Here is a 144,179-nt window from a genome sequence, read left to right as displayed (position 1 = left end):
TTTGACTTAGGGCAGAGAAAAAGGGCACTATCATTTCAGCTTAGTAACTTTTTCCCTGTGACAAGTTTGTGAGATTGATAGTAAATATGACCAGTGAACAATAATCTTATGTATTAGGTGTATATATATATATATATATATATACAGTGCGTCCCAAAAAGAACTATACACTTTTTAAATAGCTACCAAATAGGAATATATATGATTATTGGGGAAAAAATTTATAAATATATAAAGCTCATATCCTCAACTATCAATATGATACAAAAAATTCCAAAAATAACGCATGCTTCAGTGAGTAATGCCCACTTTTGTATAGGACACAAAAATTACCCTGCGCAGGAATTCACTATTCATTTTGCACCTGGTTATGGAACGCCATGATAAGTCAAAATTAATGATGGAATCAATCGGCCAACAAAGACAAAAATAAATTGAAGTACAGGCAAAAATCAATGATATGAAAACAAAACAGTAAAATATTACATTTTTGCATAATATTGATTGTTTTTTTAACTCTTGGTTTATTTTTGACTCTGTTTGCTGATTTATTCCATCATTAATTTTGACTCCTTCATGGCGTTTCATAACCACGTGCAAAATGAATAGTGAATTCCTGCGCAGGGTAATTTTTGTGTCCTTTACAAAAGTGGGCATTACTCACTGAAGCATGCGTTTTTTTCAGAATTTTTGGTGTCATAATGATAGTTAAGGATATGAGCTTTATATAAATGTAAACATTTTACCCAAGAATCTTATTACCTTTATTTGGTAGCCATTTCAAGTGTATAGTTCTTTTTGGGATGCACTGTATATATATATATATATAATAAAAAGTTATGTCCAAAAGCACCTAAAAGTGGCATTTGTACTCTACATATGAATCAATATTCGACCTTTGGGGTCATTCACAACTAGTTCAATGCCAGTTTTGAATTCTGTGGGACATACAAGCTTTGGAATGTTTTTTTGTTTGTTTTGTTTTGTTTTCCCTACCCTGAAGTACATGAGTGGGGATTTAATGATCTAAACTAGATTTTGTGCGTTAATCCCTACTGGAAAATTTAGGATATAATGCAAAAGTGTTTCAATATTTGTCACATGCCTGTACCTGTTTACAGTAATAACTCATTTGTACTATTTATTTAGGTTATAAAGGCATTAATAGGTGATGTGATCAAATGAATTCAGTAATTTGTCAGATGTGTTGATTTTGAGATATAGCCAGTTACAGTGTTCAAATCCCTTTGTATTTTGTTATTTTCAGCTGCACTAAATTGGCCATACCATTACAACAGTAACTCAAATAATTTTAGTTGGGTTTACAGCAAAATCCAGCTCTAAATATGCTTATTATAACTTAAGACAATGGAAAAAAATTAAATTTGAGGTAAACTTAAGGCTACAGGACCTTTTGACATAGGAGATTTGGTCGTTCGTCGTAACTTGCGAGTCCTAATCGGCTATAGTGAAATTTGTAAAGATTTTAAATCAGGTGTGATGCTGAATCCAAATATCCAGTTACAATTTTGTGGGTCTTGTGGTTCTTCAATTATGATGTAAAAAGAGTTGAAATGGACCATCTTCATAAAATGACACATAACTGAAAAACCACAATACATTAAGAAATTATTTAAAGTGTACAAAATGTACGACTTGTATTCCATGACCAAGAAAAGCATTCAGGGTTTATTTGTCATTAATCTCCTATTCTAAACCATGAAAATTATCTTTTTGTAGCTGCGCTAAAAAGAAAGCATCCTGTACCCTTAAGGGAATCTCTTAACCATGATTAAGTTAAAGGAAGCACATAGTTTAAGGGACTCATGGCGAGTGTTTTATTACACAAGTGTTAATGGTGAAAATGGCCACAGGACAAAAGTTCCTTCTAAGTCAGCAATATTTAATTCTCCATTTTCAGTGCCACAAAAATCTTCTTAATGTGTGTAATTATGGAAGTTATATCTCACTATGATAAATGCTTTTTCCTGACCCCCCCCCCCCCCCACTATACTTCATGATCAATTTTGCCAAAACTGGTTTATGTCATTAAGAGACAATGCCGACGAACTGTTCAATACAGTTAGAGGAAGGGTAGTAAACAAAATCCAGCAGTCATATCACATGTATTACATTTTTAAGTATAATAAATTGTTTCTTCCATTACAAAATATTTTTGCAAGCAGGTCTTTTTATTTTGTTCACTAGTACCACATAAAATACTCCTGGCATTGCATGTCATCGTTAGATTTGCGATAGTATATTTAATTAGTTACTTAATGCTAGAGTTCCATGTAATTATCTCCCAAAGAATTTAAAAGGTGGGTGATCCGTTCCACAGCATCATCCCCCACTTTACCGTATTGCATATATGGAGATTTTGGAACCACATGAATGTTAATATTTTCTCCATGATCCCTTTAGATATGAACAAAATATTATAGAGGGCTAGAGGATTAAAAAATTAATAAAAAAAATTTAAAGAAATCTTTTATATACATGCACATCTGACATTGCACCATTCTTGGTGTCCTCATACTCTGTGACTGAAGTACATGTATGAATACAGAGTTTCAAAGATGATGTTCAACTATGTGATTGTTTGGCAGAAGTGCATGACCACAGGAAAGATGCAATAGTATTATTATAAAGTCCTGATATTTGAAATCATATGCCAAGATAAGATTTTGAGACGAATGAAAGAGAGCAGGCACCAAAAGTCAATATATATATTTTGAAAACCTGCTCAAAGTGGCATTGTATTGTGTGCAGGTGCTAAAAATTGCTAAAAAATGTTTGATATTGCACAGAGTTTCAAAAACTTTCTCATAGATGCACCAAGTTTCTCTAAATTACATTAAGTTGTGCAAAGTTCCCTTAAGTTGTGCAAACTTTTCCAAAGTTTCCTGAAAATGTGCTAAGTTGCACAAAATTGCTGGAAATGGCGCAAAGTTGTACAAAATTGCCTGAAATGGTGCAAAGTTGCGCAAAATTGCCAGAAATGGCGCAAAATTGCACAAAAATGCCGGAAAATGGCGCGAAGTTGCGTAAAATTGCTGGACATGGCGCAAAGTTGCGCAAAATTGCCGGAAGTTGCGGAAAATTGTCAGAAATGGGCACAAAATTGCCGGAAGTTGCGGAAAATTGCCAGAAATGGGCGCAAAATTGCCGGAAATGGCGCAAGGTTGCGCAAAATTGCCGGAAGTTGCGGAAAATTGCCAGAAATGGGCGCAAAATTGCCGGAAATGGCGCAAAGTTGCCCAAGCAAATGCAAAGTTGCCTAAACTTGCATGTCAACTTTGCATAATGTTGCGCAATCTTTGTCAATTTTGTCAATTTAACGCAACTTCTGTCAATTTCCATTGTGACATGGGGCCTGAGAGAGCGTGTATGTGAAGCGATCTGATTCATAAGACGCTGGTCCTGCGCTGGTGTGACTTTTTGTTTCCGGTAATTAGGCAAAAATCGTCAGCAAATGGGGCGGTGATGAAACTTTCATCGTTCAATTTGTAGCCGAAACTTTTGTTATCATTTAGAAACTCAATCATCGGGTTAAAACATAGAAGGAACATAATGGGAGATAGAGGGTCTCCCTGAAATATTCCTTTGTTAAATTTGAAGGGTTGTGAGGTCCATTCATCTGTTGATACACATCCAGTTAGTGAAGAGTACAAGTTTAGAATGTAATTGCATACAGTTGTTGGAATTTTATTACGTAACAATGTAAACATAATCAGATCATGGGAGACTAAACCAAACGCGTCTTCCATATCAAACCAAGTAATGTGAACAGTCCTCCGTGTGTGTTTGGCATGTTTCATTATTTCATGCACAACAGTATTGTGATCTAAACAACCTGATATACCATGTAAAAATCCCTTTTGTGTGGTTGAATCAATTAGATTGTTCTCAGTTACATAATCTTCTATTCTTTGGGCTAAGATTTGGTGATAGATCTTCCCAATAATGCTAGATAGGGCAATCATACGGAAATTACCCGGTTCTGAGGTATCCCCCTTCTTATGAATGAGAACGACTCTACTATGGGACCAATGAGAGGGTGGGACAGGGTGTTTCAAAAGCTTACTGTACAGGGTAGCCAAAAAATGATGTGTACAAGGAAGATTCTTCAACATGCCATAATATAAACTATCCGGACCTGGGGTTGATTTCGAACTTTTTTTGTTAAGAATACTCTTAACATCCTTTGGTTTAATTGAGTTCATGTTAAAGTCCGATGTTGGTGTATTAAGTTGTCGTATCCAAGCTGCATCTTGAGCATCAAATGGTGCAGTGGCTTCGTATCTGTCCTTGTAGAATGCATCGGCGGCGTCACAGTCGAAGGTTGGAGAGATACGCGGTGAGTATATAGAACGAACCACTTACAATCTTGCAGAATTCCCAAAAGTTGGATCTAGAACAGCGTTCCTCATAACGGGCATTCCTCTGATGTGTTTGATCATCTTTCTGCTTCTTCAGGTGAGTATAAGTGTTGAGAGCATCGTAGAAGAGATCTTTATCATCTTTGGAACTTGATCGACGAAATGCTCTTCGACGAAGACGGTTTTTAAGCTTCCTCGCCTTATCCATCGACTTCAGGCCACGGCGGGTAAATTGTTTACAACAAACTCACTGAAAAGCGGTCGCCTGCTTCGGCGGGTGTTAGGATATCCGTTGCTAGGTCGTGGTGTAACAGGCGGATTCTTTCGGCCAGATTGGAATCCAATGATTTCCATTCAGTAGCAGGTAGCTGAGGAAGTGTAAACCTTAGGACTGTTGCTATCAGGCAAGCTGAAGCAAGTACAGGTACCATCATGAAAGTAGTAATATGGGACTAAAGTTGAAATCAGTAAAGTGTATACCAGTTTTGCAAAGCAAATTACTTCATTTTAGCAGCTAAAATCAATCGTTTCTAAAACTTGTTAAAACTCACCATGAAATGTTAATCCAATTTACTTACTAGCTAAGTCCAAAATCACCGAACATTAGATGAAAAAGGTGGTAGATTAATGCAAATTTGCAGAGGCTGATAAGCCATATCATACCACACTTAAGATATTCCTTCCCCGCAGAGGGTGAAAAAATCTGTCCGGAATTACCATGCTGAGTAAAGCTAACTTCATGACCGTACAAAGAAATTGTTTTCACAAAGGCTATAATGCATGAATGCTAAATGTTCAAGAATTTTGATTATGAAGAGGAATCTTATTTGTATATTTAGACTGATATTTAAGGATCTAGAACGCAGAATTTCTTGAAAAATTTGCAAAAGATAGTATAGTTAAAATCAGCTCCACTAAGAGTATTATTATATTTTAATACATGATGAAAGTAGTTGATTGTGTCTTAGATTTGACGTTACATGGCGTAGAAAGCAAAATACATGTACCAGAATAAGAAGAATCACAAATAACTTATAACAAAAAACTGTTTGATTGCTACTTGTTTTCTTTAAAAAAAATACATAATATGCCAATTCCTTCCAATAATATTCCCTCGCTTTATCTTCCTGAATCTCCGTCCTCCCCTCAACATGTTCATTGTGAACTTATGGGAGTTCACCCTATAGGCCTGTGTCTCACCGCTGAAACCAATTCCAATCGATCTAAGCGATTACATTATTTCGATTGACATTACCATCGGTCGGTTAAGAGTCTGTGTATTTGGTGTGACTGCGATGTCTGTATATTGCCATACACACATTGTCGAGTCCAATTAACATTTCCAGAAGGCACAAACTTGACCTTCACTACATACAGCACAGATGGGACTCTATTGCATAGATTCACTGATGCATTGTATTGTATTTTTTTTTTATTTCAATGTAATTTCAATTGTATGTTTTCAATAATGATATTGAGGTGTACACCATGTATTCATTTTCCTGTTATATCATGCATATTGTGGAAATAAATGAAATTAAATGCGAATGAAAATGGACGTCATGCTAAATCATTGAAGATGTGTTCATACACTGTCAGAAAATTTATCCTTAAAATAAAAGAAGTTCCTGCAGCAGAGTCTCGAGAACACTTGTAATCTTACCAGATTGCATAATCTTACATTTTATCATGTAAAATTACAGGAAATCGGTATTTGGTGTATGGAACCTTACAAATTTCCTTTAACAAAACACCCTTTCCCCTTTTTAAACAGACCTGTTCTGTTAAATTGCAGAAAAGTTTCCCTTTTATATATTAATTTACAGAATGATTCTGTTATTTTCTTTCTGCAAAATCTTCTTTTTTCTGTAAAATCCGGTTTTTTTTTAACAGTGTACTTAGATTATTAGCCGATTTGTTACAAGAGGGGTACACAATTTCAAACCAAATTTACATAATATCACTAAAATGCGAGACCAGAATTAACATGTATAATTTATTAAGATATCAATGTTTTCAATTACAATACATTTCTTTTTATTAAGCGAGTTCAGAGGGAGTGAATACAATTTGCTAGAATAAGAGAAGATGTATAGAGGTTAAAAATGTTTTGAATTGCAAAAAGTGATCAAATCCTTTGCAGATTAACATAAACAATATATAGTCCCATTATTAGGTATTCTATAAATTAAAAAAAGGCAAATATTGACCAGTACCAGTAAAACAAGCATAATCTCTACAACTGTATGCCAAACTTGTTTAATCCTCATTTTGAAAATATACCGGTAGGCTCACAGATTAATCTAAACATAAATCTTTATATTATTTGGAGTTAGAGTCATTACAATTGGTCAAATATCGACTTGACCAACCTTCCATATTGAGTTATTTCATCAGAATTATGAAAATCGTCGACTCATTCTGACTGGAAGATAGACTATGATATCGGTTTGGCAAATTCCTTGATATCGAGATTTCAAGAACGTGATATATCAGTATTCGTTCTCTCTTCAAGTGTAACAATATCAAATACCAGGTATCATGTTCGCTCTTGAACAACTTGTTGACTGGTATATAAGAATGTAGATATCCATGCAAGATGGCAACGAGAAAATGAAAGCGGAAAAGGGCGGGATAAATTTAAAGGGGAAGTTCACCCTGAAGAAAACTTTGTTGTAAAAATAGCAGAAAAATAATAAAAAATATTGGTGAAGGTTTGAGGAAAATCCGTCAAAGAGTAAGAAAGTTATTAGAGTTCAAAATATTGGATTTGTGACGTCATAAACGAGCAGCTGCCCCATGTGTTATGTAATATAAAATGTATGAATTTCAAATTTTGTATGGTTCCTGATGACTTAATTTTGTTTTCTTTTCATGATCGGGTGTGAAATGATTTGTCTATTGATATACAAAAGTTACAGAGAAAACCATTTTCAATTTTCTGAGAAAATGACATTTCATTGATTTTTTTACCATTCGCTATGTAGGAATGCTGCTCGCATATGACGTCACAAATCCAATAATTGAAATTCTAATAACTTTTTAATTATTTGATGAATTTTTCTCAAACCTTCGGCAATATTTTTTATTATTTTTTCTGCTATTTTTACAATAAACTTTTTGTCAGGGTGAACTTCCCCTGGGAAATTTTCTAGCAAGATATCGACTTGGAAACTGAAAGGAATAAAATGTTGAGCAAGGCCCATTTTCTGTAATATGGTAATGCTGTAAGAAGGTTGTAAGTAGGTTATTGTATGTCGAGGTTTGCAAACTTTCCGTTAACACAAGTATTTCATAACATGAAATGAATGAAATATCATAATTCTAAGCAATTCCATCAAATCATAGTTATTCATAAAACCTGTAACAAGAGGGTCTTTGGTGTATTTTTCTTGGGAGTTATCTTTGCTAAAATCATGGGATTGGTTTTAACTTTTACATTATAGATGAGTGTAACGACGTGATTACGTAAACATGTCTTTTACACTTATATTTTATACTTAACTGGTTAAACATTCTTACTAGATAAAAATGTTTTAAAATTATGGAAAGCCAAAATATTAGAAATTTTGTTCATATCATATTTCTTATGCTTACTATTTACCCTTGCTTTCGTGATAAAGACAATGCCTCCCTTATCATTCTCGGACAGTTATGAATGATTTGAGTAACAATGATTTAAAAAAAATAGATATCTATCAAATTTTGCTTGAGCTACGATCGGTTATCCATAGTTGATCACCAACCCTAAACCAGAGTTTAAATTAAACCCAAGTTTAGAATATACTGACTTGTTATGATGACCAAAGTTATATGTGCGTGTCAACACGGTATTAATGCATGCGTCAAACAATTCAGAAATATTATGTTGATGAACATTGTCTGACGTCACGGCATGCTTATCACACGTAGTTAAAATACCGCGGATTATAAGAAGAATCAACATTTGGAGAAGGTATTTGCGAGTCATTTCGTATGTGGGTGCGAGTGTGGGAGCGACATCACTTTCAAAAGGGGGGGGGCACACTTTTGTTTTAATGGCATTTTTACATTACAAATTTAATTTTGTTTTTTTTTTCGCAAAGGGGGTGGGGGTCACGGGCCGGCTGTGCCCCCCCAAAAAAAAAAAAAAATCTGGATCCGCCATTAATGATTATGACAGAAATCAATATTCGAAATAAGACATTTTTGGGAGAGGATGAACCCCAATACTTGCAATACATCCTTTTTAAAAATCTATCAAAAATTTGGATCTAAATTCTGCCCGTCTTTGACGTTTTAAGGGAGATGTTAGGGGTGTCCCCATAATTTTGTTTCCGATAGCATTATTATCTACAAAATGTTTATTTTACATTTCTCGGTCATTGTGACAAAGAATAATCGGTCACCATTGTCATTCTACAGGGGAAGTTCACCCTGAGGAAAAGTTTGTTGTAAAATAGCAAAAAAATAAAAAGTATTGGTCAAGCTTTGAGAAAAATCCAAGAAAGTTATTAGGATTTTAGTGAATTTATGACATCATAAACGAGCAGCTGCCCTATATGTTATGTAATATTTAATGCATAAATTTCAATTTTTTAATGGTTGGTGATGACTTGGTGTTTTTTTTTTCATTTTTAGGAACGGATGTGAAATTATTTTTCTAATATCGATATACTGAATGTGCAATAAAAAACATTCTCAATTTTCTTCATTTTTTTTTATTTAGGCCTATATAAAAGAACACTAGTACGGGCCTAACTACCGAATTACCTCCTCTTCGGTTCATACAAATGTTTTTGCAACAATAAAAAATTACATTGTCGATATCAGATCATTCTCGTTCATTAGTAAGTTGCGATAAGAAATATTTTAACAATAGCCAATCCAGATGCAGTCCAGTAGACCATGAGTAGACGGATAGCCTGGGACTTGGCAATTGTCCGATGAAAAAGACACAATTAATCAACCATTTCTTAAACATTTTTTTAAAGTTAAATAGCAGTCATGGAATCAATGTGCGAATTGGATGTAATGAATATTATTATTGAAACAAAGCGTGTATGTAATTGATTACGTGTCAAATCGCAGTATATAAAAAAATCGAGAGATACGTATATATCTGGGGCCCGTCTTACAAAGGGTTACGATTGATCCAATCAATCGTAACTCTTTGGAAATCCATCAGTGTCATATTTTTTCTACAGGAAATCTGAACAATGTCATTTATAAACAAAAAGAGGCACAGTGAATTTTCAAGAAAACAATGAATGCATGAATATACATCATAGTTCAAAAATATTTTTTAACAAAGATGCATTATACATGTTGACGTTGCTGGCCGTCCATAGTTGTGATTGATCGGATCAATCGCTACTCTTTGTAAGACGGGCCTCTGCCATTAATGATAATTATGATTATCAATCCAATTGCCCATCCCCAGAAAATGATTTATTGCACATTATGATATTTCACATGAGCTTAGAATTTGTATAATCAATCATATTCGACGGAAGTATGATTAGTTTCACGTCACAGGTGAATAGAATATAATTGTGTCCAAGTATTTTGACAAATAAGTACGGAAATAATAATGACGGAAACTGCCCCTCGAAGGAATCTTTTTTCACTTCCTTATGATCATGATGATCAGTTGAGAACTGAAGTGATGCTTAATGAGCAGAAGATCATGTCTGTTTTTCGTTTTATGGTGCAAAATAAACATCATGAAAGTTGTTAGAACCCATTAATCAAAAAAAACATTATATCGTGTGTTTTATCGTGACTATAGATAAGTCAGATTTAAGTTTAGTTTTAGCTTGAATTTATAAATACGTTTGAATCTGGTATGAAATTGGGGGGGGGGGAATGTGTACAAACATGATGATAATTAAATTCTTCTAACGCCCGAGTATGGTTCTATGCGATATAGCTGCTTTTTCGATGAATGCTGATCATGCCACCAATCAAAGTTGAGACAGCTGGAAAGGTTTGCTTTCAGTGGATAGACCATGCATGCGCATATTTATGATTTAAGAAAACCCCAACATGATAGTTCTGATAAAAAATGATATAACACTCATCGCAGCACTAGCGTACCTACGGGGGGGGCAGACTGCCGCCTCTGCCCCCCCCCCCGACGAGTCACAACCCATGAAAATGACATATCCATGCTCCCCCCCACACCTGACGAGCTTGAAAACCTATTTTGCCCCCCCCCCCCTGACGAACTTGAAGACCTTTTTTTTGCTTGTCCAAGTTTTTTCTGGTACGATTGAAGACCTTTTTGATAGAAGACTTGTTTTTTTTTTGCTTGTCAAATTTTTCGACCGGTTTTGCCGCCCCCTGTGGAAAATCCTAGGTACGCCACTGCATCGCAGTGCTTGGTACATTAAGTTTTGAAATCTGGCTCACAAAGAAACACAATCATCCAAGACGAAAGAAAATTGCAGGACAACCTCACCCATAACTAACGCGCATAATCGGATCCATTAAATCTGGAATAGTTGAATTGTACTATATTACATTTGGATTTTTTTAGAAAGTGAATGGCCCTTTGAAATGTCCATTGTCTAGTAAATTATCATACCTGTATGTTTGGGTTATCACGTGTGCTTTTTTTTATTACTACCAGCAGTAATAATCCAACAGTAACATAATTGTTTGCTATAATCACAAACTGACGTCACCGACCAATCATTGTCACACATGCGCATGTATCGGCTACCCATTATAAATTTTTATTTGGAAGTCGTAACTGAGCTGATTGAAATTTTGTGTGTATCAGGGGCCCGTTGCAGAAAGAGTTGCGTTTAAACGCAAGCCAAAAAATCAATCGCAAGTCCCAAATGCGCGCTGTTGATTGGTTGAAAATCAAGTTGCGTATGATTTTTAGAGTTGCGATTGATTACAACTCTTTCTGCAACGGGCCCCAGGGCCCTTAAAGAGTTGCAAGCAAACACTCTAAAATATTTACCAAATCTTGGGTAAAAAGGGGAACATACATGTATATAAATAAAAATTATACCAAATATTGCGTACATTATAATGTTGAGGTGAGTTTTACCCATAGGAACTTGTGTTTTGCCAAATAACAAATATGCGTGTTCTTTTTTTAAACCGAATGTTAAGTAAATTTTTATTCCTTTTTAAGAGTGAATGCAACTGGAAATATCAAACGCACGGACTTGCAGATAATCGTACGCAAACTATTTAAAGGTGACCTGAGGTAACATCTTTCATGAATCAGAATGACCCTTTGACGGAGACCGTCATGAAGAAGCAAATAATAATAATTTAATTAAAAAAAAATGATCCATAATGATACTGGTAGATGATAGATATTTTTATAATATGATAAACGCTTTAATAATATGTTGTGATATGAAATGCATAACATTCACCTTATGGCACAAGGCTAGTTGCATCCGTCTACCAATCCTGTGTTCATATAGCTGGTACAATTTAGGGTATTGTGTACGTGTGTTATGCATGTTGTATAAAAATAAACGGTATAGAACGCGAATCTATTTCACTTTTTTCAGGAAACAAATTCTTACTGTTATTTACCTCAGGGTGAAATTGTGCAATATGCCCAAAATTATACTGAATAACTGACGTGAGTTTTTTTTTCTTACCAACCTATCTACTTCTCTCCCTCCTTCTCTTTCCCACTATTATCATCCTCTCATCTTCTCTCTACTCCTCCTTTTTCTGTCTCTATCTCTCTCTACTTTTCCATCCTCGTTTATCTCTCTTCCACTCTCCCTCCCCTTGCTCTGTTAATGTTATAGCACGGAGGAAGAGAAATTTGCTATATATTACCCGTAATTTGACTTAATGAAAACACTTTCTAACGCCATTTACACACGGCAAGAACAAACAATATTGCGCTGTCGAACAACAACAAATCTACAAAAATAATTAACCGGCTCTGGTATATGGCTGCGGTAGCGACAGCACCAACGTCTTAATCTGTATCAAATAAACGAGAGTGTGTTTATATCTATGCATGGCATGAGTCACAAAGCCGAATGAAGAGAGGCCCACTCCCTGAACGAGATGTAAATTGACCGTCGAACATTACCAGAGAAACCTGGATGACACAGAGATAAGATGGATGAGAGAATAGATGAGTTCGGTTATCAATGAAGCGGGCAAGGGGGACAGAAAAGGGGATGCCTCTCTGTGACGTCATCAATTTGGAGACAAAGGTTGGAAAGGCTGACAGTATAGCGAGAAAGGTTACCAGATGTTTGTTTACTTGAATATATTTGATTTTGTTTGAAGTTTGCATGAATGCAAGACGCCTATCAGGTGGTCAAACGAGAATGTCAATTTTCGATTTTTTTTTTCATAATGTTTTTTTTTTCGTCTTTGAACGTGTGAAAATCGTAAATTGTAAACAACTTGTAAATTTATTAGACTGTGTGGGCGTTGGCTTTCTTCAATATGGTGTATTCCAGAAGGTTACATTGACGAATCTCAAAACCATTAGAGATAGATGATGAGTAGTGGAGGGAGGAGAGGGGGGGAAGGTGACGTGGCGATACAATTATTAATCACAACGCTGAACTGATAATGTACATCAGTTCCTATTCTGCGTGGTTATAATCGTAAACCGTAATGAAGTGGAGATGATGAATGAATAATCATGGTAAATCAGTCTGCTTAATGACTTCATCTCTTCATTGTACCTTGAAGAAACATACGGTATATTACCATGCATTTGATGGCTTCAAATTCGCCATATACATTAGCAATATTTCTAAAAATAAAATTGTGAGAGACACATGCAGTCGCGTGGATGGGGCTAAGTAGGGGCGGTGCCCATGAAAAAATAATTCCACGACCAAGAAAATAACTGGATGAAATACGGTATTTTTCTTTTAAAAATATTTGATATATATATATATACACACACACAGTTACTGAAAAGTGCTCAACTACATGTACATTTAGGAGCTTCACGTAGGATAGTGATAGGGTGGAGCGAGTTGCTTAGATTTTAGTTGTACAGACTGTTTCCCCCTGAGGTTGCTGATGAACCTTCAGGGGAAACAGTCTGTACAACTAAAATCTAAGCAATCTGCAGTTTTGTATACTTCCTTTTGCTGCATACTCCCCACGGGGGGGGGGGCACTTACATTGATGAGTGGATATCATGCAAGACCAAAAAGACACGTAAAATGGATGTCTTTTTAAAGATAGGGCACGCTACGAATACGTAACGTAATAAGGGTGTCAAAACACTAAAATAATGAAAAAAGGGTATTTACTTTCGCTAAGAAAGCTACGTGTTTAGGGTCAAATTTTCGAGGGTATAAAAAATTAAGATTTAAATGTTTTATAGTGGATGTACTTTTTGCCCCAAGAGTCAACACTACGTGTTTAGAGTACGATTTGCGCGAATGATGTATAGGTAAAGGTAAAACCGACGACCGATCGACGAACAATTAAAATATCGCTGTACTCTTTTAGGGGTTCAATTAAAGGAATACTTGCCAAGGGTATCGTTTTGTTTCCAATACTTATCAAGGGGGTGCATTTTAAGTATATGGAAAATACGTGTTTAGGGTGCTTTTCGAGACCCCATGGTCACGCATGGTATCCACTCGTCAATGGAAGTGGCCCCCACCCCGGGATAAGCCCGCTCGATTTTCTAAGAACATGGGTTCAATTCGTTATTGATTATAGAATAGATATACATGTAGCTCTTCATGAAGTTCGAGGAAAAGAGAGAGAACCAATGAAAAGCACAAGATGCAGCCTCCAAAAATGATGCTAAAATACTCGACAGAATTACGAAGGAGTAAGGACTGAGGCTGCAGCAACCAAAGCACATTCCCAATAATGGACAAGCATGGGAAAAGTCTTATTTCTGATGAAGAACAAAATGGCAGATAGATTGAACATTTTGTACAGATCCTCAATCAACCTGACCCTCCAACATGGTCTATAGTGCAAAATAGATCCTCTAGACGTGGACGACAGTCAGATCATGGACCTATCACATGGTCAGATTAAGGAAGCGGACGTCTATTAAAGTATTAAAATATGGAAATCCCCTGGTGGAATAGACTCCTGAAATTTCTCCTGAAATACTTGACATGTTGATAAATCGCGAGAGAAGCTTCCTGAAGAACAGGCAGGATTACGCAGTGGAAGATCATTTTATTGTAGTGAATAGATACTTACATCAAGAAATAGAACAGAGTATTCAATAAACTTCATGAACGCATTTGACAGTATACATTATAGAATATTTGTGGGCAATAGCACACGTATGTTCCCCTAAAGTTTAATAACATTTTTAAAAGCTTGTATAGAAACTGCATCAAAACTAACACTGGCCATACGGACTACTTCAGAATCTTGTCAAGCATGTCAGGAGTACGCCAAGGATGCATGCTGTCTCCCTTGACGTCTGTTCCATTACCTCTCGTGTTCATTATTGTAACATATTAAGGAGCCCTTAAATTATCAAAATTGGGTCGCAATTTAATTACATGTGTTATAAATTATGTAGCATGTTTTCTCATTAGGAATTCGAAGAATGCAAAAGTTGCTTGTTATAAGAGATACATTTTCATCTCCTCATTCATGCGTATGTTAAGCATACAGTGAACATGGTGAAGATTGCTGAAATTATCATCCGTTTGAATTTGACATCTTTTGCATGTATCCTTTGAATCAGTCACGATGATTAGGCATCATTAAACTCATTTCGAGACAAAGCCAGCATGACCAAGATCATTTTCACGAGTAACCCTGATCAGAGGGAGAGAGTCATGCGGAGAAATTGAGAAAAAATAAGGAATTGAAATAGATTGATAATCCATTTCAATTTGCTGTATATATCGCACTGAAACTTGGTTAGATGCATGATGGAAAGTTCACTTAACAATATATATTTTTTGCCAGTCAGACCAAACCGTATCCTGTTGAGGAAGATTTTTCAATCTTTACAAGGTTTTGTTTTATCATAGACTGATTATATTGCCGTGATAATGTCTTTTTTTTTTGTTCATGTTTACGTCAATCTCTAATAGCATATTGGAATCAATAAAGTTTTGCTATTTGAATCATTACCGTCATCGAAGTCACTACCACCGCCGTCATAATCATCGTATAAATAAATCATAACATCACCATAATCATCAACACCATTATCATCTCCTTCCTTTCTTCATCTCATTCTTCTCTTCTTCTTCTTCTACTTCTTCGTCTGCTTTTCCTTCTTCTTCTTCTTCTTCTTCTTCTCCTTCTTCTTCTTCTTCTTCTCCTTCTTCTTCTTCTTCTTTTCTTACTTCTTCTTTTCTTCTTCTTAAACTTCTTCTTATTCTTCCCCTTCTCCTTATTCTTCCCCTTCTCCTTATAATCATGATAATAACATTACTGTCAAATCTGCACTGGGGTAATTAATACTTGAAATTTACTAATTCAAGAAGAAAAAATCATAATAATTCCAGTAAAGTAGAGAAAAATGAAGTGATGAGGGTTGATGAATGATTTAAAAGATTATTTCACTCTTGAATTACGAGCTATTATCTAAGAACTATGTATAATTACTTCATAATTTTCTCTGATTGGCATGTTTGAGCAAGAACATGTCAATTTTCATTGCTCTTGAAACAAACTAATGAAGGCAATTATGTGAATGGACACCATCCATGCATACATGTTTAATTTAATCGTTAATTACCCCTTTGTCATGTTTGCGATTACCATAAATCATAAGCTTCATTGCCTGCAGTCATTTATAATGAATGTAAAGAAGTAATGGCCTCGAGAATCTACTCGGCAAAATGAAGTTACATGTATATCTTGATCTCGTATCAAAACACAATTCTAATCCAAAATATTAATTTTTTTGTCATGTGATACTTCATCATCATGATGATCATGATTTTAATAATTTTATGTAAATTTCCGTTTTAAATTGAACACTCTGTTTATAAAAGACTTGACTATCTCGCGTTTCAACATATTGAAGAATCGAATGTTGATCCACCTCACTCCAGAAACGATTTTTATAGAAAAGACAAAAAACACTCAAATTTAATGAGTTTCCTGTGTAGAGACATGATTAAACATCGGCAGTACCTCAAGAGTTTCATTGATGACACTAATAAACTAGTTTAATCCGGATAAACAGAGATTCTCTACAAAAATATTTATAATTACTTTCAGTTTTGCTTTATCATTATTTTTTTCGATTGTTTATGTCTTCACGGTCTGAATAAGACCCCTTCCCTATTCCGTATCAGGTTTGTTGCTGTATTAAACAAGTTGATTTGTACATATTTGTATTTACATTCGACTTTAATGAAAAGAACCATATTTTCAATACATGGCCATACACAGTGGGACATTTGCACCCCCCCCCCCCCCTCTCCATAATATATAAAAAATGACATTTGTTTTACTGAATAGTTTAGAAAACTCCGCCATAAGCGTGCTTCGCTTGAATCCCTCACTTTTCAGTTTCGTCGCCAAATACCCCCCCCCCCCCGAAAAGATTTCTGCGTACAGCCATGATAATAATATGAAAATATCTTTAGAGTCATATTGTAACATTTTAGTAGTAGAATTATTGTCCAATTTCAGACATCCAGGCTCCGCCGACGTCTTTTGTAAAACATGTAAAAGGTGTGCCTTTACAGCAGTATAGACCACGGACAATCGGTATTTTTGGTTCACCGTCTCCATCTTCGTGATCTTATTGATACAAAGAGTGATAAAGAAAACAAATGCAGGTTTCCACTGTGCATCGGGAATAACCAGCAGAACTGTGACGTCTAAAACCGCAGAATTATGTTACAGATAGCAAGTATATGGGATGTATTGCCAATTATGTATATATTATTTTGTGATTGTGAAATGCATTGGCGTATTATGATAATATACCGGCCAGAAAATTGAAGGCGAGGTACAATTTCTAAAATGTCGATAGCGAGCGAAAATGTTAACCTTTTTCCAAATTTTGACTTGATATTCAAACATTATAGTAATGATAATAATGAATTCCTCTTTCCCTTTCGTTTCCCTTTCCCCTTGTTCGTGCAGTCTGTATTTGGATATGGAAGGAGTGAAATGCGAGTGAAATGGAAACTAAATCGTATCAAATCAAACGGCAAAATGAATAAAATGAATAAAGCGAACTGTGCACTCATTTTGTTTGCAATGCAACGTACAAACGAAAGAGAACTTGTTTTCTTTGCATTGAAATAAAAAGTAATAGCATGAATTTGGAGGTCAGGTCCAATGAGCAAATAAAGTAAAAATTTGCCAAGCAAATAACCTTAATATCATTGGAATTGCTTTCGAGTGTATACTATCAATCCTTCTCAGGGGCGGTACTATACAGGGGACGGGGGTTACCTCCCCCGAAGATATTTCTTCTCAAATAATGATATTTTCTCTATTTTCAACTTAAAGATGCAATGAAAAGAAGAAAAAAAAGGGAAGATGAAATGGAAGAAGTGAATAAAAAGAGAGGACTGGGCCGTTTAACTCAATATTACCCCTGTAATCATTTTTTTTTAAATAGATATTTGATTGTCAATTGTTTCTTCTAAACCAGCAACCCCTATTAAAAATTGTACCCAGGGCCCTGGAATCTGGTCGTCTTTCACTTTTGTTGGCATTCGAACGGTCCTTCATGCAGGTGTATCCTGAATTTAAAATAATATTGTGTTTGCTGAGGAAAGATCCCATCAGAATGGGTAACCATACCGCCCAAAATAAGTTTTCAACTCATTTAAGTTTTTCATGATTATCATAATTTGATGGTGTCGACTACCCCGACCACCTCCGCCCCCCCCCCCCTTTCATTCAGACATTATCACAGCTCATGGACGATTTTGATGTTACGTGCTATTTAGCAGAGAAATCGCTGCACATGCCTTAGATTATGAGTATATCACTTAGAAACAACATTATTAAAATTGATCAATATGTCCATGATGAGGTTGATTTCTACTGCGAAGATGAAACACTCTCTTATTCTTAAAGCGCTATTTTTTGTCTTTAAGTATCCTCTGCACAATATTTTGATCTGATCCTCACTATATAGTAGTATTTGTGCTGGAGTACTACTACTACTACATCCTACTATTTCGTAGTATTATACAGCTTTACGATACTAAACTATGGAATAAAGGCCTATAATTTTATTGCCCCAATTAATTCACTATATCATAAATATTGTGGACTGATTCGATGGGCCAGAAAGATAGAAATCGTCAGTTTGTTGCAAGTAGTCCTAGCACGTTTCACATGGAAAAGTTATTGAATATATAGCAACTGAAAAGAACTTGTAAATTCACATCCAATATCAAAATACTTTTCACCATAATATATCATAGTTTCTGCTAAGGCTGAAAAGACTAAATTACTTTCCTACCAGCAAAGTCTCAGTAACCCTTAGTGGCAGAAAAACAAAACCACGTACTATTTCAAATTTGTAGATATTGTTACAGTAAACCCGTAAATACGTTTAACTCCTACCACATTTATGTTTCTGTATAAACCACAAGTGTTTTTTTTTAATCTTGTCTATGTCAGATATTTATTCCGCACTATAAACATGCATGGTAAGTGAGTTGTACTCTCATATACTGAAGTGGAGTTAATAAAATCTACATCTAAAATTTAAATCTAAAATCGAACGGTTTGGACCATGCCATCTTGGTTCTACGATAATGATATCATTCTTATTGATATCAGATATGATACAAAAGCAAAGGGAAATATAGATTTTAATACAAACAGCGAGTCTGGGTTGCATTGTATAGATTTGAATAGTTCCATGGTCACAGCCAAAGTAGCAGCTAGGCTACCACGCTGTGTGTCGATGGAATTTGCCTCTTGTTGCCTGGTTTCATATTTTTCTATTCACATTTTGATCCAGAAATGTCAACATGGTCGACTGAAATTGTAAGTGAAAAGAAAAAGGCGGTTTGTTTATTCAAGACTCTGTTGGCTACGTCTGGGTTCCATGTTGTCAGAGTCAATACCAAGGCTGTGATCTTCGAACTGTGACCCTGTACCTCCCACAAATCACGTTTTAAAAATCGTTTTCTAATCCGTAAACTTCCCGCTCCCTGACCTGCCCCCCCCCCCCTCTCTTCCACCAGTAACATCAGTCAATATCCGAGAAGATTCCAATTAATAAATTGCTTGATTTTTTTAACAACCATTTTCATCGGCCAGACAGCCTCTTTCCCCTCTCTTTCTCCCTCTCTCACACCTTTTCTCCCCTTATTCGCCTTCACACCCCCCCTTCCTCGTTCTCTTGTGATTAACCGGTTTGAACACTGACATTTCCGACATTTCCTAACGGGTAAGAGGGTTTTATACCGAAGCCTCCGGTAACCTGAAACTTGGATACATGGGCGTGGTTACCATGGACCTTAACCCTCGTTTGGCGACCTTTCACGACCGAACTTTGCTTTCTTTTCTCCTCGAATATCTACAACAGCCAAGTTATCTGCAATGTCGTGTTATCTGTTGAATGATGTACCCAGCCCCCACAATTTATCCTAAGACATACTGGGCACCCGACAAGGCAAGTTGAGTTGAAGACTAGAATCAATTGAAATAAATATGCAACTATTTTTAAATATTTGATATTCAAATTAAGTTTGGAATCATTCCCTCTTTCTGTTAAAGATGTGCCGGGTATACCGCCCGCCCCCTCCCCCCCCCCTCAGTCTGCAGGCACATGCCATGATTGAAGCTTTGATCTAGTGGGTCTCAATTGCCTTCAGTACACAAAAAAATGAAGAATAAAAATGAAATGAAAATCCATATTTCATTGTTCGAAATAGACACCAGCAATGAAAATAAAACACCAGAAATAAAACAAGGCATTATAGATTATAGGTTGCACATTCAGAGCCTTAACTCGAGTGAAGGGTTTGGTTTGCCCACTACCACCCCCCCCCCCCTAAAAAAAGAGAACAAAAGCAAGAAATGTTTATGTTCATACATGTAATCGAATGAAGATGAAGGCGCTAAAAGAAAGACAAGTGGCGCCAAACTGCTTCTCTGGCCTATAGACATGGTCTATATACAAGACGTGCCTGATGTTTTCATGATAATGGGGGGGGGGTGCAACTACAGCTCCACGAACTTATGGGATGAATAGATATTGACACATCAGTGTTAGCTATATGTATTCATGTTCATATTTGATAAGGAATCCACGAAAGAGATCCACAAAAGACCTTCGTTCGTTTGTTGCGTGAAAGTTGAATGCATTATTCGTATTTGGTGTAATGGCAAAACCTTTGTGGTTGGCCATTTGGGCCCAAATTGGGGAAATAATAAACAAAAAAAAGCATTCAACATCATTAGATCAACATTTCTCAAGGTTTGATTCAAATTTTTGAGGAAGTTGATGATTTTTTGTTTGGGTTATTCAAATTTAATCAATTTTGGCACAATATTGTCCGCCCTTTTCTATCAACTTCGAGTTTCATTCTTGAATTCTCAGTCATTGGGAGAGGCTATACATTCCTGTAGAAAAATATTAATGTTTGCATAATCATCATGCTCAAACTCTTAAGAATCCCGTCGATAAGGATAACATTTAAAAGCTTGGCTTAAATCAAGCTTGATTTTGCTATTTTTATTTTAGTGCCCCCCCAAAAAATTCGTGAGATTGGAAGTCTAATAATCTTTCTTTTTTTTTGTAATTCATATTTTATTGATCCTTTTCATCAAAATATACATTCATGGTATAATGGTATAACAAAACATTCATGGTATAATGGATCACATATTAAAGTTTAGATGACGTTGACATATAAAATAACATGCCTAACATACAAAATAGTATAAAATAGTATAATTGTATCTAATAATCTTATACCAGTATAGATTATGGTCAGGGACCGATCCAAATTTGGATAGAACGTTCCAATCGAATAAGATTGAATGCTATGTCTATTAGATTGAAAATTTCAATCCAACTTTGGATTGGTCCCTGATCGCAATCTATTTCAATCTAAGGGATGGGATTTAGAGAGTGATATTCAGATAAGACAACCATGGAATACATGATACGATTTTTAAATTATGAGCAAATTTTGTCAGTCAAAAGCAACGAGGTTTCACTTTATAAAGTGATACCTCCATGTTGAAGCCTCGACAATGGAATTATTTATAATCATAATACTCGCTTTATAGTCAAAGACAAAGTCAAGGCACACCCCTCTTTGCACGTGCCTATTGCCTACACCCCCCCCCCCCCCCCCATCTCACGACTCTCTAGTCGGGCACATGGACCTACCAGTAACGTATTGGGTGGCCAATGGATGTGCGAATTGCATTTAACATGTTTAAAGGATGGGCGAGAATTGTAGTTATCCAGTGATTGTGCATGTGTAATGGCTAGTCCCTATTGAGATAACCATTACATAGGATGAATTATATATAGCCTATTTTTATTTCCATTCAGAAACTATAATGTTTTGAGAGGAAAGGCACGTATGCTTTGCTGTTTCTTGATTGCATAACTATTGTGACATGAACGTATTGAGCATTGAATTAATGTGTTGCCATTTAAGTAGGCCTATGCTCAGAATGGTTGCATTATGGGTAATAAATATGGCCAGATATGAGTAGTTGAGGACTTGAGGTGGGTCTAGTAAAACTGCTGATGGCTTTTGCCCTTAAAGTACAATTACTGCAATACATATAATCATTATGTAGTTTCGCCCAGCTGAGCTTGAAACGGTATATCCAATCGAGAGAACGATGGCACCATTGTTACGTAATACGGTAAAATAGTAGATCATATTGTATTCTCCATACGAAGATCGACATGATCGATGTAGAGAACTAGCTATGGTCACGATATACCAGCATTATTCAGCTATAGTGAAATAGTATATGACATGGAACATACCGACATTATTATTGCTAACTTCTAAAATATTCATATTATATAGTTCCATGTCATTGTCTACCCCGTGCGCTGACTTTTTTTCAAAGAAACTTAGATGATCGCAGTGGCATGATTACAGGCAGGTGCCCATTCTCCCAACATGTCTTGAATAAAGGAACAATTTCAATCAAGAGGATGGGGATGTAATCGCAAACATTAGGGGTCGGGGCGAGGGCCGACCCCACATTTTTTACACCCCACTCACATAAAACAAATAGGGCATATAAATAGGGCCTCTATATAAAAGGCTTAAAATTGAAAGTTGGGATCCCTTTGCATTACTACTCTCGGAAAATACGTCCTACATTAACAAGTATAAGATACGAGAATTTTATCACATATTTTTATCTGAACCGTAACGTGATTTTAGAAATGGAAAGTAATTTCATAATTTAGAAATGGAAAGAATTTTTTTATTTTGTTCAATTTAAAACATTCTATTATTTGGGCTTGGGTCTTCAAGAAGATGGACCATGCCACACCATTATGTACTTAAGTAAACGTGAAAAACTTGTATAGAGAATGACCGCGCAAATATAGGGGCTGTGGATTGGAATTTTGAGCTCATTATCCAAACGGAACATTTAGTTTAGAAAATAAAGGATGGTGGTGTCAAAAGAAATGAGGGTTTAAACTTAACGTCATTCACTTATGTGCTTTTCAATCAAGCCGTCTCGTTCTCCGGGTAAAGGGTTCCCGTTTAAGCTGAGATTAAAAGCACGTTAAACAAACTCTTTATTCGTGCACGTTAATCTATGTACATTGTTTTCGATGCGATTGTTCCTAGTGTACTTGTACAGAACTTTCAAATTAAACATAGACAATGTGCCAGCAAAAAGTTCATCGACCAATATTTACAGATTAATATGTTTGTTCCAATCCTGATCTAACTTAAAACCGGAAAGTGTCAATCATTCTTGACATACTTAAAAGATGTTTAGGTAGGTATTTTCTACCCTCATTTTTCCCCATGTATTTTCTGACACATGTAGACGAAACTCTTGCAATCATGTAATATAGTACACGTCTCTTTTTTGTAGGGGGGGGGTTACCGCGAAACTGTATAACACTTGCCAAAGCCTATAGCCTTGATAGCCTTGATAATCCCGCATTTTAATTACAACAAATTGACAAGTGAATCGATCTTGATTTGAAATCCAATGTAGCCTTTTTTCATGCTTCGTTGTTTTTGTTTTATTGTTATTTAGACAGATCACTTGATATAACCACATTCTGTAACACTGTTTCGCTAATTTTTTTTTACACTTGTGTATTCCATCAGAGGCGTCGATCCTGGGGGGGGCAGGGGGGCGATCGCCCCACCAATGAAAATATTGGGGGGGGCAAACATATCATTTTGCCCCCCCCCCAATAATTACGGATAAGGCAAAAAAAAAAAAGATTGTAATGTTCAGCAAGAGAGAATGAGATACACAACTCGTTCTTTATTTAAAATCGTGCTCAAAATGCCTGCTTTTCTGATTGGAATATAAACATTTTCAGCTCGCGCTTCGCGCTCGCATCATTTCTGTAGCAAAAACCCATACTTCTCATGATTAAATAGGTGAATGTAAATGTCCCGTTTTCACTTTAAAGAGTCAAAAGAACTCCTGCTTCGATTTGCATTCATCTTTTCTTGGATATATATCTTGTTCTTTATCGAAAACGTCCAATAAACTGTCAAAATCAAATCAAAATTTTCAGCTCGCGCTTCGCGCTATTTTTTTTTTTTTTTTAGATACCAATCTTAATCATTGGTACCAAAAATGCTTAGAATATCAGGCTTTCAGGTTAGAATATAAAGAAATTTTAGGTCACTCTCAGCACTCGTACTATCTGTGTAATGAGATATGTATCCTCCTCATGAGCTACTACAAACAGTTCTAAACAGGCACGCCTTTCCTGCCAGTATACTAAAAAAAAATCAGCTCGCGCTTCGCGCTCGCATTAATTTGTTGGTGAGATACGTGTCTGTGTCTCATGAGTCATATATATATATATATATATATATATATATAAACATGTGTGTGTGTGTGAGCGTGTGTATATGTGGGTGTCTTGTACGATCCAGCGCCTTTGGAACGTTAATGATTTTGGCCCCCCAATCTGAAAAATGGATCGACGCCCCTGTATTCCATACATGCATGAGCACCATAAGAAGCTCTCATTTTGCAAATTGAAGGGCGTCTATTTTGTGTCGTCTAAGAGAGAGCTCAAATATCCCTCTTTATTCATGTTCCCTGAAAGGTTAAGTTGCTCGTTTTAGGGTGCATTTTTTGCACTTTTTTCAGTTAGCATGCTCAGTTGTATAGGATTCGGAATATTGCAAAGATGCACGAAGGTGTTGCAATCGTTGAATTTGGTGGAAACTTGATAAACAAAAAAGAAAGACATGGTGTAGGCCTATGGGACGAAAGTTCTATTAAAAAAATAATAAATAAATAAATGAAAACATAAATAAATTCATTAATTTATTGATACATGAATGAGTACTTAAATAAATAAATGAATGAATAAATAAATAAATAAGCAAATAGATAAATAAATAAACAATTAAATAAATTGGCCAGCCGGCCCAAAAAAATTGACCTTTGTAATACAAAAATCTATTTTTCATGATAGATTTTTATGTAATAATCAGATGATACTTTTCACTGTCCCCTACCTTTTCTTTGTCATATTTTGTTTCTTGGTTGCATGTGAAACTAATTTTGGGGACCATTGGCCCCCAAGCCATCTATCCGTGCGTCAGTGAAATGGAAGTGAGCACATTCTTTCCAGCATCAGTGTAGCAAATTTCAAAAATCAAGAATGATAGAGATATATTTCAATTATTCAGAATTTTGAATTCATGCCTTCTAAACATTGTTGCAGCAATACCTTCAGAAAAACAATGGAAAGGAAATAACACGGAAGCAGACAGGGTCAGCTAACACCGGAAGGAAACGAAGTCAAGCCCACATCATTGCCACATTTGCAGGGGCGACGCCAAAGGGAGTGGGGCCAGGGCCGGGCGACCTTCCCCTATGATTTTTCTTTAATAGTGTAAAACGTTGGGAAAATTTATAAAGGGCGAGGGGGTGGTAAGAAATAAGGAATAATAGTATACAGGGGAGAGGTTTTACTGTTTAGCTCTAAAATATTCTATACTTAGATTGAGTAAAAAAAAAAGATGACATCACCTGTAGAGAGTCTTTCCCCACCCCTCCTTTTCTTGTTTCTGTTTATGTTAACTCCCGTATAGGGACTCGACAGGACAGCTCTTTGCTGGTAAACGCCAAGCTGGTATATACTAATTACCTAGCAAGCATTGGCTGACCTTATAGACGGTAGATATTACTCTCGGGCCTTTTTATCAAAGTGCATGGAGACAATGACAGAGTGGGGATTCGAACTCACAACCTTGCAATTTTGAGTCCAATGTTCTAACCACTAGACCGCACGACCCTATAGTACTAGACCATGACACGACCTTCCAGCCTTTCAAATATTGCTGGTGTCGCCCCTTCTCGTTGATAGCGTCGTTTAAAGAAAGAGGGGGTTTTCAATTTACTTTGCTTGTGTGTGATAATAAATAAATATCAAGTTTCAATTGCAAGTGTATATCTAATGTAAAGATCAAACAACCACTTTATCAATAATTTCACAAGAATAGTGACATGTGTGGCCAATGATAACTTAAAGAAGCAAGCTTACCAATGTTACCCTGAGTCAGCTAGGCAATATCCGGGGGAAGGGGGCGGAGTCAAATGTTTTCTTGAAAATTTGTGTAAAACTCCCCTTTAAACGCATTTTTTAAGAACCGCTCTGATTGGTCCCTGCGCGTGTAACATTGATGTTGATTGGTCAGTTCATTTAGCGATTGATCGCTAGTCTTTGTGTTACGGAGCCCAGATGGGTAAACAGGGTGGCACATCATGCAATCATTCCCTCACAGTGCCCCCCCCCCCGACCACCCGACCACACACACCCTCTCTTACCCCCATTCGCCTCCATCCAGTTGGATTGATTTGCCGAAATAGTTGGTTTCCAGTATCCCCATATAACATGATTAATGCCGGTTTTATGACCATATGGTAAAGACAATATCACATTAAAGTGCAGTTTGACATTACTATGCATTACGTTAAAAGGTAACGAGGTCATAATCGCAACAACAAGTGTTTTCCTCACCTATTTGTTCTTGCTTTTGGAAATTTATGGGCCCAATCAACCCACCCCCCCCCCTACTCGGTAACAATACTAATAAAACTCAATCAAGCATAATTAAATCTAATATATACCAGCAGAATGTGAATATATTATGTAATTTAGATTGACAACCGATGTGACCTCTCATTGCACTCAAAATAGTGAGTGAAATTTCATGAACCCCCTGTTTGAACCCTTGCTATGTCGTAATTTTAAGTCAGCAAGAAATTCGTCATTCTGTTTGACCCAACAGAGGTTCGGCCATAGGTGTCACGCACATAAAACATTCCCCATAGACTTGTTTTAAAATGGCACTTTTGAAAAATTCACTTAAAAAATGTTTATTACATATCTGACATTCCATACCTGACCAGGAAAGGGTATTGTAGTCAGCTCATTTTTTTTTAAATCGCCATTTATGAAGATAACTATGATGGGATCTAATATCAACTGAAACAGTATTTGGGCAAACGAGGTTCAGTAGTTATCATTCTAGAATCAGTGTTAGATTTCAATAATATTAATGCACTTTTTTCAATCAGCAATATCAAATTGAAAAAATTGAATGAGTTGGGTCGAATGAATTTATTTAGCCTTCCTGTTGTCATTAGGCTCATGGAACCTATATACAGCCATTATAAGGTCTGGGTACGGCTAGAGTACCTAGGTACGGCTACGGTACTACCCTCTCGCATTGAATACACAAGTACTGACGGAAAAACTCGCTAGAATGCACCAGGGTAATTCTCAAAAAAATGATACAATTCACAAAAAACGTGTCTCGACTATCTTATGGCCGCTAGCTTCACAACACTGAACATTTTCTACAAATTTTTTATCAAGAAAATGACAATAATAGACTAGCTTCACAAAGCAAATGCGACCAGTGATTTGTAAAGCTCTAATTTTATTACAAAAGCCTTTTATTTTTGCTTTTTGTTAGAATAGACACTGTCACGAGTCAGTTTTAGATTTTACTATCATTCTCTTTTATAAGTACTCTGTATTTCTTACCTACATTAATGTCTGGTGAGGGCAGCATGGTGTAAACGTCTGACATACTGCGCTTATCCTTGTATTTGATGATCACTTTGTGATTAATTTTTAACTTTGTCCCAAATTTATTTTAACCTCCGTAACGAATACTGCCACAAGTTTTTTCTCCCTTTCAAACTGAATTATATTATATGACAATGTGTCTGCAAGTAGAGTGATAATCATTAATAAATAATTGATAGGGAATTATCATATGTGTTTCCTGTTTTACACGAAAATAAAGGACTTTTCTTAAAAAATGAAATGTATGACTAAACAGCTTTAACATCCGTAACGCACCCTAAGAAAATATGCACTTTGGCAGTTCTGTTGAGAATTCAGTATTATATAGAATAAGAGACACCTTTCATAATAAATACACTATACAGTTTTCAAAGGTAGGGCTGCTAAATAAGGACCACGTTGGACCTTAAAGCATAAAGACATTAATTTCCGTAACGCATTAACTTCCGTAACATTTTTTTCTTGAATATGCTACAAATTTATGCTATATTGAATCACTCCGGATCATACAGATATAAATCATATAAGGTACCCTCTACCTACTTTCCCATAAAAATGATAGCTATTCATCCTTGTAAAATTATTATTACACACCTTATTTTCAACATCACTTTGTAAAGAGGGAAAATTGCCAGCGAAAACAATTTCCCGAGAATTATATACGATATTTAATGCTTTTGGGATTTCAAATAATTCATACTACAAAATGTTGGCATCTTCTTTAGAACTTAACATTTCTAACTTCCTTTGCTATATAAAGTGCATTAACTTCCGTAACAATTACTGTAACGGAAGTTAATATACATCTTTGCTGTACTTTGCTGAGATTGATAGTACGATTCTAGTTTCAGAACAGGTGACATGGCTTTGTCTAATGCTGAAGTCGGCAGAAACGGTGGAAAGAAAGGGAAGAAGGAGAAACAATTAAGCTTTCATGGACAAGGAAAGAGAAAGGAAAACTATTTGCAATGACTCATGAGGAGGGTTATTTCACCGATCAAAAATGTGAGCGCAAAGCGCGAGCTATAAACTTGTGTATAGCCTAACCTGAAAACTTGAGATTCTGAGCATTTTTTTTTTTTTAAAAATGATCAGGACGATATCTGAATAAACTATTAATGCGAGTACAAAGTGCTAGCTGTTTTTTTTTTTTTTAGTATTCTGAATGAAACCTTGACATTTTAAACAGTGTTTGTACCAATTACAAAGATCGGTATCTTAATTGATACTGTAAATTTGTTATGTTTTGATCTGAAAACAATCATTTTTGGACGTTTTAATATGAGAACAAGATATATATCCAATAAACAATTTTGAGGTTTAGAACCCAAAACGGGACATTCTATTAACTTTTGTAATCATAAAAAGGATGGGTGTCTTGCTAAGGAACTGATGCGCAACGAGTGCAAAGCGCGAGCTTAAAATATGTGTCATTCCAATATAAAAACCAGACATTTTAAGCACGCTTTCAAATAAAGAGGATATAAATTGAATAAAAAATAATTTCATGCAATAGAATACAAAAGAACAAGTGGGGGTTACATGTAAGTACACCATCAATCAACTCTTTTAATATTCATGAAGATATGCATAGACCAAACTGTTTCACTAAAATCTTTAAAATGGAAATGCAAATCATTAAAATGACATAACTTCATTATTCCTTGTTCGATTTTGATCATATATGCAGTATTTTGTTTGTCAGATTATTATCTGTTTAGAACATAGTTTTTCAGCCTGAATGACCCCTTTGATGCGCATGAAAAGCGCTGAAAGATTTGATATAGGTCTACTGACATGAAAACGTAGAAAGGGGTATTCAAACACTCAAGGTTTGTTTGAATTTATTAATGAAATACGTATTTCGATAATCAAACATTTTGGCTATTCATCAGTTTTGTAAATCAAGAACAAGATGCGTAATTGTGTATCTCGATGAAACAAAATAATGAAACAAAAATTGCGATTAGATCATATAGATTCTATTAATAATTTATGTATTTGTGATTTTTTAGCCTCTTGTTTCATTCACCTCACTTTATTATTATTCGTTTCCCCATGTCCTTGTTAGATTTTTTTCTCTATATATTTTTTGGCTATTGGCAAGCGGCGGGATTCCTCGTAACCCAGAGAACTTATCCTGGTTACGGGACTACCGTCCTGGTTACGGGACTACGATTGTTATATTTTGTTTATTGCCAGAAACTTTTTAAGATGAACTGCAATTCTGTGGCCCTGTTATTCGGTTTTCTCATTCCAACTTTGAACAAGAACGACAATAAAATTACAGTTTCCGTTTCCTGTTATGTTTTCACATTTTTAGGGGGTGGCAATTTTGCGCTCCACATTTATCTTTATTTATTAAAAAAGGTAATACGAATACCTAAATATGGATTTTCCTAAGCTAACAAATAAGTATTGCAATTTATATAACTTGATTTAACTTCCGTAACGAAGATTGACAAGGGTTTACTAAAGGCCACTCGAGGATTTGATGGTAAAGTATCTTGGGATTCCCAGAATTGGTCATGCATTGCTTAGGATCTTGCGTAGGATTACTTGAGGCCAGAAACTTCTAAGATGAACTACAATTCTGTGGCCCGGTTATTCGGTTTTCTCATTCCAACTGTGAACAAGAACGACAACAAAAATGACAGCTGTCCGTTTCCTGTTCTGTTTTTAACATTTTTTATTTGGGGTGGGGGGTGGGAAAATTAAGAAATGCGTTCCACATTATCTTCAAAAAAATGTTATACGAATACCTTGATATGGATGTTCCTAAGCTAACAAAATACGAATTGCAACTTGTAACTTAATTTTAACTTCCGTAACGAAGATTGACAAAGTCAGTTAAATGCCATCGAGAGGATTTAATGGTAGACTATCTTTGGATTCCCAACATTGGTCATGCATTGCTTAGGATCTCAGGTTATGGATGAAAATTATTTTAAGGTTGCCTCATTCAAATTATGAACATTATACTGAACGAAATATGTGCAATGATTTTTATGGTACTTTTTGTTATATGTTATTTGGTAAAATCCTGCTTCTGAAAAACAATATTGAATATTTTTCCATCTTGCAAACATTTTGGCTTCAGAAATACAATTGTTGATACCACTAAATTGTGTGCATTTCAATTCCAATCATTTAAAAAATGATTTAATTGAGTAACATATGTGGGCAATGCTAACGATTAACCCGCTCCGTTACATTGATATGCAGTGCTTGAGTTAATCCGGTCAGTACTTCAAATTGACGCAACAGCGACTTGCCCCTTTTCTGTTGCCACTTTCTCATACATGGTCCTTTCACAATATGCATCTTTCAGCCCATTCTGTAGACTTCATTTTTCCGATTTTTTTCTCCATCAATTGGTGCATTTTTCTGAGAATGACCCACCATTTGTCACAAACAGCAGTTAGGATTACAGTGGGTTAAAGGAGTACTCCAGGCTGAAAATAATTTATCTAAAATACAGAGAGTAAAATTTACAGAGCAAGACATTAAAAAAATAATAACCAAAATCTACAATAACGAGCAATCATTTTACTTGCAGTTTATCAACATTTTTGTGAAAAAAGTTAGGGCCTATTTGCACCCCATCATTATTAGGCTGATGATAATCATCTTGTCTTTGAATGCCCACACTGAATCAAACTGGTGATTATTATGTCCCCACTTTTCCTTTTTTATGTTATTACATGAAATCAAATCATGTAATTGTGATTATGATATATCTCCCTTGTTACAAATTAAGTTAAAGCAATATGATGCACATTAAATTAGAAGTCAATCCACTTTTTTCAATTTAGGAGGACAAAGTTTGGATAATACAGGCATATGTGATTTTTATTATGAAATCCATCAGCTTGCTCAATTCATTTCATGCCCGGGGGGGCCACTTACATTGACGAGTGGATACCATGCGCGACCAAAAAAACACGTAAAAAGGATGTCTTTTTCACGATAGGGCACGTTACGTACGTAACGTGATAAGGGTGTCAAAAACACAAAAAAAATGAAAAAAGGGTATATATTTCGCTAGGAAAATTACGTGTTTAGGGTCGAATTTAAGGGGATGATAAAACAAAATTAAAATGTTTTATAAAGGATGTCCTTTTTGCCCCAACACTTCGTGTTTAGAGTCCGATTTTCGCGAGGTGTAGAAGCTGGGGTCGTACTAAACCGAATAAGGTAAAGCCGACAACCGAAGGACCCATAACAATAAAACATTCCTGTACTTGTTTAGGGGTTCATTTCAGGGAATATTTGCCAAGAGTATCGTTTTGTTTCCAATACTTGTTAAGGGTAGGGTTTCACACGCCAATACTTGTTAAGGGGTGCATTTTCAGAATATGGAATTACGTGTTTAGGGTGCTTTTCGAGACCCCATGGTCGCGCATGGTATCCACTCGTGAATGGAAGTGGCCCCCCCGGGATTTCATGAAGACATGGTTTCACCAAAAATTATGATATGTCATATAGCATTGTTATTCGCTTCTCTTCTCTTTTCTTATCTTATCTTCTCTTCTCCTCTCCTCTCGATCCTCTCCTTTTTCCTCTCCTCTCCTCTCTTTTCAGTCTCCGCTCGGCCTCCCTCTTTTCTTCTATTCTCTTCTTTTGTTCTTTTCCTCTGTTTCTTTTTATTTCATTTTTTATAAATTTCTATTCTATTTATTTTTATTCATTTATTTATAGTTGTTTATTTACCTATCTATTTATTTATCTCTTTTTTTGGGGGGGGGTCTTCCTTAAAAAAAACAAGTTCTAGTCTCCTTTCACCACGAAGTGCACAATGGCATTAATTTAGACAAAAGCCTGTAAAAAGACTATGCGGATCAGTGCATGTGTTTCGGGCTGTACGTTTGATAAGATATCACACTATTTTATCCCCAAATTAAGACATTTCAGCTCATCCCATTTCAGCAAATTGTCATCTGACACCAAACTTACAATGGGACGGAAAAGGAGACGCAACAGAATGCAGAATAACAAAGAGGTAATATTATATATTCGATTTTTTATTTGCATGACTGCTGCTCAGATAAATGTAGTCCCAGATATTGAAATTCATGTTGGACAGTTGCTAATGAAAAATTGCCGGTTGAAAATTGCAACTTTAATAGCCCTATAAATTTCCTGTGCATCTATATAACCCTTAATCCTATTGCATATGTTTGTTTTTATTATGTTTTTTTATTGATATTATGCTCAGTAAGAATGACAATGTCATAAATGTGTGATAATTTAATAATTTGTAAGCCTGAGTCTGAGACTGTGAGACTGAGGCTGAGTCGAATTGATTTTAAAATCGGTGTTCGATCTAATCTTGACTTTTGGGACTCCATGATGATTTTTAAAAAAATATTTTGACATATACTTCTTCATCATGGAGTCTTGAACCACCGGTCATATATATAAGTGACACATGTCCACAAAGATGGATTTCCCTAGGAAATTCATAGTGAAATCGGTTTGTAGGGATGAATTTATTTATCTATGAACCTTCATTCGCCTAATGTGTATAAAGGATGAAGATTATTTCACTAAAAATTGTAAAATAGAAACGTTTCTTACCGATCTCCTGTAAATCCCTCGATCCGTTTATCAAAAATGCAAAGACAATAGAATAGGCCTTACCCTAGACAGCTGGCAGCCGTCTGTTTCGAGGAGTTTTTGAACATTTTTTTTTTATTTCTCCTCGTACACAGACGGCTCGCTATCGTGCAGCCACCATTAGGGGACTTGCAATGCAAAATCCCCCCGTCTGGGCTTTTCAATTTTTGTCTTTAATGAATAAAAATTTCGAAAATTATAGTGACCAGAGTGCAAATTTATATTCCCTCTTGGCATTAATTGACAAAAAACAGAGAAAAATCAAGTTAAAAGGAACAAAAACAGTGTCTTACCTCGGCTGTCGCTCAAATTCACTTCCCCGTTTTATCCGATCTTAAGTACATAATTGAGTCCCCTGTACAGATCGTACTAGAACTTCGGTCTCTGTATTTGGTGAATGAAGCCAACGAAGTTCAGCTAAACAACCAACAAAACAGAGACCGAAGCTTTTGGTCTAGCCTTACCCTTGAACCGCTTTGTTATGATGTACATCAGCGATGCCGTTTTTGAAGAACAATTTATAGATAAAAATTTTTATTTCACAAATACTAAAATTTAAAATGTGATTATAAGTCAATGCGTGCGAGAGCCACTGAATTGCGCCGCACCTCATGCGATGTGCAACCGGGAAGTTGCAGCAGTCAATCGCTCCTGCATTGCGATCAGGGCCCCTGTCGAATGAAGGCTACCTGCATGCTAGACCAAAAGCTTCAGTCTCTGTATTTTGGTTGTTCCGCTGAACTGCGTTGGCTCACTCACCAATACATAGACTGAAGAGCTTGGAGGCCCGTACGTACAGACAATGTATTTTAGCAATAACGTTAGATCTAACAGCGGAAACCCGATTTTCCGATCGTTTTTTTGTCTCACCTGCGTAACAGAGTAAGACTATAGGCACCGCTTTTCCGACGGCGGCGGTGGCGTCAACATCAAATCTTAACCTGAGGTTAAGTTTTTGAAATGACATCATAACTTAGAAAGTATATGGACCTAGTTCATGAAACTTGGCCATAAGGTTAATCAAGTATTACTGAACATCCTATAGACCAAGGTCAAAGGTCATTTAGGGTCAATGAACTTAGACCATGTTGGAGGAATCAACATCGAAATCTTAACCTGAGGTTAAGTTTTGGAAATGTCATCATAACTTAGAAAATATATGGACCTAGTTCATGAAACTTGGACATAAGGTTAATCAATTATCACTGAACATCCTGCATGAGTTTTATGTCACATGACCAAGGTCAAAGGTCATTTAGGGTCAATGAACTTTGGCCGAATTGGGGGTATCTGTTGAATTCCCATCATAACTTTGAAGTTTATGGATCTGATTCATGAAACATGGACATAAGAGTAATCAAGTATCACTGAACATCCTGTGCGAGTTTCAAGTCACATGATCAAGGTCAAAGGTCATGTAAGGCCAATGAACTTTGACCATGTTGGGTTTTTTTGTTGAATAACCATCATATCTCTGTAAGTTTATTGGTCTAGTTCATAAAAAAGTGGACATAAGAGTAACCATGTATCACTGAACATCTTGTGCGAGTTAGAGTAGTTTTCAAAGTCAGCACTGCTGCTATATTGAACCGCGTGATGCAGGTGAGACGGCCAGAGGCATTCCACTTGTTTGTACATAAAATGTCACATGAAAAAGAAATCACATCCATATTTTAGAAAAAATGTTTAAAATTCAGAAATATTGTACCTTACTTACCGCTAATTTCTTTCAAATGATGATCAAAACATCGTCATCTTCGATCCTTTCATTGGTTAACGTAAGTTGCCATCTTGGATGACGTCATCATCCTTACAGACGTATTTACCAGTCGCTATATATCGCAATTTGTGCCGCTGCTTTGCGCTTGTACATGTAGGTGCGTGCGTTCGGAACTTGTCGCTCGCCAAGATATCGAAAATTTAATCGGAAAGCCTTGATAAAAGCACAACTCGTTGATGGCTGCCATATTTTCCTCTCCGGCAGAAAATTTGAAAAATAAAGAATAACCCGGGGAATAACTCATTGGTTAATATATTTTCGATATTTTATAGATTTTACATAGTATCAATAGAAAGATCAGAGTCTAACGAAAATGGGCCTTCGTTCAAGATCATATAATGTCATTTAGAATCTAAAAGAAATTAAAATCTGGACAAAACCTGCCTTCTGAATTGTCGACCCAGATTACACATGCAGGCTGGCACTAACACACTACCGTCGGTGAATGGGGATTATAGTAAAATGTCAGAAATTGTTGAATAAATCCCCAGAAACGATGGTTATTCCTGTCTACCTGCAAGCATGCCTCATGTTGACTTGATTTCTGTGCATATTCAATGCTGTTGAATTATTCTTGTTTTTTTTTTATTGGAAATCCTAAGATACAATCCTAAATTTGCGAGAAAGTTATTGTACTCAGAACAGAACCAAGGATTTCTTCATTTTTGGTGCATTTTTCGGCAACCCCGCTTCTTAATTCTAAGCTAAGCCGCCCAGCCATTCTATTGTGACTCACGTGACATTCACACAAAATTTCAACTTCTTAAGATTAATTACTTGAAATTGTATATTGCAGACTTGTTTTTCCTATTTATTTCAATCAAAGTGTTGATAATACACAATGTCCAAATGTTTTTTTTTTATTTACAGTTGTATTTGTTGGAGATATTTCAATTTGTTTGTTGTGACTCGCGTGACACGACACTATTGAAGATTCCTGACCTTCTTGTATATGTCTGTAATTTCCTAAGAAGGTACTCACCAGATTTTGATAAAATTTTCTGGAGAGAATTTTGAAACATTTGACAAGATTATTAAATAAGTACCATGGTAAATAAGTTTGCAATTTGTGTAATGAATGTGCAAGATTGTTGTATCTATATTTTATCCAATTAAATCCATTTTAACTGCACATATGTAATATAAAAATGTGTTTGGTGTGTGTTGTGGTGTTTGACTGTGCTGGCTTGTGAAATAGGTTTGCCATGTCGAATCTCGGCACATGTCCAGTTTAGGGCGCGTGTTACTCTAGGTCCAGAATCTATATACATGGACATGGTCAAACCTTTTATATTTTATTTTTTATCTAGGCTAGGACTAGGAATGAGCTTAATAAATCTATCTAATTGTATAAGAACAAATAATTAGACCTAGATCTAACTTCTAAGACTAAATAACATCAATATCATGAAGAAGTTCATCCTTAAAATACTTAATTGTAAAAAAAAGAAAAAAATACTGCAAAACATTGGTTCAGATTTGAGGAAAATCCAACAAAGATTTGTTTTAATTGACATCATGCAACCACCTATATTCCCCATTGTTTTATCTATGATGAGATAGCAGGATAATAAGCAGCTCAAATCAATGAAAAAATGTCATTTTCTAAAGAAAAATAGAAAATGGAGTTTTATTGTACCTATCATCAGACCTATTATTTTACATCCTCTCCTGAAAGAAGATAATTTTTTATTCATCATGACCAGTGTTCTATCTAAATACAGACCCATTTTCGTGGTGGTCACTATTTCACAGCATTACAAAGTTTTTTTCAGGCTGAGTTAGTGGACCTAAACTAAAGCCAAAAGTGAAAGAAACACCAATGAAATAAAAATCTGACATAAGTAAAGTTTGAAAACAAACCAATATTTATAAAAAAATAGATGTGTGATTAATGTAAATTATGCAAATAAAACAAGAGATAAATTAATGCAATTTAAATTTATGTTTGCCAGGAGTTAGTTTTAAGCACTTTTTATTTTTGTCAGGGTGAACTTCCCCTTTAAAAATTGTAAAGACTGCCTAATATTGCTTTTTATGTGATAACTGAATGTGGAAAACATGTTTAAAAAAGAGGGCAAAATTTCAATGCCCCATAGTCAGCAGATGAGGTAATTTGCAGCTAATAACTTCTAGATTGCATGAGTAATCCACAGAATGGGGACCATTGAAAGACTTAAAATGGGTGAGGTCTTACAGCGGTCTTCAAGATCACTGAAATTTGTCAAATTGTCATCTCTGTGGAATGGCTCAGAAAGACTCCTCAAAGAACTCTGAAAGACTGATGGATATTTCTTGTCTTACTGGTCTTAGACTAGTCCTATAGAGATCTTTCAACGGTCTTTCAGAGATCTTTTATGCAACAAGCAATCTTTCACAATTCTTTCCATTGTCTTTGCCTGGTCTTCAATGATCTTTCAATGATCTATCATGAGTCTTACAGTGATCTCCGCAAAAATCTTGAGAGACTGCCGAAAGATAATTGAAAGACTATGAAGACCTTTGAAAGTTCATCAAAAGACCACTGAAAGACTGCCGAAAGACCACTGGAAGACCATTTTCCTGTAAGACTGCTGTAAGACTGTTTTGAACCGTTTCAAAATGTTTTGGAGCCCATGAAGACCACAAAGACCACTGAAAGATTGGTCAGGACTCGTGTAAGACCTCAAAGACCTTTCTGGGTTCATTGAGAGACCTCTGAAAGATCAACCAGAATTCATGGTCTTTCAATGGTCTTTCAGCGGTCTTGTTCTCCGTGGAATGGGGGTTTAAGTAGTTAAGGATAGGATAACAATTTGACTGCAGTTCATCATTCATGACCAATTTCTATTAAAAGAAAAATGACATCTATATCAATCCACCCCTGTTAAACAATCATTTACAATTAGCTCACGGCACAACTGATGTCCCCCAAAATATACATGTGTGAGACTGTGCCCAAGACAGATGCTAATGAAGCAATGTCGAAACAAAATAATCATAGCTTCATCACTTTAGATGTAAGCTCTATAAAAGCGAAATACTGTGATTATTTTTAAAATTTTTGTCATTATCTAGGGAGGCGATGGAGGAGGCAGTGGTGGAAAATGGCGTGGTCCTAACAGTGGAAAGGCTGGACTTGGATATTCAAATGTTGTCATGGATAACCCTGCCTTTGAGAATTATTATAAGGTAATGATATCTCTGAAAAACTGAGGAATCCATCTTTCATCATACATCATTTGTCTTCTTTATAAAATGTACAAGTTGAATGAAGTGAAAAATTTGATTTATTCATACTCTAAAGTTTTCCCAATATGGGATTAATGAAGAGTTTTACCCCGATTGAGCAAAAGAAAATGTCATCTTTTCATTGACTAACATTCCTTAATTTGTGGTATGGATTTATTTTTCGTATTGATATGAATTTCATAAATGGTGTATAATAATGGCTTGCTTACCAATTTCCTCTGCCTTGCCCTCTCTCAGTCATCAGTAGTTTGTTACCAGAGAGAATTCTCTTAGAAGTGATTCAACATCTTTCTAAGTAATTTGTTTCTTGGAAGAATTCATCACTTTCATTTGTATCATTATGAATGTAGCCTGTGTATTAAAAGCCTTGGGTCGTTTGCAAGTTCTAACCCCATACAGTAACTTGAACATTGATGGTAACTTTCATGACCTTTGATTGGTTGTTGAGCGTTGTTACCATGGAAATTGTCATCAATAGCAAAGTTACCATAATTTACATTATTGAAAGTATTAAGCAACGTAACTGGTAATGACCTCATCAACCCAACCATCCTTTCACATTGTTTTCTCACAGGAGCAGAATCTTGTCCCTGAGGGAGAGTGGGATCAGTTCATGGCTTCCCTCAAGATACATCTCCCTGCAACGTTCAGGATCACAGGATTCAGAGGGTAAGGGTGTTGCCCCATCTTTGACCTTTCATGTGACATGTGAAACCCCTGTATTATTGCAGTCATCTAATGTAACTATGTATATATATATCTACATCTGTGTTTAAGGCGAATTTTTTTGTCTTCCTTCGTTGTTTGTAATGCGCCTTAACGCCCTCTACGTCTTTATGTCTATATCTGTATTATGATGGAATAAGCATTCATTGACTTCGCCCTTTCGTAGTCGTAGGATGTAGGCATATATGTATATATATATATATATATATATACATGTAATACTCTCATCCCCCCCCTCTAAAGCCCCACCCTGCTTGAAATCCACCTTTCCAAAAAGTTTGTGGTCATTGTCTCACCTGCATAGCAGAGTGAGACTATAGACGCCCCTTTTTCGAAGGCGGCGGCATCAACATCAAATCTTAACCGAAGGTTAGGTTTTTGAAATGACATCATATCTTAGAAAGTGTATGAACCTAGTTCATGAAAATTGGCCATAAGGTTAATCAAGTAATACTGAATATCCTGCCTGAGTTTCAAGTAACATGACCAAGGTCATTTAGGGTCAATGAACTTTGGCCAAATTGAGGGTATCTGTTGAATTGCCATCATAACTTTAAAAGTTTATGGATCTGATTCATGAAATGTGGACATAATAGTAATCAAGTATCACTGAACATCCTGTGCAAGTTTCAGGTCACATGATCAAGGTCAAATATCATTTAGGGTCAATGAACATAGTATTGTATCATATGAATGGTATTTTTTGTGAATAATTATTTTATAATAATAATTTTCAAAGTCAGCACTGCTGCTATATTGAATCGCGTAAAGCAGGTGAGACTGCCAGAGGTGCTCCACTTGTTAAAAAAATCCAATGTTTTCCAGATTTCATTTGGGTTTTTATCAAGTTTCTAAGTGATAAAGTTTACTATAGCCTTCTTCTCGTAGTCCAAATAATATTGAGACTAATTCATATGCTCTGATTAGAAGGGGCCATTCTGGATTTTTTCTAATGAATGCATTTCTTTTTTACTCTTGTAGTCAAGCCAACCAAGTATTGAGATACCTGAAGGGAGAGTGCTTTAATGAACTGCTCAAGTCTAATGCAGAAGAGGCTATTGAAACCAAACCAACAGCGATACCATGGTAGGTATACCATCAAAGTCAAATTGCAGAGAAATGTTCTGCCTTTTCCCCCAATCGTTTGTCTTATAAAAACATTAAAAACCACTGTCATTGTTTCCTGGGATAAAAGGTTCCTGTGCAGGGTTGTTGTGCCCATTTAAATATACATTTGCAATGAACTCCACCTCACTTTAAGGGAGCTCTCTGACAATTTTCAAGGACCATTTATTTACATTTTACCAGCAAATTGCCCTCACTCGTCCCATGTTCTCTTCCCATATAATATAATCTTATAATAAATACGGAACTGTGGGGTAGTCAAATATGTAATCACTTAATCTATAGATATTCAGATATTCAGATATTCAAAATTTATTGTCATGCTCAAAATAAAAATTACATTGGCACAAAAATCATATTCCGGCTGTTGGTATTCAAAGAAAAATATATAACATATAATAAATAATTACTAATGGCATTAAATAATATACACAAAGACCTAATACTGACCCAGAACAAAATGATACGCTGCAAGGGCAGCTGCACTGAAAAACTTTACCTGGTGCCGAGGGGGGAAAACGTCTCAAGCACGGTGCCAGTCCAACACATCCATGGGCCCCGGTTCGACATTAAAATAATCACAACACATCACACTACAAAAACACAAATAACCCATCCACACCACACCAATACCCCTAAAACTCCACACCAAAAACACACCACACACCTCACACCACAACACACCATACCAACCCACACTATACACCACTACAAGTCATCGATAACATGTTCTGTTCATCGATATGTTCTGTATGTTAACCGGATTCCTGGTTAAGAAGTATATTGTACATCATTCTGCATGTGTTTGATCATTTGAGTTCCAGTAATCCAATAAAAAAACATCTATCATGTCAATATATTTCTGCTCATTTTCCTGATTTAAGAGGTTAATCATCCACACAAAGATTTCTCTTTTATGTTGAGAGAGACTTTTATTTGAAAAACAAAACCCGGTCTAGCCTTTAGTAAGTCCCATGACATTGGAACCAAAATAAAGTAATCTGGCACTAGAATTATAGTTCATGTCAGGGGCGGATCCAGCTTTCGCCAATAGGGGGGACCGAAAAATATTTTCATCAACATTTTACTCGATTGGCCGCTGTAATCTGATTTTTTTTTTTTTTTCAGGGGGTAGTCCTAACTAAAGACTGAAGTTTTAAGTATATGTTAGTTTTCATTGTTATAAACAAGATAAGGTATCTCATGTGGTCTTAATATATAATGCGAGCGCGAAGCGCGAGCTCAAATTCTTTGATATTTTATGTCCTTAGACCTGAAGATTCTGAGGAGATTTTATAATCATGAAAAACCAATAAGTATCCAACTAAACAATGCGAGCGCAAGCGCGAGCCGAAATTCTATTATAGTAAGGGACTCAATAAGGACGGTTTTTAGTGATTAATGAAGAGGATACAAAATTTGTATATAAAGTCTATTTTCCAATTCTTCCCTCACCTTATTTTGGGTTTCCTTTCGGGTTTCTATCAAGTTAAAGAGTACACTTTTTTCTGCAGGTTGTCAAAAAATAGGGGGGGGGGCCGGCTCGGCTCCCTCCTGGAGCTGCGCCTGCATGTAATTTGCAATCATGTTTCCTGATGTGTGCAACTTGATTTGTAAACAGTTAGTTACGTTAACCAACATCTGCAACATCTTTAGTAGGAAATCCACTCAGTATGTTTATAGCATCTTTCCTATATTCCCCATCGTTTTATCAATGATGAGATAGTTGGATAAGCAAGGAACCTATACAAGATTTATGTTGTGTAAATGTTGTACTGAATCATTACTTGCTTTTGTGTGTACCTCAAGAGTACATGTCAGTTTTACAGTCTATTTGTAAAATATTGTACATGTATTTGAGCTCATTTTAAAAAGTGTTTCTTTCCCTGTCCAAAAAGTGAGCACAACACTCAGATATTTGATTGATGTGCACAATTGAACAAGGAGGAAAGGAACATGACAAAGTGATGGAGAAGGGGAGAATAATTTGGGGAAAGAGAAAGAAAAAGAGTGGTGTTGAGAAAGAGTTTGAGTTAGTTAGAAGAAAATAATACACCACTTAAAAAATAAAAGTAAAAAAAAAACATTTTAAAAAATTGCGGTGTTTTAAAACACAGTTTTTGGTAAAAAAAAAACAGGTGTTTTAAAACGCTTTTTAAAACATGTTTTAAAACACACCGTCTAAACATGCCAACCCTGATTATTTCGCTATCATTTAACAGTAATGTTTCTTTTTCTATTTGTCTATGGGTAGGTATCCTGATGAACTGGCTTGGCAGCTCAATCTCAGCAGGAAAAACATCAGAAAAATGCCAACACTGGAAAAACTTCATCTCTTTCTCATCTCAGAAACTGAGAGTGTGAGTATTGTAGTTGAATGATTTTTCAGACCAGGGGGGTGTTTCACAAAGATTTGAATATGATTTAGAATTGCACTTAGATTCCCAAGACTATGTAAATTTCTTATTCGCGAATGGATATAAAGTAAACAATGACATGTGACAGGGACAACTATCCCATTGGCCATTGTTACGATACTGCAACAAATAACAATCAAGAAATTGATGCATAAAGTTTAATTTCCTTTTTTTTATTACAGGAAATAATTATACATAAATAAAACAAATAATGATCTTACATAAATCTCTTGAAGTGTCCGATGTACAATCCAGGGTTATAGTTCACTGTTATAGTCCAATATATATATTCCAGGTAGGCTGGGAAGATTCCTTATTGATGATGGCGATGATGAAACTGATGTTGAAGTCCGATGAATAATAAAAGTCACTGTAACGAGTTGAAATGTCCGTGAAGACGATGTTGATGATGATTAACAGTTAATTTCAGCAATCCATGGGTTGAAACGTGTTCATTGAACAGGTTGATGTTGTTGATGAGAACTGATAATTTCTCTCTCAAAATAACTGCAAACAGTTCATTGATGGTGGGCATAAACTGCTCTGATCTGATCTGGTGAAGTGATCTCATATGATGTGATGTGATCTCCTGCTCTCATATGATGTGATGATCATCTTGAAAAATCTGCAGCTTTTATACTAATTACAAGTGTTCTAGATCATTCTCAAATTTCGACTAATCTACAAGCTTCTAGAATTGTCTTCCAAAAGAACTTTCTCCTTTCAGGAGCAGTCAAAATCCAGAACACTCTTGAATGACCTCATTGAAATCAACAGTGTAAACAAAATACCTAAGCCTATTCATTTCCACTACCAATACAATTCTATTGTTTGGCTTTTCCTTATTCAACAATAAAACTCCTTGGCCTTTAAATAGGCAAGGCCTGCATAATAAAAAGACATCCTGGAATGTTCTTTACAATTCTTGGCTATCCTTAAAGGGAAATAACTAATAGATTAATGTAACTGCTTTCACAATTCTTCTTATATATAACACCTCCCCCACCGGGGAAAAGAAAGCTTTACCGTAGTAAAGGTTTCTTTAAGATTACTTTTTTTTCTTTTAACTGCTCAAAGTCATCTTGATAAATCATTTACAGTTATCGTGTACAAAGATATAGTACTTAACGAACATGTTAAAATAAATGAACATCAAAGATGTTTTCTTCAAATGACACACTTGGTCAAAATCATGAATAATTTCACTTTTTATACTCTTGATAGAGCATCAGCAATTACATTATTCTTTCCCTTTATGTGTACAATTTTCAAAGGGAATGGTTGGAGCATTAGGCTCCATCTATACAGTCTTTGATTCTTTGTTTTAAATTTCTCCAAAAACACAAGAGGATTGTGATCTGTATAGACTGTAATCTCTCCATTGGTTAGATACACCTCAAACTGCTGAAGGGCTAGTACGAGACTCAGGGCCTCTTTTTCAATAGTTGAGTATTTCTTTTGAAACCGATTGAGTTTCTTAGAGAAGTAGCACACTGGTTTTTCGATGCCTTCTTCAGCTTCTTGGAGCAATACTGCTCCTACTCCAACATCACATGCATCAATAGCTACTTTGAATGGCTTTGTGAAGTTTGGAGCTGCCAAAACAGGCTCATTCACCAAAATGGCCTTTAATTTCTCAAATGATCTTTGACATTCGTCAGACCAAACATACTTCACTTTTGCCTTCAGCAGGTTTGTCAGAGGACTAACCACAGTACTGAAATTTTGAACAAATTTCCTGTAGAAGCCACTCATACCTAAGAATCTGAGCAATTCTTTCTTAGTTGTGGGAATTGGGAAGTCTAAGATAGCTTGTATCTTGGCTTCTCTTGGTAGCACTTGCCCCTGACCAACCACATGACCAAGATATGTGACTTTTGCCTTGGCAAATTCACTCTTCATCAGATTCACTACTAGATTGGCTTTGTCCAGCCTGTCAAACAGTGCTCGCAAATGATTCAGATGATCATTCCAAGTATCACTGTATACTAGGATGTCGTCTATGTATACGACACAATTGTCAAGTCCGGCAATCACTTGATTTGTCAACCTTTGGAAGGTTGCTGGTGCATTTTTCATTCCAAAAGGCATGACTTTGCATTGAAATAAGCCTTCGGGTGTGACAAAGGCTGATATCTCTTTGGCTCGGTCAGTCAGTGGCACTTGCCAATATCCTTTAAGCAAGTCTATCTTTGTGATATAGGCAGAATTTCCAACCCTATCAATACAATCTTCTAACCTAGGAATTGGATACGAGTCAGTCTTAGTTACTGCATTTACCTTCCGGTAATCAATGCAAAATCTCTGAGAGCCGTCTGGCTTTGGAACCATTACAATGGGAGAACTCCAACTACTCTGACTCGGTTCGATTATGTCATTATCTAACATAAACTGTATTTCCTTATTCACCATTTCCAACTTGCTTGGATTGAGCCTATAAGGATTCTGTTTGATAGGTCTTACATCACCTACGTCTACATCATGTACAGTTAAAGGTGTACGACCTGGTTTGTCTTTACATACATTCTCATATTCTCTTAACAGGCCAGATATATCATTTCTTTGATCTTCAGGCAGGTGTTTTAATGCCTCATCCATGTTTCCTAACATCTCTGAGTTAGATAACTTTATACCACATGGTTCGTTCTTGGATACATCTGTATAAGACAATTCATTATCTGTCTTTCCATAACATTCTTCTTCATGTACATTTACATGTTTTTCTTCTTCTTTGACCTGTGTTGTACCTATTGGCTGACTAGCCTCTCGCTCAAAGTATTCTTTCAACATGTTTACATGACAAACTCTTTGAGACTTTCTTCGATCAGGGGTACTGATCACATAGTTGACATCATTCAATTTCTTTTTGACTATGTAGGGACCACTAAACCTAGCTTTCAAGGGCTCACCTTGCAAAGGCAACAACACTAACACTTTGTCTCCAGGCTTGAAACTTCGCTCTTTTGCATTTTTGTCAGCTTGAGCTTTCATTTTTCCCTGCGACTCTTTCAAGTGTTCCTTAGCCACATCACAAGCTTTTGAGAGCCTTTCTCTAAACTTTGACACATAGTCTAGAAGGTTTACATCATCATTCTGAACCATAAACCTCTCTTTGATAAGCTTTAGGGGACCCCTAACCTCATGACCATAGACCAATTCAAATGGACTGAAACCTGTGGACTCATTCGGGGAATCCCTAGTTGCAAACAGTAGGAATGAGATCCCTTTGTCCCAGTCATCGGGATAGTCTTCACAATAAGCCCTAATCATGGTCTTCAAAGTCTGATGATAGCGTTCTAACGCTCCTTGGGACTGTGGGTGATAAGCAGAGGACTTAATCTGCTTTATTCCCAACTCCTTCATAACTTGCTGAAATATTCCTGACATGAAATTTGACCCTTGATCAGATTGAATTTCCTTCGGCAGACCGTACCTAGTGAAAAACTGCACTAACGCCTGCACCACTGTCTTCGCAGTGATACTCCTCAAAGGTATCGCCTCTGGAAACCGTGTAGACAAGTCCATAATCGTCAGGAGAAATCTGTGACCCGACCTCGTTCTGGGTAAGGGTCCGACACAATCAACAAGAACCCTAGTAAAAGGTTCATCAAATGCAGGAATGGGTATCAATGGAGCAGGCTTGATAGAAGGCTGTGCCTTACCAATAATCTGACATGTGTGACATGTCTTACAGAAATGCACAACATCTTTGTGCATCTTAGGCCAATAGAAATGCCTCATAATTCTATCTTCTGTCTTCCGAATACCGACATGACCTGCCATAGGTAACTCATGAGCCATTTTCAGAATATCTGTGCGGTAACAAGGAGGAACTACAACCTGGTGAATTATACACCAATCTTCATCAGCTGGTCTCCGGGGAGGTCTCCATTTCCTCATCAAAATGTCATCTTTGACATAAAAGCACTCAGGAACCTTATCAGCCTCAGTCTCAGAACATGCTTTCTGTGACAAGCTTTTTAATTCTGGGTCTGCCTGTTGTGCCTGTACAAGGGAGGATTTACTAAACAAACTATCATTGTTAGCAACAGAGCCTTCAACACTATCCCCATTCAAATCCTTGAAAAAGGTTTCAGCTAACCAGACATCAGTACTCTCCTCTACATCAGCAGATTCCGCATCATCCTTTTCAGCTCTACGAGTCTGAGACCTAGTAACAACACAATCCGGGAAAATCCCTGGAAAATCTTCCTGCAACAATTCAGTTTCAGCTACCTCAACGGGCTTTTCCGAAACCACTGGAGATGCAACAACTTTATCTCCAGCCAAGTCGTTACCTAACAAGAAATCAACACCTTTCATGGGTAATTCTGGAACGACACCAATAATCACAGGACCACTAACTAGGTCACACTTTAAGTCGACCTTATGCAAAGGAACCGACATGAAATTTGGGCCAATACCTTGAACTAAGACGTTGGCATTCTCTGAACTCTCCGGAGGAAGAGCCGAATCACCTGGCACCATCAGGGACTGTGCAGCCCCTGTATCCCTAAGGATCACCACTGACCTACCAGCAGCACCAGTCGAACAAGGGGATACTTCACCATCATGCAAAAAACTTCTAAAAGTTTCATCAACCTGCTTGACTTTATCAGCAAATACCAGAGAAACACTCTCAACATCTTGATTGGGCTCTGATGGAACAAACTCCATCGAGGGAACACTTGTTTGCTTGACAAAACCCATGTCTTTCTTAGTTTTGGTTGGCATTCCAACCAATTTCCAACATGATTCTTTCAAATGTCCCGATTTATGACAATGAGTACAAATTTTGGAACTACGACTCTCAGACCTTTTGGTTGATTCTGTGCCCGCACTAGCCTGATTCTTGTTAGTGTCTTTATCCTTGCTTGCATATTTTCCCTCACTAGGTTTATTGTGGGATTCAAATGACCCTTTACCTTTCTTTTTCCAATAATTCTTGAAAGGAGGCCTATCTCCACTACCTTTATGTGTGACCTCAAATTCATCAGCTACTATGGCTGCTTTACTGACTTCAGTAACTCTATGGTCATCTAAGTGAGATTTAATGCCAAAAGGAAGACTCTTTTTGAATTCTTCTAGGAGGACAACTTCCCTAAGGTGAACAAAATCTTTGTCAACTTTCAGTGATCTGTACCACTTATCGAACATCATTTCTTGTTCCCTAGCAAATTCAACATACGTCTGGCCTGATTGTCTTTGCATGTTCCTAAATTTATGTCTGTACGCTTCTGGTACCAACTCATATGCATTGAGAATTGTTTCTTTTACTGTAGCATAGTCACATGATTGCGTTTCAGAGAGTGAAGAATAGACTTTTGCAGCCTTTCCAACGAAAACACTTTGGAGGAGAAGAGTCCAGTATTCCTCGGGCCAATTCAGTCTCTTGGCCACTTTTTCAAATGACACAAAATATGTATCAACTCCCTCTTCATCAAATTTTGGCACAAGGCGAATGTTTTTCGCCACATCAAAGCCTTGGGGAGATTTATCTTTAACAGAGTTAGTATTAGTATTTGCATGAGTTAACTCCATTTCTTTCAACTTTAACTGGTACTCCAATCTCATTTTCTCCATTTCAATGTTTTCTCTGATTCTTTCCTTCTCAAGGTTTTCTTTGATTCTTTCCTTCTCAAGGTTTTCTTTGATTTTCTCTTTCTCGACATTCTCTTTCATTTTCATTTCCATTTCAAACTTTGCAAGTTGAATCTGAGCATCATCTGAAACAGTAACAGAAATTTCAGACTCCTCTGTAAGCTTCATGTGACTAGCTAACAAGTCAATTATCTCTGCCTTCTTTAAACCTGGGGCTAGAGATACACCCAAATGATCACAAACTGTTATCAAATCATCTTTCTTCAGTGACTTCAAATGATCATATGACAATTCTGTCATTGCAAGAAATTCTTCAACATCAAATGTAGCCATAGTGAATATACACAAATACAAGCAAGTAATAACACAGTACAGTATATTCTAGAACTTTCCAAAAATTTCCGAAATGTTTCCAATTCAAATTGAGATTTGTTTCAAATTGACTTTCGTCTCAAATTGGTTTTCGTTTCCAGAAAAAACTGTTTTTAATTTCAAATTGGCTTATACAAATTTGGTTTCCGTTTCCCGGACAAGCCCCCAAAATTATTTGTTACGATACTGCAACAAATAACAATCAAGAAATTGATGCATAAAGTTTAATTTCCTTTTTTTTATTACAGGAAATAATTATACATAAATAAAACAAATAATGATCTTACATAAATCTCTTGAAGTGTCCGATGTACAATCCAGGGTTATAGTTCACTGTTATAGTCCAATATATATATTCCAGGTAGGCTGGGAAGATTCCTTATTGATGATGGCGATGATGAAACTGATGTTGAAGTCCGATGAATAATAAAAGTCACTGTAACGAGTTGAAATGTCCGTGAAGACGATGTTGATGATGATTAACAGTTAATTTCAGCAATCCATGGGTTGAAACGTGTTCATTGAACAGGTTGATGTTGTTGATGAGAACTGATAATTTCTCTCTCAAAATAACTGCAAACAGTTCATTGATGGTGGGCATAAACTGCTCTGATCTGATCTGGTGAAGTGATCTCATATGATGTGATGTGATCTCCTGCTCTCATATGATGTGATGATCATCTTGAAAAATCTGCAGCTTTTATACTAATTACAAGTGTTCTAGATCATTCTCAAATTTCGACTAATCTACAAGCTTCTAGAATTGTCTTCCAAAAGAACTTTCTCCTTTCAGGAGCAGTCAAAATCCAGAACACTCTTGAATGACCTCATTGAAATCAACAGTGTAAACAAAATACCTAAGCCTATTCATTTCCACTACCAATACAATTCTATTGTTTGGCTTTTCCTTATTCAACAATAAAACTCCTTGGCCTTTAAATAGGCAAGGCCTGCATAATAAAAAGACATCCTGGAATGTTCTTTACAATTCTTGGCTATCCTTAAAGGGAAATAACTAATAGATTAATGTAACTGCTTTCACAATTCTTCTTATATATAACACCATGTACTTCATTATCAAGGACTTGTAGTTTTCTCCAGATAACTTCTCCCCTTGGGTAGTTGTAAAAAAAAAACAAAGGTAGCATACTGTTTTATGTCCTCATAAGAAAAATATATTTTGGCAGAAAAACATAATTAAGAAGGATATGATTTGAAGTAAAATATTGAATGTTAGCCGTTTAATGAATTGGAGTGAATGGAAGAGTAGTCCTTGCCTCATACCACTATGTCATCACAAATGCGGCCAACTTGAAGTCTCCATAGGACCATAGGTATAGTGATTACCAAACTTTCTTATTATTAAAAGAGAACAGTGTCTGATATTGTTCAAACTTTCACCTATTTTGTCTGATTTTTCTTTTTCCTCTGAAAACTACTTTTTAATTTGAGATGGATACCCCTCTAAAATAATTCTGCCCCTTATCAATTTCCATTCCAATATTTTTTGCTTTCTGGGAATATCTGTCGCCAATCTGCAGGGTAACATCAGTCGTCAAGAGATCGTGAGCATGATCCCTCCTCTCTTACTCCAAGTCAAACCCCATCACAAAGTCCTAGACATGTGCGCTGCTCCCGGGTCTAAGACGGCTCAGCTCATTGAAATGCTTCACGCTGAAGAGACTATGGGTTGGCCAGGTAATTAATAATAAAGGCAAATCATCAAGTGAGGTTAAAGTTTATAGCTGGTAATGATGTTTAAGAGTAAATGAAGAAGCTGCCTCAAAATGATGATGAAGGTTTGTTTATAAAGCACTTTTGGGTCACTGATAATAAATTGATCGAACTCTGTTGAGAGTAACATGCTCAGAAAATCATGTGTGATTGCTTTGACTTATTTAGTTGTAGAGAAAGCTTTTGAAGAGCAACCGTTTGCAGTGAAACCGTATTGCTATTCTTTCTGAGAATTTGATAACTCACGATATATATTTTTGACATTCCTGCAAATTCTTTAAAGTGATAAAGCATGGTCGCCAAAAGAAGTTTTAAAAATAAAATGAAAAAGGGATGAGTTTTATTGATTCAGACCTTACAATGTTGACTGTTCAATGATCTGAGCAATACTGAGTATAAGACCAATTGTTCAGTCTTTTTATACAATCTGGGAAAGATCACACTTGTATTTAAGTAAGTGGCTATCATTGAGTTGATTTTATCATCATTTATCTTCAGAGGGTTTTGTGATCGGCAATGACAGTGACAACAAGCGTTGTTATATCATGGTTCACCAAGCTAAGAGACTCAACAGCCCATGCTGCATGGTCGTTAACCATGATGCATCAGTGTTTCCACGGTTACAGGTTCCAGGACCAAATGGAGGCATGACCAACGTCGAGTATGATAGGATACTCTGTGATGTTCCATGTGGGTGAGTGTTTTTAGAGCATAAGAATTATTACATGTTCAGTTCCATTGGGATTAGTGAGTTCTCATTCATTCATTTCATTGTAAATGGGATGAAAAATACTACATACTTGTAGAAAGACAGAAAGGAATTGACTGACAATGACTAAAGAAAACCTTTTGTTTGAAGCCTAATTCCACTTTTGGTGGGACATGAGAGAAGTTTTGTCACATATTTCTTGTTTATAACCAGTAAGTAGCAAGGAATATAGATACTGTGAAAACTTTGCTTGTGTGTATGGATAACAAAAAACAAGTGAAATAATAGTCAATGACGAGCTTGTACTTGGCCATAAAGTGTCCAGGGCCCCGTAAAATAAAGCTTTGTAATTGGTCGTAAAACTGATTGGTAATGATATATAACATGTATGAGGTGCAGATTTATCTAGTTTCCTATTCAAAGGTGCAATGTATATTACCCCGGCTGTAGCTCCAGCTGCTAAAGGTGCTTGGTGCATTCAAGGAATTAATCCTGCCGGGTACCCATTCTCCTCACCTGGGTTGAGTGCAGCACAATGCGGGCAAATTTCTTGCTGAAGGAAAACATGCCATAGCTAGGAATCGAATCCATGTTTCTCTCATTGAAAGACGAGATTCATTACCAGTAGACCATGACGCCCCATCCCTGCTATGGATTGCATTAATTATTGTGTGTGATCAATTGTAAAAATAAGCTCCATGATTAATTACTAGGCATTATGTTATGGGGCTATGGTCATTCACAAATATAGGTAAAGTCTGAGTTTCCTTTTCCTGGTAATATTCTTGAAGTGCAGAAGTATAGAAGCTTGACTGGTGTAGAGAAGCCCTATTAACATGTTAAGAAGTTGATTCTATAATTCCCTAAGACTTTTCACAGGGACCACTCAGTTCCAGTAGGCATTGGGTTATTATGGCAACCCCGGTATGAAGAAATTTCTTGAATGCCATAGCCGGGTAATAATAATAATATTATTTTTGTATTGCGCAGTTGATCATACATGTACATTAAGAATAATTCTTTTTTTGCAGGGGAGATGGTACAATGAGGAAGAACTATGCCATTTGGAAGAGATGGACGCCTCTGAGTGGATTCAACCTTCATCCGTAAGTTGGCTGTTTTCACTCAAACTCGATGGGGATGCAAAATCTGCATTTTGTGTGCAAAATAGGGGGAAACTACCATGTAGAAGCAGGAGGCTTGCTGATTAAAACATTAAATCTGCGATGGTTACTGGGTAGAGTCACATCCTTGATGATCTGGAATGTGGTCCAGGGGCCTGTTTCATGAATGGTAACTACCATGGTAACAGGGCACAGCAGCCAATCACAATCAAGGTTTTCATGGTATTTATTATAGTTGAGTCTTTATGAAACAGGCCCGTGTACCGTGCAAACAGCAACCAATCTGTGTTCTGAATCGGCCTGTTTACTTCGGTATTTAAATTCATGGATGTTTCATTCCTGGAATCCTAGTGACAGACTTTTATTTCACTTGCCATCAATGAATAGACTACAACAGGCCCACTTGGAATTCAGTTTGCCTACATCACTTGTTGCTATGTCTAGCAAATCTCTTGCAAGCTTTTAGGTTGTCATGAACAACCTTTTTAAGAATAAAATTGTGATTAATAGGGCTTTGTACGATGCCGCAAATGCAACTGCATTGAAGTTGCAAAGCATTCCATTGGACAGATTGTCAAAGCATGGCGGACATAGGCCCTTGTCACCTTTCAAAGATGTTTAGTAGGAAAGTACACGATGGGTATGAATATGATTTTTTGTCTAAAAATGTGATTTTTTGGTGAAATAATATGATTTTTGGTCAAGTGTGGTTGGTAGCTCTGCCTTTGCGACGTCTGATGTCCCATGTTGCTTAGCAAAAACATGCCCATAACACATCTGCAGCAGAAATTTAAAAAAAATGGGGGAACAATAGCATTGGAAATTCATGAATAATAAATTGTAGTCTTCTCCTCGTTACTCTTCAATTATGAATAGTTGAAATATTTTTCATTAGGTTTATATTCATTCGCTAAATGCTTAATTTTTTTCTTGAAGGCTCCAGCGAAGGATACTTCTTCGAGGGATAGAGCTTCTAGCAGTTGGTGGACGATTGGTTTACTCAACCTGCTCCTTTAATCCCGTCGAGAATGAAGCCGTTATTGCTGGTGTCTTGAAGCAATGTGAAGGTAAATACAACCAACCCTCCCTTTTTTCACTCTTATTCAATCTTCTTCCTTCGTGGAGTTTTACCTCTTCGCAATTTTTCAAACCCTACTTAATTTATCCTCAGAAAGTGACTCTCAAGTGAATTTGTTCCCCTTCTCTTTTTTGTGTGCACACGCAGGAGCTGTGGAGTTAGTTGATGTATCTGATGAACTGCCTGGATTGAAACGTATCCCAGGAAAAACAACTTGGAAGGTAATCAGATTCTTCTGAACTAATTTTGTGGACTTTTGATGATTACCATTTGAAGCATTTGGGTTTTTTAATTGAACATTGTTCAAGGTTTTCCTGTTGATCTTTGAGATTAAGGATGAGCTTTCTATTTCTTCACTTCTTTTGTAGATGGCCCTGTAATATAAAGCATAGCAATTCATCATGTAGCTGATATCTACGATTGATCATATGCAATATTCAACGCAATCACACATAATCGATCGCAAAGCTTTATGTCACAGGGTCCTAGTAAGAAGAAACCAGATATTCATTTCATTATTCATGGGTCAGGCTGTCTGTTCTGAACCTCATGAATTTATGGAATTGTAATTCATTTTTTAAATTTTGTTTATATTTGTAAAGGTCTTAAATGGTCATTATATCCCTAATAATTGATTGTTCTGGGCTCGGTAACACAAAGACTAGCGATCAATTGCTAAATAAACTGACCAATCAGTTACAGTGTTAACACGCTCATTTGGTTTGAAATACTGACCAGGAACCAATCAGTGTGGTTCTTTCATATTTGCAATCATCGCAAACCTTTGTTACAGAGCCCTGGTGTTGATCAAATCACCATTTGAGGTATCATATTCTAACTTGGCTTCTGAGAATGATGATCAGGGCCCTGTCTTACAAAGAGTTACGATTGATCCAATCAATCTCAACTCTATGGAAATACATCTCCATACCATATTTCTTTCTACAGGACATTTGCACAATCTCCTTAGTGAACAAAGAGAATCACACTGAATCTTCAAGAGAATGATGAATGTAGGAATATACATCATGTCTAGAAAATATTTTGAACAAACATACATGTTAGTTTTGATCAATCGCAACTCTTCAATAAGACAGGTCCCTGATTAGATGGGGGGTCATACAGGCAAAGGTCAAAATGATTGGAAACTGTAGATGTATGATATATTATTTTTGTGGTCAAGAAAGAGGTGGGGATTTTAGTTTGTGCCATTGAGATTTCATCTAGCCTTCCTTTGTTTTGTTTTTATTTAAATCTAGGTGATAGATGACAAGGGTCAGATCTTCACATCATTAGAGGAGGTCCAAGAGAGAGAAGATCGGGAGAAAAGAAGAAGATACAAACCTTCGTTCTTTCCTCCATCTGAAGAGGAAGCAAAGGATATGAATTTAACCAGATGGTGAGTTCATTTTACTTTCAAGGGTTGATGACTACTATTGATGAAAGCAAACATTAAATTCATATTGTGTTAGTTATTTGTTTATTTTCTCATTGTTTCCCAACACAGCAGCGTAATATACGCAAAAACCAAGAAAGGCCAGGGTCTAACTCGATGAAAGATCCAGCACCAAATAAAATAGCATGATAGTGGTAGCAGTCAAACTTGCTTCAGCAAACACCTGTTTAAAAAGACTACACATCATTTTACCTCCATTCTGATTCCTTCCCTAAGACCTCACAACCTCATCCATGTATAAAATCATGTGCAGCAGATTTTTGTAGGAAAGAATTAATTGCTGGGAAATTTAGCAGAAAAGGCATGACATTCAGATAGACATGTCTTTTCTCAAACTTCCAAGTTTAATTATTACCCTTTCCCACTTGTGTATATATATGTGTTGTTGATATTCAGTATACTCTATTTTCAGTTAGTTATTTCACAACATTTGTTGTACTTGTCCTATGTCCTACTCGATCAAGATCTATGATGATTCTTCTTTACCTTAAGTGTCTTTCGTTCACAGTGTTCGGTCACTTTGACTGCTTGAATATCCTTGGACACAGTTATCAAAAAATATTAACATACAGTGCATCCCAGATAAAAAGGAAACCAGGATTCCCATGTTTTTCTTCAAAGGATAATTAATTAATTTATACAAATTACATCATTTAAATTCATGTAATATGAGACAAACACTTCACGCATTAATGAGCAAGACGAGTTTGAAATTTCAATGTCAAATTCAGGTTGCGCAGAAAAGTTGAACAAGATTAGTTCATGATACGATGATTCTGCACATTCAACAATTTGCTCATTAACATTTCTTTTGTATTCTTTGTTAAGTTTCTCTCACTGATCTCTTAAATTAGAGTGGATTCAGATTCACATGAGTTTCTGCGAAAATCATTTCTGATATTTCTCAATATTTATAGTTTGTAATATGCCATGCATGCACGATTTGCTACTCTTTTGGTCTCAAATTAAAGAAGATTTTACACTTATTTTACTTTATTGTAAAAAAACATGTTTGATAATTGTGAAATCTATCTCTAAAAATGGGTATCCTATTTTGTGGGACGCACTGTATTAATTATGTACTTTTAAGTATTTCATTTTGCGTTTTTCTTCAGTGTTCGCATCCTACCCCATCATCAAGACACAGGAGGCTTTTTTGTTGCTGTTCTTCAGAAGACACGACCACTACCTTGGATGAAACAAGACAAAACCAATGACAAAGAAACCTCACAAGGTACGTAATCAACAGTTGGTTCAGAAGCCCCATTAATTGCTTCGGAATAATGAGACCAAGTCCTCATTTTGTAACCAGCGCTCGTGAAATTTGCCACAAACATTGGTCTTGGAGTAAAGACAAGACCAAATTTTTCAAATATGTTGGAAACTGTATCAATATGGTCACAGCATATGGCAGAGTTGATTCAGTGATTTTTTAGTTAGGTTGTAGAGGTGTCGTGGCTCAGTGGATAAGTCTTCGGACTTGGAACCACAAGGTCCAGGGTTCAAATCCCACCGCAGCACTAATGTCCTTTGGCAAGTCGTTTATCTACATTTGCCACTCTCAACCCAGGTGTAGTAAATGGGTACCCGGTAGGAAGGAATCCTTGAATGCTCATTGCGCCCGATCAGGGTAGCCGTGCTAAAGCCGGGGTAATAGTATGCAGCGCTTAAAAACATTTGTATTAAGCGCTATATAAATGTTGCATATTATTATTATTTTAATGTGACTCAATGCCCTTCTGTGGTAATGATTATGAAATTTTATTTCAACAGAATCCAACAAAATTACATGTACCATCAAAGTACCCTTACTTTTAAAGAAATAAATGTGTCAAATAGAAAGTGAGGAATTGCAGAGTAAAGCCAACCACTCCTGTTCAACAAGGGAAAAAAGACTTTATACTTAGGAATTATGACTGACGTGGATATAGTGATATTAAATTTATTAGCAATTCACCAAAATAGTGGTTTATTGCAGATGTTGTAGCCGAAATTGCACTGTAGCCATAGCCATCTTATATGATATCTCCCCTATTCTCCTTAGATGATATCTCTTTAGAACAATCTTCTGAAGCATTGGATACCAGTGAGGATATGTCGTCTGCCGCAGGGGAGACAAATGAATCGGATGTGTCGTCTGCTGCAGGGGAGACAAATGAATCGGATGTGTCGTCTGCTGTTACAGATGAACCAACAGTGTCCTCAACTAACGACACAAGCCAGGAGAGTACAGAAACTGACAAATCTGAGAAACCAAAGGAAGCCAGTGGTTCTCAAATGGGGTTGGTCTGCTCTTTTCTTCATAGTTGAAAGTTGATATTCAAGGTTACTGTACATGGTGTTTCTAAAAAAAAGGTAACCAAAGTTCAAAGGCCAGCAATATGAAGATTACATGTTTTATTGTTGTAATATCATAGTACAATAGAACAACTCATCAGTTTTAATTTACAAACCAAAACATGGAAAAAGTAGTATTTTCGTACCCTTCATGATCAAAAGACCATAAATCTGTGACCCCTTACAAAGTTAACATTGAAGTAAGGTTTAAAATTGTTCCCATCTAGGCAATATTTTGCCGCACAAAATTTTTTTGACTGCGCCGCTCTCTGACGTTTTATTTTTTAGTCTTGCGCATCCTTTGAGACTGACTTTGCGAGACCCGAGTATGCGGTTCCAAAATTACGCAACATTTTGTAAGTGCATGTAAGACCGAAAAATTTCTCAAATACGTGATTTCATGTACAAAATCAATGCAAATTGTATTTTCAACCAGAAATCATAAATGTATGATTATTTTTAGTTTTGCTAGTCTAAATGAATTTATTTTATGCTGTTTATGATCTTAAGAGCCCCTGACAAAGTTCATCGAAAAGCAATAGAAAATAAAAGGTCCAAAAACAAAGAAATTGCAAAAATAATGTAATACATAAGAAATTGATTTGATATTGCAAATTTTTTTCATTTACATTTGCTAGGAATACCACAAAGAGTTTGTACACCAAAAATTAGAACATTTGGAGATTCATTTAGGGAACTTAAAAAAAAGTATGATTATACATAATAATTTCGTATAAATTAGCATAATCAATTAATAGCAATTCGCATGAAATAAATTGATATAGAATTTTGCAGATTATATCCCAGACAACCTGCTGCCAGTTTTTTGGCGTGGTTGACAGCCAAGATCTCAAGGGGGGCCGGGACCCCCCCTGCCATATGATCTCCGAAAATACCCCGGCCTAGATAGGGTTAAAGGCCATGAACTACATAGTATTATGGTATAAAAATCACAAAATCATAAAAATACAATTTACTCTTTGAATTGGGTTACCTTTTTTTAAAGAAACATCCTGTATGAAATTGTCGATATAATGGTTAGTGATAAATATGATGTAAATAATTGACTGATTGGTCCATTGATTTGTATTCGTGAGTTGGTTGGTATGTTGATTGAGTGGAATATATCTTAAATATCTTATATCTTATATCTTGAATTATATAGTTTCTCACTACCGTACCTTTTTCTGCACTACTTTTTTTATTGTATGAATAATTGATTTCACTTTACATTTTTAAAGTCATCCTTTCCAACGTTACTCACTTTGACTGCTAGAATGGCCATAATATAATTTTTGACAGGCTGGTTTGGACTACCTTTTACCTGACTTCTAATTTAGATCAACAAAGATTGCTTCTTAGTGAAAAAAAATCAATGAACATCTTATTGAATGACTATGATGATTTTCTACATTTTGTTTAGTTTGTTATGAATATAACAATAATTTATTATCATATACCTTTTGTTTCTTCAAATTGGCAACACAGACCTCCATCCAAGAGGGCAAGGTTTACAATCTTCAGGGAAGATCCTTTTGTCTTCTTCAAGGAGGGAGAAGATGTCTGGCCACCCATCAAGTAAGCTGATCCCTTTCATACTAGGATTACTTAATCTGCATAGGGATTAACTAATCAATATCATTCTATGGATATCTTACATAAAATATGTTAAAAAGCCACATTGGCATGTCTAAGGTATAGCTCAAATTCAAAGTTTAATGACATTGGGGATGATAGCTAAGATGGATTAAGTTAGATTAGAAGGGAAATAATGATCCTCATTAAAATGACATTGTTGTAATTTCTTAGTTAGAATTTCTCTGCCCACGAAATTGGTATTCATCAGCATTATTCACCCTCTATAACAAGATTCATGTAGATAGTATACCTTTTTGTTGTATGCATGGAAGGTTTGTTTGTCTGGACAAGACAGCAAGTCCAGGAAATTTGCAATCAATATAATCATGAATGGTTTGAAAGTAATAGGAGACAATATTACATTGCATAAACTCTGTAAATTTTTTCTGCTATTTGATGCACGTATGTTGAGAAAACCCAGATCAAATGTTCATGTTTTTTATCTTATTAATTGTCCAGAAAATGGGACTCCAATCCTGTAAGGGCCTTTGTGTATCAAATGATTAATGTTTACTGATTCTAATTATGGCACAGTACATATTTCTGATCCTTTGTTCCTTCAATGTTCCACCACCTGGTAATGCCATGCTGAAGTACATGCACAATATACTTGGGCTTATTGTGTGTTCCTTTGTGACAAGATTAAGAAGACATTATTGATTTTTGTAAGACCTTGGGGGAATCCTGAATGAGATCAGATGAAAGGAAGTCCTTGACAAAAGGACATGATCATTAAAAGAAAGAAGGACTTATCATTGTTGCAAAGCATGCATGGCATCTTTACTTCTGAAGTTTTTTTTTTTGGGGGGGGGGGCTCTCCTGCCTAGGAAAGTGAAAACTTCTATCTTTCCTTCATTACATGTTTTCTTCTGCTTCACATTGAAGGTGTTCTAAATTGAACATATCTGATATCTGAGTTGATTTTGATAAGGGTCATAAGGGGAAATGCTGCATACATCTATGTCCATGTGAAAATATAGCTCACTGATCTGAAGCATCATTGACAATTACAAAATTGCATGTATGTTTACAACAAAGATAATATGAAATGATTGTGTTGATATATATTGCAAATGAAAAACAGGATACTTGCCAGTCACAACCTTCCTTTCTTATTGAGTTTCAATCTATAGGATTCAAGATTGTGTAAGATTTATAAGATTTAAAAGATGAATTAGATATTTCAAATTTATATAATATTGTCACAGTTAAATCAATATCGAAATTTGTAGCTGGTATGATAACATGGGCAGCCAAACTTAAGAAAATAAGTTTTTATGAGTTAAGAAAAAAATACTCAAGATTTTATCAAGATTGTGTGATATAATTGAATAGATATGATATGAGTGCTTTTAAATGGAATACAAATGAGTCTGTGTAAGTCATATATCTTTGGACCAGACTTCGATGAGATAGGGGTAATTTGACTTTCAAGAAGTATAAAACACATTCTATCTGGTCTTAAAAATTGCTTTGAATTTGGCGTTTTCTCAATGTGGAAAAAGGTTGACTCTAGCAGACTTAATTGTGTAATGAAAACTGTTGATATGGTTTGTTATCCCTTTTCTTTCTTCAAATATAAAGCGACTATGAAAAGAAAACTCATAACGTTTTTTGTTATCTATTCTGTCGACAGACATTTCTATGATATGGAAGACTCATTCCCCATCACTCAGCTCCTGACCCGGTGTTATGTGGGCAAGAAACGTAACATCTACCTCACCAACAAGCTCATCAAAGGCATCTTAGAACATAATGACAAAAGGCTCAAGGTATGATGACCGAAGAACTTTGGAGTGTTACACTTAGATTTCACCCTTACATCATCCCCCCCTCAGAGATGCCAAGTTCAAAGACCAGGGCCCGTCTTACAAAGAGTTACGATTGATCCGATCTATCGTAACTCTATGGAAATCCATCAGTGTCATAATTTTTTCTACGAAAAATTTGCACTATGTCCAAGAGAAGTGCAGTGAAGTACAAACTTTTTTAAGAAATCAATGAATGCATGAATACACATCAAAGCTAGAAAATATTTTGAACAAACGTGCATAAGAGATGTTGACATCGCTGGCCATCCATAGCTGCGATTGATCGGATCAATCGTAAATATTTGTAAAATGGGGCCCTGCTGTGTGTGAGATTTCTGTGACTCCGCATGAGATCACAGGCATTATGTATAATGTAAAGTAGATCAGGGCCCTGTTGTAAAAAGAGTTACGATTGATCCGATCAATCGTCACTCTATGGAAATCCATTAGCGTCATAATTTTTTCTGCAAAAAATTTGCACAATGTCCTTCTTATGCAAAGAGAAGCGCAGTGAATTTTCAAGAAAACAATGATTGCATGAACACACATCACAGCTGGAAAAGATTTTGAACAAAAATGCATAATAGATGTTGATGTTGCTGGCCGTCCATAGTTGCGATTGATCGGATCAATCTTAACTCTTTGTACAACAGGGCCCAGGATAGGCTATAATACAGGCGTGAGAAAGAGATTTAGGGGGATGACCAAGAGTCCTGAGGGTGGGAGTCTCATGCTTGAAGCGTGTGAATTGGTATGTCTGCTTCCTTCCTCCATGTAATATGTGATAGCCATAGTAGTAGTAGTAGTCCCAGTGATTTTCAATTCTTTTTTAAAAAACTAGGCTACAAACTTCACCTTTACATTATATAATTACAATTTATTGCAGGAAAAATTGGGAAAGTACTGCATCAGTGGCTTTTGTGCATTTTGAACTGTGGATGTCTCTTCTTCTACATGTGTCTATGGCATGTAAACTTGTATGCATATCACTCTGCACTGCTTTTGCATGCATAAAAGAAATATCACATGCAACTTCAGAGCGCGTATTTGTCTTCATGCTATGCACTTTTCCGATGACTCAAAAAAAAAAGAATGCATCCTAGATTCATATTAGTGCGTGTATTTTGTTTCACCCCTTTCATAACTCATCATTACATGCAAATGTAGCCTAATAAAAGTATTATGCGTGTGGGTTAGGAGTGTATAACATGTAGCTATAGTGGTTTTCATGTACCTGTTCAAGGCAAAACCACATTGTTGACTTGATTTGGCACAGTGACATCATATCCTATAACAGTACAGTTGATTGATTGAATGCTCTGTACCACTATGGGTTATATAGGATTAGGTCATCCAGGGGACATTCTTAATTTGATTCCTATGATGAAATCATTATCATGGCTGTGTGTTATTTCAGTGTCTTCGAGCCCATTTAGTTGTCTAACGCCTCACTGGGACTGATGAGAATGGTAGTATTATTTCTCTGTCAGACAAATATCTCTGTAGTACTGAAAGGGGAATGAAACATTTGGAATAGGTAGGCTTGTGTCGAAACTTTAAAATCAAAGAAACAGATCAACAAAAGTTTGAGAAAAATTGGACAAACAATGAGAAAATTATGAGCATTTGAATATTGCAATCACTAATGCTATGGAGATCCTCCCATTGGCAATGCGACAAGGATTTGTGATGTCACATGTATTCTTCAAAAATCGGTATTACATGCCCTCCTATACAGAAAGAATACATGTATCTACTGATAGATACTCCCCAGGGAGTGGAGGATGTGCACACATTGTGTGCGGGAATGACTGATTGAATCCGATGACCGGGGTAATAATACATGTATATCTGTAAAGCGCTTAGAAACGTCGTTCTGATGGATTAAGCTGTATATAAAAGCGGATTATTATTATTATTATTATAGATGTGATAAAAGAGGCAATTTAAGTGAAATATGTACTAATGTATTGGGGAGAGTTGTTCACAAGAAACATTACACATCTTTGTCGCATTGCCAATGTGAGGATCTCCATAGCATTAGTGATTGCAATATTCAAATGCTCATAACCTCATTTGCCTGATTTATCTCAAACCTTCGTTGATCTGTTTCTTTGATTTTTCTGTTTTCACACAAGCTATATGGTTCTAAATGTTTCATTCTCCTTTAAGCCTAAATTCTCATTTCACACACCAATATAAGCCAGTGGTCCTTGTTCAGTCAGATTTGACTGTGCTTGAGCCAATAGAGTTCAAATGGAATAATGTTTAATTATATAGTATTTACAATTGTATGAGTTGATATTCTAATTCTTGAATAATCACCCAAATCAAAGCTATTTTTCAAGACCAGAATCCTGTTTCAATAAAGACTTGTTATGATATAAATCCTCAACTTCTATAGCAAGTTTACTATCAGCCAATCAAATTGATTGATTTCAGTAGCTACAGTCTGTTACTGCAAATTTGTTATTATAACAAGTTTTATGAAACCCGCCTCTTGCCCCTGTAACTTAATGTTTAGTTACTGAGCCGATTTCTATGTAGATAATAATTGATTGCATTTATTATTGTGTATAATCAATCACTATGCTTTATCTTAAGGGCCCAAATTATGCGATATATGTGCTACATGTATTTACCAAATTACCCTCCCCCCCCAAAAAAAAAAAATAATAAATAATAATAAAATAAATGAAAGATATTTAATAGACTTAGGCCAAGGTATTTTTTTAACTTTCATCATATATAAGATGTCTTTTGATTTTGTTTTGTCAGGTGATCAATTCTGGAGTGCGTGTGTTGGCTAGGAGTGATGCTCATGATGTAGCATGTGATTTCAGGTTATCACAAGAGGTACGTCAAAAATCATGAAAGGCTTCTTTTGTCCAAAGACAGGGATTATAGTTCCAGTTTTTGTTTTCTTCCACAATTTTCTGAATGATAGAAAAGTGTTGTCAAATTTTCTGTTTTGTTGTTATTGTCAGTTCTGGAATGTTTGCAGAAGCAGACAAAGCAAATTATGAATCAACCGAGTAGTTATATTTGCACCAAAATCAATCACATTGATTGACGATACTGACACAAGAAATCTTTTTTTACTATCACACTTTGGACATATTATATGCTGGTAGATCAGCAACCTACATCATCATCATTTACATTTGATTATCCTCCTCATGATCATCATATTTATTATATCATAATCATCACCACCACTACCATAACCATTTTCACCATCATCTACATCATAATCACTATTACCATTCTGGCCTGGCTATCTGATTGCTACCTTTCTTTGATAATTCTGCTGTTGGCAATTACTTATAATAGGCTGAAAATTAAGATTATCATTTCTTCCACCCCACCAGGGCATCAACGTGATATATCCTTACATTAGAGATAGGAAGGTAACCATTACAAGGGAAGATGTGATCACACTCTTTTCAGAGGAAGCACCCTTCACCAAGAACTTTTCAGAAGGCATAAGGGATACGCTGGAAAACACACGTAAGTTTTCAAATCAGTATCCCTCGCATTATGGCGCTGTTTGATATCAATCTTTTGGTCAGGTTTATATGGGAGAGGGTATCCTTCCGAAGTCAGGAAATTTTTCATTACAAAAAAATAATTTCACGAAATGTCTATTGGTACCAAAATCATCAGTTGCCGGTTTGTCGCAGTTTGAGCAAAAATTACAGCCTGTCATAGATATTATGACAGGTAATAAAGAATTCAACGATGGTTGTTGATAAAGAACTTCATACTTGTTTCATACCACCATCCCAATGAACTAATTTAGCCATATTAGTCACCTATAACTTTAAAGGATTGCAGGATATGCTATTGTAAACTTTCCAGGATATTGACTATAATTTATGCAGCATCTCTTTTTATTATACAAATGAGTTAAATCTCATTGATTTACTATACACTTTTCATTTGTCAGTTAAGGAGTAGATCATTGATTTTTATTTGGCATTTTTTTTATGTTTTGTTTTTATATCAGCTATGGGAGCAATGATTCTAACCTACTATCCTAAGACAAAGAGGTAAGTAATCTTTGTAAGTGATGGTGATGGGGTAAATGATGAGGATGATAATGGTGTTGATGATGACAGTGGGATGATGATGATTATGATGATAACGAGGAGGAGGAGGATAATTTTGATGATATTAGCAAGGATTTCAACAATGTGAAGAATTTACATGTACTATATAGTATTATGTAGTCACTTTGTGATTTCATTTATTTTAAGGAGGAATTTCATTTCTTTATACCTTTATAACAAATTCATTTCCTCTTACAATATGTTATTTCCAAACATACATTTTCATATACAGTGGCTACTCTAGTCAATGCAATAATGCTTTATGTTTACAACTTTTAAAAACTACATCCCCAAAGATGGGCTTGACGCCTCCATTCTAGTCTGTGTTTATCTGTTACAGTCCGACCTCTCTTATCCGGATCTCTCTATTATCCGGACGCACACTTGCCAATATTTCTTCTTTTTTTTCATTCAATCTAGTACCATCACGTGAGGATATGAGATTTCAATCTAAACTCAATCCTATACGTAAACTCACTTTCATTACATATATTTCCCAACATAGTCACCCTACACCAAACATATTTTTCATGAAAATATCTCACCCAAATCACCAAAAGAACTTTAGAAATGATAATTTCCAGTAAATCAGGGTGCAGCGCAAACATTTCATCACGTTTCTCTTTTTGCTTCGCGGGGAAAAACAACACGTCTTGCTAGCTAACTTTAGGCCTCAATACGGACAGCGCCATCTATCATGTTTGAGCCTACAGTCAGTGTAACAATGGCTGACATTGCGAAGCTGCGATACCCACCGCGATGATCTAATTTTAAAACTTGGTTTCATCGAGTCATTCTCTTTCTTTCGAGGTATGCTCGATGTATACCTCAGTCATTTTAGCAGGTAAATTATCCAAGAGTTTTGGCCATCGATCGATTTCATTTCCATGAAAACACTGCCTATAATTTGCACTGACTCTGCAGTGAATATTGTCTGTACCATACGCCCACTACAATAGTGTAGCTACTGCCGGTGGCCTGGGGAGGCCGCAGCCGGCAGTGCAGCTGCGTGTATTTAATATTGGGTCTCCCAGATCTGGATAAATCCCTTATCCGGATTGCTGCTGGTCCCAACGTGTCCGGATAAGAGAGGTCGGACTGTAATTCCTTCCCTGGCATACACCATCTGATAACACTCTAATTTTACCACCATATTTCTAAACGCAATTTGAGTGTTAGATTTGTTTGTATTTGTTACCACCTATTCATGAGATGTGTGTTATGTAGACAACCATCTTGTTCTCACTCATGTTTGAGAAGATAACCCTTCTTTCTCTTCTATAGTGGAGAGGAGCCGGACTCGCCAATCATCCTCGTAGCCTGGAGGGGGAAGACGTCCCTGCGCTCCTACGTTGCCAAGAACGACCGGCAGCACATCCTACGGATGGTGGGAGGACCGGTTGAGGCTTACAAGAAACCATCCCCACCAGTCAGGACTAACGCAGAAGCAGACACCTCCAATGCCTCTGAAAGGACTGAAGGAATACCAGAGGACGGAGGTGGGGATGGTGGTGATGCGGTCATGGAGGACGATGGAGGGAATGAGGAACAGGGTGAAGATGCTACGATGGAAGATGATGATGATAAGAAGAAAGAGGAAGAGGAGAAGATTGGAACAGAGTGATGGAATATGATGTCAGAGGACACAGGTTGTATAGCTGGATGATGGAAGGAATGAAGAACAAGATGAAGATGCTACAATAGGTTTGGATGTGGATGAAAACTAAAAGGAAGAGAAGGAAATGGAAATGAGTAGGGGAGTACCAAATCCAACAGGGCTGCAAGATAATTAAGACAAACAGTGAAGATGACAAGATGGACATTTACGTGAATGGATATTGGGAAATACATAAATATGAGTTGGTGGATGGAAGCGAGTTTCAAAAAACGATCAAGACATTTGAGAGAGCAATTTAGAAAGGAACAGATCATATAAGAACATTTTAGATGAGATATAATTTGGAGACTGGGATGGATCATGGAAGAATGAATAGAGAAAAATGTGGGTCATGGTCTCATCGAAAATATTAAATGCTAGATTTCTGTTTTATCAGCCAATCAAATTCCTTGTTTTTAGTTGCTTTTACATTATACATAATTTGTAATAAATCACATTTTAGAGCCTCGTTCCGATTTGGTAAGACAAAACTCAGCAATATTTGTTTTAGCGTATATTGAAAGACACATCGCCTTATGCTCATCAGCGCGCTCACTGCACACTTCAAGACCCAAAATTTTATGAAGTTGCATGGACAAACTTGTGACATCACAATGATTTCATTATGATGGCATGAGACATATTGACATCAAAAGAAATTTATTGTGTTGACATGAGATATGTTGACATTGTAAAAAAAATTATTATAATGTCACTAGTTTGTTCACAAAACCTGCGCAACTTTTGAGGAATCTGATTGGACAACAGCTTTTTGTTACCCTTTTGCAAAAATAAATGTTCTAAAGGCAGATTTTTTATTTTTAGTTTTTGTTTATGTATTTATTCATTATTTTTGGGGGGAAGGGACTGGTCAGTCAATGAGGTGAGTGCACAGAATGTTTTGCTGAACTTTCTCACACAGTTTAAATCAGGCTCAATCAAACAGGTCCATGTGATGAAATCTGAATCCCTAAGAAATTGAATCATCAAGAGTTTAAGGTTCAAAGACTGGTACAATGAGGAATTCCAATGCATACCAAAGTAAACAATCTCAGTATGGTCAGGGGCCTTGTTTCATTTCACTTGTTATGAATACTTGACATCTGTGGGAAATCTGATATTTTGTGCATTTGTTCATCTTTCGTACCAATAAAGCAATTACAATTCTTTTACTTGGTTTGTAATTACTTTGTGATTTTGTTTTGGTTCCAATGTGATTGCTGAATTATGACATGTTTGTGTTGATCAGTTATGTTCAGTATGATATCTAAACAACCTGAATTATGAATGTTAATATGTGATCCATTTTTCAGATTCTTTCTCCCTACACAATGTGGATTGGGTTCATGAATGTAACCAATAGCAAATGCCTACATGATATAGTGGTTCTGGTTCTTGTCTTTCAAACAGAGAGTTGTGTGTTCAAATCCCAGTCAAGATCAAAGTTGATCTACACTGTGCTTGCACTAAACCCAGGCAAGGTGATACCCGATTGATTTCTTAAATGCACTGGGCGCTGCTGATAAAGTGGTCGCTCAAGTTTAAGCCATGGTAATAATAAATCACATATCCTCTGACAAAAAGTGAGCATCCAACAATTCATTATTATTTGTTAAAGAGGAAATTCATCCTGATGTCAGGTAGATTGGGATTTAAATAATTGTAAGGAAGCATTTCATGAAAGGACTTGATCCGACAAATCCTGTTTTATCTGACAGCACCATAGTAGCAGTGCTTCTAAGCCAATCAGAATCAAGGAAAGTTTTCAGATCTGACAACAATGTTGATGAAACACTCTCCAGATTTAAAAAAAAGATAATCAGACGAACAGAACAAAACAGGTTTGACGAAAAATCTGTCAAAGAGTAACAGATCTTTACCATGGTTTTCTATGGGTAACATGCAAGCAGATCCCCCATAGGTCTCATAATTCCATAGAATTCAATCTTGCCAGGAAAATGGACAGATTTACATGTACATTCATTGTGTCATCATGGAATTATTATTACGTGACTTGTACTTTCAGCTGAGTAGATTGGAAGCAGTACTGTGCATTAACTAATGTAAAGCACTGCCTAAAGGATGCATCTCAGGCATACTGAGATGGAATGAAATGGCCATGGAAAGAACACTTGTGCATTCCTTGCCCTTATGCTGACATATTTTAGAATTGTTTCATTTATGATGTCATAAAAACATGTAGTTTGTTTTTTTAAACTGGCACTAAACTTAGTTATCCCCAGACAGCCAATCAGATTTTACCTTTTTCATGTCAATCGATTCATTCAGCTTCTTTCTGTTTTATATTTTCACTCTGTTCATGTCTGTATTTGCCATTGATTAGTGCAAGTTGAAAACAAACATTGAGGGTGTCTGTACCCCAACTCCATTTCTAGATGTTTATGAAAACAGTTTATTTTCAATGCCCCTTTTATTCATATCCTGATTTATCTCCATTGGTTTGTGCGTCATTCAGAGAGATCTGACCTATCACTGACATAATTTTTTCTTTCACTTCTTTTTAGATTCACCGTTTCACATACCATTGTATTTTGTACCTACATTCTTGTAATTACCTCGATATCCCAAATGTATGAATCATGACTACTGTAACAGAGCTGCCAAGTAGTACTGATTTTCCTTATTTAGTACTGAAAATAGAGAAGAATATTGATGGTTTCATGCAAAATACTGATTTCTAAAGTTTCAGTTTATGTGTTGTCCTATTATATATGGTATTCCTGTGAAAATACTTATTTCCTCACCAAAATACTGATTTTCAGCCTTGAAATACTGAAATGTTCTTGTTCAGGTTGGCAGCTCTGACCAGATGAGTCTGAAAGTTCTTCAATGAAAGGTGAATATGTTATTCCACATGGGTAAAGAATAATAAGGAACGGGTCTTGTGATCCTATAAATAAAGTCATCCACCGGTGTACTGGTAATGATGGGTGGGACTGTTCCAGGAGACCCAAAATTTGTCACAGAAATTGTAGTTTTCATAATTCATTGTATTGCATTTCTCTACTCAAAATTTTGTTCATAGCCAATTGTTTGTCCTATTAACATTCCAAATCTCTTAAATTGTAAAATACTTATTGCTTGCTTGTTTTCTTCCCTTCAGATTTTTGTTTATAATTTCCTAATAAACCCTATAAATTTTAATTCATGTAATGTACAACTGGAAATGAATTGCAGCTTTATTTTCAGCCAATAAGAAGCTCAGGCTTGATCTTTGACGACCCACGCCTTTACACACCTGTGCTGACGAATTTTATAATAAAATAGACAGACTTATTACACTTGTCAAATGTTAAAACTTCTTTTATCAGTAACAATCGCCCTACCTGAATTAAAAAAAAGACCAAGGCCCCGACCTACAAAGAGTTGCGATTTATCCAATCAAACACAGCTATGGAAAGCCAGCAATGTCATCATCTAAAAAGCATGTGTGTTTAGAATATTTTCTAGATATGATGTACATTCATACATGTATATTCATCATTTCTTTGAGAATTCAGTGTACTCCTTTGTTTATAAAGGACATTGTGCAAATTTCCTGTGGAAAAAAAATGCCATTGATGGATTTCCATGTAGTAGATGTTGATGGGATCAATCGTAACTCTTTGTAAGATGGGGCTCAAGTGTACCCCAAGAATAATTTGTTTTTAATAAATAGAGACAAATCCTACAGGCATAACACTGAAAATTTTATGAAAATCGGGTACGAGTATACTAAGTTATATCTTAATGTTTGCTTAATTTGCAAGTTATACATGTATGCACACCCAGACAGTATGCAAAGGAGGAACCCCCAGGGGGGGGGGCCACTTCCATTCACGAGTGGATACCTACGCGACCATGAGGTCTCGAAAAGCACCCTAAACACATAATTTCCATATTCTGAAAATGCACCCCTGAACAAGTATTGGCATGTGAAACCCTACCCTTAAAGATGAATTCCAGACCTCAAAATGACTCTTTACAGAATCTAATATAATGACCACCCAAGTGTCTGTATGAATGAAAAATATTGCCAAAGGATTCTGGAAGAAATTGTGTAATTGCTGAGAAAGAAGCAAAATAAGCGCGGATTTGGTCACTTCCGTCTGGTCTTTATTCCAGCAATAATAATACACTGTCCCACGTGTGCCTATCTGTGTTGGTGATCTTCAATGTGAACATTTTTCAGCGTAGATTTCAAGATTTCACAAAGTTCATTTTATGTAACTTTACCAGATCTAGATCCTCGATGATATACTGACAATTAAGCCTGCTTTTACATACTTTCTCATGAAATCGGTGTTTACTGCAACTACTGGCATTTATCTTTAACAAGTATTGGAAACAAAACGATACTCTTGGCAAATATTCCCTGAAATAAACTCCTAATAAAGTACAGGAATGTTTTATTGTTACGGGTCCTTTGGTCGTCGGCTTTACCTTATTTGGTTTAGTACGACCCCACCTTCTACATTGTACACCTCGCGCAAATCGGACTCTAAACACAGTGTTGGGGCAAAAAGGACATCCTTTATTAAACATTGTAATTTTGTTTTATCATCCCCGCAAACTTGACCCTAAACGTGTAATTTTCCTAGCGAAATAGATATCCTTTTTTCATTATTTTTGTGTTTTTGACACCCTTATCACATTATGTACGTAACGTGCCCTATCGTAAAAAAGACATCCTTTTTACGTGTTTTTTTCATCGTGCATGGTATCCACTCGTCAATGTAAGTCCCCCCCCCCCCCCCCCCCGAGGAACCCAATAACCTCACCCACTCGCTCTTTATTTTATGAAAAAAAACTTTAAAATGTCATAACTTTTTTATTTTACATCCGATTTTGATGAAATTTTCAGCATTTATGCTTGTTTGATTTTTCTCCATTTATTCAAATCAACATTTTTTTGGGTGGGCAAGTCTAGTCAAACAAAGCCTTGATATGAATATTACAAAAAAAAATGTTCTGAAATTTTAACTTTTTCACATCTGATTTCAAAGAAATTATTCATGAAGATATCAATTGCACATCATGATCGATCAATGCAATTCCTAGGCTTTGTTTGAAGACCCTACATTTGGCAGGTTGGATGTCATTCTCAATTAGATACTTTGCTTTCCAGTTGTAACCGACTGAATCCCAATATTTTTTTAAGATTTGAAGTCCAAGAAAAAAGAAAGCAATATCTTGGGCCCATGAAACAAAGCTTAGCAACCATCCAAGAACTTTTTTATTGCATTGATTACAATGTAAAATTGATTGTGAAAATCAAGCGTACAATTGGTAACCTGTTACGGGACTGTGGGGAGCATTTCATGAAAAAGGTGATTTCCACTTTTCACCAACAATTATTTTTAAGCTCGTTAACAGTTATCCTTGCGCGCCTGGGGAGTGTCGCATGAAAGGACATGTTTTATCTCAATTTATCAGTTGCCGTAGACAACAGCACCTCTCAATATAGAAAGATGTCAGATCAGACTTGTTGGACAAAAATGTTGATGAAACACTTGCGGTTGATTAAGAACTTATTGAAAATCATTTTAAAATGCTGAAATTCACGAAAACTTAGCTCCAAAGAGAGATGGGAAAAGATAAGAGGTAAAGAGAGAAGACTGAGCAGGGAAGATAAAAACTTACAAAGGGAAAAGAGGTAGAAAATTATTACATATATGTAAACCAGAGAACTCCTTTTTATTCCATAACACATAAATTAAAATTCTTTAAGGCAAAGTTCACCCCGACGATCAGTGAGATTTTAATAAAAGCACAAAAATTCCAGAAAAATATTGAAAATCCAAAGAAGAAAAGTTAAATTGAAAGTTTTCTGACATACACATATGTGAGCAGTTCCCCTTCATATAATGAAACATGAAATTCTGTAAATTACTTGCTTTTAGCATTCATGAATCAAAATACATATTTCATGAGGTGTGAAATACAATCCCTTTCAATTTTGGGGGGGAATATTACACTTTTAATATTACATGTACATATATGATCATATCACACAACAATAGACAAAGCGGCTGCCGCTTATCAATACTCGATCTGCTCCAATTAAAATGGTCCGGGTGAACTTTCCATTTAAACCTACTAGAATGCAAAATAAATGACAGCAAAATACCAAGGGTAAATTTTATAGCTTTTTATTTAGACTTTCCTTTTCCACACATAAATCCAAGTCCATAATATTCACAACACATTGTGCATATTCATCATTATATGACACACACAAATGAAAAGCACTCAGCATTTCAAATTGTGCAAACTTGCTTTGCCATGATATTATCAGTTCGTGATGCCTCAAAATGGTGATATTTTTGGCCAGCCATTCAAGGTGTGGTAATAGGTTAAGAATCTGATACAGTTTTAAAAATCTGATGTCAATAAGGGATACACATTCATTTCACAAACAAAAAATTAAATACAAACTTCAAATCATAATGTAATGGACCTATTACCACGATTTGGATATCATGAGGTTTTTTAAATTGTGCTTTCACCTTGAAACAGGGTAGCAATATACTGTAAAAGCCAAAACACAACCCGACATAATAATCATTTCTCATTATTCTAATATGAATACTTCATATAAATAGCTTTCAATAGATTTGCATAAATGCATTATGTGCCTAATGATTGCAATTTGGTCTAACACCCAGGAACTGATATAAAACCCATTCATTTTAGTGGAACATACTACCCCCAAGAGGTATGACTGTTGAATAACAGCTTTTACAAGTATTTTTTTAAATATCATGCTATGATATTGTCTTGTCTCAGAAATGTCTTGTAATAAGACATTTCTCAAACAAGAAGGGCAAATAGGAAAATCTTTTTCATCCTCACCCTCTTTAGAGCAGAATTACCCAAAACATCGAATTTGAAGAACAGCGATATGAAACATGATTTTTTTTAGCCGATTTTGATTGGAGGATGAAAATTTCTTTTTATAAAGGTAATCATATTACCTGTAATACAAACAGAATGTTGCAATAATTTGTAATGATTTGGGCAGTTCTGCTCACATGATGTTAACTACACCAGACTAGAACATTTCTTTTTAAAGTGATGACACTATACAAGGAACTTTTTGAGTTCATCGTACAGTACTAGAACAAGGGCGCCACCAGTACCACGCAAGACATTGGAGAAAGCTCCCTTGAAGAAGGCTCCTCCACCTTCCTGTGCAGCGATTTTCCTCCAGCAGTCAATGGTGCTCTTGTACATGACCTCACCTCCCTTACGGCCAGACTGCATCATCATACGTCGACGGACAGTGTCAAAGGGATAGGAGATGATTCCTGAGCAAGTAGTGACGGTCTGGGCTACCATCCAAGAGATCAAGATATTCCTGCTGAGGTTGTCAGGCAACATGCCCTTGGCCGTGTCGTAGAAGCCAAAGTAGGCTGCACGGTAAATGATGATTCCCTGGACAGACACACCAAATCCACGGTAAAGTCCAAGCATGCCATCAGACTTGAAGATCTTGGTCAAGCAGTCGCCAAGACCCTGGAATTCTCTCTCAGCAGCGCCCTTGCCGATATCTGCAGCCAGACGTGTACGGGCAAAATCGAGAGGATACACAAAGCACAGTGACGTAGCTCCTGCAGCACCTCCGGAGGCCAAGTTACCAGCAAAGTAACGCCAGAACTGCTTTCTTTTGTCGACTCCATCCAAAAACAACCTCTTGTATTTGTCTTTGAAGGCAAAGTTCAGGGCCTGAAAGCACACACAGGACAAAAATATGTAATTCAAAATATTAAAACACATAAAAGAACACATAAAAAACACATTTGCAACAGAGAAGCTGGAAAGAAAATGGAGATACCATTCAAATATAATTGGGGATATTTCACAGCAGTAAAATTGTCTAATCAAAATGATGATCCCAATCCACTGACAGTGCATTTACAGTCACATATCTGCAAGTAATTATATTATCAGAATAGTAAATTTTGACAATTACTATGTACACGTATGAACATCAAATCCATCGCAATGAGAGCATGTACATGTATTATTTAGGTACTTTTGATTCTGTAATTGATTTAAGGTCGAGTCCATCTCAGAAAAATGTTGTTTTGAATCAATGGAGAAAAATCAGACAAGCACAATGCTGAAAATTTCATCAAAATCAGATGTAAAATACGAAAATTATGACATTTCAAAGTTTCACTTATTTTTAACATAACAATTATATGAACGAGCCAGTTACATCCAAATGAGAGAGTCAATGATGTCACCCACTTACTATTTCTTTTGTTTTTTGTCGTTTGAATTATACAATATTTAATTTTTCACAAATTTGACGATTAGGACCTCCTTTCCTGAAGCACAGAATGTTAAAATGGGATTCCACATCTTCAGGGAGGAATGAAACTTCATTTCACATGACAATGACGAGAAAATAAAAAAAATTATATTTCATATAATAAAATACAAAAGAAATAGTGAGTGATGTCATCAGTTCCTCATTTGCATACCTACCAAGATGTGCTTATTATTATGAGAAATGAAGCGAAACTTTAAAATGCCATAACTTTCTTATATTACATCCGATTTTGATGAAATTTTCAGTGTTTATGCTTGTTGAATTTTCTCTTTATATTCAAATCAAGTTTTTGTTGGGGTGGATTTGTCCTTTAAATAACCACAATATACAAATTACAAATGTCACTTTCAGCATAATGAAAATTGCATTTTAAGTAACAAAACTTGTTCAGATTTATAGATTTATTGGTGTAATGAAACTGTTGTTGTACAGCTCCCACAACAATGCACACCTATATGTGCATGAACATGTCAGTCTCAACTCAATGACAAGATTTGTTTTTAATTACTCGAAACAAAGCTAACTTCTTTAATTTTTTTATGGGGGCTTAAAGATAAATACCAGTTGTAGCCATCTCAAAATGAGTAAGAACACAATCCAATGTAATTACCACCAAAGTGTTATGTATAAATAAAAAAATATGTGCCAAATAGTCTGGAAGAAAATGCGTAATTGCTGATAAATAAGCACAGAATTCCAGCAATATTAATACACTGACCCAAATATGCTTTTCTGTGTTAGTGATCATCAGAATATCACTTTTGGACAGAGATTTTATGATTTTACAAAGACAAGTTTACATGTACATAAATGTACCAGATGTTGATGTATGATGATATCTTGACAATTAACCTTGATTTTAAAGACTTCTCATGAGAAAATTATTCTCTGAAACTACTGTCTTTTTACCTATAACTGGGCTATATCTTTTATAGCCTTATGTACCCCATAAAATGCCAAGCTTAGATGCATCAGTTTGTCACATACAAACCTCAAAACAGTGCACTCACCTGTGTTGGGAAGTATCTGATGACATTGGCCAAGTTACCACGCCATAGTGAGAAGAAACCCTGCTCTTTCGTTACACGGGAAAAACAGTCGACGATTCCTTTGTACTGCTGATCTTTTGTGATTTGTTTGGATGCATGTTGTACCTGTAGACAAAAGAGGAAGTGGAAAAACAGTGCTTATTACATTAAGAAAATGAGTCTATTTTTAGTAAAAAAGACAGTTGAAATCAAAGATGTGGCAACTTTGACATTTACCAGACTAATTGACTCAACTTTTGCAGTGATACCTGCCCATCTCCGAACAGCAAAGGAACTGAAACGAGAGAGAGAGATATCATTGCTTTGATTCCAACTTTAAGTTCTAACATTTTACTAAAATTTGTGTTTACTAAATTACCCCCCCCCAAAAAAAAAAAAAAAAACATGCAACAATGTGCAAAATTGTTGTGAATCCCATCATTCACAAAATAAGAGCTGCTGCAGCATGTTTTCTTCAAATGAAATTAATCTAAGCTCCATAAACAAAACATTGGCATTTTCAAAGTGTTAGAAATTAAAGAAAGCTTTTCATTTTAAACTATGTAATGAATTTAATGATGGACACAGCAAAAAAAAATGGACTGCATGTAAAATATTGTATGACTTATCACCTTTGATACGAGTCATTTGGTTTCTATATGACTTAACAGTTGCAATATGAATGAAGCCTATCAGAGATTCAGAGTCACATGATAAAAGATTACTTCAGTTCCTTCCATTTTTAAGAGCTCTTGCAATAAAATAAAATATCCCAAAGCAAAAGGTCTTCCAAAAGGTTAAGAGTGATGATTAATAAAAGCAAATTGCCTTCAAGGGAATGTCTCCAAAAACACCATATACATGTACATTTTCACTCAACACACTATGTCAACTACATGTACATGTAGCTCAAGCCTCAACTGAACCACTCGTTCACTGAAACCACCCTGCCTATTGTGAATCTACATATATGTAGATCTATTTGGTATACAACACGCTGAAAAAAATTGTTTCAACCATGTAACAAAAATGTGATACAGTTGTGAATCATTCTTTATTAGTAACTCGGGAATAACTTTTTTTATTCACCAGAGCATTAAAAAACTATCACTAGAGCATATATTATGTACATGTATAGGCCCTCTATTGGAGGAAAGTATACGGCAATCTCAATTTTCAATTTAGAAAACAATTATGCCTGTAATTTGATTTACTGAAGAGCCAAGTTATGTAATGGAAACTGACAGTGTCATAAAATCAAGCATTTGTCCCCAAGAACGAGAGAAAATAAGCCAGACATTGCCAACCATATTTCCCACATACATGTAGGGGGTCGTTAAAGAAAACAAGGTTACATAACCTTGTCCATTGAATAAGTAAACTGATCATATTTTGCCACCATTGCTTCTCACTCAAGATTCAGCACATACATGTAATTGCATAACACTCCAGTCTTATCCAGAAACAAAACTGCAATAAATATCAATAATTAAATTTGTTCCATTTTCCAATTCTGATTCATTCCATATGAACTCATAATTGTAATGCGAGTATAGAAAATATTTACAACCAATTTCTAGAATGCTTTTTCTAATGATGCCAGTATAAAAACTACATGTAATTCCTAAAAAGATTTTTTTTTCATGGCAGTCTAGAAAAAATATGCAACTAATTTCTGACATGATTTTTTTAAAGATTGGGCTTCATGGTTAAAAGAAATAAAAATAGGAAAGAACTCTCATTGACGAAAATGCAATTGGGTCTAATGCAAAAAAGGAGAATGATTTAAAATGAAGACCGTTTTTCAACATATCATCATGCCACAGGCACAGCACCATAGCATTTTCAAACAAATTTGAAAATCTGAGAGCTGTCACATATAGTCATAAACTTGTCCATTTTATAAATACTCATAGACTATAGGAAATTTTAGAATGTTTTCAGAGTTTGATATAACGTGTAAAAAAGTGATAAAAAAGTCTTTAAGTCTTTTTGAAATATGCTCATGTGAAATTTCATTTCCCCATTGATTTTTTTTCACTGTATACATGTAAGGTGAGATTTAGGCAATCACTAGTTTTCAACACACACATTTGGTTGTTTGATCTTTTCTAGAGAGGGCAGCTAAAAAAAGAAAAAAAAAAGACATCCCCAATTAGTATTAACCCTTCCCCGATCCCCTAAACTAAGTAAAAAAAATTGAAAATCTCGATCTCGAAAACATTTTTATCTGAACATTTCAGATTTCGATGTGACATGACAGCACTGTTTTAGAAATTGGCTGTTTATAGTGTAAAGCCAAAAAAATCAATATAGACGCCTTACATTCAAGACAAAATGCAGTCAGTCACTCAGCTCACGGCGGCTGAGCATGTGAAGCCACCCACACCACAGACAGGAACAGCACAGCCACAGGTCATCACTAGCAGCAGAACAGAAACAGATGCTTCTCACTATTTATAATCTAAGATATTTCCCTCTTCGGATTTCAACATTGAAAACTGTTCACATATTTAATCAATGGCAAAACTGTCAGTGAAAAGGAGGCGAGGCGTCCAATTATGTAACTGATTTTTTCATGCCGGCAATTTCAGGAAGTGCAAATATCCACGTGAACATGCACAGCTCTATGGCCGTCACGTACTCGCACACACATGCATGATATCCTACGAGACTCACACACGCACACAAAGCAATTAGATCCACTAATTGTAAAGTTAAATTTTCACTTCTATAGCACTACAAATCAAAAAATCTTACTTGTAACAGAAGCTTGACTCTTTCGATAGGGGCTACGGCTGTTTTAGAAATTGCAGCGGCAATGCCACCGGCTGCAAGATCTTTGGCAAAAGATGTGACGATTTCTTTATTGATGGCCATGGTTCTTGCTGGTGCGAGAGAGGATGGGAGGAAAATGCCGGTAATTTACGTCACTAGTTCACCACCTGATTGTATGCATACCTCCGCAATTCATTAAAATAGTGCAAGGATTCATCCAGGTATCTTGAGGTTGTAGTACTTAAATAGTACGATTTGTAGGAAATTTATCCGGAGAGATATTTAATATAACATGATCTCAGCTCAAGGAATCTCATGAATCTTTTCTTGCACAGTATTATACTAAGAGTTCAAATATACATCCGCTGGTTGTTCGTCGTGTCAAAGGTGATTCCCCGATTCCGTTCACGATCCGGCTGTCAAGAGAGCGCGTGCGTAAACCCGTGACCGAAGAAGAGGTGACGTGAATCGTGAATCACTGCTGCACTTGTCGAGACTGGGTACTTCTTGACTTTTTGATAATTTGGCGCAAATGTCTGTCAATATGGGGAATGAAATTTAGAAGCGATGAGAGGAGGAAAGAGAATAAAAGAGAGATACAGATAAAAACAAAGTAGAGGAGAGATAGGAGAAAATAACAGGATTGCTAAAAGACAGATAAATAAGTGCACATGAATTCTTTTTTTTTATAAAATCTCTATTAAAGAAAGTCGAACAATCCGTTCTTGTGATTGGTCAAAAGTGGGGTCATGTATCTAACCATACCTACAAAACGACAAACTAAGGTGGTTACCAAGGGCAGCAGGCAATATTTTTGCCCATTGCCCCTATAGTATCCGACCCAATTTGGCCGGAGTTTAAATTTGATTGCATGCAAATTTGCTTTCGGTAATTGCGAATATACCATAAAATATCAGCGCGATTTAATCGAAATTCATAATCAAATAAAAATATCAGATATTACTTGACTTATTTCAAAAAGTTGTATTATAGTTCGTCAAGAAAAATGGAATAGAACAAACTCATCAACACCCACAGAACTATACTAGCTAGCATCGACATAAATGCGATCTGAGGACGGCGAGAATGACAAGATACGTCATCCTCCTTGCAGAATTGAATGAATCACATGCAGCCAGGACAATAATAGTTGAGTATTTAAAGAAAGATGACCCAGGAAAACAAAAATATTCCTATAAACGTTTCAGTAAGGAGTAGATATTGGTGTCGGCTAGCATTACATTGTTTATACTATGTAAAATATTTGTAAATATATGCTTAGGTATAAAAAAATACGTATGTTCTGCAAATGTAACCTCAAGCCCACAATTTTTTTCGCCTTGTTGATATTTAAAAGGACAACAACAAAAAAATTAACCCATCTGTAAGCACAGGTACTCTAGCGCCCCCTCGTCCATGCAGAAATCCGAAAAATCGGCACAATGTACCATGCTGGCTGGTTAGACTGAATCTTGAAAGGGCTCATGGCAAGCGCAACTAGTTGGAACTGGGCTGAACACATCTTTGTGTAATTATAATCCTTTTCATATGGAAAGGATGCACAAGATAAAAATATTTCATATACATGTATATTGGTAGTAATATTATTACCTGAGAAGTGAGATTTTTTTTTAAGATAAAGTCAAATTAATGGAGACAATGACTTATTGCCATTCAAACCATTATAAGAAGAAGAAGATTTTGTCAGACCACTTGCAAAGGGGCAGGCATAAAATCTGTGCCGTGCTAACAAAAGTTGGCGATGATATTCCTGCACATCCATTTCTTATCTTGTTTTTGCGTCCTTAATTTGACATTACATCACTCAAGTTTCTTGATCATACAAAAAGGAAGCAGTAAATATGAACGAAATTACATACCGGCCCATTCTTTAAAAAAAATCACGGAGGTTTCCGTTTTTGCTTGAGAGAATCTTTCCTTGCCTCATCCCTTTCCTACTTTGTGCTTTTTTTTTCTTTGTAATCAAGTTTTATAACTTTAGAAAAATCAACTGAATCAAATCAGGTGAAATTTAAGACCACCAATGCTATTCGCGGAGAGGAATATCCCCGGGGGGCCACTTACATTGACGAGTGGATACCATGCGCGACCCCAAAAAACACGCCAAAAAGGATGTCTTTTTCAAGATAGGGCACGTTACGTACGTAACGTGATAAGGGTGTCAAAAACACAAGATATTTTTAAAAGGGTATCTATTTCGCTAGGAAAGCTCCGTGTTTAGGGTCAAATTTGCGGGGATGATAAAACAAAATTAAAATGTTTTATAAAGTATATCCTTAATTTTTGCCCCAACACTACGTGTTTAGAGTCCAATCAAAATGTATATGTTAATATATGTATATATATATATATATATATATGATTTTTTTCTGCTACTTTTTGTAACAATTAAAAAAAAAAATCAGGTATACATACACTTTGATTAGATTATTAGATTGTATATATGTATATGTTATTAATTATATCATTTACCTATGTTATGCTAAGAAAAAAAAATGATTTCACTTGTATAATTGTATTGGAATGTGGAAATAAATAAAATCAAATCAAATCAAATTTGCGCGAGGTGTAGAAGGCGGTGGGGATGGTGTGTAAAGGTAAAACCGACGACCGATGGACCCGTGACATAACAATAAAATATCGCTGTTCTTGTTTAGGGGTCAATTCAGGGAAAAAAAGTATCGTTTTTTTTCCAACACTTGTTGAGGGTAGGGTTTCAGACGCCAATACTTGTTATGGAGTGCATTTTTTAGAATATTGAAAATACGTGTTAAGGGTGCTTTTCGTGACCCATGGTCGCGCATGGTATCCACTCGTCAATGGAAGTGCCCCCCCCCCGGGAATATCTTCTTCACGTATACCCGTCATCTGTCCTGTAGTTAATGTGACTAGAGTTTTGTGTATCAAATATGACATAAACAAGTTATGAATTTGATACGACTCCAAGAATGCCCTTTAATTTTCTCACGATTTGACAGAGCGTTTTAGCTTCCGCGCTATATGCGCGGGTTATAATTTATTTCGGAAATAAGTTCAATCTCAGCAAGTCAATTGAATTCGGGCTGATGAGAATACTAGAGAGTAGAGACGCCTTCTTTTGATTTTACTTTGATGAGACATCGAAACCTTTGCGCTTTGCGCGGGAGGGAGAGAAACTCTCCTTCCTCTATGGAGCGAACTTCGTGCGGTCTGTAAACGTTGGCGCGCTCAGTCGCGTGCAATGTTACAGCCCTCTCAAAAATTAAATCCTGGCTAAGAGATTGAGTGATATATCCCTATAATAAAGAATGGATAGCATAGGCTTGGAAACAACCATAAGCATCAAAACTTATGACGCGCTCCCGCCCTTTTAAACGATAGCAGGCCTATACCGTCTCCATTTTAAACCTATATAAACTGAGATTAAAATACGTTTTGAATCGTGATCATGGTGATCTTATTAAAATTGTTTTGATCAGTGCCCATGATACGTTTTGGCCAACATAGTGCCCAGTGGCGTTCAGACGGGGTGACTCGGGGCGCTTGCTCCCCGCCCTCCCCCCAGGAAATCTTTCACGAAAAAGAAAAAAATAGAAGAAGTAAGAAAAGGAAAAAGAGAAGGGTAATATATGAGATAAATTATAAATATTATTGCATAATCTATCAAAAACAATTATTTTTGTCATAAAAATGTCGATTTTTTTTGCTCATACGCTTCGCTCACATTTTTTTAATATAAATATTACACGATATCCCATATCTCGTCCCTATGAAAAGTTTGGTTCATTACACCACTGTCTGTGCCCCCATTTCCCCCGAATGGTATCTGTCATTTTTTCACATCAGTATATAATTCCTTATTTTGTAATCGCTTTCCTTATTTTCATAATTTTCCATTTTGATGAGTTTCTTATTCTTATGATAAAAACTCTTTGATACCCTAGAATAAAAAACGGTTATTTTACCCGATTGAAAATCGAGGAGACCAAAAGTTTTGCTGGCATGATCTCGAGTTAAAATGTGAAATTGTAATAATTAAAAGCAAAAAAAAAGGGCAGCCGTTTGAGGGCATAGATAACGCAAAATTGAAAAAAAAAAGAAAATAATAAAAAAGTGTAATGCATATTCTGAATATTCACAAACAAGGTATAATAAAGATAATCAAGAAAAATAAAGGTTGTGGAGGTTACAAAGGACACTATGAGCTCGGTCGATACACTCCCTCGCAGCAATTTTGCGCTAGATTTTTTTAACTGCCGCGATACTTGGTACTTGATAGGAATCCTCCAAAAGACGCCATAAAGGTGTTTAAACTGGAGGTGTGTCGTGTACGGTCACCAACTTGTTCCGGTTTTAGGGGGTTTTTTTTGGAGTGCTGACTTAAAGGTTCCTAAGGATGGCTGGGATATAACTGAGGAGGGGAGATGGTTCCAGTCTTTGACAGTCCTCGGAAAAAATGAGTTTGCATGCAAGGGCGCCGGAAGCGGGGGGGGGGGCAGGGGGGGCACTTGCCCCCCCAAATAAAATTTTTGGGGGGCAAAACGAGATTTTGCCCCCCCCAACGTGCCCCCCTGAAAGATGAAAAATGATAAATTATTTAAGGACAAAAGTAAATGAAGGCACTTTTCTGCCTGAAAACTGTCATTTCCATTGTCAAAAATGAAAAAATTTTGCCCCTGACGGGGCAAATACATTATCTAGTAAGCCTCGCTTCTTTTGACGAACAGTTCCTCTGTGAAACATAGCTTTGATAAGCCACTTTTCCATCTTATTACAGTGTGATCACGTTTAACCTTTTTAATGAATACATTTCAGACTAAAAGCGAATGGCAAATTGATAGTGGTCCACCAATGATTAGGTTTATAATTCTATGATGCTGGCTGTGTCGTCTAACAAACGCGCCGCGGTCGCCCAGAAACGCTCAGACCGGACCCGATATAACTAACGCGCGTGAACACTACTTACTCGAGCAAGATAAGGAATCTATGTCATAGCTGTCAAGCCCAGAAACCATAACATCTCGAGAAACTTGTTTCAATTATTTCATTTTCAACTAAATATAAATTGAGTTAATACAGTGATAACAAGAGAACCATGTTGGCTCAGTCGGTAACGCGTCTGCCCGTCGAAGTCGAAATCGTAGGTTTTCGACTTCGTTATCAGAAAATTGCACTCAGAATAATCAAGTGTAGAGGATTATAATCTATAATTTGTAAAAATGGTGAATCCCACTCGAAAGCAACTTAGAGATAATGTTTAGACATGAAAAAAATAAAATCATCTGTGAAAGTGTCTTCTTGAACGGACTCATATTATCCGAGATGTGAATAAAAATATAAAGAATATAAAAAAATTAGCGTTACAGTAGTGCTCTACTATAAAAAAAATCTTAAAGATATTTTCACAGCCCCGTATTTTCCTCTATTCCTTTTCATTGGGCCAATGAAAAGGAATAGAGGAAAATACGGGGCTGTGAAAATATCTTTAAGATTTTTTTTATAAGGCATGATTGGAAGGCGTTTTGTCTGATACTATACACAACAAAAAAAGTAAGTCCCCCCTAAATCAAACTGCTGTAACTTTTGAACCAAATAATTTTGAGATATGATATTTCATGGGTGGTTTTATACACTCATTAAGCAACTCCAGGGGAAAAATGAGATTGATCGGTTGAGTCATGCATGAGTAATTAAAGATTGAATTAAAAATGACCATTTTTGAAAGTCACAAGAGTCGTTTTTCAGATTGTGCAAATACAAAGTTGGGCAAAAATTGTTTTTAGGTGAACTTTATAGTGTTATGCTGTTTTACTATCCATCATTTAACCATTTCAGACCAAATTTTGATATCGTATGTTCATGGTTGAGTGAGCACGATGTATTGCAGGGGCCGCGGAAGCGGGGAGGGGGGGGGGCTGGGGGGCTTCAGCCCCCCCACTTTTTTCCATAAGCAAGTACAAAAATGTAATACGATTGTGATTTTTGACATGGTCAGCCCCCCCCCCCCCCCCCACTTTAAAAACTGCTCTGCGGCCCCTGTATTGTGACGTGTCATCATAGGGTTTTGGGGGTATTATCTTTTACAGCTTGTCAGATCATGTTAAAATTTGAAAATGTTGATGGCTCCCCCGATTATAGGCCCCTCCCCCATTTAAAATTCTGGATCCACCACTGATCTGTCCATACGTTCAAGTGATCCTGAGAAATTGTTAGGAAAAGAATACATTTATGCAGTATAAAGAGTATTCATTCCTAAATTTTCGAATGTGCTCGCTCAACCATGAAATGGCTAAAGTTCTGAAAGTGTTTGATGATAGAAATGATGGATGATAAAAACAACAGCAATTAAAGACACCTTTCAAACCAAATTTGCCCCCAATATTCACTTTATTACCTTTTAAAATGAGTCTGTGTCATTGAAAATACCAATTTTCCCACCTTGATGCGTGCTCACTCATCCATAAACAAGCAAATCGATTTCATTTTTGCACAGAATTCTGCCCATAGGTTGATAAACATTACTGCCAAACGACATTGCTAAAGACAGTCTTGAAAAAAAGTTCCACCATATTGAATAAGGGGTTTACGTATGCTTAAACATATGCACCCATAATGTACACAAGTCTATGGGAGAGGAAGTCAAAATTTTAACAAATATGAAATGAGGGTTTGTTTCATGGACGGTTTTTGTTACTTCTGCCAACAGTTATTTAATGAAACTTCGCACATGGCTTCAGAGTAACACTATCCAAAATGTGCACACACCAAAATAACCATTCGATTCGGTAGAGAGTGGGGCCAAGGCCTTGAACTTTCTTCTCATTTGCATTATTTTCGAATATTGTGTGCTCACTGATGCATTAAACATCGGGATTTTCATGAAAATCAAATCAAATGAACTGTGCAAGGAGTTGTGTGACAGATATCCATAGTTACAAATTGCAGTTTTTCCAATAACGTAAAAAAGAGCTAATCACATTCCACATGTTCATTCAAGCGTAAATGTTTAAGTTGACACCTTTGAATCATTGAAGCATGTTAATTGGTCATGAACATAACAAAAAAGTTGAGAAAAGATCATTTTCAGTTAGAAAAATGAAGCAATACTTGCCTACGATATTTGAAAATCGCATTTTTTGTTTCCAATAAATGTTCATTGAACCGTGAAACGGTGAATATTGTTGGAGATAGTCTTCCCCAAAATAACTGTCATCATATTCTAGCATTTTTTCTTGAAAAAAATGTGTAAAAATCCAATTATAGCAAATTTGGACTTGAGTTTATTCAACAGTGAAATTTAGCTTAAAAAGTTGTATCGTCTTTTAGAAAGTACCCTTTCCAAGCCTTCTGACTAGTTTTCATGATGAGAATGTGGAATTAGTTCCAATACAATGGAATCAAAGTCGTGATATTTTGCTTGTGACTTTTGAAAAGTGACACTTTTGCCTTCTGACGGTGCTCACTGAAGCCTGACGTAAGATTCATCCACAACATTTACTCATAGGGTAGCTTATAAAATTACCTACACGCTCATGTAAAAATATATCAAAAACTCACATTGGTTCGGAAATTATTGATGTTTGTTTAGGGGGGGACTTACTTTTTTGTTGTGTATATTTCAGCTCATATATAGCACTTATGCATTTTAGATTCCAAAACTTCTTCCCATTATCGGTTACTAATCAGATCGAGATGGCAGCTATGTTCTCTGGTTTATCCCAGCTTTTGTTATTCATGGACGTTTGCAAAAATAAAAAAAATAAAAAAAAAACCGGGAGTGGGTGGGGCTGCAAGACCTAAATTTTCGAAGAAACGTAAGAGCGAGGGGATTTGTGATGGGGGAGCTTTTGCATTTTCTAGAATGAAATTGAAGGATTTCGTGCACACTTTTGGTGAATTTTGTGAATTTTGCCCTCTCGATCGGCGGCCCCCGGCTGCGTACAGTCATGTTTGTCATCTTAAAGTCTTTAAAATGCCTATATTACACTGGTTTGAAACAATTTCGTTTGCAATAAGGCTCGTGATTTGCTGGAACTGCGACCCTGGTCATGAAGAAACACCAGGCTGGGTCAGAAGGGAGGAAACAGAAGGAGCTAAAAGAACTCCAAGACTGTTTAATTCTCAAGAAATTTATTTTTGAATGCACTTAGAAACGCAACTTTTATACTCCATTTTTACACAAAATCCTTACCGTGGGGGGGGGGGGTCCCATAGCCTCTCCCGCTCGATCGCTTCGGTATCTCACGCTGTCAAAAATATTGTGCCCCCTTCGGGATTTTGCCCCCCCCAAAACTGAAAGTGTTCCGGCGCGCCTGTTTGCATGTGTATCTGTTCTGACATGTTTGATGTCGAATTGTTGATCATGACCCCGTCTTGCTCGATTTTCCTTCAGAGAGATGTATTCCTTGTAGTTGACGTCCATTAAACTGTGGATCATCTTGAATAAACTGGTGATTCGGGAACCCTCTCTTTCCTCTTGGAGGTGGGGGGGGGGAGGGATATCCTCTCCATGCCCTACAAACAGTCCTCAAAATTGTTAAAATGTTCCTATTCAGGATCAAATTTCAAAATGAACTGCATGTTATTATGTAAAAGTTACCTTCCCATATTGAGGCCTCGATGTCATTATATCTGCTCGCGCTTCGCGTTTGCAATCTTTTCTTCGTGAGATACGTATTCTCCTTATATAATTTACATTTACATTTTTGTCTAACAGAAAACCTTCCCCTTTTCTGGTAATATGCTGTGCACACATTTCATTTTTAGTAAGGCACTTATCCTGTTCATGAATTCAATATCCTTGAAATGCCCCACTTTCATATCCCACTGTCTCACAAAGTTTCATTTTCATAGGCATGACGCCCTTTTTCAGAGAGAGTGGGTGTGTGGTGGTCTCGTTGGATTCATGGGATACCGCCCCCTTTTTCCCCGGGGGAAAACTGTGTAAGTTTTTAAGACAATAGAAAGTGTTTACTAAAAAAATTCCCAAGTGATGATCTATTTCATTGTTTATTGTTTTTGCTTGTCAAAAAAACAACATCAGAATATCCCCCCAAGCTTCAAAAATGAAATAGTTACTATAAAGCGTAAATAATTCTAAGGAATGACCTAAGGAATGACATTACTACCATATCATTGCGACCTCCTTCGCATACATTCGCAATTCCGAAGCTTCGTTATTCCGAAGGTTCGTTATTCCGAAGGTTCGTAAGTCCGAAAACGAAGTGAGGTTCGTAATTCTGAAGGTTCGTTAGTCCGAAAACAAAGTGAGGTTCGTAATTCCGAAGGTTCGTTAATCCGAAAACGAAATGAGGTTCGTAATTCCGAAGGTTCGTTAGTCCGAAACGAACCTTATTTTATTTTCAGACTAACGAACCTTCGGAACAACGAACCTTATTTCGTTTTCGGATTAACGAACCTTCGGAACAACGAACCTTATTTCGTTTTCGGATTAACGAACCTTCGGAACATCGAACCTTATTTCGTTTTCGGATTATCGAACCTTCTCAATAAGGAACCTTCGGAATAACGCCACAAATGTTCGGATTATGTTCGGAACCCTTTTAAGTTTTCGGATCAACGAACATCGAGGTATAGGCAATTTACGTGTTTCGGAATTACGAACCTTCGGAATAGAACCTTCGGAATTACGAAGTGTAACCATCTCCTTTATGGTTCCTGCCGGAATTTATGATATATAGGCATAGATTTTCAGGACTCTTCCGAATCAGCGGCACATTCTTATGCAACACCAAATCTAGTAACCCCCCCCCTCCCGCTCACTCAACTCTTGCAAGCAATATCCCCCAATTCGTTTGTATTCTAAAATTCTGTCCCTCACTATTATTCTCCGACACGTGTCACATGTTCGTTCACAGCTGTGCGTCCATACGGGAAATATCAATACCAAGTATTTCAGTTTCTCATTCTCTGATCGTGGGCTATGCACGTTAAGAAAGTGGCGCCATGCAATGTGTACGTTAATCAGGGATTTCATACTAATCGTCTGCCTGTTTTGCTGATGCCCACTTCGACGTCTCCATTCTATTAAAAGTGAGTATTTTGTATGTCTTTATTCGTGTAAATGGTTTACTATTGTCTTGTAGCTTATTTTTCCCATGTTAGTAAATCAAGGTTGTTCATTTTAGCTTTTACTTCCATGTAGACATTTTTTCCTGTTATCATTTTGTATTATAGTAATAAGCAGAAGCAAATAATAACATGTATAGGCATTTCCGATGATCAAAATAATCTCTTCCTATAACTTCACCGAATTATGAACATTTTTTTTAGGACTATATGAAGTCGCCTAGAATTGACATGATGTACATGTGCTGGGAAACCGTTTCATGAAAGGACTTGTCGGACGTTTTTATCCTACAGAGTCTTTTTTTGTCCGACAGTTACCTTAGTAACAGAGCTTCCCACCCAATCAAAATCAAGAAAATTTGTCAGATCCTACAAATACTGCCCGACAAAAATGTTGACCGTCGAAACGCTTCCCAGGTCTGAAAAGGTTAAAATGGTTGAAACACTTTATTCTCAAACATGTTGGCCTATATCCATAAGTTTGGAGGGGGTGGGGAGGTTTTGTAAGTTGCATATAATCTATTTATCAATTTCCTTGTTCGAATGTTTCAGGAGAAACATTATTAATGTTTGGGGTGCATTGAAATAAAACATTTTCATTAATTTAGCTTCATTTGGCTTTCCATAGCTGATATTTGCTTTTCTCTTGATTGGCAAATACAAATCTCAGTCTTTAAACAAAACAATTCCATGGCTAGACCAAAATTTTCGAAGAGCAAACATCTGTTGTGATGCTTACACGTGTAAATTCGATCTATGAATTTATACATCTACTTGTAGGGTGTATTATTCAAAAGATTATCTAAAAAAATAATCAAATAATAATTGCTTCGTGGGACATGAATAAAAAAAACTATAGAGATTAATAGGAAAGAAAGACAGACAAGCCAATAGCAACGGAGACATTTTATTTTCACATATTTAAAAAGAGCATTAGAAAAGATACATTGCCGAAATTTATAAAACATGGGGGCATTCGTTGTAACATACTTCATCAAATAGTATAGAGTGTGTTGTCTCATGATTTTTAGTTTAGGTGATAAATAAATAGTAATACAGTGTATGTTCTTACATGATATACCATCATAATTTAGTTATACGTAAATTTTGATACTTTTGATCACCTATAGTGTTATGTTCTACACATGAAATAGTTATTAGATTGACATAATGTATAATTATATAATATATTTCATACAAAAGAAGTAATTTAAATGGATTAACTTCTTATCTGAGAAGTTCGTGCCTTGAGGCGGATTTTTAAAGCTTATACATATATAGTATTCTATTAAATTTAATAATGTTTTATATTTTGTATATGCACATAAGACGGGGAAAAATATAATTATTATTGAAATTAAAATTCATGATCGTCTTTAGAAACAGAAAGAGGTATTAAAATTACATGTATATAACATAATTACACAAGTGGTATAAGTCAAGATATATACAATTTTTCCATGAGTGAGCATAAAATATTTTAAAGCGCAAATTGCCATACATTATCAATATCCGAAGTGGTCCCCTAACAAAACAACATTGTATTATGACTATTCATATAGCTCAAATAAATTCAGTGCAGCTTTAAATCAACAATTAGAATATCCCCCTTTAAAAATCCGTTCTTCCAATGAAAACCTTTGATTTGCCACTCAATCTGCGTTGTATATTACCATCAGCTTCCATAAGTGTTTTCGTATAATAAGCGGGTAGGGCAGTACAGGCATATCACAATAGAAATTTAAAATGAAATCTTGACGTCATACTGATGACTTTTTTAAGACAACCAAAATATGCCTAACGATTATAATAATGATGATTAATAGGCCTATTCAAAGTTAGTGTCAATCGATGACGATAGTAGCATAATAATGGTAGCAGTAGTAGTGGTAGTAGTAGTAGTAGTAGTAGTAGTATTAGTAGTAGTAGTAATAGTAGTAGTAGTAGTATAGTATGGTAGTAGTAGTAGTAGTAGTAGTAGTATAGTAGTAGTAGCAGTAGTAGTAGTATTGTACAGTAGTAGTAGTATAGTATAGTATAGCAGTATTATTATTAGTAGTAGTAGTAGTAGTAGTAGTAGTAGTAGTAGTAGTAGTAGTTACTAGTAGTAGTAGTAGTAGTAGTAGTAGTAGTAGTAGTAGTAGTAGTAGTAGTAGTAGTAGTAGTAGTATAGTAGTAGTAGTAGTAGTAGTAGTAGTAGTAGTAGTAGTAGTAGTAGTAGTAGTAGTAGTAGTATAGTATAGTATAGCAGTATTATTATTATTAGTAGTAGTAGTAGTAGTAGTTACTAGTAGTAGTAGTAGTAGTAGTAGTAGTAGTAGTAGTAGTAGTAGTAGTAGTAGTAGTAGTAGAAGTAGTAGTAGTAGTAGTAGTAGTAGTAGTAGTAGTAGTAGTAGTAGTAGTAGTAGTAGTAGTAGTAGTAGTAGTAGTAGTAGTAGTAGTAGTAGTAGTAGTAGTAGTATAGTAGTGATGATATTATTAATAACTCAGAATAATATTGATATCAATAATAGAGAAAAAATGATGATTATGATACTAGGCATAACTACTTATACCAACACAACCACTACACTACTATTGCTTCTATTATTATTGATAATAAAGATTATGATGATAATAATTTCCACGTGATGACAAAAATGATCAATTCCTGTAATTAATCTGTAATAAGACAAAACAAAAACTTGTTGTTTTAATACTTTCTATCAGACGAAATTCAAATTGCGTGGTAATCATTATTCGTGTTGAAAAAATGGCTTTACCGAGGATGTGTAGAAGATAAGTCAATTAATAATGTTATTTTAGGATCGAATTATCATGCAAATGAGGCCTTAATAATATATACGTCCGTTAATTACCATCATACCATCCACGTGTTATGCTAGGGAAGTCCATTGTGTGTGTATAAAGAGAGCGTGTGTAAATTATCTCTGGTGTGGATTTCAGTTTTAATAATATGCATCATTCGTTCCATATGGCGTGTGGTATTATCCTTTGAGGTGATTGGGAAAAATGCCCTTTTTCAAACAGTTGCAGGCATAACAGGGCATCACATCTGATATCCGACAACTGTTTACATGTGAGTATGTTTGGGGAAATAACATTAGCTGCTTTATTTGTATTATGTATGGGAGCCATGGAAGAAGGGTCTATGGCCCCAAGTATTGTTTTCCTACAAAATCGCGCTGCAGCAATGACAAGAATAATTATGAATAGGCCTGCTAATCTAATTTTTCAGAATTAATTAAAGCCCTAACTGTTATTTTTTTCTTCAGATGATGCCATGTATTTACAATTTCAGTACTATCGAGCCACTATCATTTCAGATGGCATAAGTGTATGGATAATAGTTACTTCACAGAGTATTATTAAGTCTGTAGAAACTTGAAATGATAATTTGTTAACTTATAACAATGCCATAATATTGAAATTTTTATTCTAAACCTGTCCGGGTTTTGTCAAGAGTGCTCATAAGTTTTGTCATTCTTGAGAATATTTTTAAGGAAAAATGGCCCTGTTGCTATGTACACTCCCTGACTGTGGCTAAGGTTATGTAAAACATATAGTTTAGACTCCTGAGTATCGATCCATGTTTCGGATGGCAATAGGGGGTTATGACAATAATGTCGGATCCAACATTATCGGCGCGCTCTGCGCGCCAAATTACACGACAGAACTTTTCAAGAGAACCACACGGAAAATTACAATTTTATATGTTTAATACTTTTTAATGATACTCTGAATATTTCATAGGGGTACTATAGCTGCTTGGTCAGTATATACGGCTACCCACAGTAGGCCATTTAAAATTCCTCCTTCCCCCAGAAGCCCCCCAAAACTTTAGTCTAGAACCGCTCCTGACACGAATGAATAGTTAAAGATGAAATTGGTATTACCATTGGGATATATATAACTGAACAGTGTAATTAATGAAAGACTTCTGTGGTAGCACATATCATTCTAAGACTGGAAAATCATCTTGCAATTTCGGTTTTTTATTTTACACCGTCCTGCATTCTTTTGATTTGATTTTCATGGTTTCATCGCTGCACTATAATTCTGTAGCATAACGGCCACGAAGTTTATTATTTCCCTACACTAGTGTGTAAGAAGTTGTGTCGTCATGAATTTCTTGCATATTTTTGGCATCATCATATGGGTATTTTTGCATGAAAGTACATACGAACGTTATTTTTTACATTGCTGTGAAACAGTGTGAAAACATTTCGTTCATTGCGTGAAAATGATCCAAATGAACACATAACATTCACTATGTGAGATTGGAGTATTTTGAATAGGGAACACTTATTTGTTTCTTTGAGTTCCTCTTTTATATAGTTTTGTACAACACTAAACAAAAAGTTTAGGACTCAGAAGGATCAGGTCTCATTCTCCTTAAACACAATCGTCTTCAAAATTGTTTAATGCTGTATAGAGTCCTCACTGACTGGCAGATCAGATGTCATCGATGATGGATTACGAATACCATGACTATGAAGACGAGTATACGCCCCTCGACGGCAGCGGTGATCGACGAAAGGCGTTCAAGAAGAAGAAACTATCGTCGTCGTCAAAGAAAACCCCCCGTCTCCCTCCGCCGTCGGAGACCACCTACCGGGGAAAGAACTACGGACCGAACTCGTACAAGGAGCGGGGATGTTGCGCTTGTCTCTGTCGCTGTTTCTCTTGCTGGACCCTGGTAATTATTTTAGCCATGCTATGGACGACGTGGTTGACCCTTTGGTTGACGACCACGTACTTGCTGGGACCGTCTGCGCCCTCGTCGTCGACACCTGGAGCTGGTGGTGGTGGAGATGGTAGTGATGGTGGAGGACTTGGAGGGACAGATGGAGTAGCTGAAATGGTGAAGGTTCCCAACGAGATAGCGAGTAAGACGGGAGCGTTCTGCCTAGATGGAAGTCCACCAGCCTATTACATCCGCAGGGGTAAATTTCTTTACAGTATTTCTGATAACGAATGGTAGTATATGAAATAGAGGATTATTCTGACTGATGAAGGTGTGCGTGCAAGGAACTCGCTCCCCTGGAAGTAAGAATCACTCTTTGTACAAAACTGGTATATTTATAAAATCTAAAGAAACATTTCATTAGAGCCCCTTCTATTGTCAAACTCTTCTTCTTCATCTCCTTCTTTTTTTCTTTTTTCTTTTTCTTCTTCTTCTTCTCCTTCTTCTCCTTCTTCTTATACTTTTGTCTGTTTTGTTACAGTCCACCGCTGAAATACACGTACCTGAAATCTTCACAAATTCTGTGTGCAAACTTTTATTCCTACGAATCTATTATCTTTGGTTGATTTCGTATCTCCCAGCCTTATACTGAACTTCACTTAACATGCTCTCAAGTACAAATAGCATCATTATCACCGTTCGGTCATGTACACACTCAGGATTGTTGTTGGTTAAGGGAAATTCCCATTCTCTTTTTATTGCAATTTTCTTTTAAGCATTAGTTGGTAACTTCATAATAGTTGACCAACCAATTTTTTTTTCTGAGAGTGTATTGCTGGGTATTTCCTTCATGCAGGTGAGCATTCCGGTGCCGATGCTTGGATACTCTATCTCCCTGATGGTCAATGGTGTTACAACGCCACCAACTGCTACCAGCGTAGCCTTACCCCTCTCGGATCGTCTTCCAATATACCAGAGGTAATCCCAACCCCCGGATTGCTGTCTTCCGACCCCCAGGTTAATCCCGATTTCTACAACTGGAACATAGTCCAGTTCCATTACTGCGACGGTGCCTCTTTTTCAAGTAAGCTTTGTTTGTTACTGTAACTTTGATTTGTATTTGAAATCAAATAAAGAACATGAAGAAAGAAAGAAAGAAAAAAGGAAAACATGCATTAGACAGTAGATGAATAATTTATGCTTTTCAAATCTGACGAGACCTCCATTATATTTTGCCCACTTGCACTTCCAAACTGTTGCTAATTCACCATTTAAAAAAATACGGAAAGTTCCAACATGCATAAGATTAGTTTTACTGGCCTACTGACAGAATCATAAAGAAACTGTACTGTTTTTTAAAATGCCTTTATCTAAATTGTTATTTTCCTGAATACATTATTTTTAAATTTATTTCTTATCTACGAGAAAAAAAAATGTAGTGCTACCTTTTAAGTCACTGCGGTTCATTTTGATGATTGTGTATCCAAGCGTGACTTTTAGTTATTTTTTATTTTTATTTTCTCTTCGCTTTCAGGTAATTCCCCGAACGAGTTGAGTATTTCAGATGACAGTGTCATCTACCAAAGAGGATCAGCTGTCTTGGAATCTATCATCAATACCCTCCTAAATAAGACTTCTTTTGGTGAAGCAAAGAGGATAATCTTCTCTGGAACCGGATGTAAGTGTCCACCCCCCCTTCCTTCACCATTCCACAAAATGCACCCCAGTTTCCACTCTCTGCACCCCGTCTGTCTGCCTTTATGTCTGTCCCTTTCTCCTCCCCTCTCTTCATCACCATCAATGAGTGTCCTTCATCCACCGCCCCCCCCCCAGCGCGGATCCAGGAGGGGGCCGAGCCGGCCCCGCCCCCCCTATTTTTGACAACCTGCAGAAAAAAGTGTATTCTTTAACTTGATAGAAACTATGAAAAACAGAAAGAAAAGTAAGAAAGAGGTATCATACCCATGATGTGTAATTTACAGCCTCGTAACGGCCGGCCCGAACCCGAAAGGAAACAAGAAAAAGGTGAGGGGAAGAATTGGAAAATAGACTTTATATAACAATTTTCGCTCGCGCTTCGCGCTCGCATTGCCTGTGTAATGAATCCCATTCAAGAGGGTTAAATGACACTAATATATATCCAATATATATATACAATATATCCAGTTCTGATATCAATTTGCACACAATGTTTCCAGCTCGCACATCAAGCTTTCATTATTTTGTTTGATTTACATAAATTGTTAATGTATATCAAAATGTTCAGCTCGCGCTGCGCGCTTGCATTGTTTGATGTGTGAGATACCTATCCTCTTTGGAAATTCTTACCAAAATTTTTCAAATGCTCCTTTATCATGTCAGTATATCAAAAAATTAAGCTCATGCTTCGCGCTCGCATTTAATTGTTTGAGACACACAGGTTGTTTATTTAAATAAAAACGCGCTTAGACTTTCCATTTTTCAGGTCGGAAGATCAGAAATTTTGAGCTCGCGCTTCGCACTCTCATTATTTATTTGGTGATACTTGTATCTTCTTCATTAATCACTAAAAACAGTCCTAATTGAGTCACTTTTCACGTTACTGTGATAAAATTTCGGCTCGCGCTTCGCGCTCGCATTCTTTAGTTGGATACTTATCTTTGTGCATGATTATAAAAACTGCTCTGAATCTTCAGTTCTAAAGACATAAAATATCAAAGATTTTTAGCTCGCGCTTCGCGCTCGCATTATATATTAAGATCACGTGAGATTTACCTTATATTGTTGATAGCAATAAAAACTAACATATACTTAAAACTTCAGTCTTTAGTTAGGACTACCCCCTGAAAAAACCAACCAAAAAAAAAGCCAGATTGTAGCGGCCAATCGAGAAAAATGTTGATCAAAATATTTTTCGGCCCCCCCTATTGGCGAAAGCTGGATCCGTCCCTGCCCCCCCCCCCTCTACCCACTCTCTCCAATCCCCTCCCTCTTCATTTCTCTTTAGCCTCCACAATCTCCTATCCCAATCATCTTACCGATAAAGTACTTCAATTTATTTTCCTCATAATACTTCCATATCTACATACGATGGAAGCGTCTACGACGACTTTTTGCGTGCGTAACCCCTATGGCTATGCAATATTGGGCTAATCTCATCCCCTCTCTTTATCACCTTGCCTGTGAGTCTCTTATCTGCCCCCCTCTCTCTCTCTCACTCTCTATTCCACTACTTCTCCCTCCTCCATTCTGTTTCGTCCCATTTTCCTACAGTATTTTACCGATAGAGTTTATATTTCAAGTATTTTTTTTGTTTTCATAATACATTCACATCTAATCACCTATAGCAGTACTTAATCTGCTCTTGAAAAAATAAGTATATCTCGGTTTTAAATGAAAACTGTTCCTTTTATTTTAGTTTGAAGAATCGACCCTTGAAAGTAATGTGAGGGCGGACAATTTCTAGAAACAAGTAAAGTAATCTTGAAACGCGCACCAGAGAGAAGAAAAAAATCAGATTTATGGAAAGAGCCTCTTAAAATTATGCTAGTTTGTAAAAAAATATATACTAGATCCATTTTCAGCCTCGGGTAAACTTTTCCTACGGAAGTTCTTGCCAATGTCCGTTCACTTGTTTTTCTGTATAAGTTAAACTTGGGGCTAATCCGAATAATATTAATAATGATGCTAAATTCACAGTAAACAAATTGTGCTTGTAAGCATGAAAACCTTATTGCATTGTTCAGGTCCCTGGAGTTTGAGACCAGCTGGAGAGTGTTTCATTAAAGAAGTTGTCCGAAGTTTTATTCGACAGTTATACCTTAGTAACAGTGCTTATCAGCCAAGGTAAGTTGTCAGATCTGACAACTTGTCGGGCAAACATGTTGATGAAATAAACCCAGATGTGCTCTTACAATCTAACAAAATTCACTATCACATCTCCATCTAGATTTAACCATCCTCCAATGTTATTAACCCCCTTTTCAGCTGGTGGTCTCGGTGTGTTATACCAGGCGGACCGGGTAAAGTCCCTGTTACCATCTACGGCTACCTACCACGCCCTGGCCGACTCCGCCTTTTACACCGACAGTGTCAACAGGTCAGCATACGTGCATATCAGGATACAGTTTCAAAGACTCTTTAATCTACACCACATGTTAGGTGGGTTTTACTACTGTTGTTGTTGCTGTTGCTGCTGTTGTTATGTTAAGTTGTTTTGCTCTTAATGGATCTAGGAATGGGGCTAATGTTTCTTGCCCTTTCCCCTTCACTGAAGTCAGGATCGGTAATGAAAGGTCCAAGTTCAGTTGGGACAATCTCTTTTTGTAGATAATGAGAGTAAAAGGAGGAGTTGATAACAAGGACGAGGACTATAGAGAGGGGTGAGAGAGATAAGGAAGATTTGGGTATGGGGAGAGAGGGGGCTGGGGTGTTTGTTTTCGTTTAACACCTATAATTTTACTTGAACAAAAGTGAAAGAGTGTTATCTGGAAACTCATGTTATGTGAAAGATGCTATGTAAAAGCTTATCATGTGTATTTTGTTGTTTGAATTGGAAATACCGGGCCCTGTAAGAATATGTAATTGAATGGAGCTGTAATTCTTTCTATAAATTGGAAATACCCCAGCCACTAAAGAGTAACAATAAAGGATGGGATATCCAGGGCTCGTATACCATGTATGCAGTATCCTGATTTACGATCAATACTTTACTAGATGCATTTAAGTGTTAAAAATGCCTCATTAAGAAACGTGAAAACACTCCCGATAAAGAGGAAACTCTTTTTTTTTAATTTCCAAGAATCAGTCGATGTGCATTTGAAGGTTGCTACATACATTTGCAAAATTGGGGTTAGAATAATAGTTCAGTACAATTTAAAAATGTATACTTACATTAAGAATTGACTAGTTGATAAGTACAAGATATTCGTTCTCTTTTTCAGAGAGTCTCGATTCAGATTGCACGCAGTCAAAGGTATTGGCTGAACCTGGCAGTGGGTGGAAGTGCATGTTTCCAGAATATGCCACCAAGTACATCCAGACACCCCTCTTCATAGCCAACTCCAAGTATGATCCCTGGTCTATCTGGAATATCCTTAGCATGAGGTGCTACCCCCTGGACTGCCCAGAACTTTCCCCGCTGATGGAGCGCTTCGGCGCCGACGTCTCCTCTAAGATCCAAGCAGCGGGGATGCCTGACGCGGACGGTTTCTTCGTTACGTCATGCTACACGGGTGATCTGATTGGCCAAGGCTGGGATCAGGTGGCTCTTGAGGGGACTGACGTCATGGTTCGGGATGCCTTTTCTACGTGGTACCTGAGACGCACCAGTGAGGAAGGAGGGGAACAGAAGAGATCGGGAGACCGCGAGCGTACCGTAAACAGCACCGTATCGACGCCGGCGAACGTCGCCGATTCTGAAGAGGGTCTTAACGTCACCGTGACGGTACCGCCGACCTTACCGAAAGATTACAGGTTCATTGATTGCGCCAGTAGTATGATGTGTAATTCACAGTGTAATTGGAGTCGGGATATTTTCAAGTTAGTAGCAGACCGGCTTCAAGCTATGGATGATTTTTACATCCCAGTCAATCATTAAACATCCTAGGCCTATATTACAAAATTTAAAGAATCTAGCATGGTCTTCCAATCGCCAAATTAAAAATAACATAAAATAAATGAGCTATGAGAAATGGCTTTACATGGTATAGTTGAATATTTCATTTATTAGGTTCATGGAACTCGTTGGTTTGATATACGATACTAAAGATCCTGCATAGGATAATATAGCTGAAATCAGGGAAATGGTGGTGAGCATGCCTTCGTGTTTGGCATATACCACGTAAATGAGGGATATAGTTGTACTTTTAAAAATGTATGATAATGGATCATCAAAACTTAAACCTACGATGCATGTGTCTGCTCGATTTCCGTATTTCAAAGATAAAATATACAGCAAAGATAACCACAATAGTTTCATAATCTCGTGTAATCATGATTTTGTATTCGACCAAGAAATGCAAGAAAGATTTACGCAACTTTTATATATAAATATATAATAGATGCATGAAGTCTTCCAGTAAAAGCAAATGATAATGTCAATTTGATCATACTTGATGTTAGTTGAAATATAGGGATACATATTATTTGTCTCCAATTTTATCGAAAAGCGGCTTAAAATAATGAGGGATTGAGAGTTTTGAAAAGAATTAATTAAGGCATTATGACTTCTGGTTTCATCAGCTACACCCGTATCCCATAAGCTAATGGTAATATGGGAACGTTTCATAAACATTTTGTTCGACAAGCATTTTGATTGGCTGAGAAGCACTGTTACCATGGCAACTGTCGGATAAAACGTCCGACAAAGTCCTTTCATGAAACGTTGCCGTGATAGGATTTGGTGAAATCAAAATAGTCAAAGTAGACTCTAAAAAATTAAAAACAAAGAATTTTCAAAAATGTTTTGCCAATATGGCATATCAGTATTCAATGTCATGTAGATCAAAATAATCTTGACCAACAAAAATGATATTGGGATTCAAATAAGACATGCATTGAGTTTGATAATCTGTTAATCAATGTTTTATTGTACTCCCAATAGGTATTCAAAGTAGTTTTTAAAAGTCTGTCTGCTTTTTGTATTACCGTTGAAGCCGTTGTAAGGAAACAATAATATACAAGTCCTTCAAAGGGAAATTGTATTAAAAATAATTTCATTTCATATTTTGAGCTATAAGTTGTCGCCTTTCTGCAGTGTGTGTATACGGTATGACATTGTAATTTTATATGGTATAATTATGTTTGTATAAATTGAAAAGGTGGATGTCGTAGATAGGTTTTTGTAACTGTTTTACTTAAAATATCTAAAATGATCGGGAAATGTGCAAATAGGAATGATGGTGGATTTCTTAAATAGATATTTCTTTAAAGGTATTGTTTAACTTTGTGAGCAGCCGATTTAAAAAATTCTCAAACCTAGATGAAACATGTGTACAAGTGCATGTATTAGAAGTAATAAACCCTGGAAACAACCATTATTGAGAATGAAAAGCTAAAACTACAAGGCAAACCCCGATTTTGTAAATAGGCGTCTTATAGACGCCTAAATAGTACACATAAGTGTATGGGATGAAATTAAGACGGTGTTTCTGGTCACTTTATATTTCAATTTTTGAAGCACTTAATAATTATTTTCGAACGCAATTTTTTCTGGGCTTCATTTTTGTAACATATCACAGACACAGGTGACAAGTGTGACCTTCTAGCTCAGATTTTTAAAAAGTCAAACCAATGTTAACCAATCACTTTAAGATTAGAGTTGTGACATAAACTTGATATAGAGTTTTGTTTTACTTAATTTTGTGAAAATGTTCTAAAAATCTAATGGGGAGATGATATTCCTAAGTTTACGTTGTCAGAATGTAAATATGAATTTTATACATTTCCTATCGAGTTTCCCCCCTGGCCCTGCATACCAAGAGGTCTTGCACTGTAAAAGCTGCGGTGTTAAACTGACGCCAATCCGTTTTTATAGAGGACCACACCCTAAGGTGTTAAAATTACACCCTAAAGATTAAACATAACATCAAAGAGCGTAAATGTAGCAACAAAAGGTGTTGTAATAACACCTATAGGTGTAAAACTAACACCACTAATTTAACACCGGTGTAAAATAACTGATGTGGTCCTCTATGTACGCCGGTTAACACCACAGTTTTTGCTGTGTGCATACGTGAATATCCGAGGCACTTTACACAAAACTTAGATTGTATAAAATGTGTATAGGATTGAATGACGGATTGATAATAATCAATAAAATCTTAAAATCCGCTCTGTGTTTGATCATTACATATTTTTGCATTCCAAGTTCCAGAAGTTTCAAACTCATAAGAAATGATGATGTAAAGACCAAAGTAATGTGTCTTCCATTTATAATTGCATGCCTTTTAAAGTTAAAGAAATGACTGTCATAATAAACTCCTGATTGATATTTATTCGGGTTGTGTTTTTCTTTTCACTGCAGCTTCTTATATTGTATGCGTAAATATTATTTGGTTGAGCTTGTGCCAGTGCATGTTTTTATTAGAAATATGGTGCAATACAAATGTTGTGGATCATCATAACCGTATCAGATTTAAGGTTAAAAATACCACGTTTCACTTGTGAAAACAGCAAATCTTCTTGCTTGGTCGCTGCGCTCTCTCGCGCACAACAAAATACCGATTCACTGTAATGTCTTCTTCTGGACCGTGTTGGGGGTTCAGGGGTCCGTTGCAGAAAGAGTTGCGTTTAAACGCAAGTCAAAAAATCAATTGCAAGTCCCAAATGCGCGATGTTGCGCATGATTAGATTGACTGCAACTCTTTTTGCAACCGGCCACTGAATGCCTTTCAATGGTGAAAACATAAATACAAACGGCCTTTCACTTCCATATTTTTTACTGGTCCCTGTACATGGGTTCAAAGTAGGTCCACGATGGATTCAACATTTTTTGTTCCTCTTGAAACGATTAATGTTCTTGATTGGTCGCTATACAAATTTTACCTCTGCCATTTTTAATTCCGCCATTTATACCCCTCCCATTTTCACTTCTCCAATTTTTGATTCTGCCATTTATACCCCTCCCATTTTTGCCTCTGCCATTTTTACCTTTCCGATTTTTTCTTCTGCATTTTTAATTCTGCCATTTTACCTCTGCCATTTTTACATCAAACCGTATATCTTCACCCAAGTTCTTGACCAGTATAGATAAAACCAATCAAGTAAAATAATTATTTAATGATCTCAAAAATTATTGAAACCGTAACGAACCGTGCTGCATGCATATCAAGAATAATCAATGTGGAATCTGTATAGAAAATCACGTACGCGCCCTCAATGTCCATGTTTGGCTAACTTCCCGGAGCGTTTTGCACAAGTGAGCAAACTGGAAATGATCAAGTAAATCAATCGAGCAAGGCTATATCATTAACGAATCCGATAATAATCAGAATTCTATGACGGTGTTCAAGTTTGCGTTATTTTTTTAATAGCGCGATGCCTGTATGAATTTCGTGCGATGAAAAAAAGGCCCATAAGTGCACACGTTTACTTTTGTAATATGACTGTGCTGAATAACCTGAATAATAATAATAATATATATATAATATAGGGTATTTATATTGCGCACATATCCACCTTGTTAGGTGCTCAAGGCACTCCTATATTACCCAGCTAAGCTAGGCGTTCATAGCGCACACAGCTTCTTGAGGAATAACTTCCTACCTGTACCCATTTACCTCACTTGGGTTGAGTGCAACACATTGTGGATCAGTTTCTTGCTGAAGGAAATTACGCCATGGCTGGGATTCGAACCCACGACCCTCTGTTTCAAAGTCCGAAGACTGATCCACTGGGCCACAACGCTCCACATGAATCTCTCGCTTCAGAAGCGGATCAAGAATCTACCCAAAGTGCATGGAGAAAAACAAAACCCCCAAATAATCCCCGGAACAGGATGACGGGCACTTTCAATTCAATTCAATTTCAATTTCAATTTATTTTCTCATAAAAATCCATACAAAAACACAACATATACAAAGCATCGTATTAACAAAATAGAAAAACAACAACAAATAGAAATAAACATTGGATTGATGATGAGAGGGACAGCAAGAAAGGAACGAGCCTTGTGATTAGCTGACCCTATAACATAATAATCGAAGACTTTAATAACAAAGAAAAAAAAAAATCACTAAACTACAACATAAAAAGGGGGGGGGGGTTGCCTAATATGCCTAAATTAAATTTATACAAACAAACTTTATGAATAACTATTTAAAATAATTTGCCTTGATTTTGACTTAAAAACATTTAATGAAACTGATTGCCTGATATCTACAGAAACAGAATTCCATAGTTGTGGTCCTTGAAATAAAATTGAGTTTTTAAAAGATGAGAGTCTTGGCTTAGGTAGATGAAAATCCTTTGCATTTCTTGTGTTGTATCCATGGAAATCACTATTGAACTTAAAAAATGTTTTGATATAATCTGGCAAGAGGTTATTGTTACATAAATACATAAATATAAGAATTTGAAATGCATGAATATCACAAAATTTTAATACATTCAATTCGACAAATAGAGGATTCGTATGGGCAAGATAAGGAGCATGAGACATAATTCTTATTGCACGTTTTTGTAAAATATATAATCTATTAATGTGAATGCTACTTGCACTTCCCCAGGCTAGAATACCATAATTGAGGTATGGATATATAATAGCATAATACATCAGTTTTAATATCTCATTGGGAAATGATCTTAATCTATACATAATCCCTATATTTTTGGCAAGCTTATTGCACAGATTATCAATATGATTTTTCCATGTAAATTTATTATCTATTGTTATTCCTAAAAATTTTACTGACGATACACACTTAATATCTGTATTGCACATTCTAATTGAAAGACTATCTGGTAAACATAAATTACTAAATATCATATAATTGGTTTTGGCAAGATTAATTATCATTCTGTTTGCATAAAACCACTCAGATATTAATTCAAGTTCAGAATTGAATAAATTGTGTAAAACATGATAGTTTGTGTGAGATAAAAACAGACTAGTGTCGTCAGCAAACATAATACAATGTAACAAGTTGGATACTTTACTAAGATCATTAATGAAGAGGAGAAACAACAGCGGTCCTAAAATAGAACCTTGAGGAACCCCACATGAGATAATCTGAAGATGTGATTTGCATTTGGATATTTCAACATATTGTTTTCTGTTAGATAGATAACTTTTAAATAATTTAAGTACATTACCTCTAATGCCATACAATTCGAGTTTTTTCAATAAAATAGCGTGATCAACTGTATCGAAAGCCTTTTTCAAATCTAAAAACATTGCTATCAAATATTTCTTATCATCAAGTGCGTTGGTAACAGTATGGACAAAATCAATAAGAGCCGAAGATGTTGAATGACCAGCACGAAAACCGTATTGATGGAGAGATAATATATTGCACTTGTTAATAAAATCAAATAATCTATTATATATACACTTTTCTAAAATCTTAGAAAAAATTGGCAAGACTGATATGGGTCTGTAATTTGAAACGTTTTCACTTGGACCATTTTTATATACAGGAACAACACGAGCAATCTTTAATTCATCGGGAAATATACCGAGATCTAAACATTGATTGAATATTGCACAAAGGGGTTGACATAAAATATGTATTGATTTTTTTATAACCTTGATACTTATATCATCATACCCAGGACTGCAATCACTTTTTATGTTTGACACAATATCAATTATCTCAGTACAAGTGATTGGTTTGAAAAAACAAGTCCTTGGATTTCTATCCAAATATCTACAAAAATTCAAATTTAAATTATTACCCTGATCAACAGGAAAATTCATTTTAGTTACAATATTGATAAAATATTCATTGAATACATTACAAATATCAGAGGTATCATATAATACTTGATTATTACATTTCAAAAAATCAATATTGCACTTTTTATTTGCACGACCCATTGCACAATTAACAGTATTCCAAGTTTTTTTCATATTTCCTTTGGAATTTGCAAAACTTTCCAAGAAATAATGTTTTTTAGCTTCTTTAATCATATTACTGACTTTATTTCTACATTTTCTGTACACTTCTTTTCGATATGGTGATGGATTTTTTGGATAAAGTCGATATAAACGACATTTTTTCTTTGACAACTTTCGAATATCAAAATTAATCCATGGTTTATTCTTTTTAGGTCTTTTCTTCAAATATTCCAAGGGGAAACATGAATTATATACATTTAAAAACTTACCTAAAAATTGCACGTAATTTGCATTTGGATTATTATTGTGGCAAGACCAATTGACCATTAGAAGAGATCTTAAAAAACACTTAATACTATTGTCATTGATTATTCGAAGCGGTTTATCCAAATTTTGCTGTGTGTTGATGTCGTTCCAGCTAATAGAGTATACAGGTAAATGATCACTGATGTCAGTTATTAGTATTCCCGATTCAACTTTGTCTGCATGTATATCATTGGTAATTATATTATCAAGTAAAGAGATTGTGTCATCCGTGATTCTGGTAGGATGGTCAATCAATGGATACATATGATGTGACAATAATAAATTAATGAAATTATCAACATATTGCACTTTACCGACATTTAATAAATTGATATTGTAATCGCCTAATAAATAAACTATTTTATTTTCATTATTTACAATACTTAAAACATTTGAGCATCTCTCAAAAAAATCATCAATTGACTGATCAGGGGGCCTATAGATTGAACCAACAATAATACCAGAATTATTATTGACGATTTCCACAAATACACTTTCGATACAACTATCATTGTGTTCTAAGCCCCCCCCCTCCCCCAGGCATGCCCCCCCCCCTCTCCCCCGGATTCGGGCCTGTCTCCCTTGTATTTTCTCGACTTTAGTTTAATGATTGACTTAAGGTAATTATGAACCAAATTACACGAAACGGAAAAGTGAACAAAAAATATTCCAAATGAGATGGTATAGTGGAAAACAGTTTAATTTTCTGTCGCACTATAAACAAATCAAAGTTCGCATGGCTCTTCCTATGAGTCCATGAAATTGACACTGTTTGAATTACTTTATTTTGACCATGAGACCTATTGCTCAAGCAAGTTGATCTGGACTTTTTCTTAACCAACTTTGGATTTTCGTCATCGCCCCCCCCCCAAAAAAAAAACAAATAACTAATAAAATCAAATAAAAATGAATAAAGACCATGTATCCGAAGAGTCATACAGAAAAAAGGGCTTTTCAAATATTTCCCCTTTTGCTTTTGTCCCTGCATAATACTTTGCGCAAGCATGATATGCCATGAGAGAGGAAATGTGTATATTGATCTGTTTATAGATCTAGCAACAATTTAATGTAATGTTGCGTAGTTCTAAAGATAATCATAAAGGGGAAACGTCCACTCCCATTTCTACCCCCCCCCCAAAAAAAAGAAAAAAAACAAGGGAGAAATGCACGCCCTTCCTACCTCCTATCGGCCCCCCCCCCCCCCTCGGAACAACATCTCAGTCATCTCTCTTGATCAGCTGGGCTCGGCTGGCTGGGCCGAGGATGGATGGGTACACTCCATTTCCACATTTGCGAGTGAACAGCTGCAGTGCATTTTGTCACTGGCAAGACGAAGCTCCTATTGCATGAATGTGTTTTCATATTGCCTCACAAGTTGATACCGTTTGCATCGAGCACAGCTTGCAAAAGTTCGGAAGAAACTATTTTGTTATTATATCTTTCTTTCTTGTGCGATGTGTGACTTCATAACATCCAGAGGAATATCAGGGGAATTGGTAATTAACTCGATAAAGGAAATATCAATGATTTGAGTGCTGCCAAGACATTTAACTTGTTACATCCTGACCCGTTATCCTGCCTGGTGTTTACGGGGCACGCTGCCCGCTGAGAGCGCTTGGTCTTCCCGCTGTACAGGTCAAGATCACCATTAATTCGAGTGCAGGCCAACAGTAGGATTAGCAGTGATCGGGGCAGGGATATTCATGGACAACAAAGTTTTGTTTTGTGCGTGGATTTCTGAAAAACTATATGGTAAGTTCTTATTTTCTTTTGTACCACTTAAATATTCCTCTCAGTTTAAGATTTTTAGCAGATATAATTTTAGGTGGACAGGTGGATTCAATTTATGAATAGTGAAGGATGTTTTGTTATTTTCCATTAAAATAAAGGAATGTGAATCTATTAGATTTTTTTCACCATATAATTAATCTATCAGAAGTTTGAAAACGTTAAGTTTTGGAGACAAGTCAAACTTCATTCATATTTCCCGGAAGAATAAAACATTTCATAATCGAAAGAAATTAATTTTGATTAATATATTGCAGAAACATAAAAACAAAGTTTTTGACACACAAAATCTACTGTCCATCCATTTATTAATCCATCATTTAGATCTAGATTTGGTGTTTATCTTTCGAACAGAATGTAAAGGGCACACATTATATTCAAAACAGTTGCTTTAAGTATTGTCATCTATTTATAGGCATGACACAAAATGTTTTTAAGAATCTTTAGCTTAGAATATTTACCTGACTTTTAAGAAAATAATTACCATTGCTTTCAACCAAAGGGAAATAACCCTCTGCTAAATGTTTTACTTACGTAGGAAATGGTTTAATCTAGGTCTATATCTCTTGATTATCAGAAATTCGAGTTGCCCTTTTCACGAATTCTATGTTCATTCTCTCTGGCCCTTTTTTATCTTCTTTTTTTAAACCTCTTTCTTTGCTTTCCATTTGTTTCTATTTTCATTCTATATCAATTTTCTACTTTCTCATTTGTTCTCTCTTTTACTTTCCCACTATGCATTTCATTCTGATTAGAAATTGTTACACAAACTATATCATAATGAAATTCTTATGGAGTGTCGGAAGAAATTTGCAATTGATCGCAAGTCAATTTCATGTCCAAACTCAATTAAATGGCTTACATTTTAATTGCAGTTTGCAATTAATTGATGGACTGCTTCTTGCAAGCATAAATTCACTTGCGTTAAGTTAAATTGTAAATGTTCACCTGAAATTTGAAGTTGATTGTAAATGTTTTCTTGCAACAAATGCACCCTAGTCGTATTCGATAGGAAATGTCCAGTCTATTGAAAATGAACATTTACCCACAAGAATTGTGGCATATACCAAGTCCCAGTAACAAGTGTAGAGATGAATTTGTAAACTTACGGTCGGTAAGGTTAAGTTGACCACTTAATTGTCTCATATCTATACGTATACTGGCTTATTGCCAGTTGGTCTAATGCCATCTCGTCTAACTACCAATTCGTCTCCTATCATTTGGCCTACCATCGTCCTCTATCCACATGGTATATAGTTGCCATTTCGTCCACTCATTATTTCGTCTAGTAACCAGTTGGCCAATAGCCATATAGTCCATAAACCATTTGGTCTAAATGGATAAGTGTTAATTGGACGAAATGAATGAAAAGAAAATGGATACTAGACCAACTAATAAATGGACGAAATGGTCATAGACGAACTGGTGATATATAGACGAAGTAATTATTGGACCAAATGCTTGTTGATGGACAGAATGTTATAGGACCAAATTCGAAATGTTGATGGACGGAATGGCATTAGACTAAATGAAAGTAAACCATGTAATGAGTGGACGAGTTGGCAAAAACGAATCGGCAGTTATAATATCTGGACATGCAATATAAACGATAAATGCCTGCATAGCCAGGCTAGAGCACGAGATATGTACTTGTACTTTGAGCTTGGTACATAAACTTCATCAACAGTATTGACCTTCCATACACACAGTATACATGTGGTCTCATTGATGGATGGTCTGGGGCCTGGTAAGCCCATTGCATGGACTAAACAGTAAACTGAACGGCCATGCCTGTACTTGAACTGGTAAAACATTCTTAAAATTCATATGCCTGCCTGTATCTTGCCTTTGGTAGCAGGTCTAGGGGTGTTTAAAGGAGCAGGTCAGACTCACAATTCCATCATCATGATCATCATGGGTCTAGAAATAGTGTGAAATTCACCTAGCAAAGTACTGGAGATGGTTGTGCATTATTTTGTCGAAACATATACATAATGGATGTCATCTTGCACTATTTAGTGAACAACCTTTTTAGGTGTATTCTGTGGATTAATCTAATGCAATGTTCCCATTATTTACCCTTCCCCCTTTTCGTTGTAATGTATTAGTTTCCTTATTATTCTTTCTTTTTTATTAATGTATGATTATCTTTGTACCGTCCTTTTTCAGTATCCCACATATTCTAGTTTTTCTTTCAATTTGATAAAGACTTGTTAGACAAACTATTTCAACCATTGGTTCATCTTTCAGACTATTTTAAAGGGAGATGATGGGGTGATCAGACTCCCTAGCCTGGCGAATCCAGGAATATAAGAATATCTTATTACATAATGTTTATTGCATAGTGTTCTTATATGAACATACATCCAGGCCTATGCACGTACTTTTTGGATCAATAATCCCAGTATTATTTCAATATGTTTTTTCCCAATACCATTGTCTTTCATATTATGAATAATGATGCTACACTGTAAAAACTGCGGTGTTAAAACTGACACCAATTGGTGTTAATAGAGGACCACATCCTGATGTGTTAGAATTACACCTTAGAGATTAAACACAACACCAAAGAGTGTAAATGTAAGAACCGAAGGTGTTGTAATAACACCTATAGGTGTAAAACTAACACCACCAATTTAACACCGGTGTAAAATAACTGGTGTGGTCCTCTATGTACACCGGTTAACACCACAGTTTTTGCTATGTAGTGACGTGTGTATATGTGGATTGGCAAAGGGGATGAAAGTAGTTATTTTAGTCGTTTAAGCTCACAGCTATATTGTTATTGAACATTAAATAAAGATATGCCTACAGATATTTGGGTCAATTAAAGATTCAAATTAGATTAGAGCCTGCCACCTAGATAATTTACTTCCAGTTGATAAAATGCCCTCTGCAACTAATAAATCTCTCCCACGGAGTATCCTTTCATTTGCTGAAATAACCTTCGTCTTTTGTCATTGCCATGCATTATTCATTATGGATCAAGGGGAACAAAATATAGCTAATGGATATTACCTAATTACACTGTAAACAATATTGGATAAAATTTTAACCAGCACGAGGGTAATTATGACTGTGTCCAACCAATGTTAGGGCAGTATTTTATCCAATGCGGGAAGCGCATGTCCAGTATATTAAGGTTAATAATAATAAGCAGCAATTACTTTAGAATGTGCAAAATGTTTATCACATTGGATAAATAAAAATTCCCAAATGAAATTTCCAATGTTGGTTAGAGACATAATTACCCTCATGGAGCATTTTTAACCAATATTTTAGAGTGTAGTTTGAGATTTTTATTAGGCGGACCATTTTGAGAAGAAAATCATATTCAAATTTGTTCTCAAATGAAATAAGTGTGTACAAAATAAGTAGAGTTATTCTTGGTTCGATCTGTTCACTGCAGTTACACTTAGGAGTTATACAAGTGCTTTGTATATAATTTAAGAGCCAATATTATGTTAAATTGATATTGAAATAATGATAATGAAGATTATTGTTTCTAGCGATCAATGACAAGTTCTATCAAGAAGGTCAAAATGAGAGAGGAGAATGGATATGTAGGAGGTAACTATTAACATATTAATTAAAGCTCAATGATTTCATGAAATCTTCAGGATTTAAACCTGCAAAAAGGCACTTTTTCCAGGAGTTTTGGTCAACTTCAAATGCTCTTAACACAGATAGCAGACCTTCTTCAGGGGCGGATCCAGCTTTCGCCAATAGGGGGGGGGGAAAAATATTTTGATCAACATTTTTTTGATTGGCCGCTACAATCTGGCTTTTTTTGTTGGTTTTTCAGGGGGTAGTCCTAACTAAAGACTGAAGTTTTAAGTATATGTTAGTATTTATTGCTATAAACAATATAAGGTATCTCATGTGGTCTTAATATATAATGCGAGCGCGAAGCGCGAGCTAAAAATCTTTGATATTTTATGTCCTTAGAACTGAAGATTCAGAGCAGTTTTTATAATCATGAACAAAGATAAGTATCCGACTAAACAATGCGAGCGCCGAAGCGCGAGCCGAAATTTTATGATATAGTAACGTGAAAAGTGACTCAATTAGGACTGTTTTTAGTGATTAATGAAGAGGATACAAGTATCACCAATTAAATAATGAGAGTGCGAAGCGCGAGTTCAAAATTTCTGATATTCCGACCTGAAAAAATGAACAGTCTAAGCGCGTTTTTATTTAAATAAACAAGCTGTGTGTCTCAAACAATTAAATGCGAGCACGAAGCATGAGCTTAATTTTTTGATATACTGACATGATAAAGGAGCATTTTGACAAATTTTGGTAAGAATTTCCAAAGAGCATAGGTTTCTCACAAATCAAACAATGCGAGCGCGCAGCGCGAGCTGAACATTTTGATACACATTAACAATTTGTGTAAATCAAACAAAATAATGAAAGCTTGATGTGCGAGCTAAAAAATTGTGTGCAAATTGATATCAGAACTGGATATATTGTATATATATTGGTTATATATTAGTGTCATTTAACCCTCTTGAATGGGATTCATTACACAGGCAATGCGAGCGCGAAGCGCGAGCGAAAATTTTTATATAAAGTCTATTTTCCAATTCTTCCCCTCACCTTTTTTGGGTATCCTTTCGGGGTCGGGCCGGTCGTTACGAGGCTGTAAATTACCCATCATGGGTAAAATACCTCTTTCTTACCTTTCTTTCTGTTTTTTGTAGTTTCTATCAAGGTAAAGAGTACACTTTTTTCTGCAGGTTGTCAAAAAATAGGGGGGCCGGGGCCGGCTCGGCCCCCTCCTGGATCCGCGCCTGTTCTTTGGTGAGATTTCACATTCGTAGTCGTAAAACATTTTGCAGTTCCTACTCCTAATCACTGGCGTATAGGTGGGGGGCTCGGGGGCCATGAACCTCCCCCCCCCCCCCCCGATGTTCCTCCCCGATGAAAATTAATTGAGAAAAGAAGGAGAAAATGAAAGGAAAATGTTGACCTATGATACATGGTCCTGAATATGTGTAAAATCATCACAAATTAGATTTTAATGAAAAATTGTCATTTTTTCCGCTCGCGGGGGACTTTTTGTTGGGGGTGCCCCTCTTTCCTCGGTCTTCGTAATTAAGAAATTTGTCAATGTGTTGTAAGCAATCGTTTTCAGTTCTTGTACTATCTGCGTTTTATGAATTCTTGCTTTTTATAATTGAAAATAAAACTCTTCAGTTTTGACCAAAGAATTGTGAGAAACAGATTGATTCGTCCGTAATCTCTAATTCAAGTTGAAAAAGGAAACAATTGATAATTCAACCTGTTTTATTAATGTTTTTATATGCAGTGAACATCTTGGCAAAATATTATGTGCAGTAGAATGTTTTTCATGTTTCAACCTTCATTCTCATAAGTATGTTAAGATATGTATTTGTTGGTTTGCTAGTTTGTGTCTTCATCAGTCATCATGCCAGTAATTCAAGATTCATCATAATTTTTAAAATCTATAATGTGGATTAATTAACTGAAATTTCGTCCAAAGTCAAGATTTAGCTCACAATGAATTTGAATAATTACAACCTACTAGTTTCTTCTTTGTTGTTGCCTGACCAAATTTATATTTTAAACTATCAAAATGTTTTTAAACCCTTGTATATAATAAGCTAAACTTCCGTTTTTTATTGTTTGTCAATTGGATTACTCTGTTGCTTTATTCGCTCCTGTCGCATGCTGAATTCTATCTCTAACTCAAAATACTCACGCTTCGGATTAATCACGTTTATTACCAAAGACTCTTACTTGGCCCTTGGCCATCGGGACACCCGATACCGTCATGGCCGCCTCCTCCATTGAATGGAATCGGGTATTCGTTTGTAATCAAACGACTTATCCTAGATTCGATATCCTTCTTGACCTGCAGAGGAGCTTGGGGTAGGATGTATATAGAAAATCTTGTCTCTCTTTGTCTCTTCTCCAGCTCAGCTCTTTTCTTCCTCCTCATCAGCTTAAGAGTTTGTCAATGTCGTGTGCAATTGTTTTCAACTCAATGATGAAGTTTTGACTGAGGTAGTGCACTGTTAGGAAAAAACGAAGATTTTATGGCAAAAAAAAATTACATAAAAATTAATCATTATGTATTGTTATAGCATGACTTTTCTACAATTTAACTGAACAGGTCTATTTTTGAAAAGGAAAAAAAAAGTTTATCACACTAATTACAGGAAATTTGTCAGGTTTCATACCTCAAATACCATTTATTTTACACGTTACAATATATAAGATTACTAGTGCAGGTCCGGGGGGGGGGGGGTTAGGAGGAGTAAGGAGATTTTTTTTAAGAGTGCGTGTGCTTTATGCACCTTTTATGCTTTTTATAATTGAAAACGAAATCCTTCACATTGACCATATAATAAAAAAAATTAAAGACCTATTTATTCGTCATTAAAGTTTGTATGCAGTATATATTATAGAATCATGCATTGCTATATATCCCTGTCGTGTTCAGTATGTTATAAGATGCATCAAGTAGTGTTTAACAAACAGAACAAAAGATCGGTTCGATAAGTGCAGTATTTTGAATTTTAATTCAATTTTATTCATTTATTTATTCAACCATCAAAAGGATAAAAACAGTACAATATACAGTATTAACAAAGTATTAAAAAAATAGATGGTTGCGAGACCCCGGAGAAGCGATGCTTATGAAAGGGGGTCACCACGATAGATTAATACATTAATTACAAATAAACAAGTGTGAAGAAAAGTATAATTTACAATATGTAAACAATGACAGAAAAATATGGTTTGATCAAATGATTACAAAATTTAAAAAGAGTGAACATCTTAGATCAAAATTAAAAAGTCATTCCTCAGCCCAAAATTTGATGTATTTTATTTTCATTTCTTTACCAAGGGAGAGTTTTCTTTGACATATCAGGCAATAAAAGAAGTGAAACTATAAGGAAATAAATAATTATTTGCTCACGTATTTGTTATCTTATAATATTACAATGTTTTAAGATAAAATAAATTTTTTATTTGATTAATTCGTTTGAATAATGTATTACTAGATTCATTTTATCTGTGTTCATTCAAATTGACTTATAATTATTTATTATATGTGTATAACATTGTAGTAGTGTGGAACGCATCTCTTAACGAACGAAGTTCGATGCCACTTGTGGTTTATAACACCTCCCCATCTCATTATTTCCTTATCTTCTTTGAAATTTGACTGAGTGCAAAATTTCGTTTTGAAATATTTAGAACAGCCTATACCCACTCCAATGACCCCAAAACTTATGCCTTTCTGCCTCTCAACCAAATATATGATTATCTCTGCTTTGACATGCAACCCCGAAATTGTTGAAGCCCAAATTAAATTTTGGCGCTGGAGGCTAGCCCCTATAGTGCATTGTACCCAGGCGATGATTTGATATTGGCTGCCTCGTAATGTTGTCAAAAAAGTTCAAGTTGATACCTATCTCCTCCTAAATCTGATCATGATATTGGAGGATATGGCTTTCACACCATACATGTTATTGAAACCATCTTTATTATACCTACTATATACGTCAGCATTTCTTCCCTTTTCTGGTGTAGCAGGAGGGAGGGGCAGGGGGGTTCATATCTTGAAGGGAAAGAATTTTGACAGGTCAGGATCCTCCTCCTGCTCATCGTGAATGTTGTAATAATTTGTTAATATATTATTTTGGTCATGCAATTACTAATGTTTGTACGACACTTTGTCTATGATTCTGGCAAAAAAAGTAGGCCGAATCAACATTATGCTTGATATGTTATGAAAAATTATTGTACGAATGGTATGAAGGCGGAAGAAAACAATCTAATGAAATAAAAACTGAAAAATGTAAAATGTTTAATCGTACGGAATGTGTCATTTTTAACATGTTTTCCATCGAGTCCATACATAGTTTTTAAGACATGTTATGCTCTTGAAAGTGAAAGATTTAGAGTTTTCCCGTAATAATGCGCTACCAAATACAAAATACTCAATGCTTTGGAGATGGTATACTGTATGTGATTTTTGTATTTTTTATAGGCCTAGACCGCTGCTTTAATATGTAGTATTGCCTGTATATGAAATCACTCTTGAATTCAACTCTGTATGTACAAATACGATGTTAAATAACCCGGATTTTACAGAAAAACATAAGATTTTGCAGAAAGCATTAGAATCATTCTGCAATTTCTTATAACATGAAATTTTCTACAATTTAACAGGTCTGATTAATAGAAGGGGTAATTTATTGAGGAAATTTTTAAAGGAGAATGAAACCATTGGAACAAGATAGCTTGTGTGAAAACAGAAAAGTCAAAGAAACAGATCAACGAAAGTTTGAGAAAAATCGGACAAATAATTAGAAAGTTATGAGCATCTGAATATTGCAATCACTCATGCTATGGAGATAGCAAATTGGCAATGCGACAAAGATGTGTGATGTCACTTGTGAACAACTCTCCCCATTACTTTAGTATATATTTCACTTGAATTGCCTCTTTTATCACATCTATCCATAGATCATGTGTTCTTTCTACATGAGGGCATGTAATACATATTTTTTAAGAATACATCATGGATAAAGAGTTTGTATCATCATAAGAAAAAGCAAAAAGAGACATTTTGAGGGTATTTTATAGTCCGCCAAAGGGAAAGTTGTTCATCAGTGACATCACACATCCTTGTCGCATTGCCAATAGGAGGATCTCCATATAGCATTAGTGATTGCAATATTCAAATGCTCATAACTTTCTCACTATTTGTCCGATTTTTCTCAAACTTTCTTTATTCTTATTCTTTGATTTTTCTGTTTCTACAAAAGCCTATTTGTTCCAAAGGTTTCATTCCCCTTTAAGGTTCAATTCACCAAATGTACTACCAATTTCTTGTAAACTTTAGACAATAAAATGTGAGCTAACATTATGCGGATTACAGGTGTTATCGAAATTGTTACAAGAACTTCTTTTTCAAGGATAAATTTTCTAACAGTGTACTTTCGTTAGCTTTGTCTTTAAACTTTTTCATGCTTTTATTATGAATTATACATGAAAAATTCCTTCTTTTCATTAAAACCTAGACGTTTATCATGGTATCAAGTTCCTATCTCAGAAAGATTACATCCATTGTAATAAAGAAGACATAGTTCAATAGAGAGACCTGTAAAATTTCGTTACTTCGGTAATGTGTTGATTGCCCAAGGTGCACCGCTTTATAACCAATCAAATTTGTTGACCAGTAAACATCAATTTAAATGAGGTTAATATGGCCCCGTTTTTCTACTCCACGGTAGCCATGGTGATAATGATATTGCCTTTGATGGTGATGGAATGGTGAGGGAGAAAACAAGAAAAGTTGGCAAACAGTCATCGGGTAGTATAAAAGTTGGCTGCAGAATGGTCTGTACTGAAATAAGTACGATTATCCTTCTGTCCTCGAAAAATAGGGAAAGTTCACCCCTATTGCCCCCCAAATGAGTGTAATAGATTGAAAGACAATAAAAATAAATGAAAAGGAAACAAGTCAATCAAAATGTCAAAGAAAATTAAAATTTTTGCAACATTTGTCTTTATTACGAGATTTTGACATTTGTGTCTTCATGGAATGAATGCAAATTCTTTACTTTTTCGTATTTTATTATGAAATGTTGAATATTTCAAATCTTTCTGCTCCAAAAATGGAATAAAACTTGGACCAGGAACTCGTATCGTCTTTATATAATTGTAAATAATGCTTTACACTGCTACAAGGAAAATTATTATTTTGTGTATAAAAAAGTCTTTAAAAAAATAGCAGAATAACATTATCTCAAAGAATAAAAAAATATAATAAATAAACGTACAAAGTTAATTTACTTTGCGAATATATTTTTTTTCCTTTGATGATTATTTTTCACGTTTGCCTGTTTGGTGAGGATTGTTTTGTATCTCACAGAACATGCATAATGAATCTGATTTAATATCATAAGTGGCTTTTGATATCTTTGCGCATTCGTGACGTTCACTTGTTTGTCTTCTTTGATTGCATTTTACAGATATTACAGGAATTAAGGGCAAATTCAAACACGAAGGCGAATACACATTGCATCGTTATCACCATCGTTATTATCAAGATAGAAATTTGAATGTCATGTACATTGAATTATTGAGTAATATGCATTTAGCCAATGCTTTCGAGTCTTCCGGGTATTACTGTTATATCTAACTTTCTAAATGCCTCTTCTTTCTTGAAATTTCTTGGTTTTCAAGTTCACTGCTCCTGTCACAGAGTGAGAGAGGAGAATGATGGATTACAGATGTGAGGCATCTAGCATCCCTGACCTTGATTAACCCCTGTATACTGTACCCACTCACTTGTTGCCCTCACAGAGATGCGATCCATTCGTTGTTGCCATGGGTACTAGACTCCACCACCACCACCACCATCATCATCATCATTGGTCAATGTGATGAATTCATAAGTTGTGTCACAGTCACACCCACCCAAATAACTCCAAACCGACCGATGGTATATCATTGTAAAGAATGTAGTGTTATTGATCGGACTGGGATCGATTTCACCGATGTTACCGTAGCATTAGAGTGAGTAGTTCATTGCCATTTTCTGTTCCAGTTAGTGACGCAGCTGGGACAGGTGAAAGCCGTGAGCCTTTTCAAATAACTTGTTTTAATGATCGTTTTGCTCCATCATGTTCACATATAGAGCAGGATTAAGATTAAATGTATTTTATTGTTTGTGCTGAATTCGAAATACAGGTAAATGAAAACGATAGTGATGGTAATGATGATGATGATGAAGATGACAATGAAACGATAATGATTATCATGATGATGATAGTGAAATGATGATAATAAACATTAACAGAGATGGAATAGCGGTATCTGGTAAATAATTACAATGATGATGGTGATGATGATGATGATGATGATGATGATGGTGGTGGTGGTGGTGATGATGACGATGATGATAAAGATGATGAGGAAGATGATAAAAATGATGATGTCGAAACCTCATAACAAATAGCAGATAAGAGCATGCTTTAGCTAATCAAACATCTTCTGTCTTCTTTAGCATTATGATTAAATTTGTGAAAAGTTTATTCCTGTTTTGTAAAGTTCAGGTCCACTCATGCTGTTTGATCTACCCCTCTTTTATTACAGATTTCTGACAAGATTTAAACTTAAAGATAAAGAATCCATGGTACATGCACAGACAAATTACATTTCTTTTAAACATCAGCCACAAACCTATAGCGAGTGCTTGTTGATCAAATATTAACCCACAAATTATTAGACCCCTGAGGCCCTTGTGAAGCATATTTAAAGAGAAATTCCAGTAGTTGCAGTAAACACTGATTTCATGAGAAAGTCTGTAAAACCAGGCTTAATTGTCAGTATATCATCGAGGATCAAGATCTGGTACAGTCACATAAACTGAACTTTGTGAAATCTTGAAATCTACGCTGAAAAATATTCACACTGAAGATCACCAACACGGATAAGCGCACGTGGGACGGTGTATTATTATTGCTTTGAATGTCGTGCCCGACGCTTGACGCGCATCCTGTGCTTATTTGCTAATTTCTCAGCAATTACACAATTTCTTCTAGAATCCTTTGGCACATATTCTTTATTTATACAAACAGACACTTTGGTGGTCATTTCATTGGATTCTGTACGAACTCATTTTGATATCGTTACCAAACTGGCATTTACCTTTAAAAAATGAGATAACTCGGTAGTCAACAGGTTCGCACGCAAGATCCCTTGTGCTTTTAAGACGTGTAAGGAGAATGTGATGGATGAGGATGGACATTAAATATTGATGCATCGCGTGTCTTTGAATCCACAAGATCAATCTCCCCCCCCCCCTTCCCCTCTCTCTCCATATTTTATCTCTATCTTTATATATTCACATCCCTTATACGCGCCCCTCCACCCTCTCTCTTTCGAATCTACCCCCTTCCCATGATATCTTCTCGCCCCTTCTCTCTTCTAATCCGTATCACATATACTTCTCCACCCATTTCATCCTCTTACATCCCCTCTTCATTCTTCCCGCATCCGCAGACTTTTTTTTATTTTCCTCCATGTCCGATAACTCTCACCATGGACTTACTATTCAGAGAAGTAGGTCCATGCTCTCATAAAACATGCAAAACCGAGCAATAAACCGACTTATAACGGAACATTCATCTATGGTGTAAGATGCTTCAAGCTCACGATTAACGTTACTCATTAGAGCCTACTTTTTATTGCATGAAATGCAGTACACACGCACCCCCCCCCCTCTCTCTCTCTCTCTCTCTCTGGGCCTTTTCACACGTGAATCTTGAATCATCATTATAATGATGATTGCTATTGTAACCGTGACTGTGATTAGCGTTCGTGATTCTAATCATGTTCTAGTTTGGTTTCACACGTGCTAAATATTCGTCATTAGCCTTATTTTTCACTGGAATCATTAAAATTATGATATTTTTACTGTGTGAAAGGGCGGAATCTCTCTCTCTCTCAGCTTTGAAGAGATGGGCGTGGTATGCGTGCAAAAGCATAACCATGGTAACTTGTTTCTGTCACATTCAGAACCTACCTATTCTTATATAGTTTAAGATACGTGTGAAAGGCACCCATGTTCTTCGTACTTTTTGTATTCATTTATAATTTATTTTCGTTGGGCATGTTGGGGAGGGGTGCTCTCTCCTCCCGAGTGGAAAAAAAACAGTTATGTAGCCTGTATAGGTCATGGGTACAAAATCACATTCCGTACCTTTACAGACCCCGGACGTTTTGCATTTTATACATCTCCGGCTCACCCCTCCCCGAGGAGGGAGAATGGGGCGAAATGGATCGCGGTTGTTACTTGACGGTGAAGAGCTTCTCGATAAAATGTCAACCCATCCTTTAGGATTTGAAGGGTACTTGTCTTCTCCCTCACCCAGCTTCACCCCCGATCTGTCAGTGCTACTTAAACTCGGCGCTCCTCGTTCCTCATGCCTCATGCATGGAGAAGGGTCCATGGCCGCTTTGAGAAACCACGCAGAAGGGTTAACATAAACCCTGAAAATGCGGCAGTTGACAAAACAAATTTACGGCTAGGTAACTTTAAGATACAATATTGATTGTACAATTTCGTCTATTCGAAAACCATGTAGGCCTACAGAAAGTTTCGACTAATTCTGAAAGTCTATCGAATTATACCTGACAGGGCCCTGAACAGATGACAGCGGTCTCTTAATTGCTTTTTCCGATTCAGATTACCTATAATTCGAAAACATAGTTGACACTATTCTACACTTAATTGTTCAGTCTCGTACGTTTACATTTTCTTTAAAGTTTCATCATCAACAGCTTGTAAGTAGAACCCCTAAAATGAGTTATTTTTTAGGACGAAAAGCCAGATAATGTGAATCTGTTATTCAAGACAGATCATTATGATCTATTCAGCCTCATTTCTTGAAGATCGCGTAAATGCATGCATTATGCACTATCCTCGGGCAATTTCTTTCTTTGCTCAATAAATCCACATGTGCCGCCTTTTCGGTTTGATCTATTACCTGAACGGTGAAATTTTGCATTTATTCATTAAAAATCATACCAGGGCTTTTCAAGATAATTATTGGTTCCCTTGCTCCACTTCCATCTCTTGGCACTCTTTGCATAAAATTTTGTTATTGTCATGATTTTATGAAACTCCTGCTTTTGTAATATGACAATAATCTGTAGCATGTATATTCCCAGTGTTTTCTCATGTTGTTTGACTGCTTTGATGATAATACTTGCAAGGTACCAGGGAATGTTGATTATTAAATCCTCTTCTAAGAACATAATTATAACGAGAGTTGATGCCCTGCCAAAGGGCGCGATGGTCTTTTGTATAATTTAGAAATATGACTACATTGACTTCATTCGCCCAAACGAAAAGCTTATAGTCTTTCGCAGACTTGGTGCAAAACCTCACTGGATGGCATGCATACAGTTCGTCTGGGTTTCGAACCCAGGACCTCATCACTCCTGCAGTTTTAGACCACTACGTACTACTAAGCAGTTGTACATCTTCCATTCTGGTCTAAAGGATCAAAATTGAAGTTTCCGTTTTCAATTAAGTAGTTTCATATCTTCTACAGATCCTGCAGCAAATTGTTCAAATTACTTTCAACATTTTCGTACTTATCTTTCCGTGGATGGGGGGTGATTGTGAAACCTTCTTTTTCCAGCTTCTATTCTCTTTCCACTTTTCTTTTTAACTCTACTACTACTACTACTACTACTACTACTACTACTACTACTACTACTACTAGGCCTATTAATACTACTACTACTACTACTACTACTACTACTACTACTACTACTACTACTACTACTACTACTACTACTACTACTACTACTACTACTACTACTAGGCCTATTAATACTACTATTACTACTACTACTCCTCCTACTACTACTACTACTACTACTACTACTACTACTACTACTACTACTACTCCTACTACTACTACTACTACTACTACTACTACTAATACTAATACTACTGCTACTATATATCACTACTACTACTACTCTACTACTGCTACTACTTCTACTACTACTACTACTACTACTGTACTACTTCTACTATACTACTACTACTATATACTACTACTAATGTTGTTGCTGCTGCTACTACTACTACTACTACTACTACTACTACTACTGCTACTATATACTACTAATACTACTACATTACTACTGCTGCTGCTACTACACTACTACTGCTGCTACTACTACTACTACTACTACTGTACTACTTCTACTATACTACTACTACTATATACTACTACTACTATTGCTGCTGCTGCTACTACTACTACTACTCCTACCACTACTACTGTTACTGCTTCTACCCTTTCCTCCTATCTCCCTCTCTCCCTTTCTGTTCTCTCTTTCTTTACGCTAGCTCTTTATTTCATCCAACTTTTCCCTCACACTACACTCTATTTTTTGCCAGCATGGCTAAATGTATTCTCCTAACATTAGAAGTTACAGAGATGTCACGCCCCACATTCGTGAGAGCTTGGAGTAGGAAAAACAAGACAGGAGGAAGAATGGCAAGGTGTTGGACGAAGCGAGAGTGACAGACATGAGACAAGAGTTAAGATAAGATCAAGCACAGGTCGGATATGTAAATTGGACTGTAGAGCGCAAGTTGATAAAATGGGGCCTTGTTGTGTTGCCGTGAAGGAGTGGGATGGGGTGGGATGGGAAGGGGGTTACGATGTCAGCGAGAGTGAAGTTGGTGACCTCTTTACTATCATATTAAAATTCCATGCATAATATTTTGGATAAATGCTGTTCTTGATCACCCGAAAGCTTACAAGAAACTTGCCAGATGTAACAACAAGTAGTGTGTGAAAACTGAAATCCAAGTATTGTAATTAGTTTAGCACTATTGTGTTAAAGGAATACGCACATTATTGGGTTCGTAGGAAATAAATTGTCCTAAGTATAGCATCTTGAGACTATGCATTAGTTAAAGGTCGTATGAAAGAGAATTGTGGGTATCTTTGTGCAAAAGTTTTCAAGTGTTGCATAATTATACGTCCCTGTAACTGTTTTCACACAATATTCCCCTATTGCTAAACTTGGTTATTTGTTATCAGATTTTGATGACATTTTCGGCATTTTGCTCGGTAAATTTTACTCTTTTTAAATGGATATAATTATTTTCAACCCGGAATACCCCTCTAATAGTAAGGTATTCAAATTCGACAAGGCTGATGCAGGAAATCGGTTAGTGTTTATGATTGTCGATCTATTTCTATGAGCTATGTTATCATCATTCTCTCAAGTGACTCATTTTTATCCTTATTCAATCTTCTTGCTCCCCGTCTAACCCATTATCATGCAAGGAGGCCATTCTCTTTTTTTTCTGCTACTGGCAGAGAGAATTCTGGCAAGCAACTTGATACTTCATATCCACGTTCACTCCCTCACAACTGTTGCCGTCCCCCTTCTTTCTTTGAGGCAGGTATATAGACATGATGTTTAATTGAAGAACTCGAGTAACGCGCCCGTAGCACGGATCCTGAATAGAATGCAGGATCTCCCCTGGTACTTGGTTTAGAGAACAGCCGACGTTAGATGCGTGTCGAGATGCAGGAAGAAGAGAGTACAGGCCAGGGGTTCTTTTAAAAGAGTCGAGAGAAAGTGGAGCTGGGATGGTGAGAGATGGAAGTGGGATGAAAAGAAGAGTCGTAAAAAGAGAAGAAGATAGATGAGAGAGAAAGATAAGGGGATGATGAGATGAGGATGATGATGGTGATGATGATTATTATGATGGTGGTGTTAAATGATGATGATGATGGTGATGGTGATTGTTATGATGGTGGTGTCAAATGATGATGGTGATGATGATGATGATGATGATGATGATGTTGTTGATGATGATGATGATGATAATGATGATGATGTTGATGATGATGATGTTGGTCATGGTTGTGATGATGTTGGTTGTGACTGTTGTGGTGGTGGTGGTGGTGGTGATAATGATGACGATTGAATGATGATGGACGTTTACGATTAATAGCTCAAGACAAACTGTCCTGCAAGGTAGTAAGAAGGATCACAATATCCATAACCGATGAGATATAAGGCATGTTAGAGGCAGGGGTCACATTACGGACAGACAGAAATAAAGATGAAGGGAGAGTAATTATGGTTTTGTGTGAGATATTTGAGAAGAGGGAATAAGCGAGAGGAAAAATCGACTTCAGATGTACATAGCTTATTTGCTGTCATTCTAATCAGGATATTGAATGTCTGACAAATATCAATTTCACACATGTTCATTTTGAGAAGAAGTGGTAAACAGTCTCGTCAAAATTGTATGTCAGGAAAAGACATTATAATAGAAAAGAGTGAATAGATCTCTAGTAGGTCCATGGTCATACCAAGGATACATCCTTGGTCATACACATTTATTATGTTTATACAGTACGTATAAAACAAGTTTACACTTAGAAAAAAACCCTGTAAAATTATACATTTGTAATATCCTGCAGATTTTTCCAAATTTGAGCATTGGTACAGATCCATTTAAGCAAAATGACGATATAACTGTCGAAAAACATTTCCGCTTGAGTGAGCACCACTTACTTTTGAAAAGCTAGTGAAATAATGATTGGCGCAGAACTTTGAAATAGTTATGCGAATAAAAGTAGACCTTAATCATTAAGAACACGTGGAATTTAGCTAGTAAAATTGACTTTTATCTTTTTTAACTTGTTTCCTTGCCGATAATACTTCGAAGAGCGCATTATTGCGCCCCACCCCACTCCCCCACACACCGAGGCCATCGTGACGATATTTGCTTTACACTGAGCTGTGATATACATGAAATAGCTTAGGCTTGATTTTCATTTTATTAATCATTGTCAAGCTTGGAAAAAGTGTTGAGAAACAAGTATTAGATGAAAAATGAGAATATGTAAACCCATTTTAAGTGATAAAAACTTAGTGATAAATTTGTTTGATATAAACTTTTGTTCAGATTCAGTTGTCCTCAGATCCAGCTGGCACAAAAAGGGTAAAGATTGTGCTTACTAAGTGTTGAAATTTCAATTTGGGTGGCAAAGTCGTTTAAAAATGCTTGAATGTGTCCGTTTTATTTCAATTGACTACAAGTATATAAGGAAAATGTTTGATTTCGCCCTTTCCCCTTGACACAGCGTGAAAACAAGCATTTCCGCGCAACTATTTCTGCGAGCTTTACAAAAATGGACAGTGCTCACTCAAGTGTAACATTCTGTTAAAACTTTTACTTTCATTGGATAGATGAGACCCAAACCCAAGATTATATGTGAAAAGATTACCCACATATTGTATATTTTTTAATTCCCAGGGCTTTTTCAAAGTGTAATTTCTTTTTGATACGCACTGTATACTATTCCTGCAATTTTGTGTTCACATTTCATGTAATACTTTTAATATACTAAATGCAAACAGAAAAGGATAAAGCTAAAAAGAAATATTTACAGAAGAGAGATGTTGCGTCATGATGGGATAATGATGATGAAGAAGATGGATTGAAAAGGGACGAAGCTGTTTTAATACTATGAATACATTTATTAACAGCCTAAATATGCCTTGAAATTATAGCCCGTTAAATAGCATTTATAGGCTTGAGATTGAATTGAGACGAATTTTGTTTCAGTTTCCGCCATACTTTCATTGCGTGCTCAGGGGCTGGTTCATTAAAATAACTTGTTTTGTGCTTTTAACTGCCTTTGTAGTCGCTCCGTCGTCTTTTCAAAACCTTTTCCTGGCAAAGTTAAATCGTAAGTTCTTGAAACCAGCCCCAGAACTCCTCTTAACCAATGCTGAAGAGAGATTCCGGTGAAGTGACATCTCAATGTAATTGCAGTCGAGACCCCCTGGCAACGACCGCACCGAGCAAATTCAATCTATGAAACATCTTCTGATTAGTTGGACAATTTTATATGTTGTCTGTGTACTCTAGACGTTAATCAAATGGCAAATTGAACACGACAAGGTTTCTGCTTTGTAGATTCGATTGTCGTGAGTGCTTACATTGATTAAAGAGATGGTTTTCATGTCTTTAAGTTGATTGTTGTTTTGTAGACAATTATGTGCTATGCTTACTCGCATCGTTCAGGCATTATGTATTTGTGCTTGATGGCTTTTCAACATGTTCAATGTTTGTTTCAATAATAACAGTTATCATTATCATTACTGAGCGTACTAAGTCCTATCTGATGAAATAAAGAAAGTTATGACATTTTAAAGTTTCGCTTAATTTCACAAAACGGTTATATGCACATCCTGGTCGGTATGCAAATGAGGAAACTGATGACATCATCCACTCACTATTTCTTTGTATTTTATTATGTGAAATATTCTAATTTTCTCCTCATTGTCAAGTGAAACAGTGATTAATTCGTCCCCGAACATGTGGAATTAGCATTGTCTAATTATGGTTCAATCAAGTTGGTCTTTATTGTCAAATCTGTAAAAAGTGAAATATTGTATAATTCAAACAATAAAAAACAAAATAAATAGTGAGTGATGGACATCATAGACTGTCTCATTCATGTGCCACTGAGGTGTGCAACATTTTACAGGGAGGACTTGACCTTTAATAAGGGCTACAAAGTATTGTAATTATTGTCCTACTTTTGCGAGTATCAAGGACGAAATGTCCCAAACACTTTGTATTGGCCAAACATGGCATATGCATGGGGGTAATAATTTACGAGTGAGCGAACCGAGTGAGCAAAAATTCTGACCTCTTTAATACAAATTTCGTTTTGTGAGAGATATCAACATAATGTTAAAAAGTGAACATTGTTATCAACATTTTTTTCTTTCTTTCTCCTTTTTATTCTTGGTTTCGAAATTTAAGGAGGAAGCAGCCCCATCCCCATCTTTTTCGCCAGTAACCATTACTATCCATCATACATAGCATATTTACCACAATATTCTTGACAAATGGGCGGCATTTCAAGGGGTAGAAGGGAATACGTCCATCTTGGATTATGAATTTTGTATCGCGAACAAAAAAGGTTCCTCTCCTGTCTGACCGTGAAGAAACAAAATCTCTTCACCAGCTGACAAAATTATAGGGGTGGGATCTAAATAGATTCCATCAATCATCAATTCTTTGTTGAAAGATTCAGAAATCCTTTCTCAGGTTTATCGTTCTCTAACAAGTGGAGGACACGCCACTCTCTTGGTACGTGAAAGAGATTTGTGATTTTCTTCTTGCAAGGTTGCCTATGACGCATGTGAATGACATTGAACATCATAAGCATCATTGAATTGGGGAAGATACTTCCTTGGATTTCCGCCATAGGTCAGGTCAGTATAGGTTTGATCACGACGAAGCATTTTCCTTTAGAGTTGGGAGAGATAGTCTGGCAATTTTTCACAAAATTGGAATCCAGTGGTGGTTTGAGATTATGACATCATTTGCATAAGGGCTATATCGTGACGCACCGATCTATTATCGTTAAAACATAAACATCCAGCAGAGTGTGAACAACCCCTCGGAGACTCCTTTCAACTTCTCTGGTTACAACTGCCTGTGAAGACCATTGCCTCATCGATAGGTTAATCCAATGTAATAATAGGCGGAAACCGAAGAATGTAAACACTCCAGCGTGTCTGAAGATTGACAGTTAACAACCTGTTGCGTGAGTGAAGGATGTGTACGGGAGATAATTTGAATTTTACTTTATCAAGGAAGGGGGGGTAGCTTTGCACCTCATCCATTTCGCTGTCTTTCATTCCTCAAAGTTTTAATTCTGTCTTGTATTGCACAGTGAATGGATCTTCTTTAGATATTATTATTATTATACTGACTCTAACCTGGCAAGCTTTTATTCAGCGCACATGTATTACAAGATGTTAATAATAATTTGTCAGGTATATCCATTCTTTTTAACCGCACGTATAATAGATCCTCCACAGCACTGTACCTACGCCTGCACAATTTTAAAAGTACGATGATACACCAACCTGGTGCACTGTACTTTCATGGATGATGATGATCCATTAACTTCACTTGGCTTGTAATAGGTCTATGCCTAGATCGAGTGGAACACACTTTAGTTCTCTTGCTCGAGGAGACGGATTCGAACACACGACCCTCTTATTGAAAGGCGAGCGTATAACCACTAGACCACGACGCTCCTGCATTTCTCTGCACATCCTCTCCCCATCTCAACTTATCTCTTTCTCTAACCCACTTCTTGCTCTTTGTCTTACACCCTCTGTTTTTGTTCCCTTGTCTTCCTTTTAGATTTTATTTTTAGAATTCCGTTAATGTTGAAAGATGCGATATATTGCCAATATTTCCATTTCAAATTGAAGTATAATCTGCACAACCATCAAGATTTGAGAGCAATTGTGAGCATTTTTTTTTCGTCTTTGCAAAAAAAACCCGACCAATATCATTATCAATTCAAATTGTTTTTATCATAAACATTGACGAAATCCGTGGCACATAGGACAGACACCCTTTAAGGGGATTACAAGATCAATTTCAATGTCAGAAGAAAATGACACTTGTACTTCGCACGAGCTGTTAATGTGTCGGCAATCTTGTAAAGATATCTGCTTTCAGGTGATAGCACAAGATGAAGGTCTTACTCGGAGGATATCTCGCTTCATTTTATGTTTGTTGCCATGGGCAACGGTGATCAATGGCAGCAGTGATCAATTGGTGTTCCGATGTGAGTGGATGTGTTTTTCTCCATCGCGCTCGAACAGGAAACAAAGGCGAAATAATACATACAAAGTACCTATATGCCGACAGTTGCGTATTCCTCGATGAATTTGAGATCGGTTTTGGCTAAGGGGCTTGTCATTTATTTTATCCATTTAATAATTATTGTATTCTGAAAAACATATGTATGCTATCTAAAAATACTCACCATGTTTGTATACAGTGCGTATCAAAAAAAGTTTACACTTTCAAAAAATCCTGTAAAATTATACCTTTGTAATATCCTGAGTATTTTTCCACATTTTAACATTAGTACAGATCCATTAAAGCAAATGACGATATAACTGTCGAAAAATATTTCCGCTTGAGTGAGTACCACTTACTTTTGAAAAGTTAGTGAAAAATGATTTGCGCAGAACTTTGAAATAGTTATGCGAATAAAAGTAGAACTTAAACATGAAGAAAAAGTGGAATTTAGCTAGTAAAATTGATTTGAAGATATCTTTTACCCTTTTTAACTTGTTTACTTGCCAACAAACACTTCAAAGAGTGCATTTCTCCCCACCCCACTCCCCCACACACCGAGGACATCGTGACGATATTTGCTTTACACTGAGCCTGTGATTTACATGGAATGACTTAAGCTTAATTTTCGTTTTTCAAATCATTGCCAAGCTTGGGAATAGCGTGGAGAAACAAGTATTAAATGAAAAATGAAACGTAAACCCACTTTCAATGATAAAAAACTTGTTAAAAAAGTTAAAAAAAATGCTGGATATGTCTGACATAAACTTTTGTTCAGATTCAGTTATGTCCTCAGTTCCAGCTGGCACAAAAATGGTAAAGGTTGTGCTTACTAAATGTTGAAATTTCAATTTGGGTGGCAAAATTGTTGCAGAATGCTTGAATGTGTCCGTTTTATTTCAATTGACTATAAAATTGCAAGGGAAATGTATGAGAAATGTTTCGCAGGGCAAGTTTGATTTCGCCCTTCCCCCTTGACACAGCGTGAAAATGAGCATTTCTGCGCAAACAGATTTCTGCGAGCTTTACAAAAAAGGACAGCGCTCACTCAAGTGTAACATTCTGACAAAACTTTTAATTACATTGGATAGATGAGACCCAAACCCAAAATTATATGTGAAAAATTTAGCTACATGTTGTATATTTTTTCATTCCCAGGGGTTTTTCAAAGTGTAAACTTTTTTTTGATACGCACTGTAGAGTATTCCGATTCGGACGATTTCTCATAAAGGAGTAAATCTCATTGAAAGTTCGGGGTGTGTTTCGGCATTTTAAATATATATATATTTCATAATACTTCGATTGACCCAAGAATTACGTAAAGCTTGATATACAGAGGAATGGTTACATGGATGGAGGTGGAATTATAATGTTACAATAAAGGAATGAAACGAAGGGAACAAGCTGAATTATTGAAGTGATTTTCAAAGTCGGCTTCCGTATTCATTTTTATTTACATTTAAGTTTGAGGGATCACACTTTTGGATGTATTTGTTTATTTTTTTTTTTTATTATTATTATTTTGTTAGGTATGGGACATTTTCTGTCTCTGCTGTTTACGACCATGCTCATAAATATGATAATGTTCACAATTAAGAAAGATCTCAGTCATGTCAGTGTAGGGATATTACTTCCAATACTAGTATACACCACTTACCGCTGAATATCTTACTACAAATACAATGTCTGTCACAATAACTTCAAATCAGTATCCTACGACATCCTTCATATTCTCTTCATTTAATTTAATTTGATATTTCGCTCATTCGTTATAAAATGGAACTTCAGAAAATACATGTTGATGAATTTCATATCGAAGCAACCAATTATAAACAGATAAGTAAATAAGATGCAGTAATTTGATATTTAACGGTACAGCAGTAAATGTATGGATGGTAAACACGTGCAATACATTATAAAACGGAGAGTAAATGAGGGCAATGTGGTTTTATGGAGTTCAGGTCATTGAATGCAAATTCTTACTAGCTTGTTGTTGTTACTTGAGTATTGTATTGGTGTAATTCACTTGTTCACCATGTGTGATATAAGTAAGAAACTATGGGGTTGTTTTAATGCAATCGAATAAAAGATGTAGGAATTATAAAGGTTACCGATAGACAATAATGAATTTCATCTCGCAATTATTGACAGAACTACTGACGTTACTACTTCATTTTCATTATTACTAATATTACTATTTCTGCTATACAACTCCTCCTACTGCTGCTACTATTACTACTACTACTACTACTACTACTACTACTACTACTACTACTACTACTACTACTACTACTACTACTACTACTACTACTACTACTACTACTACTACTTCTTCTACTACTACTACTACTACTACTACTACTACTACCACCACCACTACTACTGCTACTACACTGTAAAACTAATGAAGTGCTAATTTTGCACTTCCAGTGCTTGTATAGTGACTGCACTATATCAGTGCTGATTTTCTAGTTCAAATTTAAACTATACTTTAAATTTGAACTAGAAAATCAGTACTAGTGCAGTCACTATACAAGCCCTGTAAATGCTAAATTAGCCTTCATTTTTTACAGTGTACTACTACTACTACTATACTACTACTATATACTACTACTACCTCTACTACTATATACTACTACCTCTACTACTACTACTACTACTTCTTCTTCTACTACTTCTGCTACACGCTCTTTAAGAGCTAAATTAGCACTTCATTTTTTAGAGTGTACATACTACAGCTACTACCAGACATCAGTTTTACCACATTAAGACTTCAAAATATTTGACTACGTAATATCGAAACAGCAAGAAGGCCGAAATCTCATACATATGAATAAAAGTAAGAAGAAAAGACTTTCGTCAGTAATAATGGGGGGGGGGGTTCGTTCATAATACCCTCATCTACCACAGAAAAAAATATTTTCTGAATCTCCTTATTTGTTATAACTCAAATGATGTCACTTAATACTAGCTAAATGAGATGCGATTCATGTTTGAACAGAGGGTTTATGCTTGGAAGTTGGCGGATCTTTAGAAATTCAGTCAATATTGATCCTGAGTATATCCTCTGACTTGAGAGTGCCTGGTAAATATAGATATCAAGACGACAAGTGGTTGAGACAAGTGCTAGTATATGCATTGTCAACAATAGTTGTGTCTTCCCTCAGCTCGTAAGTTGCATATTGCATGCCTGATTCGATTTATATTCCATGTTCTTTTTCAATAAACTTCCTCTCTCTATCTTGCTCCGCTATTTTTGGCCTTACGTCTGACTCTCCCCCCCCCCCTCCCTTTCTTGCTCATTATATTTGTCTATAAACCCTCTTTATATTTTCGAAAAAAAATTAAAGTGCAATTGAATGTCTCTGAAAATAAGTAAATGGATTCTTTAATTTTTAAAGCATGAAAATTAATATTCAAATCAATTGTTCAACATCCATAAGTGTACGTCTTAAAGAAAGGCTAATAATGATACATACTTTCCTTTTTTTCACATGTATGGAAACATCCACTAGTCACAATGTTCACATTTGATATTTCTAATGGACATGAATATATAAAAACTCATTGCATTTTGTTCACCTTCCCAACATGGTGGAACAGATAAGAGAATGGTTCTCGGTAATAAAGAATTAAGCTTTCTTAACTTGTAATTATTATTGTAACTTCCATGGAAACATAGATTGCGATTGGCTATCAGTATTGGGCTCTGTTGCCATGGCACATCATCACACCACATTGTTTGTGAGTATTTTTGTGAAACATGTCCCTGAATGGATGTAACACGTTTCACGGTTCAATTTATGATCAAAGGCTAATGGAGTACTTGTCTATTCTCATCATGCCCTCATTTGATACGAAACAAGTGAAGCCATCTATCTCAGTAAAAGTTATCAGTACCTGCTATACTCATGCTCTTTTCGCCCGTCCCCTTTTCATACCTTTCTATATCCCTCTCTCCCGTGTGTCCTCACTTCTGTTTTGCCCCCCCCCCCCTTGAAGAGACTGCATTAAATCACACACTCACGCACATACACACACTCACCCTCTCACACGTACATGCAGAAGCATGGTATTACCAATTCTCTCTACCTCTTCTCATCCACACACACACACACACACACACGAGATGTTTCCCAGACGTTCCCATTATTTTGTTCGTTGGTCATGTTGGTCAGGAAAGTTATTCTAGTACTTTTATGAGCTCTTTCCTCTCTCCTCCCGACTCCTACTTCTTTCTACCCCTATATACCCACACCATTTCTTTCCTGATGATAATACAGTAACCCATTAGATACTTAGTGAGGTTTTGATCTAAATCTACTGTGACTTTCCGCTGCCCTGGAAAAAAAAAAGAATTACAATTTTCAGATCTCCAAAGATTATACGTGCACCTGCTTTCGTGTGCAGACCATCCCGACAAGCTTCACATCAGAGAAGCAAATCAGGTTTCTGTTGCAAGTTTCGATTTAAGCATGATAATAGGATGATGATAGCAAATTTGATTTAAAAAAAATAGAATAAAGGAGACAAGATGTAACTGTGCTCTGCTGATGAAATAGAATGCTGCAGTAAGATAGAGTGATTTATTCTTTTAAATTATAGTAAACAAAAAAACCACCAGCTTTGGTTACGTTACAATCACCATGATCATTATTATATAAATCAGATGAATCATTAACAACATTAAGATCATTACTACCTCTGCCACTATCGTCATCATCATCATTATCAACATCATCAACATCATCATCATCATCAACATCATCATCATCGTCATCATCACCATCATCATCATCATTATCATCATCATCACCATCATCATCATCACCATCATCATTATCATCATCATCACCATCATCATCATCACCATCATCATTATCACCATCATCGTCTCTATCAGCAGCAGCAGCATCGTCATCATGCACTGCACGAACGCGTAATAAATTCATGCCCTGAACCTACTAACGTCCAGTTGAAAGCTGGAATTTTCCTTACAAATGGGATTCATCGAATGAAAAATGGCTGTTATCTGATAAGAACATAAAGCTCAAGATCTTATCAAGATGTAGAAACAGTGGTGGGTAATCTTCCATGGAATCTCCCGGATCTAATACAGAAAGAAGGATGCTTACGGATAAAGTAGTTTATCCTTTTATTTCTCTTTAATCCTATTTCTCGTCCAAGTATGTTCCCCGAGGCCGTGGTTTATATTCTTTTTTTGGTATTACCTCAGTCTAGGAGGTATACCAAGTTTTATATTTTTTGCTATTACCTCATTTGATGAGGTACCTCGGTTTAAATGTCTGCAAGGTATTCTGGGGAGCATTCCACTCTCCTCCATAAAGGGTTCTTTCTCCTTTGATTACGTCTTGATGAAGAGAGATCCTTGCTCGACACACAAAGCTTTACGATTAATCGTGGGAGTGGTATGTGGTCGATTGCACCAATATTGATATGCAGTCAGTTGTAGAAATGTATTAAAATCACTAAGTTTCTGGGTAATGAGGCACGGGGTCTGTTAATTTTTTTTTTCTTTCTTCATGGATGATTATCCGAGTCTTATCTGTTGCCATGGAAATGTGATGACTTCATCCATTTACAAACTTTCCATGTCCTATGGCTTTAACCTGTGTGCCATACGAGAAGAGTAATATAATTGAGATAATCCGTCTTCATCTCCGATCAGACATTTCTCTAAGAAGTACTAGTATATCCTTACATGTAGTTCATGCCCCCATCTTTCCCTGAAAGTGGCAAGCCTTAATTTTGTTTCAACCCTAAGTGCAAGTCCATTTAGGATACTTTACCCAGCACAGTTAAGAATAGGCAATTTAAATACTTCTGACAACTTCTTTGTTCTCAACTAGTGGTTATAATTTGCATACTTAATATTTATTACGTTCAACACAATTATGATTTAATTTACTTTCAACAATGTATTTCCTTGTATTACGATAATAAGTTCTAGTAATTTTATATCATTGCATGTTTGTATTCAAGTATTTTTGTATTGTTGTAAATTGTACACATGTTTTTTATTCAGCCTTTGGCTGCGAGGCATGTTTTTAATAAACCATTATTGAATTGAATTGAATTGAACTAGCTTCCTTCCTACTGATGCTGAGAACCTGACATCTGTTTTATTACTGAGATAAGTGTATTTTAATGTTGAGGGATGATGTTAACATTGATATATTATTTTGTGAAGTGCATTCTTGGACGTATATCTCTAGGATGTCTGCAATCTTTGGACTCGTAATGGATTTCTTAAATGAGACCAAAGTGATGAAATCAGCACGCCGATGGTTGTTAATCCTGTACAAAAATGACGTTTTGTTTTAGGTCGTTGATGTATAGATATTTCAGTGTACTTATGCCACTATTCTTCTTCATTTATATTTTTTCTGTTAGGTTCCTGATGAGGTCCCACAAACTTGATCGGTCACCCTAGCTGCCTGGAGAAGGTGACCTTCAACACTTTACAGGACGCCCTCACAGTGACCGAGTCAAGATGGCTGTTACATGGCAGGACTTCACAATCTTTGGATCCTTCATGTTTTTCGTCGCCATCGGTTGGACATTCAAGCAGAGCTACGAGAAGTTCACCCGCTACCGCGAGAAAACCGAAGTCGACGAGGAGATCGAGAGTGTCATGATCGAACAGTGCTTCAAAAGATCATGGATCGAAGGCATCCTCATCGCAACCAGCGTCATCGTCCTCTTGCTCATCGAGATGATGCCACGGCTGGAGAAAGGAAAAGAGACACCCTCCGCAGCTATCGAGTCCCGATGGTTTATCTACGTCATCTGGTTACCATATGCCTTATACAGCGTGGTCTTAATTTTATGCGACTTTTATTCAACCTGGATGCGTGTTTGGATCAAACCATGTATATTATTTGCCCTGCTCTGTGAGTATGCCATCGTAGCAGCGCACCTGAACAGCTTACCGACCGGCTGTGACAGGTGCATGTACACACCTGTATGTACCCTTATATACTTCTCGGCCCTGGTAGTCGTAGGGGAACTTCTGGTGCCAGAGTTTGAGCAGCTTGCGTGGCTCCGTTGTGGATGCTCTCTGGTGCAAGGAACTTGGTTTGTCCAGATAGGATGCACCCTGAGTATGACAGGAAGGGAGTGGAGACGGGACGAGGGTGTCGGATTAACCGTTTTTATTATTTTCATCTGGCATTGCGTGCTCGCATGGATAGTGATACGCGTCTTGAAGAAGACGGTGAAGGTGGTGAGTACCTCGAGGCCGAGCGGAGACAATGCTTGGGAATACTTCGATTTGTATAGTGATGATGAAGATGATTTTTACTATGGGACCAAATCGACTAAAAACAGTGGTTGGATGCAGAGAGGGGGCATTGCCTTAACACCTGAACAAGTTATAGCCATGGGATATAGAACAGACTATTCATGACCGAGGTATTTCTTCATGCAGTTCTCGTTTGCTATTCCTAGGAGAAAAGATAACAATTGCAGTTCGGCCGGTATAGAAAGCTACCATCAAAGAGAAAATAATAGTCGGCTACTGTTGATACGTCTCTCATATAATGCCACATGTTCACTATGAAGAAAATGTCAGAGCGCAAGTTAAAACTGACGGGTTGTTTCCTTCGTGTGGTGATTGCCTGTGCAAAGTGCCAAATTGAGAGCTTTGGTTTTATTTGCAATAGTATATCATTTGAATTTTTTATACATGAATATTAAACAGGTTTCAATATCCATGCACCTTTTCTGCAAAAAGGAAGCACCGAATCTCATATCGTCCTTTTAAGTTCTTGTTTGTATGTTACCAGTTTCCAATTCTATACGCTCTTTCAAGCTGTGAAATGTGATGGCTAGTTTATTGCCTCGGGTAAAATCGTGTCATTTCAAGAAACATAGGCCTATAATTATTAATAGGACAATAAGACCTCATGCCCTTCCGCTTCTCATTACGGAGGAATGTTGACATTTTCGTTTTATAAATCTTCAGCTTTATATACATTATACATCCATGTAACCATGGTAACAGTATTCAATTTTACTCATCAGCATATCGTGAGAGAAAAATCTTAAAACAAAATTTCACTTGCCAAATTAATGAGTTTGTTTTTCACAAAAATGAGAATTTGTAGTCATTTCTTCTGTTCATTGTTTTGTTTTTATTAGATATAGCATATCAGGTAAAAGTATCAGCTTTCGAGAGTAAATTGTGCAATTTATTCGTCATACAAAATGTTCAATGTACTTGGAAAAAACCACAATTGTACAATGTTGATGATTCTTTAGCTGGACTAATAAATATTTTTTTTTTCAAATCTGCATATGACGCCGAATCAGTTTGTTTTGTACCTGATAAGATTCTATGAAACAAGAAAGTGGTGTTTTTGAATGTGTGTTGGGCAAAATGTATTGCATGGAAATGGATATTGCTCTCCCATGAAAGACAAGCACATCATTTAAAATATAAGCATGTATCTACCAGGATCAGGATGCCAGTGTACATAATTTCCCTTGTATGTGTAAATGCTAATGATGGACGTCTTCAAATATAAATGTCCTCCAAGACATTAGTAATTAATGTTAATATCCCTTCAGGGAGGGATGAGCTTTGCTGCCATGACTACAGAATTTATCAACTTTACAATATATTTAATTCATGGTATCACTATACAGTGGGGTATTCGTATATGCCTTCTGGTTTATACTTCCCTATTGTCTCTCAACCAATCAGTTTGAAGGAATTCAGTAGCTTGTAACAGAATCGTTAGTGAAATTCACTGCCAAATCGCTTTGTGAAACAGTTTTCACACATTAAGCCATGTATAAGTTTTTAACACCAAAGTCTGATGAATTGCCAGTTGTTCTCTGGTTTGACAAAGAAGTGCAATTTTGCACCATCCAATTGCAACACTGGTAGCTTGTTGCTGTTTGCAACTTTGCACCCTACGAAGCTGTTTGCGTCTATAATGGTGCAATTAGGTACACAGATTGCGACCATAAAGTTGTACCCTATGTGAGACAACTTTGCACCTGTTGGGATAAAAATTGACATTTTCCATTGCAAACTAAAGCAAGCGCTTGTGCATTTCTGTATTTCCCCTTTTTCGCACTCAAGGTGGAAGATCGCAGCCTCCCCCCCCCCCCACAAAAAAATGTAATGTCAGTATTACATTTAGGATGTAAAATTTCACATTTTTTGTCAAGTGTGTACATCTCTCTATCTATATATATATACAGGAATTGTGATTGAAAATAGTACCAGGAATATCTTTATTCAGCTCATGTTTCTTTACAACCATGGCCAAGATTTTTTTTTACGGGGTGACACTGCCAAAAAAATATGCTATAACATGTAGAAAGCAATTCAGGTTCGAAATCATTTATGTGGCTTATTTTGTTTCTTCTCTCCAATATGTGTTCCAAATGCTGTGTCATTAAAAGTTGCGCGGTAAGGAAACTTATAGGGAACGTTTGCTTTTATCTTTATTTTAGGCAAGACGCCATTCTTTGCTGTGTACTTTCTTCTATGCACTAATTACAGAGGTCATGGTGGTGCTAAAACGTTAGTGAACCCCAGCAGAAAATGAACATATCTAAAGGACAAGTCCACCCCAACAAAAACTTGATTTGAATAAAAAAGAGAAAAAATTCAAGCACAACACTGACAATTTCATCAAAATCGGATCTAAAATGAGAAAGTTATGGTATTTTAAAGATTCGCTTATTTTCAACAAAATAGTTATATGAACGAGCCAGTTACATCCAAATGAGAGAGTTGATGACATCACTCACTCACTATTTCTTTTGTATTTTATTATATGAAATAAGAAATATTTTGATTTTCTCGTCATTGTCATGTAAAATTAAGTTTCATTCCTCCCTAAACACGTGGAATTCCATTATTTTAACATTTTGTGCTTCAGGCAAGGAGGTCCTAATTGTCAAATTCGTAAAAATTTAAATATTGTATAATTTAAACAATAAAAAACAAAAGAAATAGTGAGTGAGTGACATCATCGACTCTCTCATTTGGATGTCACTGGCTCGTTCATATAACTATTTTGTTGAAAATAAGCGAAACTTTGAAATGTCATAACTTTCTTATTTTACATCCGATTTTGATGAAATTTTCAGCATTGTGCTTGTCTGATTTTTCTCTATTGATTCAAATCAACATTTTTCTGAGGTGGACTTGACCTTTAATGATGTTCACGTTCTGCTATGTTATAGATATTTCATTGTGAAGTCAGGTGATGAAATGTTACATTCAATGAAGTTTGTTTCTTTGGACTCGCCCAACATTGAAGTGTTGTTGTCTACATTCGGCACGCAGCATGAAGGAATGCATTTTGTGGTGGAGTTCACTAACTTATAGCAGCCACTGCATTACATAGAATTTTCTTGAAATACGTTGTCATGACGATTGTGTTTCAGATTAAGTATGCCAGTAAAATGGATTGAAAGAGAGAGGAAGAGAAAGGGGATGAGGAGGGAAAGGAGAGAGGGTGAATAGAGTATACACGTCGTAAGTAGATCTACTTCAGAGTAGTATATAGGTCCATGGTACAACCAATGACAAGGTAATCCTTCGATTGATACATTCCTATATCATACATGATCAGAATGTATATGCAATTCGAAGAGAACCATTTCTACAAATGGATTTGTACTTTTCTTGTATGTTATTCTTACATCTTTGAAATCAAGTTCAGCTCCCGCCTCTTACATTCTTACATCTTTGAAATCAAGTTCAGCTCCCGCCTCGTGTCATAAAGGTTTTCAGTCAATCCATAAATACCAGTGACCTATCAAGATCATTGTTGCATTCGCACTTTGTGCTACACACAAACCAGGGACGAATCAGAGTTGTTCTCTCATCACAAACCTTGAACTTACGGGGCCTTGATCGGCTAAGAATGGCATTTTGGTCCTCGGGTAATAGAAATGTTATTCTATTAAAAGTGTTATTTTTCTCTTGTATTATTTTGTCTGCGGAATAAATTTATTTAAGTTTACAGGTGAAAATTATCGCAATTATTTAGTACAGTAGGTCCCGTGATGACAGTTTGTCACTATAATATAGATCAACCGTGATTATATTCCATTATACAAAGTTACAAACTACATTCTTTAACCAGTGGCCTTTGATATAAATGTGTAATTTGTAATAACTCAATACAATGGTATTGGGTGATCGAGGTCCCAACACACACTGTCTTGGTTGGAAATGCATATACAGAGTCGAGCTTGAGTTAAAACCAAATTGAAACCTCAAGATTAGGATGGGCATCTTTCATACATGTACATGTATCTCAGAGCTCCATTATAGGATTATATTTTATTCCGTGTAGCTTTCCTTGTGCATTATTTTTAAAAGGGGGTGGGAGAGAGGGGGTGGGGGTTGATGAATGGAGAGACAGAGGGGGGGGGGGGCGAAAGAGAGGGAGGGGGAGAAGCGGAGAAAATGAGCAGAGAGAGGACAAGAGTGTAGAGAATAGGAATGTGAGATAGAAGTGAGGAGAGATAAAAAAAAATTAAGACCCGTATTCAAAGGTCAGGTTTAACTTAGACCATGGTCTAACTCTGTGCTAAAATTATGGGAAGCCAAAAGTGTCAAAATGTTTATTATGCTGTATATATGTTTCTTATGTTCACTGTGTTCTTTTCTGATTCATCGATGGTGAAGACAATCATCTATTTATACTTCCTAGACAATTATGAATGATTTGAGAGCCAAATGAGCTGAAATATGAGATCTCTACTGTCAGTGATTTATGTAACAACTGGCTTTCCGTACTTAAACCACAACTTTAAACCTGAGTTTAAGTTAAACCCGACTTCAGAATACGGGCCTAAGAGATTGATGATAGAATTTGTGCGAGAATGAAGTGTTAACATCTTGAGTCTCAAAATAATACCTCGGCATTATGAAAAGATTGAAAATTGAACCTGATTCGCTGTTATTTCCCGGCGAATTAATTTACCAGAAGGAACAAAAAATGGCATGTGATAGTTCTATTTTTGGAAATACGTGTACACAGACAAGACATAAATTTAGAGAAACGCTTTTGGATGTACTAATATATAGATTAGATGCAAACATCGCCCAAAGTAATAAATTAATTCACTTACGCATGAATGTATTTCTCAAGATTTGGAGACTTGAAAAAAAAGTGACGAAATAGTGCAGTATTTTCCCCGACAGCAACATTCTTACAGTATTATTTCGAAAAGCGTGCAATTTAAAAAGATCTTACAGTATGTGAATAGCTCTCATTTTTCTTTATGAATGTAACACTTTTGCCATTAAAAATGTTTATTTTACCTCGAACGCTCTTCTCGCTCGTATGATCGTAGATATACCTGTTTGCTAGCTTTAGCAGGCTTTGGAATGCATGGCGTGCTCATAAAGTAGGCAAATCTTGTCATCTAAGTGATTGAATTACGTACTGTTTCTGATAACACATAATAGCGTATTTCATTATAAAATGAAGATTGTCTTAATCGCTTGCCCATCTCAGTCGTAATATCTAAATCAAGGTAGTTTCGGAAGCAAGCCATGCCCCCCCCCCCCGCTACAAAATTGCTAAATACTTTGGGGCGTTCGATAGTCCTAAGTAGAGCAGACTTGTGACGTCTACCAATCACTATATATTTTGTATTTCATTAAATGAAATATGAAAAATTCTACTTATCTCCACTTTGTCATGTAAAACAAAATTTTTATTCCTTTCTGACCATCTGGAATTACCATTATTTAAAAGTTTATAATTAAGTCAAGTTGGTCGTTATTGTCAAATCTGTAAAAAGTGAAATATTGTATAGTATCAAACATTAAAAACAAAAGAAATAGTGAGTGGGGACGTCATCATATTTTCCAACATAGAGAAAAAAATTGTTGACTGACCTGGAAAACTCTTCTTGTGAAGAGACAGTGATACAAAATTGTCTTACACGAATTTTATGCTCTCCCTTGTCGCAAATTGCTCCACTCTGTATTAATTTGTTGGAAGTCAAGGGAATTCCCCCTTTTCGCATTGAAATGCGACGGTGACACCAACGAAACTGTCTCCAAACCCCGTCTAAATCGACCAAAGACATGGTATCGGTCGGTTTTGGAATCGGTTTTGTTAATGGGACTGCAGCATATTAGCAAGGGGAAGATTCAGACACTACATAATGAGCCAAGAACATGAGAAAATACAATTTCTATCGTAATGTTACAGCCACCACTAGGAAACCGATTAAAAAAACCGACCTATCGTCTGCCATTGGTAATATTTTGATAGATTTGAGGCCGATTGCATGAAGGAGTATTTTAAATAGATTGGAGATGATTGCATGAAAGACTCTTTTTAATAGACTTGGGGCGATTGCATGAAAGAGTAGTTTTTAATAGATTTTGGGGCGATGGCATGAAAGATTAGATTTTAATAGATTCGCGGCCGATTGAATGAAAGAGCCTTGGCCAGGGCCGTTTTTCGTGGCGCCCATTTATTATGACGTGCTAAAGGAGGTGCCTTTTAACAGGTTATTAAAAGCTCTTAACATTAGTCAGCTCGTTTTAAACTGATTTTTTTTTATTCTTACATAATTCATTTTGTGAGCAATGGTTGTCGTTCACTTCAACGGACGAAAGCATCACATACGGCGCATCATAAGAAATCAGCGACACGAAATATGGTCCTTGCAAAGGCCCTTTCGTGCAATCGGCCCCTGTCGTTTTGGAGTCGGTTTCGTTAATGTGACTGCGGCATAAGACACTTTTAAAGATTAGAGAATACACTTTGCATGAAACGACGAAGAAAAGGGATGATAGAAAAGTGCCTTGGGTCTCGATGCATGAACATCGATCATTCATGACTTCTCGATAGCGAGAAAGAAACATTGTAAGCGGATCATCGGTCCTCAGAGGGGGAAGGGGGAGTGGAACAACTTTTGATACCAAGATGGCTAATAATGCCAACGAAGGATAGTCATGATCGTTGAGACTTCAAACAAAAAAATGGTGATAAACATGCATGATATTCATGAATAGAGGTATGTTGAGTCTAATTTCCAACAACTAGGGATCAATTTATACTGCAACTCCTATTACAAGCAGTATAAGGTGTTTTTCTTGTTTTTTTTTCGAGATGACAAGAATAGATGCATATTTCCATTTCAAGTGGAACAATCTTCTTTTCTCTTTTTTTCCATCAATCATAAATGCATCAATGATTATCCTTATCTGTGGAAATGTAGGTTTCATGACTGTTCACTGTAATATTCAAATACTGTGCACATGGGAGAGAATGATTCAAACCATCCGGGTTTTTTTTCGATGTTTTGTCAGATTGACTTTTTCCAATCAAAACTTCAATAAAATACTTTTTCTGATTAGAAATAAATATATCTTACTAACTGGCATAATGGGTCAAAATGTTTGTGGAGGGGGAGGTATGGCGTATATCACACGAGCTTTATAAAAAAAAAAAGTTGCGAGCGAGCGAAGCGAGAAGCAAAAATTATTTCATAAATCTATTTTTGTGATTGATTCTGACATGATATTCGGAAAATAGCATCATTTTTTTACCCTTCTCTCTTTTCTTTTCTTTTTTTTTCCTTGGACGTGACAAATTGGGCCCCCATCTCTACGCAACTAATTATACTAAATATATTATTGATAAAACCATACAATCAAGGCAAAAAACAGCATTTTTATTTTTTGGTATCGTGAGTTTTCGTGAGGGAGGGGTTAAAATTGTAAAACGTTAAAAGAAGATGTTTTAATGAGAAGGGTGTTTTCAGGAATTCTATAATGTCGGGAAACGTTAAGAAGGTAGGGTATAGTCATAGTGTATGCTAAAAGATAATTGGTCTTCAAGCTAGTTGAACCCCCCCCCCCTTTTTTGGGGGGGGGGCTTGTCAATATTTTTCTCCGGAAAATGTGCCCCCTCTTTTGGAAAATCCTGGATCCGTCCCTGGTTCAGGAGAACGTTTTGCTGACATTTGTCGTCCGACAAGTTGTCGGATCTGATAACTTTCCTTGATTTTCAGTGGCTGAAAACCACTATTTTTATGGTAAATGTCGGATAGTACTTGTCAGATAAATCATACAAGTCCTTTGATGAATTCTCTCCAGATTGATGGCAGAGATTGAATACAATATGGAAATGGGTATCAAATTAATAAGATGAATTCATTCGAGTTTCCATGATGATAAAGGGGATGAGGAGTTGGGACGATGCAAGCGTAGCATGATCGTGACCAATTCGTGATATCAAACATTAAACTTCTCGTTCATCAATATTCACCACATTTTAGGCTAATCTATAGCAGTACCATTCGTATCATATTTATGATATGAACGCCTGAATTTCTTCTAAAGAAATAAAACACCTTCAGAGTGAAGTTGGGAAGATAAATAAGAGTAGATATAAAGCATGGCCCTGTAAAGTGGGGGTGCTATAGGGGTGCTGAAGCACCCCTACAAAAATCCTTGGGGTGATGCGTGTGTTTATTTCCCATAGGCAGGGGGAATACATAATTATATCATATCCGATATAATAATGGGGGAGGTGTCATCGAATACCTAACCACATCCCATTCTGGAGAGTGGATTTGTGTTATTATAAATTCCATCTAGAATTATTAAAAATTAGATATCATATGTCCCATATCATTTATCCTGTCTTGCTTGTCGTTGTTGTGTGTGAATGTTTTTCCCCTTTTCATGGAGTACTTTAAAGTATTTAACTCAAACGGACGTTCGATTCTCCAAAATTGAATTTCAACCACTCTATATGCATTATGCAGCCCATGCTTAATCGAATGGAAGATGATTTGTCGAGTTAATAATGACCGTATGATTTAAGGAATAGGGTATCATCAAAGATCAAATCATAATTCTCTCTTAGTGAGCTTTAACTTTATTCACAGTCAGCATTACGTGCGTATATATACTTCACAATAATAAGAATTTTTTTCTGGCATTACGATTGTATATGACATATATATATTTATTAATTTAATGAACTTGTTAAATTAAAATGCCTGTCACCGTTGAACGCTGCGAGATTAGATAATGATGAATGGTTATGAAAGCGGTCTGAGTGTCATCTCTTTAATTTTCTGAACATGGTGTTTATTGATTGTTCATATATAGACAGAAATAGATGACATGTCCTAAAGTGATGGATCTATTACAGTTATAATAGATCCATCACTTTAAGATATTATATATGATGAGGATTTTTTTGTCAGTGATGGGGGACAAACGAAATAAAAGGGGAATTGAGTAGTTCAGGGGATGCGG

At 36.1% G+C, this 144,179-nt stretch overlaps 4 protein-coding genes across 4 annotated transcripts; 3 read left to right on the top strand and 1 right to left on the bottom strand.

The window, feature by feature from the left end:
• Positions 1-32,385: 32,385 nt before the first annotated feature.
• On the top strand, positions 32,386-67,266 carry LOC121407058 (RNA cytosine-C(5)-methyltransferase NSUN2-like). The gene is made up of 19 exons (XM_041597974.1): positions 32,386-32,569; positions 38,024-38,137; positions 38,772-38,866; positions 39,905-40,009; positions 42,303-42,408; positions 49,980-50,136; positions 50,671-50,866; positions 51,913-51,987; positions 52,942-53,072; positions 53,231-53,304; positions 54,343-54,482; positions 55,655-55,773; positions 56,584-56,821; positions 58,365-58,454; positions 60,151-60,286; positions 63,104-63,181; positions 63,697-63,835; positions 64,335-64,377; positions 65,722-67,266. Exons 1-19 carry the CDS (start codon positions 32,402-32,404, stop codon positions 66,059-66,061), a joined length of 2,544 nt encoding a protein of 847 aa, XP_041453908.1. The 5' UTR covers positions 32,386-32,401; the 3' UTR covers positions 66,062-67,266.
• A 4,964-nt stretch (positions 67,267-72,230) lies between these two features.
• Positions 72,231-78,395, bottom strand: LOC121407057 (ADP/ATP translocase 3-like). Its single transcript, XM_041597972.1, has 3 exons — positions 78,224-78,395; positions 75,446-75,589; positions 72,231-73,822 (listed from the first exon to the last, which is right to left on the bottom strand). The coding sequence occupies exons 1-3, from the start codon at positions 78,341-78,343 to the stop codon at positions 73,178-73,180; spliced, it is 909 nt and encodes a 302-aa protein (XP_041453906.1). The 5' UTR covers positions 78,344-78,395; the 3' UTR covers positions 72,231-73,177.
• A 9,702-nt stretch (positions 78,396-88,097) lies between these two features.
• On the top strand, positions 88,098-99,528 carry LOC121407056 (pectin acetylesterase 8-like). The gene is made up of 6 exons (XM_041597971.1): positions 88,098-88,294; positions 92,766-93,276; positions 93,874-94,101; positions 94,552-94,695; positions 96,984-97,157; positions 97,940-99,528. Exons 2-6 carry the CDS (start codon positions 92,790-92,792, stop codon positions 98,593-98,595), a joined length of 1,689 nt encoding a protein of 562 aa, XP_041453905.1. The 5' UTR covers positions 88,098-88,294; positions 92,766-92,789; the 3' UTR covers positions 98,596-99,528.
• A 6,618-nt stretch (positions 99,529-106,146) lies between these two features.
• On the top strand, positions 106,147-136,122 carry LOC121407055. The gene is made up of 2 exons (XM_041597970.1): positions 106,147-106,614; positions 134,300-136,122. The coding sequence occupies exon 2, from the start codon at positions 134,400-134,402 to the stop codon at positions 135,312-135,314; it is 915 nt and encodes a 304-aa protein (XP_041453904.1). The 5' UTR covers positions 106,147-106,614; positions 134,300-134,399; the 3' UTR covers positions 135,315-136,122.
• The last annotated feature ends 8,057 nt before the right edge of the window (positions 136,123-144,179 follow it).

Source organism: Lytechinus variegatus, chromosome 2 (assembly GCF_018143015.1).
Source record: "Lytechinus variegatus isolate NC3 chromosome 2, Lvar_3.0, whole genome shotgun sequence".
NCBI classification, from domain to species: Eukaryota; Metazoa; Echinodermata; class Echinoidea; order Temnopleuroida; family Toxopneustidae; genus Lytechinus; species Lytechinus variegatus.
Note: the sequence above shows the minus strand (reverse complement) of the source record. Positions and strands in the feature narration are given on the sequence as shown.

Coding starts and splice junctions, on each gene's coding strand:
- LOC121407057 (XM_041597972.1), bottom strand. CDS start 78,343: ATGGCCATCAATAAAGAAATCGTCACATCTTTTGCCAAAGATCTTGCA. Junction 75,590..78,223: donor GAGTCAAGCTTCTGTTACAA/GTAAGATTTTTT, acceptor TTTTGTCTACAG/GTACAACATGCATCCAAACA. Junction 73,823..75,445: donor TCAGATACTTCCCAACACAG/GTGAGTGCACTG, acceptor GTGTGCTTTCAG/GCCCTGAACTTTGCCTTCAA.
- LOC121407056 (XM_041597971.1), top strand. CDS start 92,790: ATGTCATCGATGATGGATTACGAATACCATGACTATGAAGACGAGTAT. Junction 93,277..93,873: donor AGCCTATTACATCCGCAGGG/GTAAATTTCTTT, acceptor TCCTTCATGCAG/GTGAGCATTCCGGTGCCGAT. Junction 94,102..94,551: donor CGACGGTGCCTCTTTTTCAA/GTAAGCTTTGTT, acceptor CTTCGCTTTCAG/GTAATTCCCCGAACGAGTTG.
- LOC121407058 (XM_041597974.1), top strand. CDS start 32,402: ATGCGGATCAGTGCATGTGTTTCGGGCTGTACGTTTGATAAGATATCA. Junction 56,822..58,364: donor GCCAGTGGTTCTCAAATGGG/GTTGGTCTGCTC, acceptor TTGGCAACACAG/ACCTCCATCCAAGAGGGCAA. Junction 63,836..64,334: donor GGATACGCTGGAAAACACAC/GTAAGTTTTCAA, acceptor TTTTTATATCAG/CTATGGGAGCAATGATTCTA.
- LOC121407055 (XM_041597970.1), top strand. CDS start 134,400: ATGGCTGTTACATGGCAGGACTTCACAATCTTTGGATCCTTCATGTTT.